Source organism: Mytilus trossulus, chromosome 9 (genome assembly GCF_036588685.1).
Source record: "Mytilus trossulus isolate FHL-02 chromosome 9, PNRI_Mtr1.1.1.hap1, whole genome shotgun sequence".
NCBI classification, from domain to species: domain Eukaryota; kingdom Metazoa; phylum Mollusca; class Bivalvia; order Mytilida; family Mytilidae; genus Mytilus; species Mytilus trossulus.
The window spans coordinates 30,857,157-30,962,243 of NC_086381.1; the positions used below are offsets into that span (position 1 = coordinate 30,857,157).

General features: G+C 31.1%; 6 protein-coding genes across 15 annotated transcripts; 3 read left to right on the forward strand and 3 right to left on the reverse strand.

Annotated features, from left to right (window-relative positions):
• Positions 1-392: 392 nt before the first annotated feature.
• On the forward strand, positions 393-70,287 carry LOC134685545 (epidermal growth factor receptor kinase substrate 8-like). 10 transcript variants are annotated; one of them, XM_063545326.1, is made up of 30 exons: positions 539-831; positions 6,755-6,833; positions 9,033-9,065; positions 9,682-9,744; positions 10,903-10,928; positions 16,659-16,748; positions 17,922-18,049; positions 18,997-19,164; positions 20,566-20,627; positions 21,413-21,456; positions 21,970-23,115; positions 24,358-24,585; positions 25,845-25,939; positions 26,397-26,526; positions 27,059-27,162; positions 27,512-27,750; positions 28,427-28,556; positions 31,061-31,107; positions 32,230-32,544; positions 35,256-35,348; positions 35,876-35,951; positions 36,699-36,812; positions 39,236-39,271; positions 44,303-44,393; positions 61,771-62,232; positions 63,434-63,596; positions 63,926-64,061; positions 64,521-64,659; positions 65,208-65,257; positions 67,968-70,287. In XM_063545326.1, exons 2-29 carry the CDS (start codon positions 6,778-6,780, stop codon positions 65,252-65,254), a joined length of 4,461 nt encoding a protein of 1,486 aa, XP_063401396.1. In that variant the 5' UTR covers positions 539-831; positions 6,755-6,777; the 3' UTR covers positions 65,255-65,257; positions 67,968-70,287. The 10 variants fall into 10 exon arrangements, with proteins under 10 accessions (XP_063401394.1, XP_063401399.1, XP_063401396.1 ...); XM_063545324.1 differs by lacking the exons at positions 539-831; positions 65,208-65,257 and adding an exon at positions 393-528; XM_063545327.1 differs by lacking the exons at positions 28,427-28,556; positions 65,208-65,257 and adding an exon at positions 28,306-28,375.
• On the reverse strand, positions 57,136-61,006 carry LOC134685547 (leucine-rich repeat and immunoglobulin-like domain-containing nogo receptor-interacting protein 1-B). The gene is made up of 2 exons (XM_063545334.1): positions 60,922-61,006; positions 57,136-59,086 (listed from the first exon to the last, which is right to left on the reverse strand). The coding sequence occupies exon 2, from the start codon at positions 58,558-58,560 to the stop codon at positions 57,541-57,543; it is 1,020 nt and encodes a 339-aa protein (XP_063401404.1). The 5' UTR covers positions 58,561-59,086; positions 60,922-61,006; the 3' UTR covers positions 57,136-57,540.
• Positions 70,288-73,597: 3,310 nt separating the features above from the next.
• LOC134683806 (uncharacterized) lies at positions 73,598-79,544 on the forward strand. Its single transcript, XM_063543111.1, has 5 exons — positions 73,598-73,653; positions 74,370-74,436; positions 75,355-76,041; positions 77,725-77,841; positions 79,429-79,544. Exons 2-5 carry the CDS (start codon positions 74,382-74,384, stop codon positions 79,446-79,448), a joined length of 879 nt encoding a protein of 292 aa, XP_063399181.1. The 5' UTR covers positions 73,598-73,653; positions 74,370-74,381; the 3' UTR covers positions 79,449-79,544.
• Positions 79,545-84,851: 5,307 nt separating this feature from the next.
• LOC134685549 (uncharacterized) lies at positions 84,852-88,814 on the forward strand. Its single transcript, XM_063545336.1, has 5 exons — positions 84,852-85,138; positions 86,244-86,408; positions 87,197-87,310; positions 87,832-87,994; positions 88,455-88,814. The coding sequence occupies exons 1-5, from the start codon at positions 85,031-85,033 to the stop codon at positions 88,574-88,576; spliced, it is 672 nt and encodes a 223-aa protein (XP_063401406.1). The 5' UTR covers positions 84,852-85,030; the 3' UTR covers positions 88,577-88,814.
• A 78-nt stretch (positions 88,815-88,892) lies between these two features.
• LOC134685548 (F-box/LRR-repeat protein 2-like) lies at positions 88,893-92,416 on the reverse strand. The gene is made up of 2 exons (XM_063545335.1): positions 92,332-92,416; positions 88,893-91,560 (listed from the first exon to the last, which is right to left on the reverse strand). Exon 2 carries the CDS (start codon positions 91,546-91,548, stop codon positions 89,977-89,979), a length of 1,572 nt encoding a protein of 523 aa, XP_063401405.1. The 5' UTR covers positions 91,549-91,560; positions 92,332-92,416; the 3' UTR covers positions 88,893-89,976.
• Positions 92,417-94,446: 2,030 nt separating this feature from the next.
• LOC134683807 (uncharacterized) lies at positions 94,447-99,762 on the reverse strand. The gene is made up of 4 exons (XM_063543112.1): positions 99,654-99,762; positions 96,689-96,845; positions 96,093-96,257; positions 94,447-94,679 (listed from the first exon to the last, which is right to left on the reverse strand). Exons 1-4 carry the CDS (start codon positions 99,721-99,723, stop codon positions 94,526-94,528), a joined length of 546 nt encoding a protein of 181 aa, XP_063399182.1. The 5' UTR covers positions 99,724-99,762; the 3' UTR covers positions 94,447-94,525.
• Between the last annotated feature and the right edge of the window lie 5,325 nt (positions 99,763-105,087).

Sequence of the window (105,087 nt, forward strand, 5' to 3'; positions counted from 1 at the left end):
AAAGATCTTCCAAGTTTTACAGTATTTATTCAAAAAGTCGAAAAAGTCCATAATGGAATTTTAAAAGGGTATAAGATTTGTCATACGTTGGTAATTAACGTTGCTATAGTCTATACACTTGATGTTTTTCTGTCTTCTAAAATCACATTACATTTTGTAGTTTATGGATAATAAGTTAACAGAAGTATATAATATATCAAAATAAAGCCAAATAAATATATACTACAGTATATATCTGAAATGAAATGAAGTCCCACTTATCTACTAATTTATACTAATTTACTAGTCTAGTTTAATAGTCCAAGCAATAATTGATTAATAAACAAGCTCTTCTTTGAATACTTTCAAGGAGGGTGAAATTATCTGTCCAAAGAAAATAATCATTTTTGTAAAGCAAAGTCAGTGAAATTTAATTCTGAGAAAATGAATACACTTTGAATGACGGGAGTCGTCTCACCTTTATGCTTTAGGCGTCATGTGACCTAAGGGAAAGGTTAGACGGCTGTTCTATCTTTTTTTGTTACAAAGGTAAATAACGTGCAATTGAAAAAATGCATTTTCTATTAACAGAAAAAATTTATGTTGGTAAATTTTATAACGTAATACATATAAGTTTCCGGTATTGGTTTTGATGAAACTACATTTGTGTATTATATATATACGACATTTCATTGGTGTGTTAATTAAATAGAATAGCTGTACACAGGGAACCTCGCCCATAGGACAAAAATACCATACGAAACTTGTGTATTGGTTTTGTTTTCGTCTGCATTATTGTCAGGATAATATTTTTTAGCATATCGAAGGAGAATACGTAAACAGTTATTTTCAGTAAGTACTTCACATATTATCCAGGAATGAAGAAACTGTTGCACTTTTTTACAACTTTACAGTGGTCGAAAAAAGGTTGGTCGCCATATTTACAAGGGGGAAGAATATTTCTAAATGATACAAGGAAAACAAAATGGACAAGGCAATTTACTAATTTACCTTGAGTCGTTATCATACAGATTTTTGCAATTATTTGACCCTTTTAAGAAATTTGATTGTTAGTAAGTTGAAGTACTTTAGTATTCCCCTCCTGTTGTGTACCTCAAACAGGTAAATGTTTACCTGAATTTACTTACTTACTTATTCTGAACTGACATTTGAAGAAGCAAAAGTTTAATACACAACTTTGAATTAATTTAGGAATGTCAGAATGGGAAGAAAGTCAAATGTAGAACCTTTTTGGTGGGATATATAGTCACTATTATTGGGAAGCAAATTAATTACTTTTAAAGAAGGTCTTTGTGAGATACATTGTTGTATATCTCACTTCTGTGCTCCTGAAGATACATTTTTGTGTCATTCTGTATCATAAACCCCCTATTTTATTTTTTTTAATTTTTTATCTTAATCAAGGATTTTAATTCGACAGTATGCACTGCATGCGTCAACCTATAGGGATACATATTTAACTTATAAGTCCCAGAGTAGACATATACATGTAGGGATTTTTTGTGTGAAAAATACATCATGTTACATGTAGTTATTTACTAGATTTCCACCGAATTCCATAATTTTGTATAAAAGATAAAATTTATGAAAGTTTTGCCAAGTACATGAAGTAACCCCTGTATTTCTCTAAAGTTAGTCATGTTAATTTGAAAAATTAATCTTAAATATTCAGATAAATTATTAAAAAAATCCTTCTTTTTCTCATACATTTTTTAAATACATGTTCGAAAGTGTATAAACATGTATATTTTCATTCAGTTTGACTTTCATAATCATTGTATAATGAACATAATGAATGAAGAAAATAAAAAATAGATAAAAAAATATTGAAAAACCCAACATTAATTCGATTCAAGCACCTGCACCTTTTGTTTCAGTGCAGCTCTGGCCTGTATATATACTCAGTGGTGGGTACAGCAATCCGAGTATAAAATGTAAACATGGCAAAAACCATAATAAACAGTGGTCCATCAAAAGGAATGGTGAATTTACCAGAGCAAATCCAGACCTCTCGAAACACTGCAATATTTGTATGGTTCAATTAAATCCAATATGCACTGGGAATATTGATTATAACCATGATCATGACAGATAGTTTTGAAAACTTTTCTAATCAGTTTGATCATGTGTATTGAACATGTTGATACATACATTTTTGATTTAAAATTTTAAGTGTTCGATAGGATTTTATAATAATCCAATTCCAAAGGATGAAAAGGCCCTCATTGTTACTATATATACATGTACACAAATGTAGCATACAATGCATGGTCGGGTTGTTGTCTCTTTGATACATTCCCCATTTCCATTCTCAATTTTATACATACATGTACAAAATGTATGTTCTGTTCAATAAGTGTGCATTCAATATTTTAACATACCAACTTTAACATTGTTCAATAATACAGTTCTCTAAAAGAATAAGAAAACATTTTGGAATAATAAAATGGCTTCAAAATTATATAATATAAGAATGATGGAATATATGTTTGAAATGTCATTTAACAACTATATACTTGTACATGTACTTTTTAGTTCTAACTTCTAATTGCCACGTTTAAATTCATCATAGTAAAAAGGGTGTTGGCCCATTTTGTACATAAGAATTATGAATGAACTTTGGCTGTAATCTTTAAGTATGATAAATCTTAGTATGATCTATACATGGTTATGAACCTTAGGATTAGTAACAGTTCACTATCCCTTTAAACTTTTCAAAATTTATAACTTTTTCTGCATGAACTGACCTAGTTGTGACCTAGTTCCATTGTTGTATATCATTATTTATATTGTGTTAAAATAGTTTTGTCCAACATTAAACATAGAAAAAATTGAATGGCTATACAATTACACATAGTATAAAAAGTTGGTTTATTTAAATACTAGCATCTTTTGATATAATATGCATGCCTGGGTTTCAGGTATTTACTAAGGATTTCCCATCTTATAATTGTGTAAAGTAATTTTACAAATCATAGGCAGTGTTTTCCTGAAGAACTCTTTAAGGATAATAGAATTGCAAGTACAAATATATCATCTTTCAAAATGATTACTTGCTGATGGCTTGATGATCTTACTTTGCTTGGGCATACATGTACATGTACATAAATAGTAATATTGTCTCCCAGTAAATAGTGTGCAGGTTGATCATGTTGGTGGTACCATGTACAAAATGTATGCTGAAAAATTTCAATACATGTAGCCTCTTGTTGGTGAAATTTATCCCATTTAGTATTAACCAAATTGGGTTCCTGTCTTAGAATTTAGTACCGAGGAAGTACATTTGTACATTTACACATGTACATGTACTTTGAAGGTGAAACAAAACATGTTTTTGTGACACTAATTAGACACTGGTAACCGACATAATGAGACCTATTGTCTGATAAACAAATTCATTTTTTGTGCACTTTTACTCTGTAAACTACATCAATCTTGCATGGTTTGGTGCTATATTTCACAATAAACATGCATGTCTTTCCTTAAATAATTTCCTTTAAAATCAATTACCCCATGATGATATTAGGGTTAAAGTATAGGTAAAGCAATTTAATAGGCTGATATAAGACAAAGCATTTGCATTACGTAACGCCTATGTTCTTAAAATGTTATCACTGAAGTGTAAATCAATGTTTTTAATACAATATATATATGCTTTAGTTCCAAGACTTCCTAGTTACAAATCTACGTGTCATGTGACTTGTACAGTATTTGAAACCCTGAACTTTAAATGCAAATTAAACAATTGCATGACAAAAAATGTATGTGTCTGCTATTGATTTTTGAAAGGTATATATTTTGTACTTCTAGAATTGAAATTTAACTATCCAGAGTGGAGAAATAGTCAGTTGTAAGAAAACTAGAGTGCTCTTTTTATAAGAGTATACAAATGAAATTTGATCTTTCTGTGAGAAACATAGGCATGTTTATAAAAATAAGAAGTGGTATGATTGCCAATGGGACAACTTTCAACTAGATTCCAAATTTTAAAGAAACTACTCTTTGTGTCACCTACAGCCTTCTTTTATATATTTGGGAGTTTAGTATGACGTTAATTATCACTGAACTAGTATACATTTTTATTTAGGGGCCAGCTGAAGCACACCTCGGGATGTGTAATTTTCTCGCTGCATTGACGACCCATTGGTAGCCTTCCACTGTTATCTGCTCTTTGGTCAGACTGTTGTCTCTTTTACACATTCCCCATTTCCATTCTCATTTTTCTTTAACAATTACAAAACAGTTTATTTAGAAATTCGAACTTAAAACAGGTGAACCACACTTGATTTATGACCTGGCAGGGACTAAATAAATCAGCTAGGAATTAAATGAGCAAGATGTTATTTTTGGAGTAAAGGAAAAGTTCTTTATAAAAAGTAGGATAGAGTTTGTAACATCAATCCTTGGCCATGGGGATGGGTACATGTAATGAATATTTATTTTAACCATGTAAATGTAAGTGGAAGGGAGGAATATTTTTGGGAAGTAAAAATTCAAAAGAATAAACTTATCCAAGCTGCCCATTTAATAGTTGTGTTTTTAATGTCCTAGGTTGAAAAGGAAGTGACATTTTCTTTCTTAATTTATTTCATGGCACTTTGATTATATGTCAATTTAAATTTAAATTAACACATGATTAAATGCCAAGATCTTGTTTAAGAGATCTTAAATATGTGCACAGTTAAAACACTAAACAGGTTCACAAAGTAATCCGATCATGGTCCTAAAATGGATTTGTTCTGGTTGATGAACCATAATAAAAGTTAAAAACCATCTTCATTGTGAAATTGGTAGGATTTTTACTTCTGACAATAACTGGGTTATAAACGTAATAAAAATACTAAATAAGGATTAAATGGACTACATGCTTCTCCTTCTTGATCTGGGTGTTGGTCGTTTGTTTTCAAAACCGATTTATGGTGTGTCAATATGTTTAAAGTCTTATGAACTTATTTTGTAGTTAATGTTTGTTTTCCTGGCTAAGTATAAGTAAATAACCAGTTTATATATAGTTGTATTGTGTAACTCTATTACTTCGATCATATTTGTAATGCAAGTATCAGGTTGCACATCAAGGAAGTTTAATTGGAGCTGCAATTGTTTGTTCAACACTGATGTTTTCAAGTAGAACATGCTATTGGTCCTTGAGTAGACATGTATGAAATATAATGTGGCAAAGTCTTATAATCAAAATGTTAGGTTTTTATCCCTTGCAAACTTTAGCTTTTTTTTTGGGGGGGGGGGGGGTGGAGGCTGGGTATAGTAATTGCCCTATTCATCTGTCTGTCTGCACATGATATTATAACTCTTCTTAATGGACAAGATAGATATTGATAAAACTTGTTCAACACTATCAAAGTAATTTAATTCAATTCTAAAGGAAACAAGGGGAGATTATAAAGTCTAACTTTTTTACTTCAAAATTTGCAATACATGTTTGTGAATGCAGTAAAAAAGGTACAAACTTAGTACTGTGAGGAAGGGTATATTCCTGTTTTGAATTCACTCCGTTTTTTTTTACCTTCAATCATGACATGTAATTTACCATATTTATACAATAAAGCCTTTAATTTGTTCATAATACTTATAATTCTTCCAGTAATGCACAGATAGGATCAGGTCTTTGACATACACATGTAATGAAATGTTGTAAACATGTCCAGATAAAAATCATTCAGAGGATGGACAGTTGTTAATATACTGTCTACATAATGATAATATCAAATGACATTTGAACTTTTGTACCTGTGTCTTTAATAACCCACAATTATATTGACAGATCCCTAACATCGTCTAACATTGTCTTATGACCTTCAAAAAGCCAAGATCACATAGTCTTGATCTTTTGTGTTGAAATGGTAGCCATTAAGAGTTTCATTTTAAAAGAATGAAGTGTGAATATGAATGAAAAGAGACACTGGATACATTTGTATGTCAATTAGACAAACATTTAATGACACATGATTAAAAGAAATCTGGATATTTTGTACATACATAAATCTATTAAATTTATAATAATGTACACCTAAAGATATATATAATTATAAATTTTGCTTTTATGAGCATGAATGGTATTTAAAATCATAATGTTTTTGATTCAAACAGCATAGAATATGGAGAAATTCAGACTTTTCTCTATATATGAGACTCAGGATTCTGGATTCAGCACTTAGATGAGTCCCCATTTTTTAATTATGTCTGAGAATTTCTGAAAAAGGTATACTGCATGAATTTTGGATTCATTAAAAGTTTCAGAATATATTGACTTGGGACTCGCCCAAGAAAATTAACATACATGACTAAGTTATCTTAGTTCTATAGTACTACTGTAATGAAATATTCTTTGTATTTAAATACAAAGTTCAAAAACTAGAACTGCAGCAGTCTTCAGGCATCATTTGTATTTATTGAGAACTTGAACTTTAACAAATATGGAATCCTGTGACATGTCATTCCATATGATTTTGATGCTTACAGAAAATGTCTCTTAAAGGAATAGATGTAAATGATAGTACATTTGTGATTTTCATCTGTAAATGATAGTACATTTGTGATTTTCATCTGTATATGATAGAACATTTGTGATTTTGATTTATGATAGAACATTTGTGATTTTGATCTGTATATGATAGAACATTTGTGATTTTGATTTATGATAGAACATTTGTGATTTTGATCTGTTTATGATAGAACATTTGTGATTTTGATCTGTTTATGATAGAACATTTGTGATTTTTTATCTGTATAATTGCAGGTAACTAGCTTGCTGGCCTGGTGATGCCAGGTGTAACCCCGCATGGGATGGATTATCACCACAACTATGGAGGAATGAAGTAAGTTATTTTTGTACTAAGTCAACATTCTGCCACTTAGGACAACAATTGCTTGATGCAGCTAAATTAAACCCAACACTTTTTTTTATCAGTTTAATAAGAATATATAAATATATAATAAAATGATATTCCAATACTAAAGCATTACTAATGGATTTTCAAAACCCTAAGTAGGACTATCTATCAGCAGTGTTGTCAAACAAACTAAAATTGATATCATTACTTGTATCCAAAGGGTTCAATAGGGTATAAAAATATGGTGACCTGGACTTTTCCCATTAGAAATCCCTTAAATGAAAGTCTATGCTTGTTGGTCAGTTTGACTGCTGGATGGATCAATAATCAGCCAAGTTTTCTAAGATTGTTTGATGTTTAGTGTAAGATGATAATGCCACTGTTTCAGCATCTATTAAAATCTTTTTTGAGACGACTCTTTTACGACAAACTTGAATAGTGTTTGTCCCAAGTATCCTAAGCTATAAGAGCCATTGAATTGTGTTTTGTATCGATGTCCAATTTCTGATTCATAATCATTTATTAGAGAAAAATTCTGCATTTACTTTGTTAAAGTATTTCATTTGGTAGTCTATACATGTAATTTAATTAGGTTCATGATGATGAATATTCAAATATTTCATGTTGATTAAGACCCAGTGCACTAAATAAACAGGGTTGGGCTTAAACATGTTCATGATGTTTGCTGTATATATAATGTTTTGTTTTAATTGTTTCGTACAGAAACCAGGCCGTTATTTTTTTGTTGAATTGTTTCACTTTAATTGTCTTCTTCATTCCTTTATGAGCTTGCTAAATAGTATACAGGTTTTGCTCCTGGTTAAAGGCAATACAGCGTACTTGTTTCTTTTGGTAGCTGGTGGAGAATTGTCTCATTTGCAATGATCATGTGGCATCTTTCATATGTTTCAAGCTTAAGCTTCTAGCCCCATTTTATACTGATCAGTATAACTGTAATCTTCAGCAGAAAAAATGAAGGTGAAATTTTCTTTTCTTTATGATCCTGATTTTTGTGAAGTGTGAACAAGATGTTACTTTGATGATAGCTTGTGGGAACAGGTAATCCATAAATCAGATATACTGTATAGTTGACAGTTTGGGTGTGTTTACAAACAAAATGTCACTGATAAAAGTCTGGGTCAATATTGGACCACATGCTGATCAAACTTCTTTAATAAGAGATATTTTCTCAATATACACAATAGGGTGGAGGATTTTATCAATCATTTAATCATAGGTATCATAAAATTACCTGTGGCTATGAATTGTGTGCTTCTTTAATGGTATAATTTTATATAGATCAAGTTCAACACAGTACTTGTATTGAAATGATAATGCTTAAACTTCCATTATGCTTTCCTCAATGGAGGTTTTTACTTTTTTCGCAACTGTACTTCAATAAAAAGCCAAAAATAATCCTACTTTACAAAAAAAAAGTGACTTATTTATTATGTATAATTGTAATTTTTATTTTCTTCAGATTTGTATTAAATTAATTTTTTATCAGCCACTTGTTTCACTGTACACTGTACAAGGTTATAACTGCTGCTGGTCCTTTAAAGCAATTCAGTCTCATAAAATAAAGGGAGTTCTCTGAAGAAATGTTTTAAAAATGTTCAATTGGTCATATGATCAGTTCTCTAGCCAGAATAATGTTGCTGCTAGAAGTTAAAGGACCATGCATGCTCCTTAATTTAGTATAAAAAAATTTAGAAGATATCTTAAATATTCCTAATACCATGTGTACCTTGTACTGTTGATTCAGAAATTATTGCCATTTTGTCATTTTAGATCAAAACATGATTTAAATTTTTTGCAATATTGAGAAAAATCATGTTTAAATTATTGCTATTGTAATCCTGTTGCATTTTTGGTAAAAGCATCACAATAATTTCTGACTTGACAGTAAATAAATGTTAAATCTGTTCGAGAGAATGAACGATGTGTGATTTAAGATACATGTAGATGTACACATATAAAATCAGTATGGACAGGAGGACCAGGCCATGTTTGAAGGAAAATAAGATGTAATGGACAGATCAAAGTTAAACTTATTTTTAGAAAAGTTCATAAACATGTGCTTTTATTGTAATGTTGTCTTTCGTGGTATCATAAAAAACATGTTGATAAAAGTGGTAAGATAATAAAACAAGTATTTTCAAATGTGACCTTCCTGTATTTCAGTGGACATGACAGAGGATATGGCTACGGACCAAGGTAAGGTCATAAAACTCAGTCTTCCTGGACATACATGAAATATTTGCCACTGTACATTTAGCATCCAACAGATAGGTTGACAGACATTGAAATTATTATCCATTCTCTGATTTTCAGTGTTAAACATTAATCTCTTTTCCTTATTTAAGTTCTGTATATATATATAACCTTTTCTTTTAACGTATTTATAGCATAAGAAATTTATAGTGTTTTTGTGGTCATGATCGATATTTCTGATCTACCAGAAATTAATTTCCAATTAAGCTATCAATATTTGAGTGGAATATTAAGGTACAGTCAATAGGCTTGGGTTAAATTTTGCTAACAAATGCAGCTCAACTACAACTGAATATATAAAAAAAAATATATTTAAACAAATGTAATGTGGAGGGCACTGGAGGTCAAGGTTTCTGCAGTTCTTTTCTGCAAGGTACATTTTATACTGGCTGAGGAATGGTCCTCTCTTCTGAAATGATTTTAGACCCTGACCCGTTGCCAGTATTGTGATAATTTATTTACTTTTTAAATCATTGTCATGTTAATCAAAGTTATCACAAAACTTACCAGATGATAAACAAAGAGTAAATATTATATCTGAATATTATTGAACCTTCAGTACATACAACAGCGCTCCACCCTTATCCACTTATCGTGAATCTGAGTTCGGTTTATCTGTAAGGTGAGTAATATCTGTTGGGGAGTGTACATTTAGATTAGATACTGATTTTTACTTCTCTTTTCGGGATAAACTTTTTATTGATGCTTAGAGTGGTACTTTCACTTTAGTGTTTATTGGTTTTTTCCTCATGCTTAGGTTTTCTAACAGCAACTGAGCATGGATTTCGTCTAACTGTTATTTCTAATTTTGTGTGGGATTCTTAAAAGTAGAAATTTTAAAACTAACAAAATTCTAGTACAAATATGTACCAGTATTGTCAGTTTGATGTGCTTAATTAGTTGTTTTCATTCGAGTCTTGATACAATAGACATATTTACACTTGTATGCAAATGTGCTGCCTAAGTAAAATCACACACGTTCCAGTAAACTTTGACATCCCAATTCAAAAATTTGACATCACAAATAAAAAGTGATTGTTGCTTGACATCTTAAAGTTATTTATAGGAGCAGATCTAAGATCAATCAGAGACAAAATTCAGAGTGTAAATATGTTTATTTTTCCATTTTGATTTTTTGAACATGTGCAGAATCAGAGAAGCTTTGTATGTAAATGTTGTTGAATAAGTCCTTATTTGATTGTACCTGCTTATGTGCATAAGATATTGTTACTTTTAACAAGGAAATGAAACTTGATCACAACATTATAAATTCATGTTTTGTTAAAATCGTTTAAAGTTAAATAATGTGTGTGCACTAATTGCATAACAATAATAGTTTTGTTATGAGTCAAGATCTTGTTTATAAGGTAAGCAAGAAGTATATGGTAATACAATGTACATGTATTTTATTGAACAGTTCAAATGCTTGTGATCAGTAGGGGATGACATTTATATGAATCGGAATTGAATGAATGAATTCATCATATAATTTCATATTTTAATGTAACTTTAATTTGATTTAATTGTATATGCTTACATGGCTTACTTGTTTGCGAAATGTGTAGATATATTACCCATAACCATAATATCTGATTAAGGCAGACTGAATATACTATATTTGTGAAATAACCTGCAAAAGACCCTGTATTTTGAAACTGGGATGTTGTAATGCATGACAATGTTAAATTCAATAAAACTTAGCTCATAGGTGTACATGATGTACACTTGTATAATTACACACTTTTATATTAGATTAATTAATCCGAACTTTGTATTGTAGAAATGGATACGGAGGACCAGAAATAGGTAAGTTTATCATTTTACAGTAACGTAGAAAGAACCAGGGTAGACATCACTCTAAGGATAAAAAAAATATTCAAAATAGCCATGACCAAGATGACCATTGGTTGTCTCAGAAATGGCCATGTTGCATGGATTAATCTGTTGTTGATGTAGGATAATGCAGTTATTCTGCTAAAGCACCAGACTTAGACAAGCAACTGTCTACTAATATATTAAAAAGTACATTTTCATGGAGAAAAATGATTTGAGGAGCCTCAGCTACCTTGGTGGTGATGAATTGATATCTTTAGGTAAATGTGAGAGCCCAAGTAAATGATGGGCCACCAAGGCCGTTCTATATATGCTTTTCTCTCCTTGAGTAGATTTTATCAGTCATTACAATACACTGTGGTACACTATCGTTTATTTTGAAATCACTGTTTCAAACCCGAGAAAGTAAATCGGTACAACCTTTTTTTTCTTTCCATTTTTCTTTTTTGCACCTTAAGCTTGACAATATTATAACTAATGAGAAGGAGTTACAAGTTAAATTAGTGACCTCTGCATACTTGTTGTCACTTTAGTCAAAACTATGATGCTTTTATGGGTTAACCATGTTAGAAGTCAAAGGGTTGGTACATTAAGTAATTTTAATGAGTTGTTTTGTTCTGAAAGTAAACTTTCATTCTCTCTTACTGGAATCCTTTCTCTAAATCAAGCCTGGCACCTATTTATTGGAAAGACTTATGTGTAAGATTAAAGCCAATACATGTATTAATAGCATATTCACACATTTGGTGAGAGAAGATGTAATAAAATATTCAATAATTCTTTTAACTACTTATTCTTATATGTAAGTTCAAAATATTGCAATAATTGACAACCCATTGAACTTGCTGCACAAGCTATTAAAGTCAACCATTATATTGCAAAAATGTCAATAAACATTTTTAAAACACAGGAATGTGCGAAACTAAACTGATTCTCGTCGGAAAAAAAAACTCTACTTTTGTTTAAAAAAGCCCAGATTTTATGCAAACAATATTCATATCTTGACTCAGTTTATCCAAAATGCATCCTGTTGATATTTATAAAACCTTATATATAAATCAGAACTGTAAATTCAGAAATTATTGTGAGGTTTTAATTATTGCGAAAAATGCGACAGAGTTGTAAACTCAATAATTTAAACTCGCATTTTGTAATTTTTTATATAAATAAAACAAGATTTTTCTCAAAATCATAATAATTAAAATTGCATTGAAGTCAAAAATGACAAAATCGCAATAATAAATGCACGCAATAATTTTTGAATTTACAGTTTATGCTTTTTAGCAGATGTGAAAATACAATAGCATTTGATATATAGAGACACAAATTTTACATTTTGAGTCTTTTATAGAGTTTATCATCCTTCTAAACACATAATTCAAATTAATACTGTAAAACATATCTATTTAGACCTCATAGGACGGTATCAACACTTGGATAGGACTTGCTACAATAATATGAAATCTTTAAATGTTTAGTTGTTTAGTAATTGACTTATTCATACTTGTGGACATATACATGTAGGTAGGGCTTTATGATAAAACAATCAGTGAAGTATTATGCTTGGAGGGATACGTGTACATGTATATCTGACACACAACTAAATTGAATCAATTAAGAAATAAGAAGATGTGGTATGATTGCCAATGAGACAACTCACCACTAGAGACTAAGTGACAGAAACGTACAAGTACAGGATTAGATAAAATCATAAGAATTTCAGTTAATGATGAAATAAATGTACACAGTTCTAAGATATTATGCATTGATTAAGCTAAAAGTTCTGTAACAAATATTACGGTTATTTCAAAAATGAATGTTATGATTTTACTTGATAAATTGAGCAAAAGGTCTTGATGGGTGAAAGGTTTAAAGCTGGGAATGTGAAAATAGTTGAAGGCTACAAATTAAACTCAGTCATTTAGTCATTCCTGTATTGTTTAAACTTGGTATATCAGATATCAATCTTGTATCAATTAAACGAACCCTGAAGAAAGGGTTCAACTAGCTGTTCATATTACTCAAGGGGAAAGAAAAGGTGACAGTGTTATAAAATGTATACAAATATTAATATATTAATAATGCACTGAACTAGGTATAATGCAAGATGCAGTACAGTTAAACAAACTTAAGGTATATTCTATATAAATCAAAGCAAGTTAGACCTCTAGGCTCTTAAATCAATTATTGGAATTTCTCTTACAGCAATCAAGTTTTATTGAAGAAATTGCAATGATTGAATTAATAAGATACATCTTATTATTGGCTGTTTCCCTTTTATAACAAATTATGGATCTTTGAGTTAATTGAGAATATAAGAATGATGATTGATATTAATTTTTCATAAGATTAGAATTAAGAAAACTTCATGTTTCCATAATAGGTATATGGAAAGATTGGGTATACAAAGAGAACAATTTCCCACTGCTAAGCTAAGCCTTATGTAAAGTAAGACTATGTAACAAGTAATCGATTCTCTACATTCATCATACCCGTAGCCAGGGGGGTTTGCACGAACCCCCCCTTGAAAACAAATAAGCACTGTTAAAGTCAATGTTTTGTTCGAATTGTGACTATTAAAGTCCAGTTTGTGAGTCCAACGAACCCCCCTTGGAAATTCCTTGCATAAAGTAAAGGAATCCCAACATTGACCTTGTATAAGGTATGTCAGTATTCTTTCAAGTATGTTAGGGTCAATCCAAGCATTCAACTAATGTTTCAAATAAGAAAGTATCCAAACATTGATCTTGTATCAAGTAAAGAACCCCAAAGAAAATCTTTTAAAAATGGCTATAATTATGATAATCATGGTCATGATGATTAATATTTTAAACTTCCTGTCATTCTGTTTTATCTATATGCTAGCATTGGAAGGTGGAAGACTTTATTTTAAAAATTATCTTCTTTCTAAAAGTTATCTTATCTGTTATAACTGATACATTCGCTAGGACTATTTGGTAGCATCATTGTCTTGGAGACTTCCCTGTTCTCTGTATGTGTACATTTTTCAGTTATTATTATTTTCTTTCCTGATGCGTAATTATATAAATTGTTTAATGAAACCTTGATATCATATCATGATATTGTATGACATAAATTTGAGAATTGAATGTTACCCATTGAATAAAACTAAATCTGATATCAAATTGTTGACCTAGATTTAGCTTATCTACCTGTAAATCTCCTTTATTTACCTGGGGGACAGATTTTATTATTTTTTAGCTGTGAGATATGTTTTACAAGTATATACATTTATAGATAGTTTACTTAACTAGTTTTAGTTAAAAGAACAGAAAAATTTCACTCCTAAATAAAATATTGTTCCCCAACGCATTGTACATGTTATACTTAGTTTAGATTATTGAACTTTTGTTATTCAACCTTAAGTATGCTGCTGCTTTTATTCAAAAGGTGTTTTTTCACATAGAATAAATAATTAAGAATTGCCCTTGACCTTGGTTTCTTGTAAGATCTGTAATACAGCATATATAGGTTTTAATTTATTTTTTTTTCACAATCAAATTTTAGGTTCACAACAAAATTAATCCAAAGAATCAAGTTTTTCTCTTTAATATTAATATCTTTGTCTATCCAATGCAAGTGAAAGTTGACTGCTTTATTGTAAAGAATAAAGCTTCAGTGATCTTAATATGCAAAGCGCCTTTGCTTTGCCCAATTACCCCACATTGGAGTATCAATTGATTGTTATGAAGATTGAAAATTAATTAATATCTCTATTCATAACTTTATATCATGTATGAGAAATGTCCAGAGATAAATATTCTTTTCAGTTAAGTCCTCATTTAATCATCTCTTTCTATATCAACCAAAAGTTGGAAATAATAATGTCACAGTTTAATTAAATTATATAGGTCAGTCCATAAACAGGTTAGCATTCTTTAAATTTAATCAGAGATTGAATCCAACATGGCTTATCTCTTCTTTTTGAATAATCGAAAAACTCCTATGAATGTTTTCACTATGAAAAACCAAAGTAAAATGACATAATGTAGTGTTTAATATTTAAAATCGGTATATGCTTGACCAGTAACTGACCCACCAAAACAGGATTATTAACCATATCACCTATAATTAGCTTGAAGTGGTGGATAACTAAAGTAGTATTGGGTTGATTGAACTGAGGAGTAAAGGCGTTACATAAATGTAGACTGATATGTTACTTTGCCTCAAGCTAGACATATATCTTCCCTTGACTTTTGTAATACACCATGATTAAAGGATTACCATGTGAAGGTTTATGTAATAACAATGCATTATATCTTTTTGATCATAAAAAAAAGAACAATAAAAATATTTTTGAAGGAAAATAAAATTTAAATTTGTGAAAGTTAAATGTTAATCGGTCATTTGTTTGTTTTGAAAGTACGATTTAAGTCACAAGAGGAAATAAAACTCTTATATTGTTATGAATGAGTTATAAAACTTTTGAAGGGTTTTACAACTGCATGTTTACTACTTTGTATACAAATGAAGATTTTGAACAATTTTAATACTCGTGTGTCAGAATAATTTTCTTTTTATGTAGGAAATATAAAAAGAGATTTTTTATTTTCAAAAGCTCTTTACATACCTTAAATATTTTGTAAAATGTAATATTTATGAAATTAGACATCTTGGTAAAATTTTCAAATCTTAACTTTTACAAGACCTACCTATTGAATTTATTGTTAACTTGTTGTCGTCCTGAACATGCTTGAAATATTTGCCACTTTACTTTAAGCATCCAACAATCAATCAATTAAATTTTAACTTTTTTAAAACTTTAATAAAACAGTTTTACATCATGTTGTTCAATATAATATGTCTAAAAGAGTAAGAAAAGTATTGAACCACTACAAATTAAAGCAACCAAAAAATGCAATTATCCACCTAATGGTAGTTGATTCTGAATTATAAGACTATAGTATTAGTTATTTTGTACATTAATATTGCAATTACTGATCATGTTGATGAATGATCAAGGCTGAGGGATTAATGAAAACAAGGGTCAGATAATCCAGTATACCAATAATGCATCAACATATTCATTCATATGGAATGTTCCTCAATAGTTAATCCATAGTAAGAGCATTCATGCATTTAATTATGTTGTCAAGCATTGCATATGCATACCTGCAATTTTGTAATTATGCATGTATCATTTATTATTTTCAATGATTCAATGAAGCTGTCATTTCTTCAAAACATTTGCATTTATTCAATTAAATTTCAAGGAGTGCTATATTATTAGACCACTTAAATTGATTTTACATATTAATATTCACACAACAGTTGCTTATTGGCCAAACCTTTTACCTCTGACAGTAAAAACATTTCTGAAATGGGACCTCATATGAAATAAATGGTAGTAATTTTAACATATTTCCAAGGATTTCAAATATTATATTTCTTTTTGAAAACAAATATTTTAGATTTTTTTTTCTTTTTACAGAATTTTGAAATTAAAAAAAAAAAACTGTCAAAACAAAGGCTAAAGCTGTTCATTCAGTATTCTGGTCTTCTTGATGTACATTTGTATTACCATAAAAAATCTATTAAATTCCACTTAGCAGGCGTACATATTTCTTGAAACATTAACAAATGTAATGTACAATGTCTACAAATTAATATTATGTACTATAACCCTTATTACTTGTATAGTATTAGCGAGTGTCAGTAGTATACATACTTTTTCTATTTTAGATCAACACAGTATGGATAGATTTGATAACACAAGGGACATGGAACCCACATTTGAGCTAGATCACTTAGCTACATATTCTTCAAAATCAGGTAAGAAGTTTCATAGCAGAAATATAAGTTATTGCCCTAATATTTCAATCATGCATTGTTAACAATGTTGTATAAGAGGACAAAGAAGAACTCAGCTATTGATCAAAGGTTAAGCCATTGTAGTAAGCTTCTTCAGTCATTTCGAAATTATGTAAATTTGATTGATAAATGAATACAATAATATTGTCTAGTCACATTAGTGCAAAAATGTCATTATTGAGGTCACTGGGATATCATAAACATGTCCAAAGTGACATATCTGACCTAATATTTTTATTTTTGACACAGTACTTGAATACAATTGAAAATGAGCAACAGCCTTTCCCAGAAAAGGCATTTAACTTGCATCATCAATTTTGTATATGCCATCTTGTAATAAAATTACTTTTCTGTAAGGTTGTAACCTATATCCAAGTTTCATGACCAGTTACATATTTTATCATTTTTTCCTAAAATAGGATAATTGTGCATGTGAAAGCCAGGAGTAATAAGCAAATGTATGTAAAACAATTTTTTTTGAAGTGTGATATATGACCTTTTAACTAATATCTATCGAGCGATTGAGATTATTACTGCATGGTATAATTCTTTAACTTTCAAATCTAGGGGTCCCAAATATTATTTTCTCATGCCTTCTTGTACGTACCTTATTCAGAATCGTTTACCCATTCTTGGAACAAGAAGAGAATTCTGGTTCAATATGTTCTACCTATTGTGTCAATTTGTTTTTTTCACACATCATTGTCAAAATAATATAATTTTATACAACTCGTTCAAGTGAGAGGTTCAGCTAGCTTTTAAAACTAGGTTACATTGAAGAACTGTTGGTGACCTACTACTGTTGTCTGCTCTATGGTAGGGTTGTTGTCTCTTTGACAAATTCCCCATTTCCATTATCAATTTTATTAATCCACCGTTTTCAACATAACAAAATGCCTGTACCAAGTCGGGAATATGACAGTTGTCCTTTTGTCTGATGTGTTTGAACTTTTAATTATGCCATTTGATGAAGGACTTAAGCTTTCTGTTTTGAATTTTCCTCAGAGTTATACTTTTTTCTTGTTTGACCGTTTTTTTTATAGAAAAATTGTTGTATACAAAATTAGATTAACCCAGTACCTTTTGAATTTGTCTGCTAACAATCGCTTAAACAATGCACCAATTTATATTTAGGTGTGATGAAACCTGAGGATGGATTACGCAAGTTACGTGGAATGGAAAGTACCACTGGCATCTGGACAATGAGATGTGTTATGATCATAGAACGCAAAAATTTAATCGTAATCGACAAAGGAAATGGGGTAGGACATACATTAGATATGTTATTTTATGTTGTGAAAAACAATCTATCGTAATTCAGAAATATATAGGAATAACAATAGGCACTTCTGAAATTTCTTGCTACATTGGGTTTGAAATTTCTCATGAGTGAATTTCAACAGTAATGGTTTCATTGGGTTATACGGTTTTCTGTTGTTTAATGTGAAGTTGCAAGATTTTATTATGGTGTTTAATTTGGTTAAATACTCTTATCCACAAAAGCAAAACAAAAATAACCATGTAAAATTTGGTTTTTGATATGTTCACAGTATGTTTTTTGAACACATGTTCCAATATCAAAATAAATTGACAAATGACAAAATATAAAGCAAGTAATAGTCATAACAACCTGATTTGCAAGCCAAAAAAGTTGAAGAGTGGATATGAAAATGCATCTCATCAGCTTAATGTTGGCAAAAGGTATATAGCATGTACACAATGAATAAATGTCTCTTATTTTAAAGCCAAAGCTAAACCAGAAGTAAAAGTAAAATGCTACTGACGCGTCATAAACCAACCACATAGTAATGTTCAAAATCTCTGAAAAGCCAATACAACACCTGAAGCGCTAACAGTTATAACCATGTGTGTCCTAACAAAATGAGTCAAATTAACCCTTAAAAGGAAGTAAGCAAGATTCAGGTCATTTGGTTAGAGTTTATACAGAGTTGTCTTTCTGTCAGTTGTCTTTTTGTATCTTTATTGAACTAATGTGGGTTACAGAATTTATATTTATTTGTGTTGCTATTTAATGTTGTTTAACGCCTAATCATAAACATAAACGACTATTTTAATTTTATAATACATTTCTCTACCTGTATTATACAACATTAGATATTTATATTAAATATATATAACACAATTTATAAGTTGAAAGTGTTTAGCAGCATGACTTATTTATACAAATACTGTGATCTTATATTTCCAGGAGGAATTGGAAAGATTTCCATTAGAACTTGTACATGAACCAACAGCAATATTCAAAGAAGATAAAAGAGAAGTGTACACAAACTTAATAATGTTTACAATGTTAGAAAATCCAGGGAAATATAGCAGTAGATGTGATATGCACATATTCCAAAGTATAAATGCTCCGGTAGGTATTTACTGTAAAAATGGGGTTACCAAAATGAGAAATAATGAAATTCCATCAGATTTATTAAATTTGCAGGTAGATTGAAAACAGCTTATTCAAGTTCCTTATGAGAAAAATATATTGAACCTCAGAAAAATAATATTTGACATGAAATTTTGAAGGAATGTTCTTTGATCATTCACAAATTATTAAAGGGTTACGTAAATTCCAGGTGATTTAATAATTTTGCACTTATTTGACCACAATTTGTTCAATACATTATCATGTTACACAAATTCAATGTACCATAGGATGGGGTGATTTTCATGTAGGTAAGATTTTTTAAAGAAACTTCTTTGATAACAAAAAAAAAATTATACTTCTTTGGTGAATATTTATATATTTTTGTAATCATTATAAGGGCACTATTGTTTTCCTTTTTTTTTAATCTTTAAAGATGCTAAACAATTTAAGGGAGGAAAACAAATCGTACCATTGCTAGGTGTATTTACGATTTCATTAGTTATTAAATAAAATCAATAACAAATATTGAAAATTGCAAGTAATAGGAAGGACATGTATGCATCTGATATGGTTGAGTGAATTTTGAGAATGAAAAGGGTGTGTAAATGTTACACCTTTGTTTGTGATGTTTCTGTGAACTAATATGTTTAACTGACATTTGATTTGTGCATGTCATTTGAAGGGATTACTTTTCTAAGTGAGTAAAAATATCTGGACAAAATATTAATGGCAACTCCCATTTTGCAAAGCATTGTTTTCTGAATTACGTCAGATTTATTTCTGTTTCCTGAATAAATGGTGTTTTTTAAACACTGTTTTTGGGTTGGAAAGTAATTTGTTTAGATGCTTACTCTGTGATGTTGAAAAAAGCTGAAGAAATTATTCCATTTGAAGGAAAAGGATAAGAAACTAGATCATATTATATATCATGGATATTAGACCTGTTTTAAACATTTTGTGGACAAAGGGAAGTAAGAAACTCAAAATTACCAACAACAGAATTTGCCAAAAAAACAAACAAGAACTTCACCAGAAATTTAAACTTATCAGTAAATATTAAATTATTATAGAAAAAAAATTGGTGTGAGAATGAAGGATACTTCTAACTAGATGAATATACTGGTGTGCTAGAGATTGGAGTGAGATTACAAACATTTATCATTTTGCTAAATTAATGCACTTAACTGCAAGTTAAAATCTGACGGTTGATAGCACAAGTTTGAACAAAATTCCTCATTAGATATCAAAACAGCTGCATTTATGAACACAGATGTTGGATGAATAACAGAATTTAGCAGGAAAAGAAATCTCACAAGAACTGTCTTAATTAACTAGACAATAGAAATAAAAAAATAAAAGAGAATAAATACACACATAAAGAATGCTTTCTTATTACAGGCACAAGATATTGTAGATGAACTCCTAGCAGCCAAAGAAGGTCGTCCCAAATTATTTCAAAGGTATGTTTTAAATTTTATAAAATTAGTGAAATGTTTTGAGGTTTTTTTTAAGGAGAAATTTTATGTATAACAATTAGGTCTTAATGTTGGTTATGTGTGTTCTCTATCTTGGATAATATCATTTTTCTCTAAAAAAAAAAACCAGGTGTGGAATCCAGTATTCCAACAAAGTAGGTTCAATTAAAAATCTTCTGCCATTTTTGTTTTTACAGATAGGGGAAAAAACTTCTTGATTACTTGTTGAAAATCTGCATATTATGAATTTTCCACAAAAATTGAAGAAAAACATACATTTGCACTACATTCCATTGAATTGTTTATACCATATCATGACTAGATCTCAGTTTGAATTATTGCAGTTTTTCAAGCAATAGTTTTTAAAAGTAAATTTCTTTCTAGGGTATGACTGTTCAAACTGCAAAAAGTAAAACTAAAAGCATTTTTGATAAATGAAATTTATGTGCTAAAACAAGAATACCAAAAAAAAAAAACCAAACATATTAAGTTTTTGATTAATTTGTAAAATATGTCCCAAAAATATTGATATTCCTTCCTTAGATAATTGGCATATGATTATTCTTGTAACTAGTAAATATTTGGTATACATTCTAATGAGACTCAAAATAAATATATTACTAAAAATGTTTTATCAAGCATTGATACTATGTATCAAATGAGACCAGATTGTAAACAGCCATTCTATTAGATTACGGATCAATATTTATATAAATGTTATTTAATATAGAAGAATTATGAATATTGAGTTTTAATATTATGTTTTACAGCAGTATACCTCCACCTCCAATGGGACCAGCACCAGACCCACCAGGTAAAGTAGATATAGTATTCCATATATTCAAAATATTTTGGAAAGTGGTCTCGAATATCTTATTAGGCCTTTTTTTTATTATTCAAAGAAAGTAGAAGGGAGAAAGTTACTTTTTTTTATCCCCTAAAATGTAGGAAATTTCCATGGGAGGTCATAGTTTAATATATTTTTCTGTCAAATTGAATTTGATAAAAAAGGAAAGAATTGATATCTGTCCTGACTATTGTAAATAAAATGGACGAGTTCTTAATGTTGCTTTTCCACTACCCTGAACATGTACCTTTACAATGGGTAATCATTAAAGTGATTTTTTATTTTCTTCCCTGGTTTGAATGCATGATATAGATGATTAGTCATAAGCTAGATAGGTTTTGTTTGGAGCTAGAAAACTTTGTCTGATTTTTGACAGCCTTTTTGTGTTGCTAGAATGTGTGTTACCTTTTACCTAAACAGCTAGAATTGTACTTACCAGTAATGATAATTGAGGTCTTTTGTTATAATATGATTTTAAAGGAGGTCGTTGGCTTGGTGGAAACAAAGAACCAAAGTCACATTTCAGTTACAGTACTGACGCACAAGAACCAGAACATCCAATTGTAGGGAAGCGTGAGAAACATATAAAATTGCCCGCAGAAAAACATGTTATTTCTGAAAGAATAGTCCCTGGTGGCAAGCATCAACCAATTCAGATAATTAGAACTCCCGTTGAAGAGCATTACACTAAGGAAAAATATATTCCTCTTGGTCTAGAGACCAGAGAAAAAATGCCCACTCCTCCTACAAATAGACGATTTGCACGCGAGTTGTTTGTTCCAGAAGAGAGGAGGCAAAGAAATGCTTTGTTATCTGTGCCTTCTGTTAATGAATCTAGATCTATGGGCCATGAACATTATGTACCTTTAGAAGAAATGCAACAGAAGATCAAAATTCCACCTGTTCAAGAACATTTTACTCGTGAAAGGTACATACCTTTAGGGGAAAATCATTCAAGAAGGGCAAGTCCTCATGTCAAGGAGCATTTTGTAGAAAGACGTTATGTCCCCAGTGGGACAGAGAGACGTTCCAGTTTAGGTGACCAGTCATATGGTAGCACCAGTGGATTTTCTACATCTGCTATTGAGGAAGAAGAATTTGATGTTCCAGAAAAGTATCTGTCCCTGACAAGTAGACGAGGCTCAGGCTCTAGTAATCGCAACAGAAGCAGCAGTGTAGATAGGTATACATTGCCAAATAGTCATAGTTCTAGTGTGATGTCAGATGGATATGCCGTCCCTTATGATCCTAGAAATTCAGATAAACATAATTTTGCATCAAGAGAGAGAAGAAGCTCCACCGGAGGGTTAGAAATACCACCAGCATTTACAATGCCAAGAAGTAGACTATCAACCAGCAGTGCTAATACATATGAAATACCTTTGCAAGTAGAACGAAGTATGCCATATAGAAGTGGAAGTGCACATGATATTCTGTCTGCTGTAAGAAGGGAGGGAGATTATTTCCCAGACAGCAGTATTTCTTCTGGAAGTGGAAGAGGAAAATGGAAGTTTGGAGATAGAAGGCAACAATTTTCTTCTTCAAATCAGGGATCTTCTAGTGGTTATTCTTCAATGGAACCTTCAGTCCATTATGGTACAATGCCAAACACAGGGGCCAAATCTAGTAAGTCAGTGGAAGGGATGAGAATGTACTTATATATTTATTGGTATCAATGGTCATTTGTATATTGGTATCAGAAGTCATTGGAATGACAGTATATTTTGTTTGTATGGTGGAGAACAAATACACATATTGGTGTCAAGTTATCAATGACTGAATGATGTATTTGCTAATATCTTGTCTATCATATTCAAGGCATGCAATTAAGATGATGACAATTTGGAATAGTTTGGGACTAAGGCGATATTGAACCAATTCTTCATAAAGATTATTTATAATGCATGATTTTACAGACTAACATTATGTTTGTATTTACATTTTAACTTTGAGGGAGAATGTATATGTATTGCATTTATGAATGAATTAATATCCAAAGTTATAAATATTTTTGTACATAACATTTTCAAACATATAAATTTGAGGTATGATGATGCACTGCATTTATGAATGTATTAATATTAAATTATAAAAAACCTGTAGATAACATTTTAAAAAGTATTTTTGAGGGATGGTGAGGCATTGCATTTTATATAAATGAATATATTGATATCTAAAGTAATAAATATTTCTTATTGTAACATTTTGAAAAGTTTGATACAAGTTTTTTTGAAGGTCGAAAGATAAAATATTATAAAATTTAGCTTCAAACTTGGAATCTAGATATGCAAAAAAAATGGTATTGAGTTGTTTTAAGTTATAGAAATGTATTTTGCATTTTAACTACCATGATTATTAAATAAAAATAATAAACAATTGCTTAATACTCTTTACACATAAGCATCGATATTTGTATTGGAGTTTTTTATAATTAATTCCTGAATTACATATAACACTATCAAAGTCAACTTCAGAACTTGAAAAAGAAAATTGAAAATAAAGCTCATTTTGTTCTGAATTATGTAATTTTTCAATTTCTGTCTCATCACCAATAAGTTTGTTTGTCAACATCAATTTTAACCACATGTGTGAATATTTTTAATACTTTAACCAGGACCTATTTATGGCCTTAGGCTGTTTTCTGCTCCTCTGTAGGGTTGTCTTATTGATACATTCCCCATTTCCATTCTCAATTTTCTGTATAAATTTTACATTTTTGATTAAGTGCTTGAGGCAAATAAACTGGCATTAAAAAGAAAAGCAACCATATGCATATTTGCATAATATCAGCATGTTTGGTCTACATTTTTTCTCATATCTAAATTTTATTTCACATATAATTATATTAGCATGATAATTCATTTGTAGAACAAAGTTCACGATACCAATTCAAAACAACAACATTACGTGATGAAGGTCAAAAATCAAATGCTAGTAGCAATGGTTTACGAAATGAAGGATTCCGAGTAATTCCTAGTTCGGAAGGGTTTAGACCTCCAAGTGAAGGCTTTAGAACAGAACCTTTTAGATCACAGAATGAGGGTCCTAGAGGAGATATGTATTCTCTTCCCATGCGTGACAAGGACTCTGTCAACAGTGAGTGGAACGGGTCACGGTGCATGCTACAAGACTATTTATTATTGCTTGCCTTTGCTTACTTTTCTAGCATTTCCAAGAATTTATTCAAGGAAGAATGGATATATTAGTTATTTGTTACTGCATTTTTCAGAATTTATTTTTTATTTAGAAAAGGCAAATTTTCTACTTTTTACTTGCATGACTAAGTAATAAATGAAAACTTGATTTGAATACAGTTTTTATGGTCTCCTTTTTAAATGAGTTAATTATGTTGCAATTATAAAAATAAAAGAGAGTATGTGCATTTTAATTGAATTATAATTATAAAGAAGTGAAAATAATTTGCACCTTGAAAAGACTTTACTCAAAGTGGTCTTGATTAAAAAGCTTGATTTGAAAAAAAAGGAAAACTTGCCTTTTACATCTTGCATTTTTTAGTTTTAGGCATTTTTCCATGTAGCAAATTTTATGTTGTTAGATGAATATATTTTTTAGTTGCATTTATAATTAAGTTGGAATGTTTACGTTATGTTACATATTTATTTCTACAAAAGTATGCAGATATAGTGACTTGGGGATACAGAGTTGGTGCTTTATAGGGCTGTTTCTATTGAAATTTATGTACAAGTCTAAGAAGGCTTATACATATCTGTTAAAACAATGAAATGTTAGCAATGTTTAGAAATATTCTCATTTCATAGACCAAGCATTTCTTTTCTTTTCTGTACATTCATTTCAATAGAATAGTCCTCTATCCAACATGCATGTTCTTTCAGTTAGAATTTATATTTCAACTTGATACCTGATTATAATAAATTCAATACTGGAAGGGGGTTGTACATTTAGAATGATGTTACTGTAATGTGTAGATCATTTCCACAAGAGCTTGTTAAAAATGCAATTTCTCAGGTTCTGCCTAAAGTTTTGAGCTTCAGGCTTTCAGCAGATGCTTATTAGTGTTGTTTTAAATGTTGTTTTTTTTATTATTTTTTTTTCAGTAAGTGGCATTAATATCATAATATTTCAGTCTTAATTTATCATTTGAAAGATTAAATTTGAATTTTTGTTTTAATCAAATTTGGTTACAGAGTTTGTTAGAGTTAAATGAGCAGTTCAAACTTTCAATGTAAAACAGTAAACATTCTAATCATTGGAAGCAATATATTTTTGAATTCATCAAATCCTTTTACCATTTTAATCAATTCCATCATCAATTAATCACAAAACATTTATTGGCAAAGAATTTATGTTTAAAATGTGTATTTTCTGTATTACAGGTGATCGAAGGGGAGGTAACTATGGTCAATCACAATACAGAGCATCATACACTGAACCTCCTGGTGGACAAAATGAAAGTTTAGAAAGGGATGTGGTAAGATTTTGTTGATCTAAGGGAGATAACTGCTTATTTATATCAAAATGTCAACTTTATTGATTCATTTATACATTATTGAATATAGAAGTAAAAATAAAAAGGAAAAAACAGACATTTTAAAATCCACACTACTGTTAATTTATATTATATAGTCTCAATTTTGAGGCCAAGTCTAGCTCACATATCTGTGGTCAAATTTAGGAAGAAATTTCTGTAAAATTACCTGCAGGTGCAATTATTGAATGTTACTTTCATTTTGCCATGCCAATTGCAAGATTACTTGAAAATAAAAGAAGTTCTAGAGACATCAGTAAATTTTAAGTATTTAAAAACAGGAGGAAGGATTTCACTCAATAAGATAATCAGATATATTTTTTTTTATTTGAAAACAATGTCCTGCCTTAGGAAGTTTTTTAAAAGTTAGATAATATATTTTCAATCTTTGATATTTCAGCAAATTTTAAACTCTTGTTTTGATGACATTGAAAAATTTGTCGCCAGACTTCAACAAGCTGCTGAGGCATACAAAGAATTAGAAAATCGTAAACGTGAACGACAGTCACATAAAAAGAAAAACGACAGAGGTGAGACAGTGTTATAAGGTCATAATGATAGTAATATTTCTACAAAATAATATTGAGATGGAAACAGTAAAAGTGTCTAAAGAGATAAGAACCTGATCAAAAAGGTAAAAACACCTGAAGGCCACCAATTGGTCTTCAACACAGGGAAACAATCAGCAAAATGTGTTTTAGCTCAGCCAAATGGATGCTATACTTAATTCTAAAGCATAAAAAAATGACTGTACACAAAAATACAGTGAGGATAAACATTTCTTAGACCAAACTTTTAATGTTTTGTGAATGGTTTCTTTTCTAGGGAAAATCATTTTAATCTTTCGAATTTATGTTAGATGGATACAATTTTTTAGACAAAAAATAATTTAAATGTTGGAAAATTTGCTTGATTCAACTGGTAATTTACTTTATTTAATTTTCTTCTTTTCTATGTTTTGTCAATGAAGAAATGATTTGCACATATACAAAAAGTTGTATGATTATTTTAGCTGATTAACTATTAAATATTGTTTATCAATATGAAATCTCTTTTCTATAGCCCCACCACCAAGAGATGGCATGTTGAACATGAGGGCCAGACCTCCACCTGGTGATGACTTCATAGATATCTTCCAAAAAATCAAATGTGCTTTTAATTTACTGGTTAGTATAAACATGTATTACAATTTTATTTTGTTCCTTATGCATGATAGTTGTGATAATACATTAAGTGAGAATTTTAGACATTCTTGTAGCTAATAAAGCACTTGAATCTAAATGTTGCACAGGCAAACATTTTGATTTGGACACCAAATTTTATGAAACCTAAACTGTTTCTAGCCAAAATAAAGTCTGAAAAGGATAAAGGAAAATTAAGTGGAAAGCAGTAAGTAAATGAAGGGAAATAGCAGTCTCAAATAAGAATGATTTTATAATAATTTATTTAATGTTAAGTCCTGTATGAAGAAAGATTTGATACTAATTTACCATATAACCTTTTCTTATTTTGTAGTCAAAATTAAAGGCACATATTCATGATCCCAATGCTCCTGAACTGGTACACTTTATCTTCACACCTCTTAGTCTGATATATGAAGCCAGCAGGGACCCAGTACATGTTGGAATAGACCTTGCCTCCAAAGCAGTGGCTCCATTGTTGACAAGGGAAGCCAAAGAGCTGTTATTGAACTGTTTAACCTCTAAAGAGTTAGAGTTATGGCAGCTGTTAGGCAGAAATTGGACCACATCAGAGTAGGATTTGTATATTTTATATGTGCTTTTATCTACACAAAAACAAATAGTTTATTATTACATCACAATGGTGTTGATATTATTATCATTCTAACAATTTTTTTTCAATTACATTTGATAAGACTGAAGTAGATTTCACCAAATAGGAAAAGCAGAACCATATTACAAAGGAAAAATATATGAATACCTAAAGATACGAAAATTTTTAATTTATATATCCAATTCGCAAAAAAGTTCCATTTATTTTGATTAAAAGCATTAATTGTATATCTTTCAATAAAGTCTCATTTAAAGCTGTTCATAATGAAGAGATTATTATTCTTCATAAACATGCTTAAGTTTTAATCTTGTTGATATCTGAGATCTGTTAGCAATTTATTTTCAACTTTGATATAAAGATTTTCAAATTATCTTACTAATGATAGAAAAAGCATGGACTAGTTATAATTTTGAAATAAGAACCACAGGTGTATTACATGCAAGGTCGATAATTTTCTTTGATGTGTTGACATTGCTAGTCTATGATAACTAATATGAGTTTTGCAACCTTTCCAGAGATGAATATCCAGGTCATGTGGAAGCATTCTGTCCAAGATTTTACAATGGTTGGACACCAGCACCTTCAGTATGTATTTTTAGAACAATGTAGAATATATAGTAATCTTTATGTTTACAGAGATGAGATGCAAAGCACTCAACGCAATCTATTCAAACCTACAATTGACAAAAGTCAGTTGGAACAGTCCCTAGCCAATCATAAACATCAGATAGAAGAAAACACACGAGCTGAAGAAGCTAGATTTCAGGTAGCCATGGTAACCAAACGCTTCAGCTTTTGTGATTTGCTAGTTAATTTCTCCAGCAGATTCAGTTCTATCCTATGTTTCTGTACTAATTGTATGTCATTAGGGGAACGAAACGTGAGAAATTCCTAAATCGTTATCAAATAGAGTATTGATTATTTCATGCTTTAGAAAATCGATAAGAAGATCTCATGTTGGTAGGCTAGTTTATGTGTTGGTGATATAAATAGCATGATGGACTTTTTAAAAGTTCTTGTCTGTCATACAGGCAGGTGTGATAAGTATTTGTGGCTTTTCAATATATAGGTACAATACAGTCATGTGTATTTTTCTTCAAATAATTAATTTGAAACCCCTTTTTGTCACAATTTATCTAATTGTAACAACAAAGCTTTGAAGTAGCCTCACTGCTACTGACCTCTATCCTTTCAATGATTTGAACACAAATATTATTTTAAGAATTTTAGCTTGATTGATTGGTTTTTTAAACAATTTAAGTTAGTTCATATTTAAGTTTAATTCAAGATAAACAAAAAGAAAAAAAGAAATATCTGGTACTGGTTTTCTCAAATAATCTGACTTGGAATGGCATCAATATAATTTGACGAAAAATGAAAAATAATTGAACGACACAAATACTTATTACCGCTGGCCTCAGGTATTTGTTTTCTTTATACATATATCCAGATGTTTGTATATTTTGTTGTTGCTATATTATCATATATAAACACATAATAGTAGTTAGAGCTAAAAAGTCTTTTCAGGTTCTATTGTAATTCATTAGGATCAATTCAAGGGAATATTACATGATTGATTGGAACAAAACATGTGGTGTGGTATTTTCTTGCTATGTTGAAGACAGATTGTTGGCCTTAGGTTGTATTTTGATTATTAGTCGGACAGTTGTCTCTTTGACTCATTCCCAATTTCCATTCTCAATTTTATGTTCTTGTTCTTCAATGCATAGGTGGTTGGTTGGATCAAGTCGGTCAAACCAAATTTTGAAAATAATGTTTTTGCTGTTTTTCCTCTAAGGACATTGCAATTAGGAGTAAGAGCAAATACTGGTCAGCTTTGTAGTCAGTATAATGTGAATGATCAGTTAGACATGTTGTTGGGTTGTTGTTGTTTTTTTTTTGGGGGGGGGGGGGGGCAATGTTACTGTTTTAACTAGCATGCTGAACATCTAGCTCAGAGTGTCTGCCTAGAACAAAGCAGGGTCGTATTAACGTATTAAACTAACAAGTTCTTGTCCTGATATTTATTTAAATATTTGTCACTGGACACTATATAAATGATTGGAAAAAAAACGCTCTGAAGATAAAGGCAATACAAACTTCTAGCACTGAAATGGGTGATTTTAGTCGAGGATTTTTTAAATTGCAGGCAACTGTTCGTTGAAGTATTGAACTTTAAGTTTTTGATAATGACATCTTGGAAAGACTTTTAAACCAATAAATGCTTTATGTAGATAGTGCTTATAGACATTCACAGAAAAATCTGTATACAATTTACAATTTGCTGTCATAGATTGATTTTAATGTGTAATGCTTATAACTTTATCAATAGTTAGTAAATTAATATGAAACATTGCTCTGTCAAGCTTCAGCCGTTAAAAGAAAACAAAATATATGAATAATCAGATATAGAATAACAAGAATTATAATCAAGAAAATCTAAAATTTTATTTTGCACATGTGTAGATTTTTACCTGATTAGTCAAGTCTGGAGATGTTTCTATCCACACATTCACTAACTTTGAAATGAACCTGCAATTAATGTTCAAGATAATTGGATGACATATGATTTGATGATTATAATTTTGTTTTAAGATACATATGTATACAATAGTTTTGTAATAACTTCACAAATTATGGTCGGGTATTAAATGTGAAGACTGCATGTCTAACATGAAAACCTTTAGGCTTTCACATGATTAAACATTGTTTTGAGATTACTGCTAATTATCATTAAAACACATCACAATTAAACTCTGCTATTTGATAGAACAATCAAAATGAACTACAAATCAGTTTTGCTTTGCTTACAAGGATCTGACTAAAATCCATTCTACTACTTGTTTAAAGGTCTTTCAGAATCCTCTGGTTTATCTTCATGATACACACCTTTGAAAATTTGTAAGCAGGAATTTCATTGGCCGAGATAATAACCACTAGAAAAGAGAGCGAACAGAATGTTTTCAGATCTTTGTTAGCTAAAGCTAGGAATCTTGATCTGTATTTTATTCCGATTGTGATATAGATTGAGTGTGTTTGCTGTGTAAACATTAGGATGTATCTCTTAGTGTGCTGCTATCTGAGTTGGCTAGTTTAGTATGGTAATTAAAGCTTGCCAATCTAGTCATGCTGTCATCAAAATTGCTAAAAATTACTTTGCCTTACATGGTCCTGTCATAATATATATATGGACTGCAAAGTCCCTGAATCAGGTAGTAGTTATTGCTTTAATATATATTATATATTTATGATTTATTTTGCTTTTTTTAGTCCCAGCAGATGATAAGACAGTTACCTACACCAAGAGAAGAACCAAGGTTTGTATTTATATGGTTATTCTTGCACAATAGGGATGTGAAAATACTAACCCTGTAAACTAAAGAACACTTCAGTTTAAATGCTGATACTTTTTACATTTTTATTATGATATAAATGGATAATGAGTTGTCAGTTTTAAGTAACAACGTTTTTACACAATAACTCTCTATTTCATTTTATATGTCATGATGAACTATATTTGTAATTTATGTTGATGAAGCCAAGCCTTAGAAAGAACAGATTGTATTTAATTGACTTTTGGACTTCATTTGGATCGTCACAGTCCTGATTTGTCTGTATTTTTTAGTAAGAGAACAAAATACTGCTTTGGAAGATTTTTATTCACACATCAGTTTTCCAGAGCATAAAAATGAATAAACATGAATTTTTGTCGAGCCTTCGACTTTAGTGGAAAAAGCGAGACTAAGCGATCCTACATTTTGTCGTCTTCGGCGGCGTCCACAAATATTCACTCTGTGGTTAAAGTTTTTAAAATTTTAATAACTTTCTTAAACTATCCTTGGTTTGTACCAAACTTGGACAGAAGCTTATTTATGATCATAAGATAGTATCCAGAAGTAAATTTTGTAAAAAGATAACTCCATTTTTTTTCTGTATTTTACTTTTAAATGGACTTAGATTTTCTTCCAGTTAACATTACATACAGTCTGCAGTTAAAGTTTTCAAAACATTTATTAGATTCATTAACTATCCTAGATTTTTACCAAACTTAGACAGAAGCTTCTTCCAATCATAAGATAGTATCAAGAGGAATATTTTTATTGATTTTTTTCCTCATTTTGGTTGAGCTTGCGATTTACAGCAAAAGTAGGCGTGACACTGGGTTCTGTGGAACCCTTACAAATTTTTGATTGAATGATAGGAATTCTGTAAAACCTCAACATTTTAAGTCAGCTTGTTGAAACTAGTATTTAGTAAAAACATGTTAATATTGTGTTAACTTGTCCTACTGATATAATAGGTGACGTGCTAAGATCAAGCAAGTATTTTATTGTAAAACATACAAGAATAACCTTTTTTGAACATTCCATTAAAATATATGCAGAATATTTCCAAAGTGGTCAATACTAAATTTTGAATGTTTGCATGATTCTTTACAGAGATGATTATAGAGCTACAAAAGTTGATGATTTTAGAGCTACAAGAGGAGATAATTATGGATCTACAAATTATGGCAGAACACAACCTGAAGAACCTTCTTACAGTCGAACTCGACGGGAAGAGGAACCAAGCTACCACACTGGACCTATTGGAGCTTCTTCAAGGATTGGCCAATCATTCAGACCAGAAGAAGATGACCATTATAGACGAGAACCAATGTACGATAGGAAACATCCCTCTACCCCACCTCCTGGTGCAGTCACTAACCCCAATGTAGCCAAGTACCAAGAATATGTTGAAAAACACATAGATAGGTGTGGTTATACTAACTTGTAAACTTCAATACAAAATACTTTCAAGAAATAGATGATTTTAAAAAATTGAAAAAAAATAAAAGATCGAGTTTTATTTCAATTTTAATTTCTTTAAGCTGTATCAGCATCCTTGAAAATGTGATGCCTGAAACAATTTTGTTCAAGATTTTTTTTTTAAATTTAACAAAATAAAGCAGGACAGAAATGTGGGAATAACAGACCTTCATTGTTTAGTTAAACTGTTCAAATATTGGAATAATTTTTTGTCTTTCTATATGCCAAAAGTTCCAAACTATTTCTTGAAAGTATTTTCTGGGCTGGAAAATGTTGAACAGATGTTTTAGTGATTCAGATATTACACAGATTTTATACATTGGCAAATAGCTAATAGAGATTAATGGTAGTATATAAAATTTTGACATATATATCAAGTTCAACATTTTCCATACATTATTGGATGGTTGTGTGATACCTAATTTCACTTTTCTGAGGGATCATTTCAAGCTCACAAAATTTATTAAATGGAGTAAATAACTCAATTTAGAATTAACATGTAACTGTATCCAAATTTTGTACCTTTTGGGCATTATGCTAACTGATTTGAAATAGTCTCAAAGAAATATATTCCTTTGTACAGGTCCACCTCAGTATTTTATTAGTAATGTATATCATTTTCACAATGAATACACATACAGTATTTCACAGTACTAGTTTTAATGGCTTACAATGCTTTACTTTGTATTTTATATATAACTTTTGGGTAGTGGATATTTAAGTTTTACAAAATAACACCAGACCAGTTTAAATGACTTGGTTGTCTTTAAAAAAGCGCCATTATCCACTAATTACCTTTATTTCTTGATATCTTCGTCAACAATATTTGCAGTGGTTGTCAATTAAACCAAAGACTAGTGCTGAAGTCTACACTAGGAGCCTTCATGTCCTTCTTTCGTCATCAGTTAATGCCTGTTGAAGGGTTTTGTCTTTGATATATTGTCATACTAGTTCTGAAGTCCCAGTTGTATAATAACCCTCTATATGCATTTTGAAAGTGTTTTGTTTTTTTACTGAAGATGGCCTTTTTTCAATGCCAGAGCTGTTTATATATAATTAAGTAATTCATCTGCAGTTATCACTACTAATCTAGCCTGTCAACAGTAAGGAAGTGAATTTGAACCATGTTGCAGCAAAGTGCACTTAACTTAATCTTAATTAAGAGGGACTGCCAGTTTTCATGTCAAAAGTCTTGCAGTTAAACACCAATAATTAATCAGTGATAACCAATATCTGTTGTCTTCATTATTGTCAAGTAATACTATACATCTTGTACTAAAACATTGAGTAACCTTTTTAAAACCAATGTGAATTTTTCCTATCAAAAGGTAATTTCTTAAAATCCATCCTCCCATTGCATGACAATTTTATATGAACTACTCTAATATATATTTTATTTATACCAATATTTATTTTGGCATAGGGATTATTAAAAGCATGTGATATGAATTATATTAATCCAAAGTCCAATTTGCCAAAACTTAGAGTTTTCCTTACTGCAATTTCATTAAAAATGTCCTAAAAAAAATCTTTGTTGCAGCTGTTATGTTTGCAAGAAGAAATTTTTCTCATATTTAAGATTGAAATGATGAAATTAAATAGGTTTCAAAATGCTGTTCATAATAGAAAAAAGAAGATGTGGTATGATTGCCAATGAGACAGCTGTCCACAAGAGACCAAAATGACACAGACTTTAACAACTATAGGTCACCGTACGGCCTTCAACAATGAGCAAAGCCCATACCGCATAGTCAGCTATTAAAGGCCTCGATAAGACAATGTAAAACAATTTAAACAAGAAAACTAACGGCCTTATTTATATAAAAAAATGAACGAAATACAAATATGTAACACATAAACCAAAAACAACCACTGAATTACAGGTCTCAGGATACAGAATTTTAGTATTTCAACATATGTGAGCTCGCAAAATGTTAAGTACATTATACCTGGTTTGCATATTATTCTGCAATCAGCTATTTTACTATACAGATAAAGCTATACGTATACACGTTAGCTTTATACGTCAATGACCCCAACTAACCTATAAGCCCCTCCTCTTTATTGTATTTCATCAACAACATCACTTCACGACCATGACAACGTAAAGAATCAATGGTCAAATTTTATGAATTTTAACTTTTATGTCTTCAAATTAGTTTTTTATATACCATGATTATCAAATGTTATTCATTAAGTTCATTTTCTCTTTCTAATTCCTTAATATGTCAACGTCTTATCGCCTGGACTGCGCTCATAGGGAAATACCCCAAAATGGTACCCCAAGAGGGTAATTCCAACAACTTTTTTTAACAATTTTTGTTATATATTTTTTTCATTTTAAATTATTTTTTTTCGATTTCAGTATAAAGACAATATACGTATAGTGTCTTGAAATATGAAATTTATTTGTATTCGGCACGAAACGGGAAAATGCTTGGTAGAACCTCGCATTTTCCTGTTTCTAAGCCTCATACAGATAAATTTCATATTTCAAGACACTATACGTATATTATCTAATTATTGAAAACGGAAGTTTGACTCACTTTTGAAATTTAATTGTATGATCATGCAAAATCTATGCATGAAAAGGGAATTAAACAAGTATGCTTTAGAGTTTGATTTCTTACTCATCATCCATTATGTTTGTCCCACAGAAACCAAGATGTAAATAGATATTCTGGTGGTAATAAGTCTAGAGGACAGGAAAATCAGGAATATAAAGAAGAATTAAGGAGGAAAAATGCAAAGTAAGTTATACAAAATAATATTCATTTAACAGAATCTTGTCACAGCTAGGCTGAGAATTGAGTTCAGCATATTTTAGTATCTAAAATGGAATTGTTAGGTCTAAAATAGAGAATAAGAATGGGGAGTGAGTCTAAAGAGAAAACAACCTCACCAAAGAGTGAAAAAAACAACTAGAGTCCAACAATTGGTCTTTATTAAAACTTACAAAGTACCCAGGAAGAAACAATTGAAAATAGGATAATTACTTTAAAGAACAATTTTAGAATTTCACTCTCATTTTTACTGTACAAAAATAAAATAAAATAATGCCCACCCATTGTGGAGAAAAAGATATATCAAAGGACAACTTTGACAGACTCTGTTTTTCTAAATTAGGAGGTTGGAAAGACTGAGTAAAAAAAATCCTATTCCAGATTATATTTAAGTACTGTATATAAGCATAGCACACATGTTTTCTGCCTTATATCAGATATATTGTTTCAACAAAGCACAGGGTATATTATGATAAATGAAAATTACATTGTAGAATATACGAAGCTGTTCATGAAAGAACAGGTAGAAATCAAAAGGAAATAACAGTAGAAAAAGGAGATATTTTAGAGGTAATTCATTATATAATACAAATGAAAGGATATGAGGTATCCATCAATGACACAAAATCAGTACATGCAAAACAAAAATACAAAAATCAAAGGAACAGCACATTTATTGCCGTTCTTCATCCCAAAGTCAGAGTTAGGTCTGTGTATATTTTGTGAAGGCAGATAGATAAAGAGAGACCAATGGCCGTTTGGTAGACTAAAGTACGTACATGCATCACACATGTTTGTAAATTAACATGTTGAAACCCAATGAGAATCCTGTAGAAATCTATACACTTGTAAATACTTTTCTAATCTCTCCAGACATATCGACTGGAAGCCAAATGCATTTACATGATGTTAAATATTTCTAGCTCAACATTCTAAAGAGAAGATAAAGATAGATATTTATAATTTTGTGCTATTTTCACATTTCTTGATAGGTGTGAGAAAAATATTTCTTCTTGCTAGGGAAATATCTGTTCCTGGCAAAGATTGAATTTTTCTGAAATTTCTATTGTGACGTCCTGAAAAAAGACAATTATGCCTGATGACGCCACATATAAAGAACACAAATTCCTGCAAATCTTTAAAAACAAGAATTAAAATCATTAGAGAATCTATATTTTTTTAATTGTAAAGAGCAAGGATATTAATGTCTTTGGAAGTCACATATCTTAGTTTTCATTTGAACATAGTTTTAATGGTGTTATTTTAAGTATTTCAGTTATTCTGATGAACAAGTTTTTGAGAAATGTTTTATTTTAGGTATTAGACGATAGTAGAAATTGGTGGAGGTTACGAAACTACAAAGGTGATTCTGGATACGCCCCTTATACAATTCTACGAGATGCTGGGGATGATCGTAACGATATTGATCGGGTAAGGATTTAATTTATAAGTGTTTTATTATGAGTTTACATTGGCAGAAGTACTGTTTTTCAGTTATTCCTGAATATCAAGTCTGTTTTAAAGATGCAACAGGTTTTGGGAAGTTGTGTTTCTCACATGGTGCAAGTGGAATTATGGGAAAAAAACATCTAGAAATTGAAACAAATTAAAAAAAATTTGGTCTTTTTTTCTGACCGATTATTCAGGAATATTAATTTTATTGCTATTAAAATATTGTGTTCTATTTTATTTAAAACACATGAATTTTAATAATTCAATAACAAAAACTGGTGTTATTTATTAACACAATATAATAAAAAGAATTTCTTCACTGTTTTCAGTTTCAGAGATATTACAAATATACTTAATTTTAATTGGAATCCATGTAGAATTTGATAATAGAAATGAAAAATTTCATATGTTAAAAAAATTGAGTTATCTTATGTGTAAAAAAATTAGAACGCAATACTATAATTTAAAAATAGCAATAGAATTGGCTTATTTTATGTCATATTGTTGACAAAACAACAACATAATTAAAGGAATTGTAAGTTTTTATTGTTTTCAAGATATATCTGAATAGAATTACAAGTTCCATCAAACTTCGATTTCATTTTTAGATTTAATTTTGACATAAAGTTAGTCTTCTTGTGTACATTTTTCAATCACAAAATAAAATTCAATACTGCACATGATTTGTCTAAAATATATACCAATGTATTATACTATTAGGCTTTTTACAAGATAGCCTTCTATATTATTTTTATATTAACTTTCTGAGATGGAGATTTTTTTAATTTTAAAGTTGTTTTTTAGCAGCAAAGGCATTAAATATTTCTATAAACATCTGTACTTTTGAATGTTTAGGATGTCAAAGAATTCATTGCTTTGTTTACTGTTGGACATATGCTACTGTTGGCAAATGATTTGCTTTCCATTAAAATAAATATGTTTAGATTATGATAATTGTTCCTAGAGATAAATTTTGCTTTTAAACATTAAACATATCACTTTGCCTCCTATACATTTTGAACTACAGTTATCCCAGAAAAATTTGTAGATTTTTTTTTCTACATCAATATTTTATTCAAAAGAAGTATTGCTTTATGTCAAAAGACTGGTTACAGAGGCATTTTTTCCTAATGACTTTTTCTTAAAAAAGCATAATGCTTTTGATAATGCCTTTATCTTTATCTTTTAGAAACAAACAAAACTGCTTTAAGCCAAAGCATCAACAGAAAAGCAAATTGCTTTATGTCAGTTTAGCTTATTTAATATTTTCTATTCATGTTGTGTTGATTCCTAACAGGCTTTGAGAGGCACCCGACAACAATAGTGTCTGTAGCAGTTAGCTCCCTTTATTAAATTGACGAGTAAGATCCAAAGTATCAGCAGGCCATGTTCAATTAATATTCACATAGCTGATTCTGCTTATTCGTACCATTGTATACTATAGCTTCATTTTTTAACTGCTAAACACAAGCTTTAATATTATTTGGAATGTTTCACTTATTGTCAAGAAAAAATCATTTTCATGTGTAACCAAAAGTTTAACATAGTAACATTCAGAATGAAGTTAAATACAATCTATTTAAAATCTTATTCTGAAATTTTTGAATTTATTTCACAGACAAAAAAAATAATGATCTTTCACCTAGTAATTAAAGGAGAAGGTATGATAAAGTTACTTTTTGGGCCCTGAAATTCAAAAATCAAAAAGTTTTATAGCAGTTAGGTCCCTTTAAATTACAGTTTTTTTAGATGTTCAAGTGTTTTAAATGGCTTGAAAAACTTTATAATTTTTGCAATTTCAGAGGCCAAACACTATCATACCTTTTCCGAATTCAATTTTTGAAATACTAATGCTATATTGGTACACATGAAAATTAGTAGACAAAATTATGCCATATTGGGAAAAACACAGATTTAACAAAAGCTTGTATTTTATTACCACAGAATGTAGATTGAAATTTTAGTTCTTCTCTGTAAGTTGCTTTGTGGGTTTTTGTTTTTATTATGGTCATTATTATATATACTATTTTGTATGCTCTTTTTTAAATTCTTTTTTATTTTTATTATGTGTATCAGGGATTTTTCATAAGTTATGTTATTTTCCCACAAAATGGCATGGCAGTTTGTTTTGAATGCTCTGTGTCCATTTGAATGGCATCTGTACCAATCAGAAAGTCAAAAATTGTCATGTTCCTGGAAATAGAATCTAAAACAAATCGGATAACTGTCAAAAACTGTCAGGTTCCCATATAATGCAATAATGTTCTATTATATTGAATTTTCGCTATTTAAATTTTTACTTATTTAACATAGAAGTTATTCAGGTATCCTTGTATGCAATAACTCTGTTCCACATAAAAAATTGTACTGAATTTTGACTATGGTTGGTTTTATATTACCAGAATGTGAGAGATACTCTAATGGATATGACTTATTTGGTAAATTATGCTGGATTCTTTGTCAGAGTTCATTCTAATTAAAACTTAAGATATTGGAAGTTGAGGTTTCGGTTGTGTTTGTAATCCTTGTTATTTAAAATTATAAAAAAATCTTTTGAATGCTATTTACATTTATGTTTGTTTTTTGAAACTTCCAGTGTCTATGCTTAATGTAGTTTTAGGATGCTGTCTTTTAAACCTGATTTTTAGGACACCACAGATAAATGTGTGATAATACTTGTAGCAGAAACACTTTTAATGCTGGTAGTTCTATTTTACTGATTAAAAAATAATAACACAAACTGCAAATTAAAAATTCTACATTATTTGACTCTTAGTTTGTTTCATGTTTTCTGTTAATAAAATCTTTTGCTGAAGAATTAATAGTTGTAACTCAAGGGTTTTAAAGAGCTGTTGTTATCTTTGGAAGAAAATATTTTGGTGCTTGTATGAAAGTTGAAATCTAATACATTTTCCATAATTTTTGAATTGTGTCAGATTTATAAATTTATTTTTAATATTTTTTGCAGTATATTTTGCCAAGAACCCTTCAAGTAGCCCCACACTGATTTTAAGAAAATGATTGCGAGTAAATTGCATTTTTACATGGGGATTTATATATATTGTATGGTGCTTTTATACTTAATCATTTTAGAATCTTATAAGTTCCATCACCTGTATCAAGAAATATTTTTATCAATAGTAAAATAAGGCAACAAAATTTTAGCAAAAGACTTAAAAAAAAGAATGGCTAGGAAATACTGTAACGTTAGGCCACACCAATTTAATTTCTTGTTCTACGGATTTTTGGACTCCAAAATTTGGGCGAGCGAGAGATTTGAAAATTTTAATAAAAAAATATTTAATTTGCAAATCTTTGAGGCGAAGCTTGAAAAGTAGAGGCGAGCGATTATAATTTTTTTTTGTAAACATAAAATAGTAGGTTTTGACAATATTCAAACTTGATTGATCACTTATACTTTAACATTTCTTTAATTTCTGAAGTATTGTTTCCCTATTCACCAAGAAATAATTAAATCTGGTCTATGTATGAAAACGAGACAATTCTCCATCCAAGTCATATTCAGTTTGGGGGCAACCCTTAATGTTATAAATTTATCCCTTTCACATGTTTTATGAGGGATCAATATAAGTTATAATATATTTGTTTGTACAAAAGGGCTCATATTTTCTCAAAGAACTATATATCTATCTGGTATTAAATGTTCAAAACATGTCCAAGAATTTTTGTTATATTCCTGGACCTTAACCATGTTAACACATTTACTTTAACAGTTTAATAATTATTCAAAATAAGTGGACCCCTCTTTTAGAAAAAGTTGTTTAAGATATAATGTAACTCTCCTCTTTTTGAGTACAAAATTCTAAGTTTTCAAAGGTTTTGAACTAAACAAATCCTTGGTCATGTTGGTATTTCTATTTTCTTTTCTACATCAGTAAAATGACCCCTTGTCTGAGGGTGGGTTGTTCTCAATCTGATAATAGCAAACACAGGTCAAAGTACGGCCTTTTACACAGGGCTTTGATACAGACCAAACAGCAAGCTAAAAAGGACCCCAAAATTATTAGTGTACACAATTCGAACAGGAATACCAATGAACAACATCAACAAAAGATGCTGAACGACAGGCCCCTGAATCAATCAAGACAGGTGCATAAATAGCAGCGGCTATGGATAGTTTTGTTTCGCCAGCATACAATATAATTGCAGTTGAAGGCAAATCATTCAGAAGTTCTTTGTACTTTTTTCTAACAACGATAGGGAATATAAGTAAGGGGGAAAGAAATCATTTTTTTGTTCTTAAAAGGTATTTCCGTTGTTCTAAATTTATATGGGAGCACTCCCGCTTTGGATAAATAGGTTTCAGGCTATAACAAATATTCTCACAGTGTGGTGGGGTGCTTTTATGTTTAAAATCGTTATATACAGGTTAGACTGTGATTTTAAATACAGATGTTGATATCTTTTTAGAATATTTACAAAAAAACGGTGCGGGAAATGGACATGATTACATTTCCGGATGCGGGAAGCGGGAATATAAAAAAAATAAAAACATTCTGTTTTGAAAAAAATAGGTGCGGGCGGGTCCGTCGAACAAGGAATCAAATTGGTGTGGCCTTACCTCAAAGATAAAAGATAAGAATTCCTTGAAAAGTTGAGAAAATAATTGAAACATTTTTGGATATATATTTATACTTATTTATTTAATGTAAAGTATTTATGAATAACACAATATACGAAGGGAAAACTAATTCTCTAACAAAAAAAACTATCAATCCTTGTCTATGAAGATCCAAACTAAATGCACCTTGCCCCCCAGTTGGGTTCAAAATTCACAGGTCAATGAAGTAAATTGAATTGTTTAATGATATTATAATGAATATAAATTGGCTATATTTATTCCCATATGCACACAAATATGTTTCATAATTTTGTCACTAATAGTTTAATTATTTTTGATAGGATTTTATTTTTTAATTTTGAGAATTAATACATTTGGATCTTTTTTTGGCTTCCCTCTTATGCTGTAGAAAATTTTTAATTTATGTTCATTCTGATGGGACTTAATTAGAAGAGCATGCATATCTACCATAAAAAATATTTATAAGGTGTACTTCTTGATCTCAGTGGGGAGATCTTTCTCTATAATAATATATTTCGAATATTAACTAATCATGTGGAACGGTTATATGTCTATGCTTGAGGAATGTTCAAGCCATATAAAATGGAAAACCCAACTGATTTTTATATACCAACTCATTTTTTCCTGACTATAATCCTACCTCTATAACATTTTTTATTTCACTTTATTTTCTTTGTAATTCAGTTTCTATGAAGCTAATAAAGGTATTTTGAGTTGCTGTCTCGACTAATATATATATATTTTGTGGTTTGGGTTACTTATATAAGCATGTAAAACACTGCACATACTAAATATTTACTAATAGTCAGAACTGTGTAAGCTGCACTTGTTTTTTGATTAGACATTACTTTATAGAGATTAGAGATGCTTATTAATTATATATTTTAAAATTTTACAAAATTAGCACACGCAAAGGAATTATATTCTCAATCGCAACATATTTTTTATGTAGCCATTTTACAAAAATTCTTCGAGATTAAGACAATACATTTATAAATTTCCTATATAAGAAAATAAGGAATTGTAATAAAATGTCTCAATCATAAAATAAAATGTGCTAGTAAAGAAATAGTTGATAAGATGTAATGTTTTAAGATGTATGTTGCATGGCAAGGTTATAAGGGGTCATGCAAGGTCAAACTATATTTTGGTTACATGTACCAAATTTTAGTTGTGAATTAGATCAATCAGAATTTAATGCTTTGCCTTTACGTGTCTTTATGATGTCATTTACCTGAAATTAAACAAGTTTTTTGGTACACTGTCATATCTTCGTATAAACTTAATGCTAGACTTTCTTGTTATCTTAAGTCAAGAGCTGATCACTTCTGAAAGTAGGAGACAAAAAATCTTTTTTTTGGTATATAAATGTCTCTTATAACCAAGAGTTTCTGTCCTAATGATGGTTTTCCATGTTCTTGTTACTCAGAGACTGTAATTTTATGTGCTTTTCTTGATGAGGTCATGTTTTCTGGATGACAGAATACTACAGTTACAGCATTTGATATGCAATTTTTCTGATTAGGGAATTGTAAATTTGAAACATTGCACTGAGCTCTATCCTCATTTTCAAGTTTACATGAATCATAGATGTTGAGATTAGATTAGTTTATATCTGCTTGTGTGGCAGTTGCCACATTATCTTGGCTATACTTAATCAAGTCTAAGTAAGAATGTTTATCGGATGCTCCATTTTAGATGTAATAGAACCATGACAAAATCTGATCAGTCATGTTGTAAGGCATAAATTTCTTCCTTTACCAGCATTCTTATCAATCCATGGTAGTCTAAATTTCTTGATAGTTCCTGTATCACTCACTATTGGCATTTATATAACTACTTTGTGAAGGTTGGAACACATAAGTTCTACATTGTCTGTTTAACAGTATTCACCTGATGGACCTGGCCTCAATCTTAAAGTTCAGCAATTTTCTTGAACTTAAGTCTGTTTAATAGTTGAATAATTAGACTTGGAATTATATATTGTCTGTGTGACAGGGGAACTTGACTTTGGTTTTGTCATTCACTTTTCTTTCTTTTAATATCCAGTTATTAAATGTTGAACAAAAAACCTGAATAGGGACCATACTGTATGGATTTTTCTCATTGTTGAAGGCAGTTATCTATAATTGCTTACATCTAATTCGTTTGAACTTTGTTGGATAGTTGTCTCATTGGCAATCATACCACATCTTCTTATTTTTATATGATGATATATTTGTTTAGATGTACATGTTTGGAGGGTTGGAAAGAGGCTAAAAGTAATAAAAATTATAAAAAAATAATTTTTAAGATATATTATATATAGTGACCATCAAAGAGAGTCTTGCTATATTCAGGTGAATGGCATTATAAAGGTTCAGTAATATGAAAGATTTAAGAATATGTAATTCAGCATGGAGATTGCAGGACAATATTTATCAGTGTTTTGGAGGTCATGCGTTGCTTTAATATTGTCATAGTTATACAGCTGTATATTGGAATTTTGATTAAATAACTATACTTTTCTATATTGTGGCACAAACAAAATATTTAATGAAATTTTTATGGTTATCTAATTATGAATAACATTAATTAAGACTTAAAATTAACTATTGAAATGAAAAACAGAGCACATTGAACAGTAAAGATTTTTTGTATTTGAAAGTGGGAGGTAGTTGTATTCTTTACCTTGAAAAACTTGAATGTGACTATACTTGAGAAAAACGAAACTTCTTAAGGAGCAAATATGATCAGGTCAGATAGATTTTAGATGAGTACATTTGATGACCTTTTTTTCTATCAATAAAACTATTTGTTCAGCAACTTTGTAATTTATTTTATACTTCAAAATGAAAATTTGAATTATTTTATTTTGCAATTTCAGAATGGTGGTGGAAGAGGATCCATTGGTGGATATAGTGGAAACATTAACCAATCAAATCACATCCCTGTTGCACCTCCACCGCCACGCAAAGGTGATTACTTTTGAAAACATTCCATGTTTTATAAATGCAATTAATGGACATACATTTCAGGTTACCTGGATATTAGTTGCATATATATTTATCTTCAAGGGTATATATTCCTTCTTGACGATTTCAGTATCAATTTCTGAAGAAAAACTGAACTTAATGTTGAATTTAAAGGTTGTGAAAGAGTTTTTCTACTATTTAGGAAATATAACTTATTTTAAATATCTATAATAGCTCTTAAGAAATAAAGTGATAAAACTATTAATTCATAATCATTGAAATCTATAATACCAACTATAATACCAACTATACCTTAAAGGTATCCAGATAGTTATTGAAATATTTTCAGTTGGTATAGGTATCTTGAAAGTTTTTGTTGCATCTTTATCCTTATTTTTTCAATATGGAGTAAAATCTTTAACTTGCATAAATAGTAGAATTAAATATCTATTTTTTCAGTAGGTTTATATGTTTTTATATTTTTTGTTATATTTATATCAAAATCAAAATTCTTTATTCATTTTGTATATGAGATGTAAGCTTTACTTTTCTATAAAAGGCATAATAATATTCTTATAAACGGTTCCTAACATTTTTTTTATAACCGTAGTATTTAAGTACGCAAACACTAACCACCATTAGAGAAATACTATCAATCTGATAAATTTCAATGATTAAACAAATACTAAATCATGTTTATGATTAAAATTTAAATCAAATCACGTTTATGATCATAAAGAAGTCCATATACAATCTATAAATATTACATATCATTTATATAGATATTTATAAACAGATACTGCTGTGACGTATTGATTATGACTAATAATATACACATATCATTGTTAAAAGTGTGTGTTCAGATGTAATCATGATTCATTAATCATGATTCACTAACCAAGTGTACATATACTAAACCTTCACTTTCAATAGAATAAGATGTAGATTGTTCTCCCTGATGGAGGGGAATTTGGTGTACAATATAATTTAATGAAAGGGCTGATTATTTTTAATGAAATATCATTTAAATAGAATTATTTGGAAATTGAGAAATGGTGAAAACTTTAATTATTAAAAATGCAAAAAAATAATTATTTAGTGATTGAGTTGTAAAATTGAATAAATAATATTACACTTGCTTAACTTCTGACAATAATTCTTACTTCAATATTACTTCTGCCTAAATGTAGAAATTTATCCATCTATGGAGTATGTAAAGTTTTGTTTATGCCAGTACTTGGTGGAGTATGTTAAGTTTTGTTTATGCCAGTACTTGTTTAGGAGTTTTTTCAAGAGTACAAACCAAAATATATTCTTCTACCTAAACTGAGTAGGGTAAAACATCATAATAGACACAAATTTAATTTAAACTACCTCTTGGAAAAATCAACAAAATGCTATTAAAAAATAGAGCAAATTGCATGAAAATAAGAAAAATAAAATGTTCATGATAACATGAAAAAAGGATATTGTAAATAAACATAGAATTATATTATATAACATCCTAAATGAGGGAAATGATAGTGCTAATTATAATGATATAGTAATAATAGCCTTAAACAAATTATTGTGATTTTTATAAGATATTAAATTAGTAAAAGTTACTGTGTCTATAATTTTCAATTTATAACACAAAATGTTTAAATTAGATACTGTGGATTCATTATTATTTGTTGAACACCAATTTCTGTGGATTTCATGGGTACAGGTGATCCATATAATACAAATGTTAAAAGAATTACACATTTCCTATATGCTTTGTATGCAGATATTGGTAAAACCATGATTTAAATATCAACAATCCACGAAAATTGGTTCCCAGGGAAATAAATGACTTCACAGTATTGTAATTGTTGTAATAATTACTCCAACGAGGGTTACAGGGATTCTCACACACTGTGATATTTTTGTTAGTAGTTCTGTTTGAGATTTAGATAATTTTTATATAGTTGTCTGTTATTCAGAAATCATTTGTACATTTTTCATAGGAAGAAATATTGATTTTGATATTTCAAGGTTTGTTGAATACGAGATTCTTATATATATTTGACTTTGAGTTAAATACTTTTAAATCAATAATAAGAAATAAAGATTTAAATAGATATCAAGACAGGCTTTTGAAGAAGATATAATTGCAGGTCATTAACACCCAAAGAATAAACCAAATTCCAGTCAATTAAGTTAACTGAATCTTTCCAAAGATGTAATGTCATATAGATATATATGAAATGGTTGTATATATGTATTTGTCTCTATAAATATTAATATATGCATATTCATATTATATAACAAAATATAATATTATTGTTAAATTTGCACAACCAGATTGAGCAAAATAAGAGTTTCTTAATTTGTGAAGGTTGGTGAAGAGGATATGTTTGAGATGCCCCATAAGTCATTTAGGATAAAAGTCCTTATATAGAAGTAATTGAATTTGACAGTTGATGTGTAATGCCCTATAGGTCATTAAGATTGATAAGTTTAATTCAGTAAGTCAATGGTTCTAATACATACAAAAATGCTGAGGAGAAAAATATTGATCCCTCAGTTGGAGCTTATTAGAGATTTCTTTCTAAAAGTTTTCCAGATATACTAACTGTTGTACACTGTAAAAGTTCTTGCACCAATATAGTTTTTTCCCTCTGCATTCTCCAAATTTCATATTTTAGTTTTCCTTTCAAAAAGGAAGTAATAAGTGAACATATATATTTATATACACATCACTGGGTATTTGGCCAGTTATACACTGGGATTTGTAGTTGACATACTAACAGTACCTTTAAATTCCAGTACTAACGAACAGAATAACAAAGTATTGGAAATGTATATATTTTGGTTAATATTGGTTATATATTGTCTTACAAGCATGAATTTGTGAAGTAAATATACTTTGGAAAAATATTGAAAGGACAAAACTTGTTGTTGATATGCTCAAACAAGTTAGACCACATTGAAAAACAAGAAAAAATTAATACAAAAATTTTGTCCTTCGACATACAGTTTCTAATTATAGCACTTTTTGTCCTCTACTAATATTAAACATATTTAACAACCAATTACAGCAAATTTATATGTAATATCATGCCTGATAGTTCATAAGGAATTGTTCTGTTGGAATAAGTTCTTACACTGTTAGACATGGTTTAACTATGAATGTGACAACATCATTTTTCATCAAAGAAAATTAAAGATAATATTGAAATACATTTTTTTTAGAATCATGACAAAAAATGAGGTCAGAAACATCACAATTTTAATGCTATATTGAAAAAAAAAAAAAAGATTGTTGTCACATTCAAAGATTGCAAGGAAACTACCTCTAAAACACTGAGGCTGTTGCATTTCATTAAATGTTTTAATTTTTCAGTCCATTATTTAAATTTTTCATAAAACGGTGAAAAAATATCAAAGTATTTGCTTAAATATAATAAAATAAATATAAATAACTGACAATATATATCATTGAATGTATATTGAAAAGTTTTTCTATGTAACAGCCTCATATTTGCATGTCACACAATATATTCATTTAGATAAAGTCACAATTGCTTGCAATATTTCATGTCATTTCTGTAATGATCTACAATTTATATTAGACAAGTTGAACATTACGGAATTGACCTTCTATAGCATTGAAATAATACATATACTCTATTCTCTACTGTTTATTAACCTCTCTGAATTATTTCATGCACTTAAATCTTTATTAACATTGGCAATTGGTAATGCACTGTTTTAGTGAACTTATTAGCACACACATATATACATATATATGGTAAATGGTTAACTAAATAAAATAATTTAGTCTTGACTTTTATTCATAGCAGATTTTTACGTTAGCTTCAAATTTTCACTTACATGTTACAGGCAAAACTAGGAAAACAATAGTCAAAGGTGTATATTAATTAAAGAACCAATTAACAGACTTATGCCAGCATTTAGAAAAGATTCAGCATAATAATTTAATTTCTCTGCTCTATAAGTTTGGTAAATTTTGCATGCTTACTGTCCCTATTCTGGTTATGCCACTTCCTGCCAGTTACAAAGACTTATGGGATATATTACCCAGCATTCCTCTTCACTTTCCTGTGAATTATTGCTGTAAATGGTTGTGAAATGTTATTGTATATTTATTTCACACTTATTCATATATTTGTAATACATTATTTTACCATGAATTAAAATATTATATGTATGGAATAAACATGTTTTATAGTTCTTTTTCATTAGCCATCAGAAGAAATTTTTTAAACCATCCTTTTCTAAGCATTCCTGAGATAAGTTTCTCTGACATAACAGTTTGTTGATGTGCCTTTACTCTTGTTTGTTGTGGTATAGTAAGATATGCTACAGTTAGATATGTTATAATACCAATACCAATACCAAATTGTTTTTTATAGTGACATGTGTTTTATGACAGTATACAATATTTCAATAAGCAGTTGTAATTGCATGTATCAACATCCAGCCCTACGGACCTATAAGCCACTTTAAACATTTATACATAAAAAATAATACTCATTTAACAGCAAACAAAATTAGAATTCATGTTTGATTGTTCCTATACAAAAAAAGATTTGTCTTATTAAATGCATTGCTCAAAAATCTTTAAAAATAATTGCAGATAAGCAGTTTAAATTGTTTATCTTTAGAAAAATCTTCAAAAGAGTGACAGATATACAATATAAGTTGATTTCCTAGATCTTGGTAAAAAAAAAAAGTCCATCAAGAAGTGGCTTTTATTTTCACATTTTTCACATAATGTGAGTCACACATTTTGCAAATGTGGTCAGCTTCTGCTTCTCTGACGAACCGTCCAGTTTCGATCCTCAAAGGAAGTATGCCGCATCTAAAATGTTATAACACCCTTGTTTAGAATTCAGGAATTGTACTGGTTTATTTCTTTCCCCTATCATATTTTTGTCCCATAGTTCATATTACAGCTTCCTGAAATTTGGTAGAAAGTGACATATGAGCATCCTACACAGTTTGATGCATTTTCATATTTATCACTCATTCTATTTATTTTAACTGATCGCTTGTTTACTAATGCACAGAAGTGCAATTGACATATTGTCCCATTTTCTCAGAAATTATAAATCAGAGCTTCCTGAAAATTGGTATGGAGTATCAATTGAGCATGTTTTATTGTGGAATGTGTTTTCATATCAATTGCTAATCAAAATCCTTTTTACAGGACCACACAATCTTTTTAGGGTTTGTACAATTGTATGAAGTAGTGGTTGTCGTTGTCAGAAGACACATTTCATGATTTGGTTTCAGGACAACAACTTTAGTTTTAGTGAATGGATCTCTATGAAATTTTACAAGAAGGTTCAATACCACGTGCACAAAAAGGAAGGAGGGAAAGTTTGGATTGATATTGGGGATAATTGTTCAACCGTTTTAAATTTAGAGGTCAATAACAAGCATTTTTGTTGTTTCCAGACAATAACATGTGTGTAAGTGTTTTGAACTCTTTGACATTATACTACAAGGTTCCATATCACAAAGGGCAGTCTGAGATTGAGTTTGGGGGTAATTGCCCCAAAGATGCAAGAAATAGGGACTAGTATGGATAAAAAACAAGGATTTTCTAGTTTCCTGACAATAACTCGTGTTTAAGTTTACGGATCTCTGTATAATTGCACTAACAGGCTGCATACTACAAATGAAAGACTGGGATTGAGTTTTGAGTTTCAAGAAGTTATCTTCAAATGCAAGGTACACATTCCTCTGGAAACAGTTATAAGAGGATATAGGAATCTGTCAATATGTCCATCAATTTATGTCTTGTTTTGCTTTATTTGCAATTAATAATAAGGAAGGATGCTGAAATTGATGAAACTTTCACAATTGTAAGACATTACCTGAGGATGTCCTAATGGCTAAAGGATTATAATCCCATTCCCAGACCTCACTGGCGAGATATTTGTAAGACATAACCTAAGGATGTCCAAATGGCTAAAGGATTATAACAACATTCCCAGACCTCACTGGCGAGATAATGGTAAGACATTACCTGAGGATGTCAAAATGGCTAAAGGATTATAACCACATTCCAAGACCTCACTGTCGAGATAATTGTAAGACATTACCTGAGGATGTCCTTATGGCTAAAGGATTATAACCACATTCCCAGACCTCACTGGCGAAATAATTGTAAGACATTACCTGAGGATGTCATTATGGCTAAAGGATTATAACCACATTCCCAGACCTCACTGGCGAAATAATTGTAAGACATTACATGAGGATGTCCTTATGGCTAAAGGATTATAACCACATTCTCAGACCTCACTGGCGAGATAATTGTAAGACATTACCTGATGATGTCCTTATGACTAAAGGATTATAATCCCATTCCCAGACCTCACTGGCGAGACAATTGTAAGACATTACCTGAGGATGTCCTTATGGCTGAAGGATTATAACCACATTCCCAGACCTCACTGGCGAGACAATTGTAAGACATTACCTGAGGATGTCCTAATGGCTAAAGAAAATTAACCCCATTCTTAGACCTCACTGGCGAGACAAGTGTAAGACATTACCTGAGGATGTCCTTATGGCTAAAGGATTATAATCCCATTCCCAGACCTCACTGGCGAGACAATTGTAAGACATTACCTGAGGATGTCCTTATGGCTAAAGGATTATAATCCCATTCTTAGACCTCACTGGCGAGACAATTGTAAGACATTACCTGAGGATGTCCTTGTGGCTTATGGATTATAATCCCATCCCCAGATCTCACTGGCGAGATAATTGAAGACATTACCTGAGGATGTCCTTATGGCTATAGGATTATAATCCCATTCCCAGACCTCACTGGCGAGACAATTGTAAGACATTACCTGAGGATGTCCTGATGGCTAAAGGATTATTATCCCATTCCCAGACCTCACTGGCGAGACAATTGTAAGACATTACCTGAGGATGTCCTTATGGCTAAAGGATTATAATCCCCTTCCCAGACCTCACTTGCGAGACAAGTGTAAGACATTACCTGAGAATGTCCTTATGGCTAAAGGATTATAACCCATTCCCAGACCTCACTTGCGAGACAATTGTAAGACACTACCTGAGGATGTCCTTATGTCTAAAGGATTATAATCCCATTCCCAGACCTCCCTGGCGAGACAAGTGTAAGACATCACCTGAGTATGTCCTTATGGCTAAAGGATTATAATCCCATTCCCAGACCTCACTGGCGAGACAAGTGTTAGACATTACCTGAGGATGTCCTTATGGTTTAAGGATTATAATCCCATTCCCAGACCTCACTGGCGAGACAATTGTAAGACATAACCCGAGGATGTCCTTATGGCTAAAGGATTATAATCCCATTCCCAGACCTCACTTGCGAGACAATTGTAAGACATTACCGGAGGATGTCCTTATGGCTAAAGGATTATAATCCCATTCCCAGACCTCACTGGCGAGGCAAGTGTAAGACATTACCTGAGGATGTCCTTATGGCTAAAGGATTATAATCCAATTCCCAGACCCAACTGGCGAGACAAGTGTAAGACATTACCTGAGGATGTCCTTATGGCTAAAGGATTATAATCCCATTCCCAGACCTCACTGACGAGACAATTGTAAGACATTACCTGAGGATGTCCTTATGGCTAAAGTATTATAATCCCATTCCCAGACTTCACTTGCGAGACAAGTGTAAGACATTACATGAGGATGTCCTTATGGCTAAAGGATTATAATCCCATTCCCAGACCTCACTTGCGAGACAATTGTAAGACATTACCTGAGGATGTCCTTATGACTAAAGGATTATTACCCCATTCCCAGACCTCACTGGCGAGATAATTGTAAGACGTTACCTGGTGATGTTATTATAGCTAAGGGATTATAACCTCATTTCCAGACCTCACTGGCGAGACAAGTGTAAGACATTACCTGAGAATGTCCTTATGGCTAAAGGATTATAACCCATTCCCAGACCTCACTTGCGAGACAATTGTAAGACACTACCTGAGGATGTCCTTATGTCTAAAGGATTATAATCCCCTTCCCAGACCTCACTTGCGAGACAAGTGTAAGACATTACCTGAGAATGTCCTTATGGCTAAAGGATTATAACCCATTCCCAGACCTCACTTGCGAGACAATTGTAAGACACTACCTGAGGATGTCCTTATGTCTAAAGGATTATAATCCCATTCCCAGACCTCCCTGGCGAGACAAGTGTAAGACATCACCTGAGTATGTCCTTATGGCTAAAGGATTATAATCCCATTCCCAGACCTCACTGGCGAGACAAGTGTTAGACATTACCTGAGGATGTCCTTATGGTTTAAGGATTATAATCCCATTCCCAGACCTCACTGGCGAGACAATTGTAAGACATAACCCGAGGATGTCCTTATGGCTAAAGGATTATAATCCCATTCCCAGACCTCACTTGCGAGACAATTGTAAGACATTACCGGAGGATGTCCTTATGGCTAAAGGATTATAATCCCATTCCCAGACCTCACTGGCGAGGCAAGTGTAAGACATTACCTGAGGATGTCCTTATGGCTAAAGGATTATAATCCAATTCCCAGACCCAACTGGCGAGACAAGTGTAAGACATTACCTGAGGATGTCCTTATGGCTAAAGGATTATAATCCCATTCCCAGACCTCACTGACGAGACAATTGTAAGACATTACCTGAGGATGTCCTTATGGCTAAAGTATTATAATCCCATTCCCAGACTTCACTTGCGAGACAAGTGTAAGACATTACATGAGGATGTCCTTATGGCTAAAGGATTATAATCCCATTCCCAGACCTCACTTGCGAGACAATTGTAAGACATTACCTGAGGATGTCCTTATGACTAAAGGATTATTACCCCATTCCCAGACCTCACTGGCGAGATAATTGTAAGACGTTACCTGGTGATGTTATTATAGCTAAGGGATTATAACCTCATTTCCAGACCTCACTGGCGAGACAAGTGTAAGACGTTACCTGAGGATGTCCTTATGGCTAAAGGATTAAAATCCCATTCCCAGACCTCACTGGCGAGACAAGTGTAAGACATTACCAGAGGATGGCCTTATGGCTAAAGGATTATAATCCCATTCCCAGACCTCACTGGCGAGACAATTGAATTTACTTACTTCATTATTGCAAAATATATATAGCTCCTCGTTAGCTTAGCTCCTCGTTAGCTACAAGGGGTGTTGACGGAATTTTAAATAGTTATAGAAAACAACTTGAGGATTTAACTCCATACCAAAGTCACCTAAGTGTCAAAGTTGAGATATTTGAATTACTCGCTTCAATATTGCAATATATGATTAAAGTCTGAAAATTTGATATTGATTATTTTCTATTTTCCTGTTCAGAAGTTGTGGTCCTTAATACATAGGAAAACGTCTTTTTTCTCTGAATTTCAATGCCATAACTTCTGACCATCAATCCGATGCTTTTCAGAATTTAATATGCTGTTACTGATTACAAAATGGATGTTATGTTTGGAAGTGACGATTTTCACGTTTGCAGTTTAAGATTTATGGATTTGAAAAGGTCACAATGGATTATGAACTGTTCTGTTTATTTTTTGTAAGGACTAGCATTTTTTTTCCTCTGAATTTTTGTTTTCGGCTCACATGTGACAAATGTTTGCAGAATTGTATTAACATTAAAGGTATCAATTTTTCTGTACCAGATGCGCATTTCGACAAAAAAAATGTCTCTCTGGTTATGGTCATGCCAAAATATTGAAAATCCAAAGTAAAGAGCTTATAAACCAAAAATGAGAAGAAAAAACAGTTTAACAAAATTCCGGAGATATATGCCGATATTTAATGTAGGCAACCACATATTTTTTGTTTAAAAAGAATGATTTTAGGATTAAATATAATCAGTGAAGCCGGTTTGAAATATGAGCATGCTCACTTTTGTTTTATTTAATGGTAATAAACTGAAACTGATTGTTTGGGGTTTGTGTGATGCTGATTTAAAAAAAATATCTTCAGTGATCTCATACATACCTATTATATTCCATCGTGCAAATAAAGGTCACCATTAGTACATACGAAAGGTGACATTGAATAGAGGTGACCTTTGTATACCTTTACAGTGTAATAAGAAGAGGGTAACCTGACAAAAAAGGATTTCCCTTAAAAGAGTTGACCTGAATAGATAGGTTTTACTAGTTGTAATTATATAAACCTAATTTGTAGTTTGATAGATGATATCTTGTGGTATAAAGGTATTCTTTGTATTTGGTTTTCAAAATTTCTAGGTATTTCCTCTATTCCCCCTATGATATCATCCATGGAGTACGGCGATTTTTCAAATTTTAGAAATGATGTCCTCTGATTTTTCCGTTTTCAGGAAAAATAGTTTTTAATCAGCAGAAAATGTCTCTCCAGGTTTTTAAAAGGGGGTTTATAATTCCTTCAAACAGTTTAAATTTCATTTTTTTGGACGATTTTATGCTTAAAAACATATAAATGAAGAAAAAACATGTTATACTTATTTTTCGGTGGTCAAAGTGGCATCCTGTATGCACCTTTATCCGAAATTTCATTAAAACCAAAGATATATTATTACTCCTTATAATGGATTAAATGATAAACTTCAGCTTATAGGCAAAGTGAGAGATAGCAATATACAGATAGAGAATGAAGACAAACATTACCCTCGTAAATTTTACTGTCTCCTTTCCCGATCTTTCTTACAAATTAAGCTCACTGTTGGATATGCATTGTATGTAATCAGTATATCTTTCATGAATTTGATTTTCAGTAGTTTTAATGGTAATTATGCAAAACATATATTTGCTGTTAATAATATTGCTATAAATTCCAATATAAAGATAACTATCAAGGTCAAATAAATCATGCATTACTGTTCAAAATATATAATTAACTCAGCAGTTCAGTAGTTAGCACCTCGGTGTTGACATGAATATCTATCATATGGTAATTTTGATAAATTTACTATTGGCAAAAGTATGAATTATTCGAAATTCTGATTTTTTTTATTCCAGGCATAGATAAACATAGCCGTATTTGGCACAACTTTTTTGAATTTTGGGTCATCAATGGCTCTTCAATTTTTTGCTTGTTTGGCTTTCTATATATTTTGATCTACGCGTCCTTGACGAGTCTTGTGTAAACGAAACGCATGCCTGGCATATTAAGTTATAAGCCTGGTACATTTGATAACGATTTACAATTTATTTAAAGACAAGGTAGGAATGCAAATCCTCATTCATGTAAATTACCGGTACTAACAACATTTTAAATACATAATTTACTGTAACAGCGCCAATATAAATTACTAAAATGCAAATGAAATGACCACCGTCTTGAAATAACAGTATGTGTGTTATTTCTCTCTATAGTTTGTGCAATTTAAACATTTCTTGATTGGTGTGAGAAAAATATTACATCTCACTAGTGAAGAATCTGTTCTCGGCAAATAATGGGTTGAAATTAAATTACAATGTAAAATTTTCTGTCATTTCTCCTGAATTTTCGATTCAAATCCTCCTCTTTCGTGTCTATACTAGCAATAATTACATTTATTAATGTATCTGCGCTGATCTACTTACCAAAATACAGATGTATTTCAAATCTATTAAATTAACAGTATGTTTTGTGATTTGTGTGGTTATTTGCTTGCCAGTTTGGTCATTGCCTTTGTATACCGACTGCTACATTACAATATAGATGATGATCAACTCAAAATACAAAAAAGGCGATTTCAATTTAAACCTTTTATCGCAATTATGCAATCGGTTTTGCTAGTTTTGTAATTCATTTCAGTCATATTAAAAAAAATGCATGGTTACCACCAAAGACAGTCAAGACAGGTTTTCGATACCCTGGCATTCATGCTTCTCAAACATTAAAAATTGACCTCCACGAAATAGCACAATAGTGCTGAAAATTGCCCTTTTAACACCAAATAATCAATAAAATTTAAAATACTGCATTTTATGTGTCAATTTTCATCGATTTTTGTTGTAAATGTGTCATAAAGATCCCAATTGACCTTTTAAGTGCAATCCATTGTATGCTGTAGAATTCCTGTTGACCCTTATTACACATTTTCTCCTTCAAAACGTTGTCATTGTATTTCCGCCAGTTTATTTTAGAAAACTGTACAAAACCTTAAGTATGTAAAGTATCTTTGATTTTCTGCCAGAAAATGACATTTCCCTGTTCGTCATTCGGATATTCAATATACGACTGATTCTGAATAAGTTCATATAAAACTAACGGCAACTCTTCTGGTAAAAGCTTCTCATAAAATACCAAAAACAAAGTATTTTTTTCCATTTCTTGAATGAACACTTTCCATTCTGGCCATGTTGAATTCAAACATACAATAATAAGAGTCTAGAAATGATCTAGTTAGTATGCAGATAGTCTTTCGGCTGTTCTGTATAGCATTTATAATATTATCTGTGATATCTTCTCCGGGCATGAAATCTCGCTGATGTATGCACAGCTTTAACACGCCTTGTTCCAGATTTTCAATGCAGTCTTTTATGACAAATTCTCGATCTTTATCAGAATATGATATAAAGGCATCATAAACATACTCAGTCAATTCCTCATGTGATTTCTTTTTCATATATTTTAGTTTTGCTGTGTAGAAAATGTATCGAAGTTTCCATCGGTGTCGATAAATGACTCCTGTTAATTGATTGATTGATTGTTGGTTGCTTTACGCCGCATTAGCACAAAAAGGCTATATCGCGGCGACTCCTGTTAATAAAATTGCTATAAATATCAAAACAGCAATAGCCGCGATTACGATTAAATATAAATAATCCATACATTCACTCTCAATGTATAGTACTACATCTTCAAATGAATTCGAGGGTGAATTGCTCCCATTCAGGTATTGACATCTTAAGTGAGAAAAGTTTATGAAATGTTCTCGCCTACGTTGCATCCATTGTAAAAATGAAAGTGTATAGGAGTTACAATGAACCGGGTTGAAACTTAGATCAATTTGTAAAATGTTGTCGCTTTTCTTTAGAATTCTGTCTAAGTTTGTAAAGGACTTGTGGTCTAAATGATTTATTGAATTGAATGTTAGGTTCAAAATATGCAACTTTATCAAATGTGACAGGTCAAAATTGACCTCTTTCAGGCTGTTATAACTTAGGTCAATAATTTGTAGATACGGTTGGTCTTTTAGAATTAAGATTTGAAATTGAATTGTTAGCTAGACATACATATTCAAGTTTAGTTTCACCTTTTATCATGTAGCTATTATTTCCTAGGTATTTACCAAGTGCATTACCTAGTAGGTGGAGGAATTTAACATGTGTTAGATTCAACAATATTTCATTTAAGGCATTCATACTAAGATTGAGTATTTGAAGACTTTGCGGTGATGGAACTGATTTTCTAGTTGGAAATACTACATTGAAATTGTTTGTAAAACGTAGTTCATGTATAGACGTGTTTAACAACATTGCATTAATTTCTTCCCACGGAAAAGTATTCTCAGTTCGAGCTGTTTCCCAAACATCTTTCATGTCTAAAACCTCGATTTGTGTCATTGCCAAACTCGAAACCATATCAACCATCATAAACTGGTTAAGTTTGTATTCAGAAGAACCACAAAGGTCTAGTTTTAATACTTTTAACTTTGACAGTCGAGAAAATGCACCAGATTTAACGTAAGTTACGGCACATTTTTGTATATATATATGAGTTAAATGAGGTGTGTGTTCGAAGGAATCGTTGAAAAGAGATAGACGGCCACACGTATCAAACTTTAATGAGTGTAAGTTTTGAAGTGAAGCATAACCTGGTCCCAGGCATTGTACATTTTTGAAAACACGCCTTCCAACATCAACATCAAGTTCTATTTTTTCGAGATTAACTAAATGAGCAATTGTCAAATCTGGAAAAATGCAAATACGGGGATAGGAATACATATTGTTGTTTTGAATAGACAACCGTATGAGTGATTTAAGAGGTTTAAAACATCCAGGAGGAACTTGCCGAGTATTATAACTCAGTTTGTTTTTGTTAAGGTTGAGATACTGAAGGTTTTCTAGTCCTGTAAATGTCTGTTCATTTATTGATTCCAAATAGTTGAATGATAAATCCAGTACGGAAAGATTAATCAAATATTCAAAAGTATTATTGGCTATTTCTCGGGCTTTGCTGGTCATAAATGGACTTCTATCAAGTTTAAGATGCCTCAGATTTAAAAAAATGCTTGCTTATCTTTGAGAGAATGTTGTTGTTTGATAGATCCAAAACTGTTAGACTGGTCATTCCATCAAATGTATTGTTTTGTATTGAAACAATACCGTTATTATTGAGTTTAAGGTGCTGCAGATTTTGAATTCCAACAAATGATTGTCTGTTGATAGATGTTAATCTGTTGAATGATATATCCAAAAAAGTCAAATATTTCAAATGTTCAAATGTTGCATTTGGTATCTCCTTGATTAAGTTACTCTCTAAATCAATGTAAACAGCTTCTGGTGGTAAATCAGGGATGTTTGTCAGGTTTTTATGTGAACACTCAATGTGTAACTTTCCTTTTGTGTAAAATTTCCCACATGGAAAAGTCAGTTTTAAATTGCTCAAATTACTTCTTGTTATTCCTAAACAGAAAACGCTGCTGAACAACATGATTAATATAAACTGAGTAAATAGGGTTGGGTCCATCATTTCTTTATTCTTACTTCCCTGTAAAAAGGTTATAAATGTAATACTAATTCAAATAAACAATTACATATAGAAAAAACGTCCGTTTTGTAGTCAATAATTGTGTTGTAATCTTAATAACTATAAAAAGACAAATTACTATTACAACAAAGAAAAAACAAAATGACATATGGACACACCAAAGACAAAGCACATAAACAAAAATGAAAAAAACTAGAATAAAAAAAAATGATCCTGGAATATAACACAATGGCGGAATGAATAAATACAGAATCACGCCGGAAGTATATTACAAAAATGAACTAAACAGTAAAAGTTAAAAATATACAAAGACAAATAAAAAGAACACTATAACACACGATAACCATGTCAGTACATAGAACGTATACTTCAAGACCATCATATATTATTTGTGAAGTCGATGCAGAATATTTATCAACAAGGTATTGGTATTTTCCGATGAACTTTGTTTAAAGAATAAAAGGATGAGAAGAGTTTCAACGAGCATTTATTAAGTCTAGATATTTTGACTTGCGTGATAAAGAATAATAAGTGCGAAATATCATTCTTTGAGGTCTCTATAATAGCAGGTCTAATTTCGTAAAGGTTTCATGTGTAATATAATTGTCTTATTTAGATCTAGTTTGTTATTTGTGTGCCTTATAGTTTTAATCTTGTTCATCCATTCACTGTATGAATTAAATTTTACACACTTGTTGGACATGCGTAGTTGTGTATTTCCTTTTACAACTTGATCGGTCGCTCGTTCCTGATTTTGTTCTCTTTGGAGTAATATGAACATTACCGGTCAGCCCATTAGCTATTACGTCATTCTATTTACTTTTGCGCATGTCTGAATTGGAAGAACTCGTTATTTATGTTTTTTTCTCCATTTCATTTACTAGTAGTTTAATTTAATATACTGCAACTTTGTTAATTCTGACTCCTGCGGGGCCTTGCATAATTGTCAGTCAAGTAAAAACATTAAGAAGTTATGATTGTCTTGTTGTAGAAGATTAATAACAATAACGGTATTATTTGTTTGGCACGAGATGCGCATTTCTACAATAAATGTCTCTTGAAAGGGAACAAACATGACCTTAATTTAACCCTTATTCATTTTAGTTTTGATGTGTTTCTGATAAGCAAATATATTTTATTAAGGAAGCTCGCTCGGCCGTTCTTGAATGCGCAGCGCATATCGAGTTACCGTATGATGTCGTAAAATATAGTCGATTAAACATGTTAAGAACTGCCGGATTTGTATGTCAATTTAAAAACCAATTCATTCGTGTATTCATTTGTTAACTACGTGTATTGACAAAAACTTTTCCGTTTAGATTTGTTTTTATTGATATTGTTTCCGAAAGCTTACAATATTGTGGATTCTCATTATCTGCGTGGTACTCACTTTGGTGTAAACAATATGTTATTAGGAAATCTACAAATTACAATATATATATTAACATTCACAAAAAGGATTCAGAAACAAGCAACAAACGCTTTTGTTAATATAAACATGATATAGGTGAACTTCGAATTGAAGTGTGCAACGATTTACAAATTTCTAAAAGGCTTGCATATACAGCATTAGAATAGAAATTTCGTTGTTCAGGGCTGTTGAATTTTTGTATTCAAATTACATTAGTAATGATGTTTTCTTTCTATTTTGACCCTAACTTGAGAATGATCTTTTGCAAAAGGCTCGTGTTCTACATTATAAAGTTTGCGAAGCCTTTTATGCTAATGCAAAAGAAGCTGATTTACTGCTTGGTCGTAGATTTCTCCGAGCATTATTTATAAAACAAGTAATTACATTTTAACCTAATTTGAAAAATCATGAAAAATTGTCTTACGTTTTTGATAATCAGCTGGTTTTATTAATCATCAGATATTTTTGATATTTACGTCTATGAGGTTTGTATCCTGGTTTTAAGATACATTTGAAGTGTTTGAGGAAATTTTAAAGCCATTGGTGTTTATTATTGGATATATTTGAATAAAGTATTAAATTTTAATGATCTGGTTAACGAGAGACAACTTTTAAAAACACAATGAGAAAGATAGTTTATTGTTGAATATACTTGAATATTTATATTAATAAAATCATTATAGATACCAGGATTAAATTTTGTATTTACGCCAGAAGCGCGTTTCGATTCGAAGTATCCACTAAGGTTATAAAAATTTTTAAAAGGTTTAAAGCTTTAAACTATTATCATTTCTCAACAAACACGAAAGGAATAATTGAAAACATGTTATTTCATTTGTAATGAACTGTATAGTTAGTTTTACAAATTTAACCGTGGTTTTCTCCTTTTAAAATATATCCCAAGAATTTAAATGCCAACATAGTATCAAAAAGGGTTTTGAAAACAATTGGCAGAAAAAAATTAGTGTTGCTGTGTTTTAGATGCATTGACTAAACATATAAGATATACAGTGTTTCTAATAATTCAAAGCACAAATTAATTAATGGATTTTATTATATTAGTGTTTGCTTCATGGGTTAATTTGCAATATGTTTAGGAAGAAGACCTTATAACTTAAGCTCTTAATATCACATGTTTCCAAACGTGGACTATCTTCCCTCTCCTCTTATATAAATAAAACACGCACACAATTAAAAAAAGCACAATATATACCTCATATCTCTTCATATGCATATGTATAAAAATTATGCCTTATCATGATTCATCTTTCAGATGAAGAGGAGTTTGTACGTGAAATAAAACCATCCCGCCATCAAAGAAATGACAGTGATGGACGAAGTGATGGAAGTGACTGTAATCGTAAAGGCAGACGACAGGACAAAAGATCAAGTTCTAGTGATCCCTATGGTAGCCGTGATGACACGCCTGATAGTAGTGATGCGGATAATTTTTCAGGTAGTTATGATGGAAGCATTGAGGACAGAGTTGAAGGACGTCGATCAAATAATAGAAGGAATGAACGTGAAACAGGTTTTAAACCTGCATTAAAAAATAGGAATAGTGGTGAATTAAAACGTGCTGGCGAATCCAGAGGGTATCAAAATCGCAGTTTTGAAGAAGAATCAAATCGCCACAGAACTCGAACTCCGCCTCCACCACCATCATTCGTCCCGCCGCCTCCGCCAGAAAATAGACCACCATCGGCTAGCAAAAAGTATAATCCACCAGGTCAAGGTAAACTATTAAGTTTCACTATGTATAGACCATTTGTGCTCCCAACATTATCATGATTATATACCTTTTATTTAATTTAATAGCATCTAGTGAAATTCGTAATTCTGATGTAAAGGCGACTGCAAGTAGACATATTGCATGTTATACTTCTTAACGATGACCGAAACCTTTAAAAGTGGGTATGAAATATTGCGCAAACTGGAAGACTTTTCCGTTCAACTCTTCTATGACAAATAACTATTTATATCTGGGTCTATCTGTTGATACACTGCATTTACGTTTTCAGTTCACCTTGTCCAATTATCCAATTATAATATTTGAGCTTATGTTTGCACTTGGCGTTCGTTGTTGTTGACTTTTCAAAAGAAATATTTTTGTAACATTCATTTTGTGTTTTATATCTCACCAAATCACACAACATAGTTGCTATGAATTAAAATAGTTGATGATTCGGTAATGAAATGAAGTAACTTATATATCGAAATTTTTAAAACATTTTTAAATCTTTCCGTATCTAGAAAATACTCGTATTTATTAAAAAATAATTGATACCACATTAAACAAATGAAATGTTATATTGTTATGATAGAAGTAAATGGTTAGGCAACGACATGTGTTCATAAGTATGTACTTTACGACACCCGGTACACTATGAGATATAATCTTGTGCATTGGTTTTCGTCATAACATGCATTTGAATCAGCTAGTTTTGTAAAACAAAAATTATTACATTGTATATAAAATATTTAGTATCATTTTTCTTAAAATTAATTGAATAATCATTCTCGTTTTTTTGCAGGTGTTCAATAGGCTTTTGTCTTTGTCAGTTGTTTAGCATATGTATTAGTGTTGTAAAGCTGTGTTTCGTATGACAAAAAAAAAGAAAAAACAAACAAAAATCAGCCACCACTTTCAATGATGATAAGAAAAACGACAAAATTAGAAAACTAAATATTTAGCAACGTGGCATATACCTTTCACATATTATACAATTGTCTACTGACTGATTGTAATGCCAATTTTTTTTTATATTTATCAAGCACAGAATCTCCTGTTATCTTTCAGAGAAAACACACATTAAATGAGAAGGTTACTTTTTATTATATTTGAAATAAAAAATCATAAAAAATGTCAACTTTCGACTCTTAGATTTAATGTGTAGTTTAGTTTCCACATGTACACAGCTATATTTGTTTTGCAGCAAACAAACGACAACAAGACCAGTTACACAATGAACTGTCCCAAAGATTAGCAGGAAAGCCATCCGTCAAGAGTAAACCTCAAAATCCGAATGTGTATCTGTCTACAAAGTCATCAGCAAAAGAAGTCGTTGAATGGTTATATTCAAAATCTTTTTCTCAGAAGTATGTTTTTGTTTCAATTAAATTGATTTATTACTAGAGAACAGCGGTGTACTTCGACTGTTGCCTTTATTTGTATGTCTTATTTGTGAAGTGCTGATATTTTTGTCTTTCTTTAGGGTGATAACACTTCATAGTTATTAAACTGTATCAATATTTTCAAAGAACAGAAGTTGTATAGTCACAACGTGAAATTATTTGGTCTCAACGATGAACATAAACTACAGGTACACGTTGTCCTACCTGTCTATAAACTCTTCGTTAATCAGATTTTGTATTATTACTGTCAGTTCTTCAATGTTGTTTTACCTGTCATATTTTGTAATTTTCAGATGCATTGATGTGTTAAGAGGATATAATGGCCATGATTTACTTAGGATGAAGATGAAGGATCTGGAAAGGTTGATTAATCATGATGAAGCACAAAGATTGGATGGTCATCTAACACTTCAGAAAAATATGTCAGGAGTATGTATTTAATTCTTTTATTGTGAAAAACAACGAAAAACATTTTTTGTTAAAAATTGGCATAAATATTTGAATACTCATTAAAAAATGAACAGGAAGAGTTCTTAGTATTTATTGATCAGAAGTAATGGTTTTGCTTTTTATATTATTTAGAAGATGCTATAAATTTATAAATTATTAAGAAACATAAAATGGAATTGGCAATTTTGTTTATGTACTTACGGTCATGTAATTCTCACATATTTAAATTTTAGCTTTCATTATTAAAAGTTAAATAAATAAAGTGTTTCGGACTCAAATACAAAAAAGTAAAACAACCAAAACTCTTTTGAGATTAGTTTCATGGAATGCAAATATGACCACTCAGTTTTAAGTAGTAATTATTCATCTCGCTTGATTTTGAAAAAAAAACACATTTATATAGCTTGAACTAATTACTTTTATGTAATTTATACACAGTATAAAACACAGGGTCCAAAAGAACTCCAAGCAATATTACAGCAAAGGAAACAAAAGGCAGACACACATGATGATGATGTTGGTCGACCGCCTAGTTTCGCTCCAGAATCACCTGATTATTCTGATGATAATTCCGAAGGTAAGGTGCTTGGCTTTCTTAGCTTTAGATGATTTATATTAAACTTGCTTCAGCTTTTCAAAAATGCGAGATCATAAAATATAAAGGTAATATTTGTGTTTATCCTGGAAAACATTTATAGCATAGATTGCTAATTTCAGCTAGTATTCACAATTGATATTTTCTGCATCACTTGTAAAGCACATTCATAGTATGATCATTACACGTTACTGATAGAACCGTGAGTCATACAACTTAATATATTTGAATTGTGCATAGAAATATCGTTTAATTTATATTATACTGATTTTTAAAGAAGACAGTTGTTCTAAACACATGATTTTGTGTATTAGAGAACTGTATAATCTTTCAATAGTTATATATGTACTATGATAATGATATTAACTTAATAGTAGAAATATGTTATGTAGTTCACTAGGCTTTCACATTTTTTAGATATTTTTTGTCCAAGTTAAATGTTATATATAAAAAATAATGATTAAATATAGCTATTTAGAATAATAAACTATGTGAAATGGATACTGTGTATTATTATATTTTATTTACAGTCCAAGGAATTACAGATGATTTAGACACTATGCTTAGCAATTATTAAATGGTAAATTTCTGTTCACCAATATACACGTGTTCTGCTTTTAATTATATTCTTTCTATATCATTTGCTTAATCTAAACAAATATTATTACCCCATAGTTGTATGACAATTATTGTTAGGAGACGAAAAGAGAGTAAACTCATATTTTTGATTTCCATTTTTTAAATATTTATGATGTAACTAGTATTTCAATATGTGTACAATTTATATAAACACAATAGTATAGATTATTCTTATATGTAGTTATTAAAACAATATTATTTTAAAAGTTAATGTAATTTGGTCTAGAATTGAAACAATATGGTTGTTTTATTGGGGAGTGCTTTTAAAAGACAACAATGTTTTCCAAATAAACAATGTAAAGTTCAGTGTAAAAAAAAAGCATCAACTTACACTTCGATGTTTTTCTCCAAATTTTTAATATTAATGTATACTTGTAACAAGAAGTTCAGGTACCCAATTACAAGTGAAGACCATAGGTGTATGCTTATCGAGCACACATTTTGTAAATTATTTACATATACAGGATAATCAATTTTGTTTTCATATTTTGTATTGGTACTTTCTCTTCACATAGAACATGTAGAATATTTGTTTTTATGTTTTTTCCTTATTTTATTTTAACTCACACAAAACACCTGAAATAATGAATGCAATGTCTATAGACCTTAAAAATTAGTTATCTAGCATGTTTTATATCTGGACAACAGTTTATTGCATACAATACACAAGTAAATTTATTTTAACAACTTGGTTGTTTTGTCCTTTGTGCAATTGGTACAGAATGAACTCATTATAGATATAACGTTTTGTCATGTTTTTGCCTCATATGAAGAGAGTATAAATACTTTTTAAAAAATGAGAACAACACGTAGTTAATTTCATGTGTCGCAAGCGTTTTTCCACATAGTTCATTGCCTTCTATGTTTTATTTTTACATAGTACATTGCCTTCTATGTTTTATTTTGTCATAAAAAAGGGAAACTCCCACCCGCAAAGTGGAAAGGGATCCATATAAGGTGTAAAACTTGTTTCCCAATCCACTATATATAAATATGTTTAAACCGAACTAAAGGAAACATAGCATTTTAAAGGAAGGAAACATAGCATTTTAAAGGAAACATAGCATTGTGTAAGTGCCACTTAATTCAAAAAGTCGTTTTAAGCATATGTTCGTTTTGTTGCCGATCATAACAATAAGTGAAGTGATTCTATTTGTGTCTTGCAGCTTGCTATCTTGTATCTATCTAATCTTGCGCTAGTAGTAACATACTAATATATTCTGCATGAATTACTAACTGTGTGATGACTGAATTTGGTACTTTGTTTATTTTGCAGATGTGTTATTATTTATCATTAAGATACTTAATATTGCAATCTCTGTTTAAATGCAGTTATTCTATGATTTTACATGTAATTAGTATTATACTATTCATTTGGACGAGAACCGTTAACTGTTGTGAAAAGGCATCTTACCATATACTGTGACCCGATAGAGACATTTTGACTTGAGTGGGGATTTGTGAAGCGGGTGATGCATGCATAGCTCGAGATGATTACGTTGTCGAAGCACCCAGTCTCGAGATATAGAAACAAACTATAAAATCACAAAAATACTGAAATCCGAGGAAAAATCAAGACAGAAAGTCCCTTATCAAATGACAAAAGACATCAAACGAATGGACAACAACTTTCATATTCATGACTTAGCACAGGCATTTTCAAATGTAGAAAATGGTGGATTTAACCTGGTTTTATAGCGCTAAACCTCTCGCGTGTATGACAGTGGGATAAAATTCCATTTCCCAAGTTACTTGCTTGTTACTTTGACTTGTATTCTAAATCGATTTTGGAGATTTGATAATCGGCAAAATACAATTGCCTTTATTCAAGTTCTAATACTAGAGAGTCATGATACTGTTTTCTTGCGTCATGAATGCTAATATGACAGTAATAAATAAACAAAAATCAGATTCTGTTATAATTCAACTGTTGAATCATTGTTATGTCATTTTTAAAGAAAATTGGAAAATAGTACACTGAGTCTCATATATAAACACAATGTATCATTTAATTATTTAGTCTGTTTTAAATTAAAAGTATTGTTATAATTCTACCCTGTTGTTCGTTAGAATTTTTCTACAAGTTTAATGATATCATAAGAGATATATAGACACATTACAGTATTTGTGAGAATATAAAAAAAGAAGATGTGGTATGATTGCCAATAAGACAACTATCCACAAAAGACCAAAATGACACAAACATTAACAATTATAGGTCACCGTACGGCCTTCAACAATGAGCAAAGCCCATACCCCATTTAGTCAGCTATAAAAGGCCCCGATAAGACAATGTAAAACAAGAAAACAAACGACCTTATTTATGTAAAAAAAATGAACGAAAAACAAATATGAAACACATAAACAAACGAAAAGCACTGAATAACAGAATTACAGGCTGAATTACTGATGTATGTTCTTACAGATGTATGGGTACATTTATTTAACTAAGCAAATTCTTTCGGAAAATCTGAAGTCACACTTATATCATAAATATTCCTTTTAAATACATCAAAAACTTCTATGTGTGTATTGACTGCTGCCATGACTTGTCTTTGACAAAGGTAAGATACTTCAATTAAGTAACTGTGTATGTACTCATAAGTTAATATAAAAAAAAATATTACAAATTTCTGTTTGTTTTGTTGTAGCCTCTGAAGAAGACTTTGGTAATGCTGGTAAAACATTGAGAGCTCTTCTACAACATCAGCGAAAGAAGATAACCAGCCACAGATATGAACAATAACATTTTGATAATATCCTTAGTCTTATAATTTAAGGTTAATCTAAAGGGTGCACGATAGTATATTTCATATTTATGATATTTAATCAATATCATGTTATTTTCAACAATTTACTCAAGTATAGGACACAGGACATTTTTACAAGCTTTACAGGTTGTGAAAATTGTATGATTCTGTTAAGATTTTATATATATATATATATATATCATGTTGTATGTAAATAGAACTTAACTAGCAGATAGAATGTCATTATAAAAATATTAGAAGAAAGTTCTTATATAATGGACTTATAGAAGAAAGACAAATGGGGTCACTGTTCTTGTTTTCTTGTTACAAAACAAAAAGGATTTATTTTTACCACATCCCAGCAAAGAATTGAATTATTTGAGATATGTTCCATTAAATGAATTTCTTTTTTATCCGAACTCAAAATTATTGTGTTTTTGTAAAAAATAGTCTTAATTTTAGAATAAAACAAACAATTTTCATTAGTTACATTGAAAGTCTAACAAATTACTTATATTTCTGTCTATAATTTGTAAGATTGATTTGAACTATCTGTTTCTGCTATTTTACAATCCAAGATACAGGAGACCTAGATCAACTTTTACCAGGGAACAAAAAAAAGAATTGTTAAAACTATTAATCTTCTTCTGATTCATATTATTGTAAAGGAAAGTCATGTAGAAATCAGGAATATCGCCTATGTGAGATGGTTTGAGTCAAGTTATAGTGTTTATGATTATCATAAAGGTCCGTGGTTCATGTTCCAGATATATAACAAACTTGTATCCTTACCTGTTAAGAGTTTTACAAGTCCATTTTTTGTTAAATTAATTTTGATAACATATTATATTGTAACATAACACTTGAATATCGTCTAATTTTATTTGTATCTTCTCATTGAAATACCTTTAATATCTTCACTTTTTAAAACAAAAATCTTATATTTTTGATTCACAGCTTATTATGTATACATTTGCCCGGTTTTGTCTTATATAACAACTATCTTTACTCTGCAGGCAGAGTTGAATAAGATCATGATGTTGATAAGAAATGAGTATAAACTTTATATATGTGGTCATACAAAATTACCAAAGGAGCTTGCACATAAAATATGAAGAGTGAAAAGATATTTTCAGTTTCAAATTGAGAATGTTTTATTCTAAAAAAACAATAACAACATTGTACTTGATTTGTATACACAGCATAAGCCAAATCTTGCCATTTATAAAAGTGCAATTCTTTAACTTGTTCATTGTTTTTATATTTGAAATATTGCATTTTGATTGGTATGTAAGCAGTTGGTGATACAAATTTTGAAATATACTGTTTAACATCAGTTAACTAGTTATAAATCTGTTTCATCATTTCACACTTTTGAAGAGAATTATATGCTTTGGTAATACTTTCTATGAATATTGTTTTTTGCAATTTTTTGGAATGATAAATTATAACCTTTCTTTTCAATTATATATATGACTGCTTGAAATTTTCTTCTTTTATTCTTATACCAAAGTTATATATCTATTTATTTCGTGACTATGCAAAAGATGAAACATTATTTGATGAAACATTATTTATTATATCTAAATTGGATTTGTGATTAATGGTATCGAAGCAAAATTTAGATTTTTAAAAATAGAAACTGTACATTTATGTCATTTTCATATTTGAATATCAATATCTTATATTCCAAGAAGGCAGTTGTTTTGTTGCAATTGAATATTTGAAATATATGCATCATAAACCTGTACATATTTAAACAACTATAATCATCATTTTATTCAAAATCATTTAAAATCATACAGGAATGTTTCAATACATCAAATGAAAGTCCCACCTAGGTCAAAAGTATATATTCGTTCTGTCAATAAACAGTTGTTTTTATATATTTTGCATAGTTTTTGTGTAACAATATACAGTGTATTTAGACTATCGATATGTAGCAACTCAATTGGTTAGTGGTCTGGGAATACTAGCTTTGTATACAGATAACATATCCCTTTTTAAGAAGTATATGTGTCGACTAATATAAAGCTTTATTAGGTTGTGATTTGTTCAGAAAATCAAAATATATTTACTTGCTGTTTGGTTTAGTTTTATATTAAGTATATAAGTCTGATAATTAATCCGAGTGCAATAATTAGTTGAATGCCAAACAATATCAACCTATGTGCCATGATTGTTACGTAAAAAGCATTTAATAAAATGTTAGTTTTTATTATTTTCGTCCATGTTTTCATTGTCTTTCTGTAATCAGTTTAAACACAAAACATCAACTGATATACCACCGTTATTTCAATTAATTAGTAGTTTAAATTATGAAACAAGTTTGATAGAGATTAATGATTTGATAATTAGATAGTTTAGGGTTATGGAAAATGATATTCATGATACACATGCGTCATTTATGAGTAAGAGCAATGACTGGTCTGTTATGAGTCGGAATGGTTTGTATGGGAAGGACTTTTAACTTATTTACTAGCACATTGAAGGCACTCAGCATGTGACATAGCAGAGTTCATATTCATATCTCATTACCACATTGCTATATGTGAAGCAGGATCTACTTACTCTTCCGGAGCAGTTGCGATCATCCACAATTTTGGTTGGATTCGTGTTGCATAGTCGTTAGTTTCTGTGTTGCTTAGTCTGTAGTTTTCTATGTTATGTCTTTTGTACTATTATTTGCCTGTTTGTCTTTTTTTTTATTTTTCCATTTTGATTCACGATGACCAAGGAAGAATGTTTCTATATCTGTATGGCTTCTAAGATTTACCAGTTGCTTATCATACAAAAAATAACAAATAAGTCATTTTCAAAAAGGAAAACTATCAGAAGAAATTTCAAGTGAACGCGGAATCACGTTATAATTTCTGTACAACCGTACTTTACCCATGACGAAGAGATTAATACGAAGTAACCAATTCTATCATGTGTATGAGACCTAGATCATCAATTAAAACACAACTTCAACGCTAGTGTTTAAACCCTAACATATAAATAGAACTACATGAACAACGCAACAGTATAAAAAAACTAGAGACTCTTAAGAGCTTGTGTCGCTCACCTTAGTCTATGTGCGTAATATACAAAAGACACGGATGGATTAATGACAAATTTGTGTTTTGGTGATGGTGATGTGTTTGTAGATCTTACTTTACTGAACATTCTTGCTACTTACAATTATCTCTATATATAATGAACTTGGCCCAATAGTTACAAAGGAAAATACTTTGTTAAAATTTACAAAAACTTACAAAATTAATGAAAATTGTTAAAAATTGACTGTAAAGGGAACTAACTCCTTAAGGGGTTAACTGGCCATTTTGGTCATGTTGACCTATTTGTAGGTCTTACTTTGCTGAACATTATTGATGTTTACATTTTATCTCTATCTATAATAATATTCAAGATAAAAACCAAATACGGCAAAATTTCCTTAAAATTGCCAATTCAGGGGCTCTAACCAAACAAACGGTTGTATGATTCGTCTGAAAATTCCAAGGCAGATAGATCTTGACTTGATACACAATTTAACCCCATGTCAGAGTAATAATCCAAAATCTACATTTTATCACATTGCTCTATGTTAAGCCATGGCGGCCATCTTTGATGGTTGGCCAGAACACCGGACACATTTTTTATACTAGATACTCAAATGATGATTGTGGCCCAGTATATTCAGAGGAGAAGAATTTGTAAAAGTTAACGACGACGGACGCCAAGTGATGAGAAAAGCTCACTTGGCCTTTAATGCCAGGTAGGTGAGCTAAAAATGCGATATGGTATGATTTCGAATGATTGTGTAACTATCAGAGATTTGACCGATGTTTAGTTTAAGTCTAGTTTATACTTCAAACAAATAGGCTATTTATATCTGGTCATTAGAACTTAGGAAAAACAATGATAACCTACTTAAGTCATTTAGACGGTTCTATTCTTCCTATAAATAATTAAAGATCACAAACCTTGTCATGATCAGAAATCTATGTCAAATTCCTTGTAAACGACTTAAATTATTTTAAATTGAGATATTTTTTTCAAATTCATACAAATACGTTTTGAAAAAAAATATCATTAAAGTTACCAGGTTTACAAATTTATAGCCAGGTGCGTGTTTCTGCGACATTTGAAACAGTTTGAAGACCAAATTAATTACGAAGTTGAAGAGTATTTACACCAAAAATTCCAAAACAAGAAAAGTTCTTAATCTTACCAAGGTTTTCACATCTTAACGAAAGACTTTCTCCATTCGGTAACCTAATTCATTGATATCATGAATTATTAGCAAGTATTTAGTTTTGATTAAATCTGAGACTACTATAATATAACTGTTATAGCTCAGATTAAATACAGTGTTTGTGGACATATCGTGTTTTCGACGCGTTTACTTTATTTTCCCTATCGCATTTTGATGTTTATTCCCCCCTTCCCCCCTTCTCGATATATTCCGCTTTTTTTTTTATACAAATGAGTTTTAATTCGAACAAGAGTATAATTAAATTAATTATTAAACGGAAATTGATAGTTACGTTTTCGTAAATCAAAATTTTCAACATAGACATTCATAAATTTATTAAAAGCAAATAAAACACATTTCGAGACGACAAGCGTCAATGATGATTTTTTGAAGACAACATGCTTTAAGCCTGGTACTGTTGTTGAATGTTTTAACAAAGAAAAAAAATATGGAAATGCACTAAATTGCTCATGGAGACCTGATTTTTAAAATCAAATATTTGATCCATTACCGAAAGAAAATTTAAAACGGAAATGTTTTAACAGTGTGCACCACATTTTTTTTGTTATTTCGAATAGACAGAAAAAATGTTACAGTCATTTCTTATAATTTAATTCTAAATTCCATTTTAAACCGTAGAAAACCATGAAAAAACGTTGATGACGTCATGGTCACATGGCTAAATTATGTCTATGGGCTCATAAGAAAATAACGTCAGCCAATCAGAAGACGCGTTACATCCAAAATTAAATTATTGATGTATGAACGTTCACGTTAGCAAGATCATACTAGTGTCGTCAATGGTGCATCTTTCGGTATCTAGCTTAGTAAGTGGCTCTTATTTCCTGGTTTTTTTGTTGCTTTGTTTGGTTTCCAGAAGGTGGTATATTATTTTGTTTTAGATTTTTAATAAGATGAATAACAGTATTTGCTATAATAGATTTTGATTTTTTTGAAATACTACGGCTTTTCTACCTCAGTCATAGATTACTTTAGCTGTATTTGGCAACACTTTCAGGAAAGGATGTCAATGCTCTCCAACGTCATTTTATTTGGCTTTTTAAAACTTTTTTGGATTCGAGCGTCACTGATGAGTCTTTTGCAGACGAAAAGCGCTTCTGGCGTATATATAAGATTTAGTCCAGGTATCTATAATGAGTTTATTGATACGGGTGTTAGATGTGGCGTTTAGGATAGGCTAGTATGTGTCGTGTGTTTACAACCTGTAGGTCATTCTGTGAATTGATTAATGGTGTGTCTTATCTTCTAAATATTTTAACTTGGTCAAATATGAAGGCGGTCATGTATCAAAATTTAATTTTACTTTTGTCATAGGATCTTGAGCAGGTTTGTAAACAGTTATTATTTTCCAAACTTTTGTAATGATCGATATAGACAAGCTTCGATACTGAAAGATTTGTGCTTTTTCATGTGGTCTTAGGACCTGACCGGATGGTTCATACTGTATGAACAAAAAGTGATATTTGTTACTTGTTTTATAATTCCTTCAACATTTTTTAGAAGTAGATACTCATGGAAAGATAATAAAAATCTGAATGTAATTCCCACTCACAAATTTTCATGTTGCATATCATGTTGGTGCTCAATAACTATGAGAAAGACATATTTTATTAGGGAATAGTTTACTAAATATATGATCGAAATGTATACATTTAATAAAAATAAGATTTTAAAGAGAGACAGAGGTATTGAAGTTCTTAAGAATATCTTTTTTCAAACTACAGAATGTAAAAAATTGTCACTCTTCGCTGAGACAAAGGGCTTCAAAATGTTTTAAGTGTTTGTTAGTTCTATATGGACTCGCCATTTTAAGTGTGTGTTAGTTCTATATGGACTCGCCATTTTAAGTGTTTGTTAGTTCTATATGGACTCGCCATTTTTTAATTTATCTTTGTATTTGGTACTTTTGTTATTACATGTATTTATGATAATAATAAAAACAAGTGTATTCTCAGTAATATTTTCGTCAGTGTATGTCTTGTGTGACATACACATTAACTCAAAATATTTGCATTCCCAATTTTAGATCTTTCCTTTTATAGATATAATTCAAAATGAAGGTGCTTGCAGTGTTGATTTTCATCGTACCGACTATTGATGCAGTGTTGCGTAAGCATGTCATTTTTCTCTTTGAAATATCTGTAGAAAACTATATATCTAAAATGAGACTATGTCGACTGAATTTTGGGGTCCTTTATTGCTGTTCGATGTGAGAAAAGGTTCCGTGTTGAAGGCCGTACTTTTATCTATAATGGTTTTCTTCTACAAACTGTGACTTGGGTTATGTGTTGTCTCATTGGCACTCATACCACATCTTCTTATATTTAGAAAGTATAATTACAAGTGCACACTTGTGTTTAAAACATTTTAACTTAACGTTTGGTACATCTTTTTAACAATATGTCGATAGATATCAAAGTTACCAGGATGATAATTTAATACACCAAACGCGCGTTTCGTCTACATAAGACTCATCAGTGAAGCTCAGATCAAAATACTTCCTAAGCCAAACAAGTACAAATTGAAGAGTACTGAGGACCCAAAATCCCCCAAAGTTGTGCCAAATACGATTTAGGTAATGTATGCATGGGATAAGAAAATCCTGAGTATTTCGAAAAAATCATCCTTTTGTAAATAAGACGTTTATAAAATGTCACAACCGAAGTGCTGGCTACTTGGCTGGTGATACCCTCGGGGATGAAACGTCCACCAGCAGTGGCATCGATCCAGTTGTTTAAATAGTTATCAAAGGTACATCGACATTGTAATACAACCTTCATTTTAATACATTTTGGATATTGATAACTTAGAGTGTGAACTAGTAAAATATGTCTGTTTGTCCTTAACAACTGAGACGTGTTTATCAATTGAAATAAAATTTATTGAGATGTTTCCTTATTATCGTTGTTTGAATATTTTTCATATTGCACATTGTATTCATATATTATTGAAATACTTACACTACCACTAATTTTCACATATTTTGTCATTCTTAGTACTTGATAGTAATCCATTTATTTTTTGTAGATTCTTGTCAAGATGTCTACTATTCAAATCCTCAAAGTAAGACAGGCTTATATCGAGTTTATAATAAACAACAACAAGTCTACGATGTATGGTGTGAGTTCCATTCAAACTATGGCTATGCTTTTGTTTCCAACCAATCCCATGTAGATATCAATATAGATGATTTGTATACAGACAAAACACGTGCTATCGTACGCCATATAACAACTTCCGGTGTTCAGAAGGAGATTGAAGTTGCACAATTGAATCGATATCATACAACGCCCTTGTCATTCCAGTACAATAAACATGATGGCTATGCAGAACCCCAGAACCATGGTAAACTGGGACCATATATCTATCTGGGATTTCTTCCAATATCCACCGCAAGTAACAGAAATGTTCAAGGATATCGTGCAGGTGGCGCCGATTACACTTTCACCAATTGTGATAGCAATCCTAACAGTTATTTAACCTTGTTTTTTAACCGTAACAATTCCGATCCTGTAGGTTATTTCCAAAAGTGTTGTCCTTCAGCACTAATAACAGCATGGACAACACATTCACAATCTCTCCAGAAAAACAGATACATGGATTCTCCTTTCTATTTCTTATTTGAGATGCATATGGGAGGTTGCGGTGGTTACGAAATTTCACTGCACCAAGATCTCCGTGGCGTTGTTGGTGCTGCTATTGGTTTCCGGTTTGGTAAGTTGCTTTAATTACAGCCATTTTCGAATCTACTGGTTTGTATATATAGAAATGTTCAGTTATTTCTGTTAGGGACAAATTAAGAAAATCCTTATAGAGATGAAATATTAGATGTTTATACAACATACGATTTTGATATATATTTTGTCGTTTCGTGCGTAAACACCACATTATTCACCATCGTGGATGTTCGATCGATATGTGATCTTGAAAAAAATTAATGTACGTCTCAGTCCTGAGTATTCTTACGATTTGTTGTACTGTACTCCTGTCACGTTATGTTGTCATTTGAGCGATATAGTTTAACATTGCCATAAGAGCGGGGTTTGCTTCAACCAACCATTATTTCAAATGTCCTGTACCAAGTCAAGAATATGGCAGTTGTTATCAAAATGCAGTTCGGCGTTTCTGTTGTTCCGCTATTTCCCTCTTATATATGAGGTATGATGTGAGTGTTTAACGACCTTGACTGGCTTTTCAGCCCTCGCACGGTCGGAATTAGGGTATGTGGGATGTACATGTTCACATACGTAGTACACAACCACATATGATCGGACAGGGGAATGTAGAATCTGATGACACATTCGGAAAATGACATGTTAGTTGCACGTTGAAGAACTATAGAAACAACTCTTTGAATGGAATACAATTAAGCGTGTTGAATGCAGTAAGTATGGAAAAAGAAAATGGGGCAGGATTGCTAATGATTTAACTATCCATCGATTTTTTAATTTTTTTTAAATGTATAAATAACTTCTGTTCATCGTCCAGCTTTAAACAATGATAAAAACCAATAATGCATAGTGAACAGTGATGAATCTATTGCTTGAATACCCTGCATAAATTGTATGACAGTCTATGAATGTATTTCTAAAGAGAAAACTAACGGAGAGCTAAAAGATTACAAACTTAGGCTAAAGATCATAACATTAAGCCTATATATATAATTGGAGGCACACATCTACAATTAAAAGATCTTAAAGTGGTTAATCAGGAAGATGAATAATATGGCGGTTGACTGTGATTTCGGGTGCTCAATCCTTCTCATAGAGATTCATGTCTGTAATAATAATGTGATATTTCTTAAAATAGAGGACTCGGACTTCTATTGACCTAAACTTTAATGTGCGTATTGTTATGCGTTTACTTTTCTACATTGGTTAGAGGTATAGGGGGAGGTTTGAGATCTCACAAACATGTTTAACCCCGCCGCATTTTTGCGCCTGTCCCAAGTCAGGAGCTTCTGGCCTTTGTTAGTCTTGTATTATTTTAATTTAAGTTTCTTGTGTGCAATTTGGAAATTAGTATGGCGTTCATTATCACTGAACTAGACTGTATATATGTGTTTAGGGGCCAGCTGAAGGACGCCTCCGGTGCGGGAATTTCTCGCTACATTGAAGACCTGTTGGTGACCTTCTGTTGGTGTTTTTTTCTATGGTCGGGTTGTTGTCTCTTTGACACATTCCCCATTTCCATTCTCAATTTTAATTGAAATGGAGAATGTGCCAATGAGACAACCCGACTAAAGAGTTATAAAGGCCGCCAATGGGACTTCAACACAGCCAGAACTCCCGCACCCGGAGGCGGACCTCAGATCGCTAACACATTTAAAATATAACAAAATCATACAAAATGACCTCAGAGTATATTTTTATGAGAAAGCGTCTGTTATTTTTCTAGATATCAAAGATCCCTGTGCTACAAACCCATGTCAACACGGAGGTACTTGTTATCCTGAAGGCCGGTCGTATACATGCGAGTGCCCCGTAGGAATTTCTGGTGTTCTTTGCGAAACAGGTTAGTAAATCAATTCTGTATAAAGATGTGGTATGAATGCCAATGCATGGGACAACTCTCCATCCGAGTCACAATGTATAAAAAGTTGATGTAGAATGTATTTTATGTACTAAAATAAGAAATCCCAATAACTAAGTAATACAATATAACAAGATATAACAACTAACTTATACAATATAACAAGATATAATAATTAACTTATACAATATAACAAGATATAACAACTAACTAATACAATATAACAAGATATAACAACTAACTTATACAAGATATAACAACTGACTATTACAATATAACAAGATATAACAACTAACTTATACAATGTAACAAGATATAACAACTAACTTATACAATATAACAAGATATAACAACTAACTTATACAATATAACAAGATTTAACAACTAATTTATACAATATAACAAGATATAACAACTAACTTATACAATATAACAAGATATAACAACTAACTAATACAATATAACAAGATATAACAACTAACTTATACAATATAACAAGATATAACAACTAACTTATACAAGATATAACAACTGACTATTACAATATAACAAGATATAACAACTAACTTATACAATGTAACAAGATATAACAACTAACTTATACAATATAACAAGATATAACAACTAACTTATACAATATAACAAGATATAACAACTAACTAATACAATATAACAAGATATAACAACTAACTTATACAATAAAACAAGATATAACAACTTACTAATACAATATAACAAGACATAACAACTAACTTATACAATATAACAAGATATGGGTTCAGTATAAATAAAGACTGATATCAAAGGATTAGGCCATATAAACCCCAAAAGGAACTAAAAATTATGTGAGGTGCTTTTTGCGGGTATATGTAGTGATTTGTGCATGTTTCACTCCTTGTATTGTAACCTCTCACTTGTTATTTGTTATACCCATTCTTATGCCTTTTCCAATTGTGAGAACGATTAGCGTCTGACGTACACCATAACAAAGTGAAACTTTTTTAATTTGTTTCGGATTTAATTATGTATAACGTATAGATAAAATGACATATGGGTAACAAACAAATAGACGGAAACCCAACGACACAAATGATCTAAAGTTCATAATTTTATGAAAAATTAGCACAAATATCAAGGAGACAATCAAATATCATACGTCGTTATAAACCAGACAACACCATGGCCAAAAATATACGATGAAAAGAAAAAGAAAAAATTCCAGACACCACTCAGTAAAACGGAACATTGAGTAACACAAACCACGTCAAAGTTTAAACGTCATGAATATATCAGACTGTTACAGCCAAGAGCATGACGAGGGAAAAGGCGATGTGGAAATCGATATGTTTATAAATATATAATATAATATAATTAAGGAAACAAAAATATATAAAAAGGGACATATAAAATAACAGTATTTTTGTAAATAAAGATATCCTTCAAATTGGAGAATTAAATATTGGCCATCTGCTAGCCAAAGACACACATATATACGTATTATTAAAACTTTTAGTTTGTATATGGTTAGTATTACATAATGGATATAAAAACAAATAATACTTTTTGCAGTTGGATCTTTGATTGGATGAGAAAAAGGCGTTTATCTTCAAAAGAGGAAGTACATGTAGTTTTTTGTAATCAGTAGAATTAGTAACTTGAATAAATATGACATTGGTTTGAAAAAGAAGATGATAACCACTAATATACGTTGCGTTTGAGTTTTATATACTGGGGTGTGTTATAAAAAAATTCCAATAGATTATGAGACACTTATAAACATTAGGCGTATATTACATTTTGATCCTTGAAGATGATTCATAAAATGACACATTAAATTCGAAATAAGATTGAGAATGGAAAAGGAGAATATGTCAAAGAGACAAGAACCCGACCATAGCGACGGCTGCTAATATGTCTTCAACGCAGCGAGAAAATCACGCACCCGGATGTTGGCTTTAGCTGCATGTCCCCTTAACAAAAATGTGTACTAGTTCAATGGACGTCATAGGCTAAACTCCAAAACATATAAATGAACTAAAATTCAAAAAAATACGAGACTAACGAAGGACAGAAAATCCTGACATGTAACAGTCGCAAAAATGCGGCGAGGTAAAATATGTTGAGTGAAATTTCACCCCCCCCCTTTTTACTTCTAGTCAATGTAGTCTAATAAATAAACACACTAATACGCATAGTAAAACTCAGTTTAAAAGAATCTGAGTCAGATGTCAGAATATATAACAAAGAAATTAAGCAAAATGAACAAAGATACAATATAGAATGGAAACGTCCAATAGATAACAATCCGACCAAAGAGGAGAAAACAGGCGAAGGTCATTGATGTGTCTACAACTCAGCAAGAAAATCCCGCACCCAGAGGCGTGCTTCAGTTGGCTCCCAAACAAAAATGTGTACTAGTCTAGTGATATGGACATCATACTAAACTCAAAAACATACAAATGTACTAGAATTAAAAACAGTCAAAGGGCTACTAGCAGTTTCTGACATGTAAGCTCCAGAATCAAACTGTTTTAAAGATACATTTTACATAGGAGTAAATTGTTTTCAGCTTCTTTCAGGTTAACTTCTTGTTTCGTATGAAATATAATGAATCTATAACTTATGATGGAATTAAACAAATAAGTCAGTTCCATATGTATACACAGCTACTTTTGCATAGGTACTATATCTGTACTAAACATTTGTAGTACTGGAAATCTACTTTTAATATTCAGTACTACTATTTTTTTACTCTAAAATTATTGTAATATTTAGGTACCGGTATTTACAGTACTTTATTTGTACTTGAAATTTAGGTACTATAGATATTTGGTTACTACCGTTACATTTTCAGCATTTTGAAAGTTTTTCTATTTCAAACATCTTAAAGTTATGATTTTCAAACATGGAATATTGTATTATTTCTGTACCAAAATATTTACTATAAATCAAGTACTGTAAAATAAAAGTACCTAAATATTACAATAGTTTTAAAGTAAAGAAATAGTACTAAATATTAAAAGTAAATTTCCAGTACTGCATATTTTTAGTACATAAATAGTACCTATGCAAAAGTAGCTGTGTATAGTTTTATCGTAGCACACATTTAGCAGTCTCTATTTTTTATAAGCTTTCTCTTATACTAGTAATCGGACATGAAATAAACGCACATGCAGCTATTACAGTACTATTTCTTCATTTGTTGTTACATGAACAAATATTTTGATATTCTAGAGCCTCATATAATCCTTTATATTACAAAAAAATGAGATAATTTCTATTGTTTTACAAATATTTGTTATCATTATGATTTGTATTTCAAGGGGTCGTCCCTCTATACCGACACCCTATTGGTAAGATTCCTAATAGTCTGACACCCCAATCATTAGTCAAACACTGGTCGTAGTTTAAAAATACTTCACAGAATCGGTAGACAGCACTTCCAATCTGGTATGAAAGGAGAACCATGCTCTCATAAATATAAGGCAGCCTATATGACTTTGCAGTAGTTTGATTTTCAAATAAAAAGAGTGACTTAGTTAATTCTATGAAAATTTCAGGTTGTTACTTGTTAAAACTGTTATTCCGAATCGTAACATTTTCTGGAAAAAGTGTTATTTAGTGTTATACTAGTATACAATAAGTTTTGCATATACGGAATAAACAGCAACCTTATTATGAGCATGTGCTTCAATTATTGATCTTAGTCGAATAGTTCCGATGTATTGATATAGCAATATGCTGTCCTGCTCAATATTATTTTCTTCTTTTTTTACAGGAACTAATTTAATATTTTTATTAACTCAGTTGTGTATTTCGTTGAATAAGCTAGTGCTTTAGAAATCATAAATTTATTACATACAAATGATAAATATTTGTCAAATCATTATTTGTTCTATGTTAACAATTTATCCGTATGAATAATATACGATTGAACACAATGTTTATCGGTTCCCAAAACGTTTGGATCCGTACCCTACATAATCCGTGCGTGCCGTAATGACAAATTCTGGTAGATATTCGTTGTGAGACTTCATTTATATACTAGTATATGACTTGAATAAAGTGTATCCCTTAGAGTGGTTTTTTTCGATTACGACTTTAATTTACAAAAATAAATCTTTTTTTTTTCATGAATTCAATTTCATCCTGTTAGGTCAACTTGAGAAGAAGTGAATATAGCTATAGGGCTCACTTGACGTATACACATACCCGCCAGATTACAAAAACATGAAGTAAACAAGTTTTTATATAAATTATTTAAATGAGGAAGTTTTGTATAAGATAGTTCTGACTCTAATCCTAATACGAAGTTTGTCCTGAAAGAAAAACAAGTTTTCCCTAAATCAAGTAGGAAGTTGTATGATTCAAACATTATCCAGAATTATCCGGTCGTTTAACTAAAATTTGTCCTTTTCTAAACATTAGTGCGTTTCCTGGTATAACCTTTCGGAATCATGTGCTTCAAAATACGCGTATTTTCAAATTTTACTCAAACGATTTTACTACCTATAAGAGTGAAACAAAATGATGATAGACCTATTGTTAAAAGTTTCCCGAGTCTATCGTCTTAAATTCCTTTTATTACATAAGATATAATATAATATCGAATTTCCTCATTCATTTTTGAATTCACCAAAATTATCTGTTAAAAAGTGTACTACAACATTTCATTTTATAACTAAATTATCGTGTTACATAGTTTGATAGGGTCGTGTTAAACTTGCAGTGAGGTGAGATATATTTCTCCGTGTTGAAGGCCTGGCTGTGACTTTGGGAAGAAGAACAATAATACAAGTGCTGTACCTTTGCTATTTGTGTGTTTTTGCTGAATAGATGCACGTCCCTTACCCTGTGTTATTGTATCATAAAAGTTTAACTCAATGCAATTGTCCTTGTACACTGAACCCCAAAATAAATTTGATAGTGACTTTATCCAGACCGGACTTCATTTATGATTTGTAAGGGTCATTACAATTTGCGTTATACTGGAGCGGTTTTGATTTCAGTATAAACATTGGGGAAGCTTAGCTTGATACTCGATGACAAACTATTCTTAATGCTGAAAATTATCCTGTCTTCTGAAAAACAAATAAGGTGAAGTTAAAACCTTCATGTAACCACGATACCATTTGTTATTGATTCTAGAGAATTGTCACCCGGGGGGGGGGGGGGAGTCATTACATGTAGGTTTGTGTAACAAGAGCCTGACTGAATAGCCTCCTGCTACTGAAACTGTTTTATCACCTAAACACACAACAGATAAAAAATCTGAATAGCAATGACAACTCTGGGACTCAGTGGAACCCTTGTAAAAACTAACTTTTCAAACTCTGGTTCTAGTGACGAATAATTCAATAATTCAGCATCTTATCAAATCAGACAAAGTATCTATACAAAATTAAACTAACAATTGAAGAATAAAGATAACAAAAAGAAAATAACAAGAGTGATATCGTTCACTGACAAAGATTAAACTCTTGTTAGAACTTAAAGAATTAAGTTGAATTACTTATCTGATTATAATATCTAAAAACTTATAATTATGAAAAGGTTAATTGTTACTAATTAATTATCAGAGTAAAACATGTCACTTAAAGTCAAAACTGAGAATTAAATTGCATATCAAAGCATGTTTGATTTAAGTCCTGGATAAGAATTGTAAATAGAAACAAAAATATAAGATAAGATAAATTATGTAACACAGAGAATTAAAGTCTTATATATCAAAATTGATAAATTTATATTTAAGTCCTATAGAAGCTGCTTTTCCGTAGTCAGACTCAAAATAAACAATGACAAATTATAAAAGAGAGAATGGAAATGGGGAATGTGTCAAAGAGACAACAACCACACCAAAGAGCGGGAAACAAGCGAAGGCCACCAATGGGTCTTTGATACAGTCAGCGTGAAAATACCGCACCCAAATGTGTGCTTTAGATGGCCCTAAACAAAAATGTGTACTTTTTCAGTGAAAATGGACGTCATACTAAACTCTGAAATTTATAAAAGAAACTTAAATTTAGAATAATCATACAAGACTAACAAAGGCCATAGGCTCCTGACTTGAGATGGGCTACTTGCGGCGGGTTTAAACATATTTTTGATATCTCAAACCTCCCCCTAAACCTCAAGCCAATGTAGAAAAAACAAACACACAGTAAAACTACCGCTGACAGAGATTCCTAACATGTAACAGACAAATTAAAATTTGTGGAGAAGAAAAATTAAAAGATGAAGTGACTACACATTCCCTCATATCCATTAAAAAAATTAAAGGTTCATAAAATAATTATGTCAGGTTTATTTAAAGAGTGTATTTCATTTAAATTGGTATTTATGATGTGCAAATGTAAGATGTTAATTTCAATGTATAAGACATAATTTTAAAATCCGAATCTGGTTACTGATACGACCAAAAACGAAGGTTAAGATGCCGAATAATAAGTTGTTTGGGCTCAGGTTTAAGACTAGAAATTTTCAAAGGACACTAAGAATTCATTAGAAAATATTACCATAAATAAAATGTAGACTTTGAAATGATGACCACGAAGACGTACATTGATAAAAAACATACAGTATATGGTCTTTCTAATTTTTTAGCGCAGCATGTTAACCAAAAAAATCTAGAAGGAAGGTCAAACGTATTACAAAATACATACAACAAAAATAAATTCCTTTCAAATTGAGTAAATCAACTTTTTTTCAATTATTTTGATTAATTTTTTTATTTTTTTTTAAATTTTGAAATGAGTTTGCGTGAGATGCATATCTCAGTCGTTGCCTCTTATATATATAAATATAACGATTTTGAATACTGAATGTAATGGATCACTAAAATACATTTTGGAATCTGTAGTAATTAGTAGTAGCTTAATTAATAGTAAGGTCAGTAACGTTACAAAACACACGCTCTTAATATATACATCACGTGCATTAGCATGTGCGCAATGTGGTTTCTTGTAAACAAACATGACGATAAGAATCTATGATGTTTTAGCCAAAGGGAAACCATGTGGATAATTAAGACATCTAATCATGTAAGAACTACGGATGAACCTTTGCATAATGACCATATGACACATGTTCTACAGGGTATATAAGAGCATAGTCGAAAACAGAGTTTGTCAAAACAGAAACTTGTATCAGGAAAAGAAACTTGAAATTCAAGATGAACAAATTGATGGTTTTGTTTGTGTGTTGTTTGGCAATTGCTATTTGCCAGGCGAGTTGGAAAAGTAAAAACAAAAATAAATGGAGAAACTATGCACGCAGAATGGTAAGAGGACATATAATATTGTATAATTGAATTCAATTCATTACTTCAACTCGGTTTAATTTTATAAAACAAAATTAATATTTTCACATAACTCTGTATATTTGTAGTTTTTTAATTATTATAATTCTACGTAAACCTGGTGAATATTAGCTGTACTGATTACATGTTATCAGATACATATATACATTTATGTGTTTATAACTTTATTTGTCTCGGATGATATGGTATATCTTTATATTAAATTGTTAGTTCCAATAAAGAGCGCTATACATAATTTTCAAACCCTTTATAATTTATCTAGATTCCTGTAATTCATATTTTATAATTTTCGTTCGGTCAAAAAATGTATTTGGTTTTGAGCTTCTTTTTGACATTTATATTCAAAGTCATGGTCATGAATAATCATGCCAAATACATTATTTTTAAATAAATTTAGTGCATTCAAACTGCCTTTCTGGTTTTGCATTCGTCAGAAACGTTCAAACAAACAAAAAACACTGGAACACGAGAGGAATTATTTTACCAGAAAAAGGAACACGATAAGAATTATAGTAATACATCTTTCCCTGAGGATTTAAACGTATCATTTGTTAATTCGTCAATGTATATATCAATTAGAAAAAAACGTTTGTGGCCAATGTAATTTTCTATTCTCGTAATTAAAGTATTTGAGGATATAAGCAACCCAACCAATACAAAATACAAATTAATCTAGAGTATAACATACTTGTCTTATTTAGACTGATTTCTATACACTACTTAAATTTAAAAAAACAACAACTCTAAGACTAAAAGTTGAGAGTAATTTGATAAAATTAATATCAAAGACAACACTAATGAAAATCCATACAACACAATGATGCATAAGAGAGAATGCTGACAGTTACTGGAATCAAATGTTGAGATCTTTGGTGTATATTTTCCTGTTAAAACTTTCCCTAATTCATATGATTTAGTTAGTACCAGCGACTAAGAGCATAATAGGAGTAAGAACGCTTTCATCCAATAGACAATTGCACATCCACGACATATTCTTTACTCTCACAAGTATTCTCCAAATTTATTATGTATATTTATATTTTCTTCATAATATTGTTTGCTCTAGAACTTCATTAATACAACATGGACTAACACAGTTGGCAATGTGGCTGTAGCGGAAAGCGCAATATACCGCGATGGTTTGGATGTAGTGTTTGTGAAGTCACGTGACACGGTGAACAATGAAGCTGTTGGCTTCAATACGTCGTTCTTCATATATGACGTTAATGCGGTGAGTGCCTTATTTTGAATAATTATTTGTTAAACATCTTTTACTTGATGTTACAGCTATGTGCTTCGAAACTACTTCCTAATTCATTTGTCACAATGTCTTAATTTTAGTTTTAAAAAGACATTTTCAAATTTAAATTTCTTTCAAAACATATAACACATTCGAATTTATTTTTTTACTCCGTTTATTTATAAATTTTGTCAAAGTAAGTTGTTCTTTGTGTTATTAGCATAATCATGTTCACATATAAACAATGTAGGACATTTTGTAAGTTTCAAATCCCGAGATACCCACCAGTGTTAAGCACTAACGAAATGATTGGCCGATGTTATAAAGTGTCAAGCGGCAAATATAACATTTATATTTCCTATTTAAAAGTTGCTTGTACATTTAGAAAGATGAACGACATACTAGTAATTAGTACTGTTCCAATTTAATACGACACATGACGAAAGACAGGATCGGATCCAGCTATATTTTCAAAAGGTGTTGTGGGTTCCAACCTAGGATATTTTTTTTAACCTTATGTCCCCATTCAAATGCATTGATCGTCAAAAATGGAGAGGGTCCAATCCCCGGACCCCCTGAACCAGCCACTAAATTGAAGTTTGGTGTTTAACGCCACTTTTAAGTACCGCATTTAGGCCATTTTGTGGCGGCCATTATGTTTATTGGTGGAGGAAGCCGGAGTGCCCGGAGAAAACTACCAGCCTTTGATAGGTAAAAATCAGCCCTTAAAGACAAGCTATCATTATGTTGAAATATATTGATCTTGATTTTCCTTTCAGGCACTAGGTGCAATCAGCGTGAAAAGCGGAAGTGTCAAGTTCTGTTTTATCGCCGAGATGGACGATACAAAAACCATGGACATTGTGAAACAAGATTTAGAGGCTCTAAAAAATGTAAGAAATATTATAAAAATAATCAATTTCAGAAAAAAATATAAGGTGAATATAAGCAAACGTCTTTAAACAATAAACATCAATTCAAAGTTTCACTATATAGAATATGTATTACCGATTTGTATTGAAACAGCTATATTTTGTACCAAAAGTTTGAACAGCAATGTTATGTTGGCATTGCACAAGATCACGATCTGTCTAAGACATTTTTGAAGCTCGGTATTCATTTTAATAGTGACTTATTTAAACTAGCCTGACATATGATGATATTGATCTTAGTCTTTTGCCTTGGAGACTATCAAACTACTTACAGTAACATAATTTCTTGATTTTTTGTTTATTACGTTGAGATGCTGGGAAATTAACGTGTATTCTATGCATCTTTTATCCGCTCCAAGAAATAAAGTAAATATACATAACTGAAGTCAAACTGTGATTGTAAGGACCATTTTCTACTCAGACTTTGCTCTGTCTACAGAATTCGTTGTTTATTTATACCTACATGTATTTAATCGTTTTAGAATGGAAATGTAGAAAAGACTGTAAAGAGTATATACGTCTCTCAGGATGATGCTGCCACAGTTCAAACACTTATGGGAAAGAGTCGTATGATCAGTGCCATATGTTCTAAAGCAGCCAATTGTGACAGAGCGTACATGGCGAGTACACAACAAGGAGACAAAGGTAAGTTAGCATAACATAACCACACATCCAATTATCTCTTTTTTTAAACAATTTTAGCACATACATGCAGAACATTTATTCTTCTTCTAGTTCCTAATATTTTCTTAAGAACATGGTTATTCTTTTAACGATAATTTTTAATAACTGACACAAAAACACAGACATAAACTTGAAATGAAGATAGGAAACTAAAGACTCTATAGATGATACATACTGAGTCATCTGAAATTAAGCATATCAATCTAAGATCTACAGGGCATCCGCTTGTTAACACATGACGTCTTGGTAAAGCGTACAACATAATTTATTATCGTATACTATACTTACTATATTTTCGTATATACAAACAGTAAACTCGTCTCATTTAAAACCATTAATACAAAAATTGGTTCATTATTTTTTTTTATTGTAGTTAATATATAAATACATGCATAATGATATTTTTTTTTATATATTACAGAAACAGTAGCTACATGGAAAACCTCTGGAATGTACAATAACTATGAAATCAATATGTCCATGAATCCAGACTCAAGCAACAAAATATGTAGAGACTGGGTGAATTTCTGGACAAAGCCCTAGTTATACAACCGCTCATTGCCATTTTTTTTAAAATTTTTATTCTTAAAGACAGATTTTTTTTCATTCAAGCTCATTGTTATTTATAATCTTAATTTAGTTTTTAATCTTAAAAGCAAAATTATTTCATTCATGTTCATTGTCATTTGTATTTTATATTTTGTTTTTATCTTAAGGCTAAGTCATTTCATTCATGTTGTTATACATTTATTATAAAAATATAATTAAAAGTTGTTATAAACGAATAGTTTATTTATTTATGTACAATTGACTGCTTAAAGACTAAATCGAAGTTATATCCGAAATATGATTGTGATTACTCGACGGTTGGATCTGAAAAGAACTCTTTTTGAAAAGTAGTGAACCAAGTATTATCTTTTCCTATATCCATCCATTTCTTTCATGCTGATTCAAAATCATCTTTAAACAGTTATTTCCTTCATTATTTTATCAAACACAGGTATCATAATAATGGCACAAAATTGCAGACCGTAAACTTTTTTTCGTTTATCGGTTAAAGTTTCATTCAAATTGGACAAAATAACTGAAGGATAATGTTTTTAGTGTTCTTGATATAGATGTATTATATAATAGCAAAATTTTCAAGTGGTGAAATACTTTTGCCCTCTGACAGTATCATCAAATCCAACTGTCATGAGCTAGGAGAATGTACTATACAATTATATTTTCTTTCATAGAATGGAAAGGCTTGACCTTATTCTCTTACAAAGACCAAAATACCACTCGAAAATATGCATCTATGACCTGTTTGCCATATTTGATTTTTCTTATTGTTTTTGCATAAATCATGTCGTTGTTTTTATCTTTTGTAAGATTTGTTTCATTTTTTGTGATGCCGGGGCTTTTTAAAGTTTTCTTTGCGGATTGGGCTTGATAGTTCAAGGCAGTACGGTGATATGTAGTTCTCTGCATCCATTCTCTTTCTTTGGTATCTGGTGACTTGTTATCCCATGCATCGGCTTATTTTTAACACTCTTTTTAGTAGTTTTATTTGTGTGTAGAGACAAAACTGGATTTTTCGTACAGATGAAGTATCTATATGTCGTCAAAAAAGAAAGACAAATACCATTGGGCAAACAAAAATAACCACACTTAAACTTGTAAGAATTAATAGGTGCTGAGCATGAGTAAGAAGTTGTTGGTTGACCAGTGGTACTGTTCGCACAATTTATTCATTTTTGTCTTTTACAAAAAGAAAAACTAATGTACTAAATATGACATACATTAGTCAAATAAAATCATATGAAAGTAAGACTTGAAGACAGCAAAACCCTTAACTTTCTGCATCATTATGAAAACCCATCATGAATAGCAATCAACGCTGAATGGTAAACTAACATAAATGCCAGAAGCATATTAAAATCCCACCTTCATTACACTTATTACTTTAGGTAATCTTGCCTCTGAATTGTTATCGTAGATAGTTTGAATTCGGATAAACACACACAGTTCTCAAATATTTCCTGGAACCATTCCTTATCCGACTCAATATCAACCGATACTGACAACTTGAGGGATATCAGATCTGGTAATATTCTAGTTAACTTGGTCACTAACGTTCTTGTAACATGCATGCTTTCACTTAGATCTAAGTCTTTCAAGTGAGAGTGGAAACAATGCATTTGGGAGATAGACACCGTATCAGGTTCACTATTGACTGACGATTTAGTTCTTGGTTGACTATTTTGAGTCTGGGCCTCCAACATATTTTCAAGTTCGGAATCATTTTTGTCCTCAATATTGTTGCAGTTCGACACATTCAATTTGGTAAGACCTTTGCAATGCTGTATCAAATACATTGCACATTTGAGAGATATAACACTGTTTCGTAACTCGAACACATTCAGTAATGGACAATGGTCAGCTAGTGCAAAAAATGAAACATCTGTAATATTGGTACAACCGTTTAGATTTATACCCCGAAGACTGCCGCATGAAGTAGCCAGATCCATTATACAATCGTCTTCAAGTTTTGAACAGCCATTTGCAGAAAGAAATTCTAGATGAGGACACGCTTTTGCTATTTTTGTGATGATGTCACTTTCTACATCAGTTACACAATTCGAATCTAATTCTCCAATAAACAGCCTCTTGAGATGAGAACAATTATGTGCAATATGGAGAAATCCACGTTCTGTTATCGACCTGCAACCTTCAATATTTAGAGTTTTTAGACATGGAGCACGTTTTGTTAATGCCTCTAAGTCGTCATCTTTAAACTCGTTTTTTGATTTTATATAAAACTCGGTTAAAGCCAAAACATTTGTCGAGATTTTGAAGGATTCCGCTGATACATAGGCTCCTGAAATATACAAGGAAGTCAACGTTGGACATTTTTCAAGAATTTGCGCCACCGTATCTTCCGCAAAATAGTCCGACGCCCGGAGTTTTAAGATTTTCAAACTTCTTTGAACTTTGACAAATTGTATAATCCTATAGTGCAAGTGTAGGTTGCCTGGTGAACCATACGAATTGCTACCATGATAATATCCAAAGTCTAATTCAATGATCGAGAATTGAGACAATGCATATAAACAATTTTCAGCATCCCTATAAAATTCAGGGGTGATCTTGATTATCTGAACATTTGGAAACATAGAGAAAAAGTTATTGAATATAGAATTTGGCCACCAAGTACATTGCACCTTACTAGTTATATGCAATGATTTAAGATTTTCAAATTTCACATCTTGGTGATGTTTCTCGAATGTCTGTATATATGTAGAATGCATAACAAGTTTCCTTATAAAGAGTTGTATGGCCGAGAAATATTTCAGAGGATAGGCGTATGAATCCATGTATTTATTTATATCCACATTTTGTCGAAGGATTGGTGACGTTGAAATGAGATTCCATATTTGACAGACATGGCGAACATTTCTAAGGAAATCCCGTTCTGGTACATAAGTGAATATCTCGATCAGCATCTCTGCCGGTAGATCATTTATATTCATATTGTGCTTTATCTGAAACAAAGGAAAGAAAAAGAATTTGGTAAACGAACCTCATTTTAAAATTTTCCATCGACTTTGAAATGAAATTAGACAGGAGAACCAAGTTATGTTTGCAGCGTGTCAGACGTTCAAACATGTATGACGGATTTAATCTAATGCTTCTTTCCGAAACTGTTTATGATTTCATGTATAACGCATTTCAAAACCGACTTAACTGTGTATTAACACGTACCGCCGAACTAAGGCTGAAGCTGATACCCTCGGGAAGAGTAGCTGCAAGTGTGGAATCGCAGCATTGCGTCTTCAAAAACAGATCTAAATATTGAAGATTGTCTTTAATCTGTTAATATTTAATAAATATCTAAAAAAAAAAAAAAAAAAAAAAAAGGCAAACGGGTATCCGAGTACTCGGCCTGCCAGGCGAGTACACGAGTACTCAGCTTTCCGAGCGAGTACTCAAGTACCCGGTTACTCTTGGCCCTATTATGTACCTGCTTATCACGAATTGAACAGTAATGTAACTTTTGCACTAACCAGTATAGCTTCGCTGCTCATCATAGCTACTATATCTTTGCAAATGCTGTTTTTTTAAATGGCGATAAATGATGTATATGACATTCAAGTCATTTTATATGAAAGGATTATTCACCCGGAAGAAGATTTTGATCATTTTCCTAACACATTAGTATCATAGTTAAATTAAACCATAATGATATACAGTTATTGTCCAAAAAAATGTCGTCGGGTGATAGTATTTGACCATTATAATAGTTCTAATCTTACCTATGTGTCTTCTCAACTTTATACGCTTTATTTATCGTTGTGAGGAAGAAGCTATAGTGTATTGAAAAATAAAATACGTATGCACTATTTATAGAAAGATCAATTATTTATTCACCGATGAATGATTTAAAAGCATATGTTCATATGACTGGAACAGTAAGGTTATTCAACTATTATATGTATGGTATATAGATTCCATTCTGCGCATGCAATATCAAAATTGTTGATACCATGCGCATATTAACAGCTTCTGATCAGTAGACTATGGCAACAATATACACTCGCATGCTAGTGTCTTAATATATTTTTTGAAAAAAGATCGGGCATTTTAAAAACTATCTGATGGCCTTGACTTATTCAAAGTAGTACAGATAGGTTATATATGGGCATCTTTTTGTATTGTCTGAATGATATTGCTTCAAATAGCAGCCCAAACCGATCGAAAAATGTCATTTTGTATAAAAGTCGCCGACGTATTTTTAACCGTTGGTAAATGTTCATAAAATCAATTGTATAACGTTTCTTTGGCATAGTAGTTTATAAATAAACTCATGATAGATATCAGGACTAAATTTAGTATATACGCCGGACAAAAAGACTCATCAGTGACGCTCGAAATCAAAAAAGTTATAAAGGCCAAATAAATTACGAAGTTGAAGAGCATAGAGGACCAAAATTCATAAAAGTTTTGCCAAATACAGCTAATGTAATCTATTCCCGAATTAGAAAAGCCTTAGTATTTCAAAAAATTCAAAAATTTGTAAAAGTTCTAGATTTCAAAATTTGTAACAAAAATTTCTTTAGTATATCCATAGATGTATATATAATAGGTATTACATCTAAGATATATATTACTTATTATTAAATTCATCGAACACACTTGATACCATCTTCCAGTTTCTGTATTATATGGCACACAAAGCTCCGTATGCTGATTACCATGCGTTCAACATATGTTTATTTACTGGAACAATCTCCATCAGGTTTGTTGGTAACCAAACGTTTATAAAGTCAAACCTATTAATTATTATAATAATTATTCGAGGGTTTACAAACTAAAGCTCCTTAATATAATTAGATATAGCATAAGGAAGTTGCAACCGTAACATGCGTTACTTAAAAAAAAACCAGTAGATTATGACTTGAAATTTAGCGACTCCTTAAAATTTGTACGTATTTGTTTCTAAAAAACAATTATAGGTATCTCTAGAAGGATATAAAAAAAATGCATTGTTTGTTGTATATTTTTTATCTTAGGTTTGTGTTACTACCACTGTGTTGTTACAAATGAGGGCACACTCTTAGTATGCGAATGTACCATTTTCGCAGTTACTAATTCTTTTTGTTCTTCAGTTCGAAAAATTAATCTTATATTAAAAATAGATATTTTGAGTTGGGACAGGCACATACATACAGAATGTGGTGGTGTTAAACACGTGGTTACTAGACGTAAACCAATTGATGAACGTTGTCATGCATGGTGCACTAAATTGTAATTTAAACTTAATAGTATTCCTCAAAGATTCCACAGTCAGTATATGTAGGATGCTACGGGCAAAGGGAATAGTCGGAAAGGCTAGAAAGACAGCTAGGGAAGCAGCAGAACGTTCATCTTGCTAGTTTTGGCATCGCCGAGATGATCTAAGTAGAAGCCGAGTGCTGATGAATAGATGTTTAGCTACGATTTCTGGCCTGCCAACCTGAGAATGTTATAGTACAGGGTCGAAACATCTGGTGAAGGTTAGAACCACCTGAAGACATCGAAGCACCAACAGAGATCGACAGGGATTCAGAGATGAAGGAAGATGAACAGAAAAGAGAGTATGACAGCAGAAAAGTAGAACACCACCATCTGTAAGTAATAATTTCTATTCTTATATATAGCCAGAGCTTTCTAAGTGCAAACAACATTCAAAATTGGACCAAATTTAGAGAGAATCTTTAGTATTTGGTCTTAGGTAGAAAATATTGGGAATACTAAATCATTACACATAAATACAAGTCATGCGATTTAGAATCTGATTTCAAACTCCAGGATTTAGGGATGATAAACATGATTACGCACAATCAGTCAAATAAACAAACAACATTTGCATTGAATTTATGAATTTACATATTCATACTTGTGGTAAACGGAAACTTAATTACACAAACGTATACAGTTCCTGGCAAAATAATGATATATATTCCGATATCAAAAGTTTTTAATTGTTTGTCCACTCCACCACTCTTCTTTGTAATTTGAGTTACAAAATTCGTCGTCTGGTAAATTAAATGCCGGTTGATCTTTTGATTTTACCATAATTTCTTGCTCTTGTTTACGTCTTTCGACACGACTGGCACAACATCTAAAATACCATTATAATTATACATTCAAGGATACAAAAATAAATAAGACATGAACGGTATAGCCATATGCCTCATTTTGTTATTGTGTTTCTGCTTAGTTTACATCTGATCTAATGATCACTTATCAGTTTGTTCTAATTTTGTGTTGCTTCAGTGTTAATAAACCTGTAGCAGTATCAGTGTAAAACGCTCTCGCCACCATTTTTAATCCAATCATATTTTGTAGTTTGTTTAAAGCCGGCCATATTTTGCATTTTGTTGATGTCCGTCATAACAGTTTTTTTATATATATAAAATTTATAATCTAAAATAAGAATTGGTGTCTTTCTCTTTTGAATTGTTTCACATTTTGATATCCCATAACTTTTATAGCTTACTGCATAGCTCTCTCAAACCGAACTGAGGTCTTTATTTTCAAATTTTCAAAGGACACGAAAGGTGACGTCAAGTCATGGAGCTAGGCAACTGTTATAATGTTTCTTATCGGACCATAGATGAATTATCACGTTGTGATTGGTTAAACGCCGTCACGTGGTGACCCCCTATGAGACCGTAGGGGGTTAGTAGGTTTCATAGGGGGTTTATGACGCGTTAATGGCGACGTCATCTATTAATGGTGTTGCGTTTCGTTGTTTATTTTTCAACAAAACGCCGCAGAAAAGTCCAGCGTCCGATAAATTCGTTATACGGTTAACTACTAATCCCCTACGGATCCATAGAGGGTGAATAAAATTCATAGGGGACTCGGCCTCCGGCCTCACCCCCTATGGATTTTACTAACCCTCTATGGATCCGTAGGGGGTCAGTAGCGAACCATATAACTTATAATCTGTTCAGATGAATATCTCAGAATCCTGCTTACGTTGAACGGTTCAGTTAGTTGAAATGAATTAGGGACGACATCAAAAGTTCAATGAAGGATAAAAAAACTTAACTCACATAGTTTTTTCACTGACCCCCACACCCCCCTCTTAACTTAATTAGGGAAAAATTGATTGACCAATAGGGGTATATGTAAAATCGTTTTAGATTAACAAAACTTGCAGCAATGTTGACCCCCCACCCCCAAACTATTTGATTTAAGTGGTTTTTTTTTCATCCTACATCGATCTTTTGATGTCGTCCCTTAGTAGGTCAATAGGAAGGGATTTTTTCAAGAAAGGTTGAGTATTGTGATGCGTGTTATACAAAGTACATGTTTGTGAATTTACGGTACAAAATTGTGAAAATAATGGTCATTGTTTGTTCTGTCTAACGCAATAGTTTTATTAACCATAAGACAGAAGAAATCAGAAATCAGAAAAAAAAATCATTTTTTTATTGATGTAAACTGAATTGCACCACGTTCTTGTAAGAATCGTCGTTATTTCAATTTTATAGAACATTTTAAAACTCAATACGGTTGTACTTACGGAAGTGAATCTTCAGCTTGGTAGTATTTCTTTTGTATTCTATCCTGACAACGTCCGAGACAAGGAATAGTGTCCTTCTTACACCAGAACAAATAGATATAAATAACAGCTAATGTTATGAAGGTCAGTCCTATACCCAGGCTCATAGCCAGAATTTTCTTCCACCTAAAACATAGAAAAATCATTATCATTACGAGGTAAACTGTGGTCTTAGGCCAGCGATTTATTGATTAGAAAGTTGATCTTAATAATACTACCAAATGGTTTTTTTGAAAGTATCAAAACTATCAAAATACCTGAAATGGAAAATATGTAATTTGGGTACAGATTGTAAATACGTTTGAATCTAATTAAAAGTATTTCCTTATCTATTGATAAATTGTTAATTTCTGAATCATTTGGTCTCTTATGAAGAGTTTTCTCATTGGTAATCACACAATATCATTCTTTCTTTATATAAAGTTGTGAACTTCTACATAATTTGGCCTGGTTGAGAGTTGTACATCACTACTCTTATTTATATGTTGACTACTATTGTCAAGAGACTGTTCTCCGATACAACAAAGACAAAAAAATTGATGTTTATATTACTATACCTGCCACCAGGTTCGCAACACCCAACACTTCCCTCTATCTTACAACACTTGTTTCGTCCTGCTGCTACCATTTCTTTTGATTGACAGTCAACATAGTTGTCAGCTGATGATGCTGGTAATGTGTCATCCACTACACAGTTTAGATCATCATAAGACACTGTAAAATGTTTATTGCATATAGTAAGTAGTAATAAAGATGTTTCGATTTTTTTAAAACTGGTTTGTTAATGAAAGATTAATACCAAACATTTGATTATCAAAACAGGGAACGGCAGATTGGCCAAGCGAAAAATAAGTCATCGGTGGTTCGCAGTCAATACTTAAAAAACAACACCTTAAAGTAAAACATTGCTATTTGGCCATATTTTGGCCGGTTCTCGTTACCCCTTTGCGCCTACAGTGTATGTAAAGTGCGGATCCTAAAATATCATTTTCACTGTATATGCCAGAAATGTCTGATGTAGAATGATAAGTAAACAGACGACTTTTGTTTTAAATTTTTGAAGAAAATGAAGAAAATGAGTTAAAATGTATATGTTAAGAAACACATAATACTAATAAAACAAAGTAAGATTTTTCGCGCCTAAAGCCAATTAGCTGTGAAATATATACTAAAATAGGCGAATATTTAGGACATTTCACGAACAGATTGTGCAGGTGTTTTATAACTAACAGGTAAGATGTTATTGCAGAAAAAATATTCATTTCAACACAATTATTAAAGTTGTATAATGTAGAATAGTTTCCTCATATTGAACTGAATTCCACTATGATGCTTTCTTTATGCGAGTCATGTTTACTGTCGAATAATGATACTATTCTTTCATTTTCACTGTAGAGCGAGTCATTAGTATTGTATATGCGGATCATTTTCACTGTATGATTTTTTTTTTATCTATTACAGCGTATCTGTTCGCAAGTGTATATATTGCGTGGAAGATAACGTCCTCAAATATACTCGTCTCTATTTTACACAGACTGCACTTAAACTCCGCCATATCAATCTTTGACTTAAAAAAAAATAGAGAAATATCTTTTAAATTTTTTTTTAAATCAAGGAAAACGTAATTTGAAGAATACAATATGACATTTTGAGAAGCGTTTTTGTTACAAGTGTGAAAAGCTATATATTTGATAAAGAATGAATGAGGAGTATGTATTTCAATTTGAAAATACATTTATCATAAATTCTAAAGTCATCAACTAAGTTTTTTCATTTGTTTCAAGTGCATTTATCACAAAGTTCTACAATAAAAATTCCTCGCATCTTCGAAAATTCCACATCAGAAATGACTGCACTAACAGTGATAATTCATTGCATCTACAGTTAAAATGGATCGCTTTCAATAATCGATATGCTATATTATGTTGCTTTTATAACACTTATTTGAACTTTGATGCTATGTTTGTACATAATATAGACATATTGTGACAAAAATGCAGTTTAGGCATAAGACAATATCTATAGTTTATCGTTTAATAGTTATCTATAATAAATTACCCGTTTGGACAATGCGTTAACGATAAATGCATATGAAATCATTCTTTTATCCTTGGTTGTTATGAGACGCGTTTATTGTTACTAGGGTGCTCTCTTCGAGGTCCGCGCTCTTGGTATATAAAGACACCGATACATAGTGCGAGGTCGCTCATTTTGTTATTTGGCCGTTGATAGTTGAACATCGGGAAGAAAATACCAGGAAATAAAGAAGTTAGAATTGAGAAGTTTGTAAACCTAGTTGAGTTGAAAGCGTCGTGGTTTTGAAGCAAGCGGTTTTTGAAGTCTTTACGATTGTTGCAAGCTACCGGGTTGTTCCGATACTGTAATTTCCCTCGGGAATGGTCGCAGTCCCTCGAACAGGTGGTTTGTGATAGTCTGGTGACTTTGGTGCTTCGGAGACTAAGTATTACAATTATTAGAAGCTACCGGGTTGTTCCGACACTGTAATTTCCCTCAGGAATGGTCGCAGTCCCTCGAACAGATAGCTTGTAATAATCTGGTGACTTAGGTGCTCCGGAGACTATAGGTGCTTCAAAACTAGTTGTCTCAGGAACTAGGTGCTTTAGAGACTAGTCGTTTCAGGACTAGGTGTCTCAGAGACTGGGTGTCTCAGAACTAGGTGTTTCAGGAACCTTGGATTGTTGAAGCTTGTTCTTAAGTTTAATATACATGTTTGTCAAATCAGTTGGGACCTCGGAGTCGGTGAAAGGATCAAGGATAAATTGAGGTTATAGTTTTCAGACTACTTTTTGATACAAAGTTATTTGTGTAAATAGTGTTATTCCTTTATTAAGTTTCAAAGTTGGTCTTGTAGTTTTGAGTCAAGCCTCCAAGTTGTAGTTAGGTTTTCGAGTTAATTGAAATATTGATATTGGAGTATCTCAGATTCTGTGAAAACGGATACGAACATATAGTTCATAAGCCAAACACGTTACAATATCACAATGAAAATATGTAAAAAGTTTCCTTCAAATCAATTAATTTGGTATTTTCAAAACGTAAACAAATACAGTTTTCCCGTGATCCTTTATTCTACAATAGACATACCCGCATATAACAGTGAAAATGAACTAGCTGGATTCGCACTTTATATACACTGGCCTACCTTGAAACTGTTGGGATACCAACCAAAGACAAGCTGGGTTTTTTAAAATAAAAAATCGAACTTAATCTTTCTGTTACCAACACTCTGAACAAATACATTAAAATCGTTCGAGCAAATTTTGACTCATGCGTCAAAGAAGATGTGACAGACGAATGGACAAACAGACACACACATATATATATAGTGATTACTACTAGCCCGGAAGATGAATCAGTTTCTACTCCTCTGTCAGTGTGGACATTTGTTTTGCTGTTGCTCACGACACGATCGAATTCGTCGATTATTATGAGAATATAATGTGGTATATCAAGTCTGATAAGGTGATAATGATAAAAATAAAATAAGAATACAATACTTACTAGATTCGACATAGTTCATACAGATATGGCTAATTAAGAATATTAAACCAAGCGTCACTATGAAATGCATGTCGCAAAACTTTGAGAGTCTGCAGGTTTTTAACAAACAAACAAAAAATGGACCAAGAAATATACCTAGGTAAAATAAGGATTGATTAATAAAAGAAAACATAACTTTCGATTATTTGTTAAGAATTGAGAATCATAAACAAATACTAAAATGTATTGACAAACTTATTTGTGTGCATAGCATTCAGTCATATGTAAGTGAATGTATCGACCATGTTTTTGAAAGCTACTCATATACTCGTATATTACAATAAAGATAAATTTGTTATGAACTAAAATTAAGTGTTACAATATAAAAATAAGAGGGATGGGTATGATTTCAAATTAGACAAATGTAAGTAAGACCAATGGACGAAGATGTAAAGATCTTTAGGACCGGAGTGGCTTAGCTTCTATTGACAAAAGAGACAACTTCCTCATTGAAAAAGAAATGCGCAATTAAAATTTTCGAAGTAAGGATCAGTGGCGGGTCCAATGGAGTCTTTATTAAAAAAAAGATATTTGTTTCTTTGTTGAGTGGACATATTATTCAATAGAAAGTAGGCATTCATATTGGAACAATTGTGCTCCTTTTCTCATCGAGTTTTTCTTCGACTCTTATAATACAGACTCATAAGAATCATCTCGACAAAAAATGGAAAGACGCTACCATTACCTTTCTCGTTCCCCTACGATCATACATTTTGCTCGATTTAGGTTGATCTGCTTGCATGAAATATTTGGACAACTGAACTTTTAAGGAACATTAAACAACGCCATTGTTCATTAATAAAATGTTGAAAAGTTATTTCGGACATGTTCTTTTAAAACATTCCCCTCCAATCGGTGTAGGGTCATTGGCATCCTTTAAAACACTAGAAATAAGAATTAAGCTACGTCACTGACCGCTGGAGATTGAATTTGGGAGTTAAAAAAAAACATAAGAGACTGGCTTAATTTTGTTAACGAATTGTTCTATAATGAAAATAACGCTTGCAAACCTGAGTCCGAATTGCTTAAGAAGTTTTAAAGAACATTGAAAAAAAACCCATGTCTGAACAACGAATGTCAAGTGATGACAGCACACATTGTCAACATTTTGTTTTCCATATAAAAAAGGTTGTAACATATATCGTATAAAAGAGAGTACCAATGCACTGAAATGTCTCTCCTGCTTGAATTACCTTAACTGGTTATACATGTATATTAAAAGATAAGATTAAACAACAAACATTACATAAACTTAAAAGTATCAATGATCAATGAAAATAAGGTAAAGGTCAAATAAACCCTGGAAGACAGACATATACAAGTTATAAACATTCCATACACCAAATATAATTGACCTATAATATTAATATTAATAGTATCAAAGAAACAAACCAAATCATGAAAAACGTATTATCAATCAACAAACAATGAAAATGAGGTAATTAAAAGGTCAGATAATAAATGACTGGCAGACGTGTATGTACATACTACCCTACTATCTTTCCTCATACCAAATTTAATTCAATTATTTTTTTTTCTTTAAAAATTTTCGAAACAGACTTAACAAGGAATGTTTAAAATGGACAAACAAGAAAGTGTCCCAAGTACAAGGATGCCCCATCCGCACTGTCATTTTCTATGTTCAGTGGACTGTGAAAAAAATGGGATAAAATCTCTGATTTGGCATTAAAATTAGAAAGATCAAACCATTAGAAACATGTTTACTGAGTTTGAAGTTGATCGGATTTCAACTTCATGAAAAACAAGTGGATAATATTAATAGTGTAAAAATATGCAAGTGTTCGGTAAACAGGAAGTTGTCGAGTGATGAATCTGAAAACGCATCACACGGTATAGCTGACTTATATAAATCCTGAAACCAAATTTCAGAAATCCTTGAATTGTAGTTCCTGAGAAAAATGTGACGAAAATTTTCAACTTGGCTATCATGTGTAAAATCATACAAGTGTTCGGTTAACAGGAAGTTGTTAAGTGATGAATCTGAAAACGCATCACACGGTATGGCCAGAGACATATATACACAGAGATTGGCAACTGTAACAGTGGTCAACGAAATCTAATCCACGTAACGCATCTCACGAGACTTTAACGAGATCGCCATATTGATTTTATCACGACAAGTACACCACCACGCTTCGATTTTTATTTCACATCAAGCATTTCAAAACAGCATAATGTAAGTATATATTTCAATTTCTACTATGAATTACCCTGTTTTATTCAGTTTGCAGTAGTTATTATTTAAAATATTGAGACGATTAACGTTTTATTGCAGTATTTAATAATGGTAGAAACTGGGCCGAGATGCACGTTATGGAAATTTTTAGCACTGTCGTAATTTTTATCAAAACATTTTCATTTGAAAAGGAATAAAACAAATTGCGTGATGAATTACTTTCCCCAGACATATTGAATTTGCATGTAGAGGTTGTTTTTATCATATTTTTACCCACTTTGATGCAATTTACAATTAAAAATCAGTATTATAGCTGACGGCCATGTTTATTTTCTTTAATATCAAGACAGACCCCTGTCCATGACTATACTGTTTAAAACTTTTCCATCTTCAGAGAATAATTGTTCCCAGCACATTATTTTTTTTCCTATGACATACTGAATTTGCATATGCAGGTTTTTTTTTATCATATTTTCACCCACTTTGATGTAATTTACAATTAAAAATCAGTATTATAGCTGACGGCCATGTTTATTTTCTTTAATATCAAGACAGACCCCTGTCCATGACTACTGTTTAAAACTTTTCCATCTTCAGAGAATAATTGTTCCCAGAACATTATTTTTTTTCCTATGACATACTGAATTTGCATATAGAGGTTGTTTTTATCATATTTTCACCCACTTTGATGCAATTTACAATTAAAAATCAGTATTATAGCTGACGGCCATGTTAATTTTCTTTAATATCAAGACAGACCCCTGTCCATGGATACAGTTTAAAACTTTTCCATCTTCAGAGAATAATTGTTCCCAGCACATTATTTTTTTTCCTATGACATACTGAATTTGCATAGAGAGGTTGTTTTTATCATATTTTCACCCACTTTGATGCAATTTACAATTTAAAATCAGTATTATAGCAGTCGCCCATGGTGTTTTGCTTCAATATCAAGACAGACCCCTGTTCGTTTACAGTTTATAAACTTTTCCATCTTCAGAGAATTATTGTACCCAGCACATGCATTACTTTCCTATGACATACTTGATTTGTGCATAGAAGTTGGGTTTTTTTTCATTATTTCCACCACTTTGATGACATTTACAATTTATATAGATTTACATTCAGTATCTGACAGCTTTCTTTTTTTTAACAGGGTCCTGCATGCTATAAAAGAACAAAGATGTTGATCAAATTTACCTGCATCAGTGCAGCACACAAGAGATATAATATCATACATGGGCTGAATGTAGGACTCCCAAGTCTTTCTGATTGAAAATAAGACTCCCTGGCAAACAGAAACAACTAGTGATGACTTTTTCCAAAAGTGACGGCACAGTCATGTAGTGGACTGATTACTACTATCAATGTGATACTTAAAACTAACAATGGTTATGTAAGAGAGAAAAATACATGTGCTTATCCTGACTGTAAAATGGATAAAAAAGCAAATAAATATCTTGTGTTCAACTTCATTAGTCTTATTTATGTTTACAAAGTTTACATAGTTTTTACAAGAAACCATACATGTAGATGTATATTAATATGATGATGTAGTATGATTGCTAATGAGACAAGGATTTACATGTATGACTATCATTAGAAGGCCACTCTATTCACAAATTCCTTCCTCTCCATGGAAAGTAACATATGTAATTGTTTACATAAAATGACAAAATGTGTAGAAAAAGAAGCAAGAAATGTTCACTCTGCTACTGTACACTAGTCGCTTACATTGGTCACCATCTATGTTTGTTTAAGTCCTTTAAAAAATTGTCAATGGTGCTTATTTATATTTATCTGTTGTGTTGTTTAAGTTTACATGCCCTCATTCTGTGATCACTATTTCATCTCTCCTGTTTTGAAAAAATGTTTATGGTAATATTTTCTGCAATAAGTTGAAAAGGCACAGATGCTATGACTAAACAGAAATGTGAGGTATATATATGTCAATGAGACAACAACCCAACGACAACAATATTCTTTGCACATTTATGAATGTTTAAGAATTCTTGTGAAGGTCAAAAGCACATAACGTGTACTTATATTATATCCATGACCTGGTACATGTATGCACCTATTGATGCATTCCGTCCTAACTGACACAAGTTGTGGGAAGAGACCAAGCAGTTGATATGCTTATAAAAATCTGATATTAATATGAATTCCTGTATAACAAATTCCGGGAATGAGACTATTTTATTTAAAACAGATGAGATATTTGTGGTAAAGGTTTAAACAGAAGCAGGAGATGTCAAGGGGCAAATCAAAAAGTACAAGGTCGTGTAACACAGAGGAAAAAAATAACAAATGAAATGAAAATAACTGCACAGAAAATAACCTTGAACAACATAAACCCACAAAAGATCAGATAAAACTTGTGCACAATTTTAAATCTTTCTAATTTCAAACTCAAGTTTCACTGTGTATATATGTCTCTGGAAAGAGTAAAGATAAGAATGTTGAAATACTCCAGTGGTTTATGAAACAAAACATTAAAATTCTACAGTTGAGCAGGAACATATTAACGTTAGATATAATGTTCCCAGAGTTGAGCAGAGCATTTTACTGTACTTATGAAACATATTGTTTTTAATCAAAGTCTGTGATATTAAGTCTTTAAAAAAACACAAATAATGACGGATTCATATTCAATATTTCATGGCAGCAAAAAATAGTGATTTCGACAACACTATAATGTACTTTCATTGAGGAAATTTACGCAAATGCTCCATAAATAATTTTATTTTAGGTCAATCGACAATTTAACATTATAATTAAATTAAAACAGATATAAATTCAGTTTCTCACGAGACAAAATTCGGCCACAAAATTCTACTGGCTACATATTTTTATATATATGACCAGAGACATATAATGTCTCTGATATGACAAAGTTGCCTCATTTCTTTTTTTTTACATGTTAAAAGACTCTTTTTGTTTTCCTGATTGAATATACACTATAGTATTGCCGAGTGCTTCTGTTAAAATAAAGTTCTGGTCATGGTTAAAATCATATGTCAGAATTTGTAAATTTAAAAAAAAACAATTGCCAAGTAATAATCCATTTAGAATTCACCTCCGGTAATATTCAGGTGATCGGAGGGCAATAAATTGCGTAATCGCACACCTGTGAATCAACAGTCACAACTCTATTTAGGACCTAATTACCGGAAAATCGGACACACACAATTTCAC

What these genes read in the sequence shown, in the direction of transcription:
- LOC134685545 (XM_063545324.1), top strand. Translation starts at nt 6,778, where the DNA reads ATGCCAGGTGTAACCCCGCATGGGATGGATTATCACCACAACTATGGA. An exon ending in CGTCCCAAATTATTTCAAAG is followed by an intron (nt 20,628 to 21,412) that starts GTATGTTTTAAA and finishes TATGTTTTACAG; the next exon opens with CAGTATACCTCCACCTCCAA. An exon ending in CTGAAGAAGCTAGATTTCAG is followed by an intron (nt 28,557 to 31,060) that starts GTAGCCATGGTA and finishes TGCTTTTTTTAG; the next exon opens with TCCCAGCAGATGATAAGACA.
- LOC134685547 (XM_063545334.1), bottom strand. Translation starts at nt 58,560, where the DNA reads ATGACCAGCAAAGCCCGAGAAATAGCCAATAATACTTTTGAATATTTG.
- LOC134683806 (XM_063543111.1), top strand. Translation starts at nt 74,382, where the DNA reads ATGAAGGTGCTTGCAGTGTTGATTTTCATCGTACCGACTATTGATGCA. An exon ending in GACTATTGATGCAGTGTTGC is followed by an intron (nt 74,437 to 75,354) that starts GTAAGCATGTCA and finishes TATTTTTTGTAG; the next exon opens with ATTCTTGTCAAGATGTCTAC. An exon ending in TGCTATTGGTTTCCGGTTTG is followed by an intron (nt 76,042 to 77,724) that starts GTAAGTTGCTTT and finishes TTATTTTTCTAG; the next exon opens with ATATCAAAGATCCCTGTGCT.
- LOC134685549 (XM_063545336.1), top strand. Translation starts at nt 85,031, where the DNA reads ATGAACAAATTGATGGTTTTGTTTGTGTGTTGTTTGGCAATTGCTATT. An exon ending in GAAACTATGCACGCAGAATG is followed by an intron (nt 85,139 to 86,243) that starts GTAAGAGGACAT and finishes TGTTTGCTCTAG; the next exon opens with AACTTCATTAATACAACATG. An exon ending in ATTTAGAGGCTCTAAAAAAT is followed by an intron (nt 87,311 to 87,831) that starts GTAAGAAATATT and finishes TAATCGTTTTAG; the next exon opens with AATGGAAATGTAGAAAAGAC.
- LOC134685548 (XM_063545335.1), bottom strand. Translation starts at nt 91,548, where the DNA reads ATGAATATAAATGATCTACCGGCAGAGATGCTGATCGAGATATTCACT.
- LOC134683807 (XM_063543112.1), bottom strand. Translation starts at nt 99,723, where the DNA reads ATGCATTTCATAGTGACGCTTGGTTTAATATTCTTAATTAGCCATATC. An exon ending in TATGAACTATGTCGAATCTA is followed by an intron (nt 96,846 to 99,653) that starts GTAAGTATTGTA and finishes AACATTTTACAG; the next exon opens with TGTCTTATGATGATCTAAAC. An exon ending in CAAGCTGAAGATTCACTTCC is followed by an intron (nt 94,680 to 96,092) that starts GTAAGTACAACC and finishes ATGGTATTTTAG; the next exon opens with ATGTTGTGCCAGTCGTGTCG.